At 46.1% G+C, this 143,605-nt stretch overlaps 4 protein-coding genes across 4 annotated transcripts in view; 2 read left to right on the top strand and 2 right to left on the bottom strand.

Moving 5' to 3' along the window:
* Window positions 1–20,571, bottom strand: part of LOC140306756 (uncharacterized) — a 38,911-nt gene extending 18,340 nt beyond the window's left edge. Inside the window, exons 1-4 of the mRNA XM_072385347.1 lie at window positions 20,409–20,571; window positions 20,047–20,251; window positions 19,597–19,718; window positions 19,464–19,554 (exon numbers count right to left, since the gene is read on the bottom strand). Of these exons, the coding sequence (XP_072241448.1) occupies window positions 19,464–19,554; window positions 19,597–19,718; window positions 20,047–20,251; window positions 20,409–20,571 (581 nt within the window). The remainder of the gene's footprint in view (window positions 1–19,463; window positions 19,555–19,596; window positions 19,719–20,046; window positions 20,252–20,408) is intronic.
* Window positions 20,572–69,747: 49,176 nt separating this feature from the next.
* LOC140307774 (diacylglycerol kinase zeta-like) lies at window positions 69,748–113,742 on the top strand. The gene is given in 34 exon segments (XM_072386775.1): window positions 69,748–70,763; window positions 72,981–73,086; window positions 73,381–73,476; window positions 74,134–74,211; window positions 74,290–74,346; window positions 74,426–74,494; window positions 74,614–74,685; window positions 76,882–76,998; window positions 77,122–77,196; window positions 79,141–79,242; window positions 79,422–79,504; window positions 80,081–80,141; window positions 80,243–80,356; window positions 80,736–80,876; window positions 80,960–81,038; window positions 83,111–83,166; window positions 83,246–83,308; window positions 86,662–86,735; window positions 86,836–86,947; window positions 88,170–88,369; window positions 88,559–88,659; window positions 89,736–89,827; window positions 90,823–90,892; window positions 90,964–91,004; window positions 92,184–92,362; window positions 95,439–95,528; window positions 100,163–100,231; window positions 106,248–106,282; window positions 106,483–106,535; window positions 107,944–108,064; window positions 110,240–110,276; window positions 110,376–110,445; window positions 110,447–110,476; window positions 113,529–113,742. Coding segments are annotated over 34 exon segments (3,861 nt in total). The 5' UTR covers window positions 69,748–69,762; the 3' UTR covers window positions 113,646–113,742.
* A 4,653-nt stretch (window positions 113,743–118,395) lies between these two features.
* Window positions 118,396–137,037, top strand: mdkb (midkine b). The gene is made up of 5 exons (XM_072386773.1): window positions 118,396–118,496; window positions 123,990–124,078; window positions 128,478–128,651; window positions 133,137–133,295; window positions 136,665–137,037. Exons 2-5 carry the CDS (start codon window positions 123,991–123,993, stop codon window positions 136,682–136,684), a joined length of 441 nt encoding a protein of 146 aa, XP_072242874.1. The 5' UTR covers window positions 118,396–118,496; window position 123,990; the 3' UTR covers window positions 136,685–137,037.
* Window positions 137,038–140,384: 3,347 nt separating this feature from the next.
* LOC140307773 (muscarinic acetylcholine receptor M4-like) lies at window positions 140,385–141,807 on the bottom strand. The gene is made up of 2 exons (XM_072386774.1): window positions 140,915–141,807; window positions 140,385–140,815 (listed from the first exon to the last, which is right to left on the bottom strand). The coding sequence occupies exons 1-2, from the start codon at window positions 141,804–141,806 to the stop codon at window positions 140,385–140,387; spliced, it is 1,323 nt and encodes a 440-aa protein (XP_072242875.1). The 5' UTR covers window position 141,807.
* Window positions 141,808–143,605: the final 1,798 nt, after the last annotated feature.

The raw sequence follows: 143,605 nt of genomic DNA, 5'->3' as shown, positions 1-143,605 counted from the left end.
AACTAAACGTGAGCCTGGTCCCTCATAACTAAACGTGAGCCTGGTCCCTCATAACTAAACGTGAGCCTGGTCCCTCATAACTAAACGTGAGCCTGGTCCCTCATAACTAAACGTGCGTGAGCCTGGTCCCTCATAACTAAACGTGAGCCTGGTCCCTCATAACTAAACGTGAGCCTGGTCCCACATAACTAAACGTGAGCCTGGTCCCTCATAACTAAACGTGAGCCTGGTCCCTCATAACTAAACGTGCGTGAGCCTGGTCCCTCATAACTAAACGTGAGCCTGGTCCCTCATAACTAAACGTGAGCCTGGTCCCTCATAACTAAACGTGAGCCTGGTCCCTCATAACTAAACGTGAGCCTGGTCCCTCATAACTAAACGTGAGCCTGGTCCCTCATAACTAAACGTGCGTGAGCCTGGTCCCTCATAACTAAACGTGAGCCTGGTCCCTCATAACTAAACGTGCGTGAGCCTGGTCCCTCATAACTAAACGTGCGTGAGCCTGGTCCCTCATAACTAAACGTGAGCCTGGTCCCTCATAACTAAACGTGAGCCTGGTCCCTCATAACTAAACGTGAGCCTGGTCCCTCATAACTAAACGTGAGCCTGGTCCCTCATAACTAAACGTGAGCCTGGTCCCTCATAACTAAACGTGAGCCTGGTCCCTCATAACTAAACGTGAGCCTGGTCCCTCATAACTAAACGTGCGTGAGCCTGGTCCCTCATAACTAAACGTGAGCCTGGTCCCTCATAACTAAACGTGAGCCTGGTCCCTCATAACTAAACGTGAGCCTGGTCCCTCATAACTAAACGTGAGCCTGGTCCCTCATAACTAAACGTGCGTGAGCCTGGTCCCTCATAACTAAACGTGAGCCTGGTCCCTCATAACTAAACGTGCGTGAGCCTGGTCCCTCATAACTAAACGTGAGCCTGGTCCCTCATAACTAAACGTGCGTGAGCCTGGTCCCTCATAACTAAACGTGAGCCTGGTCCCTCATAACTAAATGTGAGCCTGGTCCCTCATAACTAAACGTGAGCCTGGTCCCTCATAACTAAACGTGAGCCTGGTCCCTCATAACTAAACGTGAGCCTGGTCCCTCATAACTAAACGTGCGTGAGCCTGGTCCCTCATAACTAAACGTGAGCCTGGTCCCTCATAACTAAACGTGAGCCTGGTCCCTCATAACTAAACGTGAGCCTGGTCCCTCATAACTAAACGTGAGCCTGGTCCCTCATAACTAAACGTGAGCCTGGTCCCTCATAACTAAACGTGAGCCTGGTCCCTCATAACTAAACGTGAGCCTGGTCCCTCATAACTAAACGTGAGCCTGGTCCCTCATAACTAAACGTGAGCCTGGTCCCTCATAACTAAACGTGAGCCTGGTCCCTCATAACTAAACGTGAGCCTGGTCCCTCATAACTAAACGTGAGCCTGGTCCCTCATAACTAAACGTGAGCCTGGTCCCTCATAACTAAACGTGAGCCTGGTCCCACATAACTAAACGTGAGCCTGGTCCCTCATAACTAAACGTGAGCCTGGTCCCTCATAACTAAACGTGCGTGAGCCTGGTCCCTCATAACTAAACGTGAGCCTGGTCCCTCATAACTAAACGTGTGTGAGCCTGGTCCCTCTTAACTAAACGTGAGCCTGGTCCCTCATAACTAAACGTGCGTGAGCCTGGTCCCTCTTAACTAAACGTGAGCCTGGTCCCTCATAACTAAACGTGCGTGAGCCTGGTCCCTCATAACTAAACGTGAGCCTGGTCCCTCATAACTAAACGTGTGTGAGCCTGGTCCCTCTTAACTAAACGTGAGCCTGGTCCCTCATAACTAAACGTGAGCCTGGTCCTTCATAACTAAACGTGCGTGAGCCTGGTCCCTCATAACTAAACGTGAGCCTGGTCCCTCATAACTAACGTGCGTGAGCCTGGTCCCTCTTAACTAAACGTGAGCCTGGTCCATCATAACTAAACGTGAGCCTGGTCCATCATAACTAAACGTGAGCCTGGTCCCTCATAACTAAACGTGAGCCTGGTCCCTCATAATTAAACGTGCGTGAGCCTGGTCCCTCATAACTAAACGTGCGTGAGCCTGGTCCCTCATAACTAAACGTGAGCCTGGTCCCTCATAACTAAACGTGCGTGAGCCTGGTCCCTCATAACTAAACGTGCGTGAGCCTGGTCCCTCATAACTAAACGTGAGCCTGGTCCCTCATAACTAAACGTGTGTGAGCCTGGTCCCTCATAACTAAACGTGAGCCTGGTCCTTCATAACTAAACGTGCGTGAGCCTGGTCCCTCATAACTAAACGTGCGTGAGCCTGGTCCCTCATAACTAAACGTGAGCCTGGTCCTTCATAACTAAACGTGCGTGAGCCTGGTCCTTCATAACTAAACGTGCGTGAGCCTGGTCCTTCATAACTAAACGTGAGCCTGGTCCCTCTTAACTAAACGTGAGCCTGGTCCCTCATAACTAAACGTGCGTGAGCCTGGTCCCTCATAACTAAACGTGCGTGAGCCTGGTCCCTCTTAACTAAACGTGAGCCTGGTCCTTCATAACTAAACGTGAGCCTGGTCCTTCATAACTAAACGTGAGCCTGGTCCCTCATAACTAAACGTGAGCCTGGTCCCTCATAACTAAACGTGAGCCTGGTCCCTCATAACTAAACGTGAGCCTGGTCCCTCATAACTAAACGTGCGTGAGCCTGGTCCCTCATAACTAAACGTGAGCCTGGTCCTTCATAACTAAACGTGCGTGAGCCTGGTCCCTCATAACTAAACGTGCGTGAGCCTGGTCCCTCATAACTAAACGTGAGCCTGGTCCTTCATAACTAAACGTGCGTGAGCCTGGTCCTTCATAACTAAACGTGCGTGAGCCTGGTCCTTCATAACTAAACGTGCGTGAGCCTGGTCCTTCATAACTAAACGTGCGTGAGCCTGGACCCTCATAACTAAACGTGAGCCTGGTCCCTCATAACTAAACGTGAGCCTGGTCCCTCATAACTAAACGTGAGCCTGGTCCCTCATAACTAAACGTGCGTGAGCCTGGTCCCTCATAACTAACCGTGAGCCTGGTCCCTCATAACTAAACGTGAGCCTGGTCCCTCATAACTAAACGTGAGCCTGGTCCCTCATAACTAAACGTGAGCCTGGTCCCTCATAACTAAACGTGCGTGAGCCTGGTCCCTCATAACTAAACGTGAGCCTGGTCCCTCATAACTAAACGTGCGTGAGCCTGGTCCCTCATAACTAACCGTGAGCCTGGTCCCTCATAACTAAACGTGAGCCTGGTCCCTCATAACTAAACGTGAGCCTGGTCCCTCATAACTAAACGTGAGCCTGGTCCCTCATAACTAAACGTGCGTGAGCCTGGTCCCTCATAACTAAACGTGCGTGAGCCTGGTCCCTCTTAACTAAACGTGAGCCTGGTCCTTCATAACTAAACGTGAGCCTGGTCCTTCATAACTAAACGTGAGCCTGGTCCCTCATAACTAAACGTGAGCCTGGTCCCTCATAACTAAACGTGAGCCTGGTCCCTCATAACTAAACGTGAGCCTGGTCCCTCATAACTAAACGTGAGCCTGGTCCTTCATAACTAAACGTGCGTGAGCCTGGTCCCTCATAACTAAACGTGAGCCTGGTCCTTCATAACTAAACGTGCGTGAGCCTGGTCCCTCATAACTAAACGTGCGTGAGCCTGGTCCCTCATAACTAAACGTGAGCCTGGTCCTTCATAACTAAACGTGCGTGAGCCTGGTCCTTCATAACTAAACGTGCGTGAGCCTGGTCCTTCATAACTAAACGTGCGTGAGCCTGGTCCTTCATAACTAAACGTGCGTGAGCCTGGACCCTCATAACTAAACGTGAGCCTGGTCCCTCATAACTAAACGTGAGCCTGGTCCCTCATAACTAAACGTGAGCCTGGTCCCTCATAACTAAACGTGCGTGAGCCTGGTCCCTCATAACTAACCGTGAGCCTGGTCCCTCATAACTAAACGTGAGCCTGGTCCCTCATAACTAAACGTGAGCCTGGTCCCTCATAACTAAACGTGAGCCTGGTCCCTCATAACTAAACGTGCGTGAGCCTGGTCCCTCATAACTAAACGTGAGCCTGGTCCCTCATAACTAAACGTGAGCCTGGTCCCTCATAACTAAACGTGCGTGAGCCTGGTCCCTCATAACTAACCGTGAGCCTGGTCCCTCATAACTAAACGTGCGCCTGGTCCCTCATAACTAAACGTGAGCCTGGTCCCTCATAACTAAACGTGCGTGAGCCTGGTCCCTCATAACTAAACGTGAGCCTGGTCCCTCATAACTAAACGTGAGCCTGGTCCCTCATAACTAAACGTGAGCCTGGTCCCTCATAACTAAACGTGCGTGAGCCTGGTCCCTCATAACTAAACGTGAGCCTGGTCCCTCATAACTAAACGTGAGCCTGGTCCCTCATAACTAAACGTGAGCCTGGTCCCTCATAACTAAACGTGAGCCTGGTCCCTCATAACTAAACGTGAGCCTGGTCCCTCATAACTAAACGTGAGCCTGGTCCCTCATAACTAAACGTGAGCCTGGTCCCTCATAACTAAACGTGAGCCTGGTCCCTCATAACTAAACGTGCGTGAGCCTGGTCCCTCATAACTAACCGTGCGTGAGCCTGGACCCTCATAACTAAACGTGAGCCTGGTCCCTCATAACTAAACGTGAGCCTGGTCCCTCATAACTAAACGTGAGCCTGGTCCCTCATAACTAAACGTGCGTGAGCCTGGTCCCTCATAACTAACCGTGAGCCTGGTCCCTCATAACTAAACGTGAGCCTGGTCCCTCATAACTAAACGTGAGCCTGGTCCCTCATAACTAAACGTGAGCCTGGTCCCTCATAACTAAACGTGAGCCTGGTCCCTCATAACTAAACGTGCGTGAGCCTGGTCCCTCATAACTAACCGTGAGCCTGGTCCCTCATAACTAAACGTGAGCCTGGTCCCTCATAACTAAACGTGAGCCTGGTCCCTCATAACTAAACGTGAGCCTGGTCCCTCATAACTAAACGTGAGCCTGGTCCCTCATAACTAAACGTGCGTGAGCCTGGACCCTCATAACTAAACGTGAGCCTGGTCCCTCATAACTAAACGTGAGCCTGGTCCCTCATAACTAAACGTGAGCCTGGTCCCTCATAACTAAACGTGCGTGAGCCTGGTCCCTCATAACTAACCGTGAGCCTGGTCCCTCATAACTAAACGTGAGCCTGGTCCCTCATAACTAAACGTGAGCCTGGTCCCTCATAACTAAACGTGAGCCTGGTCCCTCATAACTAAACGTGCGTGAGCCTGGTCCCTCATAACTAAACGTGAGCCTGGTCCCTCATAACTAAACGTGCGTGAGCCTGGTCCCTCATAACTAACCGTGAGCCTGGTCCCTCATAACTAAACGTGCGCCTGGTCCCTCATAACTAAACGTGAGCCTGGTCCCTCATAACTAAACGTGCGTGAGCCTGGTCCCTCATAACTAAACGTGAGCCTGGTCCCTCATAACTAAACGTGAGCCTGGTCCCTCATAACTAAACGTGAGCCTGGTCCCTCATAACTAAACGTGCGTGAGCCTGGTCCCTCATAACTAAACGTGAGCCTGGTCCCTCATAACTAAACGTGAGCCTGGTCCCTCATAACTAAACGTGAGCCTGGTCCCTCATAACTAAACGTGCGTGAGCCTGGTCCCTCATAACTAAACGTGAGCCTGGTCCCTCATAACTAAACGTGAGCCTGGTCCCTCATAACTAAACGTGAGCCTGGTCCCTCATAACTAAACGTGAGCCTGGTCCCTCATAACTAAACGTGCGTGAGCCTGGTCCCTCATAACTAAACGTGAGCCTGGTCCCTCATAACTAAACGTGAGCCTGGTCCCTCATAACTAAACGTGAGCCTGGTCCCTCATAACTAAACGTGCGTGAGCCTGGTCCCTCATAACTAAACGTGAGCCTGGTCCCTCATAACTAAACGTGAGCCTGGTCCCTCATAACTAAACGTGAGCCTGGTCCCTCATAACTAAACGTGCGTGAGCCTGGTCCCTCATAACTAAACGTGCGTGAGCCTGGTCCCTGATAACTAAACGTGCGTGAGCCTGGTCCCTCATAACTAAACGTGCGTGAGCCTGGTCCCTCATAACTAAACGTGAGCCTGGTCCCTCATAACTAAACGTGCGTGAGCCTGGTCCCTGATAACTAAACGTGCGTGAGCCTGGTCCCTCATAACTAAACGTGCGTGAGCCTGGTCCCTCATAACTAAACGTGAGCCTGGTCCCTCAAAACTAAACGTGAGCCTGGTCCCACATAACTAAACGTGAGCCTGGTCCCTCATAACTAAACGTGAGCCTGGTCCCTCATAACTAAACGTGCGTGAGCCTGGTCCCTCATAACTAAACGTGCATGAGCCTGGTCCCTCATAACTAAACGTGAGCCTGGTCCCTCATAACTAAACGTGAGCCTGGTCCCTCATAACTAAACGTGCGTGAGCCTGGTCCCTCATAACTAAACGTGCGTGAGCCTGGTCCCTCATAACTAAACGTGCGTGAGCCTGGTCCCTCATAACTAAACGTGCGTGAGCCTGGTCCCTCATAACTAAACGTGAGCCTGGTCCCTCATAACTAAACGTGAGCCTGGTCCCACATAACTAAACGTGCGTGAGCCTGGCCCCTCATAACTAAACGTGCGTGAGCCTGGTCCCTCATAACTAAACGTGAGCCTGGTCCCTCATAACTAAACGTGCGTGAGCCTGGTCCCTCATAACTAAACGTGCGTGAGCCTGGTCCCTCATAACTAAACGTGCGTGAGCCTGGTCCCTCATAACTAAACGTGCGTGAGCCTGGTCCCACATAACTAAACGTGAGCCTGGTCCCTCATAACTAAACGTGCGTGAGCCTGGTCCCTCATAACTAAACGTGCGTGAGCCTGGTCCCACATAACTAAACGTGCGTGAGCCTGGTCCCACATAACTAAACGTGCGTGAGCCTGGTCCCTCATAACTAAACGTGCGTGAGCCTGGTCCCTCATAACTAAACGTGCGTGAGCCTGGTCCCTCATAACTAAACGTGAGCCTGGTCCTTCATAACTAAACGTGCGTGAGCCTGGTCCCTCATAACTAAACGTGCGTGAGCCTGGTCCCACATAACTAAACGTGCGTGAGCCTGGTCCCTCATAACTAAACGTGAGCCTGGTCCCTCATAACTAAACGTGAGCCTGGTCCCTCATAACTAAACGTGCGTGAGCCTGGTCCCTCATAACTAAACGTGAGCCTGGTCCCTCATAACTAAACGTGCGTGAGCCTGGTCCCTCATAACTAAACGTGCGTGAGCCTGGTCCCTCATAACTAAATGTGAGCCTGGTCCCTCATAACTAAACGTGAGCCTGGTCCCTCATAACTAAATGTGAGCCTGGTCCCTCATAACTAAACATGCGTGAGCCTGGTCCCTCATAACTAAACGTGAGCCTGGTCCCTCATAACTAAACGTGCGTGAGCCTGGTCCCTCATAACTAAACGTGCGTGAGCCTGGTCCCTCATAACTAAACATGAGCCTGGTCCCTCATAACTAAATGTGAGCCTGGTCCCTCATAACTAAACGTGAGCCTGGTCCCTCATAACTAAATGTGAGCCTGGTCCCTCATAACTAAACGTGAGCCTGGTCCCTCATAACTAAACGTGAGCCTGGTCCCTCATAACTAAACGTGCGTGAGCCTGGTCCCTCATAACTAAACGTGCGTGAGCCTGGTCCCTCATAACTAAACGTGCGTGAGCCTGGTCCCTCATAACTAAACATGAGCCTGGTCCCTCATAACTAAATGTGAGCCTGGTCCCTCATAACTAAACGTGAGCCTGGTCCCTTATAACTAAACGTGAGCCTGGTCCCTCATAACTAAACGTGAGCCTGGTCCCTCATAACTAAACGTGCGTGAGCCTGGTCCCTCATAACTAAACGTGCGTGAGCCTGGTCCCTCATAACTAAACATGAGCCTGGTCCCTCATAACTAAATGTGAGCCTGGTCCCTCATAACTAAACGTGAGCCTGGTCCCTCATAACTAAACGTGAGCCTGGTCCCTCATAACTAAACGTGCGTGAGCCTGGTCCCTCATAACTAAATGTGAGCCTGGTCCCTCATAACTAAACGTGAGCCTGGTCCCTCATAACTAAACGTGAGCCTGGTCCCTCATAACTAAACGTGAGCCTGGTCCCTCATAACTAAACATGAGCCTGGTCCCTCATAACTAAATGTGAGCCTGGTCCCTCATAACTAAACGTGAGCCTGGTCCCTCATAACTAAACGTGAGCCTGGTCCCTTATAACTAAACGTGAGCCTGGTCCCTCATAACTAAACGTGAGCCTGGTCCCTCATAACTAAACGTGAGCCTGGTCCCTCATAACTAAACGTGCGTGAGCCTGGTCCCTCATAACTAAACGTGAGCCTGGTCCCTCATAACTAAACGTGAGCCTGGTCCCTCATAACTAAACGTGAGCCTGGTCCCTCATAACTAAACGTGAGCCTGGTCCCTCATAACTAAACGTACGTGAGCCTGGTCCCTCATAACTAAACGTGAGCCTGGTCCCTCATAACTAAACGTGAGCCTGGTCCCTCATAACTAAACGTGAGCCTGGTCCCTTATAACTAAACGTGAGCCTGGTCCCTCATAACTAAACGTGAGCCTGGTCCCTCATAACTAAACGTGCGTGAGCCTGGTCCCTCATAACTAAACGTGCGTGAGCCTGGTCCCTCATAACTAAACATGAGCCTGGTCCCTCATAACTAAATGTGAGCCTGGTCCCTCATAACTAAACGTGAGCCTGGTCCCTCATAACTAAACGTGAGCCTGGTCCCTCATAACTAAACGTGAGCCTGGTCCCTCATGACTAAACGTGAGCCTGGTCCCTCATAACTAAACGTGAGCCTGGTCCCTCATAACTAAATGTGCGTGAGCCTGGTCCCTCATAACTAAACGTGAGCCTGGTCCCTCATAACTAAACGTACGTGAGCCTGGTCCCTCATAACTAAACGTGAGCCTGGTCCCTCATAACTAAACGTGAGCCTGGTCCCTCATAACTAAACGTGAGCCTGGTCCCTCATAACTAAACGTGAGCCTGGTCCCTCATAACTAAACGTGAGCCTGGTCCCTCATAACTAAACGTGAGCCTGGTCCCTCATGACTAAACGTGAGCCTGGTCCCTCATAACTAAACGTACGTGAGCCTGGTCCCTCATAACTAAACGTGAGCCTGGTCCCTCATAACTAAACGTGAGCCTGGTCCCTCATAACTAAACGTGAGCCTGGTCCCTCATAACTAAACGTGAGCCTGGTCCCTCATAACTAAACGTGAGCCTGGTCCCTCATAACTAAACGTGAGCCTGGTCCCTCATAACTAAACGTGAGCCTGGTCCCTCATAACTAAACGTGAGCCTGGTCCCTCATAACTAAACATGAGCCTGGTCCCTCATAACTAAACGTGAGCCTGGTCCCTCATAACTAAACGTGAGCCTGGTCCCTCATGACTAAACGTGCGTGAGCCTGGTCCCTCATGACTAAACGTGCGTGAGCCTGGTCCCTCATAACTAAACGTGAGCCTGGTCCCTCATAACTAAACGTGAGCCTGGTCCCTCATAACTAAACGTGAGCCTGGTCCCTCATAACTAAACGTGCGTGAGCCTGGTCCCTCATGACTAAACGTGAGCCTGGTCCCTCATAACTAAACGTGAGCCTGGTCCCTCATAACTAAACATGAGCCTGGTCCCTCATAACTAAACGTGAGCCTGGTCCCTCATAACTAAACGTGAGCCTGGTCCCTCATGACTAAACGTGCGTGAGCCTGGTCCCTCATGACTAAACGTGCGTGAGCCTGGTCCCTCATGACTAAACGTGCGTGAGCCTGGTCCCTCATGACTAAACGTGCGTGAGCCTGGTCCCTCATAACTAAACGTGCGTGAGCCTGGTCCCTCATAACTAAACGTGAGCCTGGTCCCTCATAACTAAACGTGAGCCTGGTCCCTCATAACTAAACGTGAGCCTGGTCCCTCATGACTAAACGTGAGCCTGGTCCCTCATAACTAAACATGAGCCTGGTCCCTCATGACTAAACGTGAGCCTGGTCCCTCATAACTAAACGTGAGCCTGGTCCCTCATGACTAAACGTGAGCCTGGTCCCTCATAACTAAACGTGAGCCTGGTCCCTCATGACTAAACGTGAGCCTGGTCCCTCATAACTAAACATGAGCCTGGTCCCTCATAACTAAACGTGAGCCTGGTCCCTCATGACTAAACGTGCGTGAGCCTGGTCCCTCATGACTAAACGTGCGTGAGCCTGGTCCCTCATGACTAAACGTGCGTGAGCCTGGTCCCTCATGACTAAACGTGCGTGAGCCTGGTCCCTCATAACTAAACGTGCGTGAGCCTGGTCCCTCATAACTAAACGTGAGCCTGGTCCCTCATAACTAAACGTGAGCCTGGTCCCTCATAACTAAACGTGAGCCTGGTCCCTCATGACTAAACGTGCGTGAGCCTGGTCCCTCATGACTAAACGTGCGTGAGCCTGGTCCCTCATGACTAAACGTGCGTGAGCCTGGTCCCTCATGACTAAACGTGCGTGAGCCTGGTCCCTCATAACTAAACGTGCGTGAGCCTGGTCCCTCATAACTAAACGTGAGCCTGGTCCCACATAACTAAACGTGAGCCTGGTCCCTCATGACTAAACGTGCGTGAGCCTGGTCCCTCATAACTAAACGTGAGCCTGGTCCCTCATAACTAAACGTGAGCCTGGTCCCTCATAACTAAACATGAGCCTGGTCCCTCATAACTAAACGTGAGCCTGGTCCCTCATGACTAAACGTGCGTGAGCCTGGTCCCTCATGACTAAACGTGCGTGAGCCTGGTCCCTCATGACTAAACGTGCGTGAGCCTGGTCCCTCATGACTAAACGTGCGTGAGCCTGGTCCCTCATGACTAAACGTGCGTGAGCCTGGTCCCTCATAACTAAACGTGCGTGAGCCTGGTCCCTCATAACTAAACGTGCGTGAGCCTGGTCCCTCATAACTAAACGTGAGCCTGGTCCCTCATAACTAAACGTGAGCCTGGTCCCTCATAACTAAACGTGAGCCTGGTCCCTCATAACTAAACGTGCGTGAGCCTGGTCCCTCATAACTAAACGTGCGTGAGCCTGGTCCCTCATAACTAAACGTGCGTGAGCCTGGTCCCTCATAACTAAACGTGCGTGAGCCTGGTCCCTCATAACTAAACGTGAGCCTGGTCCCTCATAACTAAACGTGAGCCTGGTCCCTCAAAACTAAACGTGCGTGAGCCTGGTCCCTCAAAACTAAACGTGCGTGAGCCTGGTCCCTCATAACTAAACGTGCGTGAGCCTGGTCCCTCATAACTAAATGTGAGCCTGGTCCCTCAAAACTAAACGTGCGTGAGCCTGGTCCCTCATAACTAAACGTGCGTGAGCCTGGTCCCTCATAACTAAATGTGAGCCTGGTCCCTCAAAACTAAACGTGCGTGAGCCTGGTCCCTCATAACTAAACGTGAGCCTGGTCCCTCATAACTAAACGTCCGTGAGCCTGGTCCCTCATAACTAAACGTGAGCCTGGTCCCTCATAACTAAACGTGCGTGAGCCTGGTCCCTCATAACTAAACGTGCGTGAGCCTGGTCCCTCATAACTAAATGTGAGCCTGGTCCCTCATAACTAAACGTGCGTGAGCCTGGTCCCTCATAACTAAATGTGAGCCTGGTCCCTCATAACTAAACGTGCGTGAGCCTGGTCCCTCATAACTAAACGTGCGTGAGCCTGGTCCCTCATAACTAAATGTGAGCCTGGTCCCTCATAACTAAACGTGCGTGAGCCTGGTCCCTCATAACTAAACGTGAGCCTGGTCCCTCATAACTAAACGTGCGTGAGCCTGGTCCCTCATAACTAAACGTGCGTGAGCCTGGTCCCTCATAACTAAATGTGAGCCTGGTCCCTCATAACTAAACGTGCGTGAGCCTGGTCCCTCATAACTAAATGTGAGCCTGGTCCCTCATAACTAAACGTGCGTGAGCCTGGTCCCTCATAACTAAACGTGAGCCTGGTCCCTCATAACTAAACGTGAGCCTGGTCCCTCATAACTAAACGTGCGTGAGCCTGGTCCCTCATAACTAAATGTGAGCCTGGTCCCTCATAACTAAACGTGAGCCTGGTCCCTCATAACTAAACGTGCGTGAGCCTGGTCCCTCATAACTAAACGTGCGTGAGCCTGGTCCCTCATAACTAAATGTGAGCCTGGTCCCTCATAACTAAATGTGAGCCTGGTCCCTCATAACTAAACGTGCGTGAGCCTGGTCCCTCATAACTAAACGTGCGTGAGCCTGGTCCCTCATAACTAAATGTGAGCCTGGTCCCTCATAACTAAACGTGCGTGAGCCTGGTCCCTCATAACTAAACGTGAGCCTGGTCCCTCATAACTAAACGTGCGTGAGCCTGGTCCCTCATAACTAAACGTGCGTGAGCCTGGTCCCTCATAACTAAACGTGCGTGAGCCTGGTCCCTCATAACTAAATGTGAGCCTGGTCCCTCATAACTAAACGTGAGCCTGGTCCCTCATAACTAAACGTGCGTGAGCCTGGTCCCTCATAACTAAACGTGCGTGAGCCTGGTCCCTCATAACTAAACGTGCGTGAGCCTGGTCCCTCATAACTAAACGTGCGTGAGCCTGGTCCCTCGGAGCCTTCCTGCTGGCAGCTGATCACAGAGCATCAGACACACAGGACGCAGGTCGCTGTAATCGAATCACTTCTCCTGCAACACAGCATCATAATAAACTGATGTTTGATCCTCAGTAATCACATCAGCCTTAATGAGCGGTGAAACGTGCACGCAGCACCGTGTCAGAGTAAAGTAAAGCAGAACGAAGGCCAGGAAACACACGACCAACGTTTGACACTAAATATGAAACATTTCTGATTATTTTTACTGTTTTCCAGTTGCTTCTCTCTGAGTTTTAACCTTATTTCATAAGACTTCCAGTCGTTAGACGGTCTAAAACCGAATTGTAAGGCGTTATGGAAGCAACAACACTTATATTTATACATATATAAACGTTTAATGAGTAGAAATGTTCTTGAATCTGATGTGAACCACTGTGACCATAAAAGACTAAACAGTTTCTGCTTTAATATTCTCATTTTCAGCTCATTTGTTAGGTTTCAGGTTTCAGTCTTTGCAGAATCCTCATTTATCCTTCATGTCACAGTCAAGAAAAGCTAAGTCTGGTTTTTCCTCACAGTCTCATGGTTTATTTGTTCATTCATAGCCACAGTTTTCATAGTCTGGTTTAGTATTTCGATTATCTGGCTCCTTTTTCTTGACAAAAAAAGGAGTAAATTCTGATAAAAGAAGGATGTTAAACTTGAGTTTTTCAGCTCTAACTTTGCGATGCTGAACAAATGTTGTCTTTAATGTTCAATAAAGAGTTTTCACAGTAAAGCTCCTCGCCACAGGACCAGATCACAGCCCTGAAGGAGATAAAATGGTGTTAAATAGACCTCTGGATATTACAGATGTTGGCTGGATGCAGAGAAACACTCAGGCCAGCTGCTCCGTGTTAAAATAACCTGTTTTTACTGTTTTCATCTTTATTTTCTTGCACTTCTGGCTCTAAACTGTACCAGTGGTCGTTAATATGAGATAATTAGATAATTACAACATGGCTGAAGCTATTTTTTCACCTCTAGCATCGATAAGATATACACAGGATGAATAATAAATCAATAAATAAATGTCGGGAAATAGCCACAGCAGCTGTGGATAAATGGCTGTTTGGTGTAATCTGTTCCTTTCTTTTCTTTTTCTTTTTCAACCATAAAACCGGCTGATATTTAAGATGCTTGATCCATTCACACCAACTCACACTGAGCAGCATTCAGGAATATTTTCTACCATCACATCTGGAACCAGGAAGCCGTTATATTCCTTCAAATGACCTCGGTTTGCTTTTTACAGACAGTTCCACAGTAAATGTGATGAAAAAGGTACCAAATAATTAAGGATAACAGGGATGAGGACGTCCTCTGCTTCCAAGTGTGTGTGGTTGACTGCAGGTGTGATTATCATGTGTGGTACTGGCTAATTCCTGGAATCGAATGACTTAAAATCTGCCAGCTGACCGTGTCTGAACAGGATTTTACCAGGATCTTTGTGGCGTCTCCCCCAGCTTCCTCCCCAGTATTTACCCCCTTTCCTTTCCTCTCTGATGCAGCCACTTTCCCACTTCCTGCTGCACACATTTCCCAGGATGCACCTCTACAACTTTCAGAGACGAGTGAGGACTTGTTGAGCCTGCAGTTCTGTGTGTTGAGAGAAGGTAGTAAGAACCGGTGCTGCGTTCAGGTCGCCCTGGGAATGTGGGGCTGATCCTGAGACACGTTTAAATTCAGAGACTCGTGCACAATCATGCAAAACCGTTACAAGGCTCACTCTCTGCAGAAGAAACCATAAAAACTACTCTACAGATTAATATCTCAGCTGTTTAAACGTTTGAGTCAGAGATGAACCAGAAACTCCTTTCCTTGCACTTTAGGTGCTGTTTCCATCCTGTTTTTAGTGGTTTCATGAGCCGGTCCACAGCCAGCCTCAGTTCCACGAGCGCAAACACACCAGGACTGTAGCTCTGAGGCAGTAAAACTTCAGCAAACCATGCAAAATGCTGATGGAAATAACAGCAAAGTGTGGAGAGACTCATTCCCCTGTCGACCAGCAGATCTCCAGCATGTAGGAGATACCTGCTAAATGTGTCACTGTTGCACAGTGCTGAGGTTCTGGAGGGTTTTTACTGTGTATCTGTCATTTATCTGTTCACACGTGCACAGATTCTGCAGCTCAGACCCAGAGAAAACTGTCACCATCAACATGAAACCACACAGAAGGATTTTCTGGGTGAAGCTTTCCCAGCAGGACGTCTGGTTTGTGTTTAACTGCCAGTAATCTGAGGAAAGCACAGGTTGCTGCAGGGTCTGTTTCTACATAAACTGGGGTGTTTTCCCAACATTAATCCTCCTTTTGGAAGACCTTTTAGGTCCAACAGGCAGCCGAACGCAACACTTTCACACGTTTATTTGGGACGATATGAGCAAATGAGACGAGGAGCCGTTCCTCTGAGTTCATCTCATGTCCAGTTTCACCATAAAAAAGGAAAAGAAACCCTAGATTTGAAATAATTTGTAAAAAAGACCTGTAAAAAGCCTGGTTAGGCTTAAAGCTGGAGTTTAAATGATGAATCACACCCCTACTCTCACTGTAAAACTCGTTTCTGGCTCATTTAAAGCATGAAAAAATGACGAAAAGTTTAAAACTCGGTGCTGTTTAGATGCAGTCCTGAAAATGTAGCTTCATTTAGACCAAATTCCATTTAATGTGCAAGTTTGATGTGAAATGTTGCTGCAGGGTCTGTTTCTACATAAACTGGGGTGTTTTCCCAACATTAATCCTCCTTTTTCACGTCCAAACTTCACCATCTCGTCTGTAATAACTGACTCAAGTTGTTTCTAAAGAGTAAAACTTTAGTTTATTTGGGACAATATGAGCAAATGAGACGAGGAGCCGTTCCTCTGAGTTCATCTCATGTCCAGTTTCACCATAAAAAAGGAAAAGAAGCATTGAATTAAGATTATTTGGGCTCTAGATTTGAAATAATTTGTAAAAAAGCCTGGTTAGGCTTACAGCTGGAGTTTAAATGATGAATCACACCCCTACTCTCACTGTAAAACTCCTTTCTGGCTCGTTTAAAGCATGAAAAAATGTCAAGAAGTTTAAAACTCGGTGCTGTTTAAATGCAGTAGCTTCATTTAGACCAAATTACATTTAAAGTGCAAGTTTGATGTGAAATGTTGCTGCAGGGTCTGTTTCTACATAAACTGGGGTGTTTTCCCAACATTAATCCTCCTTTTTCACGTCCAAACTTCACCATCTCGTCTGTAATAACTGGCTCAAGTTGTTTCTGAAGAGTAAAACTTTAGTTTATTTGGGACGATATGAGCAAATGAGACGAGGAGCCGTTCCTCTGAGTTCATCTCATGTCCAGTTTCACCATAAAAAAGGAAAAGAAGCTCTAGATTTGAAATAATTTGTAAAAAAGACCTGTAAAAAGCCTGGTTAGGCTTAAAGCTGGAGTTTAAATGATGAATCACACCCCTACTCTCACTGTAAAACTCCTTTCTGGCTCATTTAAAGCATGAAAAAATGTCAAGAAGTTTAAAACTCGGTGCTGTTTAGATGCAGTAGCTTCATTTAGACCAAATTACATTTAAAGTGCAAGTTTGATGTGAAATGTTGCTGCAGGGTCTGTTTCTACATAAACTGGGGTGTTTTCCCAACATTAATCCTCCTTTTTCACGTCCAAACTTCACCATCTCGTCTGTAATAACTGACTCAAGTTGTTTCTAAAGAGTAAAACTTTAGTTTATTTGGGACAATATGAGCAAATGAGACGAGGAGCCGTTCCTCTGAGTTCATTTCATGTCCAGTTTCACCATAAAAAAGGAAAAGAAACTCTAGATTTGAAATAATTTGTAAAAAAGACCTGTAAAAAGCCTGGTTAGGCTTAAAGCTGGAGTTTAAATGATGAATCACACCCCTACTCTCACTGTAAAACTCGTTTCTGGCTCATTTAAAGCATGAAAAAATGTCAAGAAGTTTAAAACTCGGTGCTGTTTAGATGCAGTAGCTTCATTTAGACCAAATTCCATTTAATGTGCAAGTTTGATGTGAAATGTTGCTGCAGGGTCTGTTTCTACATAAACTGGGGTGTTTTCCCAACATTAATCCTCCTTTTTCACGTCCAAACTTCACCATCTCGTCTGTAATAACTGACTCAAGTTGTTTCTGAAGAGTAAAACTTTAGTTTATTTGGGACGATATGAGCAAATGAGACGAGGAGCCGTTCCTCTGAGTTCATCTCATGTCCAGTTTCACCATAAAAAAGGAAAAGAAACTCTAGATTTGAAATAATTTGTAAAAAAGACCTGTAAAAAGCCTGGTTAGGCTTACAGCTGGAGTTTAAATGATGAATCACACCCCTACTCTCACTGTAAAACTCCTTTCTGGCTCGTTTAAAGCGTGAAAAAATGTCAAGAAGTTTAAAACTCGGTGCTGTTTAGATGCAGTAGCTTCATTTAGACCAAATTCCATTTAAAGTGCAAGTTTGATGTGAAATGTTGCTGCAGGGTCTGTTTCTACATAAACTGGGGTGTTTTCCCAACATTAATCCTCCTTTTTCACGTCCAAACTTCACCATCTCGTCTGTAATAACTGGCTCAAGTTGTTTCTAAAGAGTAAAACTTTAGTTTATTTGGGACAATATGAGCAAATGAGACGAGGAGCCGTTCCTCTGAGTTCATCTCATGTCCAGTTTCACCATAAAAAAGGAAAAGAAGCATTCAATTAAGATTATTTGGGCTCTAGATTTGAAATAATTTGTAAAAAAGCCTCGTTCGGCTTACAGCTGGAGTTTAAATGAGCAGGAATAGTCACACCCCTGCTGCTACTCTCACTGTAAAACTCCTTTCTGGCTCGTTTAAAGCATGAAAAAATGTCAAGAAGTTTAAAACTCGGTGCTGTTTAGATGCAGTCCTGAAAATGTAGCTTAATTTAGATCAAATTCCATTTAAAGTGCAAGTTTGATGTGAAATGTTGCTGCAGGGTCTGTTTCTACATAAACTGGGGTGTTTTCCCAACATTAATCCTCCTTTTTCACGTCCAAACTTCACCATCTCGTCTGTAATAACTGACTCAAGTTGTTTCTGAAGAGTAAAACTTTAGTTTATTTGGGACGATATGAGCAAATGAGACGAGGAGCCGTTCCTCTGAGTTCATCTCATGTCCAGTTTCACCATAAAAAAGGAAAAGAAACTCTAGATTTGAAATAATTTGTAAAAAAGACCTGTAAAAAGCCTGGTTAGGCTTAAAGCTGGAGTTTAAATGATGAATCACACCCCTACTCTCACTGTAAAACTCCTTTCTGGCTCATTTAAAGCGTGAAAAAATGTCAAGAAGTTTAAAACTCGGTGCTGTTTAAATGCAGTAGCTTCATTTAGACCAAATTACATTTAAAGTGCAAGTTTGATGTGAAATGTTGCTGCAGGGTCTGTTTCTACATAAACTGGGGTGTTTTCCCAACATTAATCCTCCTTTTTCACGTCCAAACTTCACCATCTCGTCTGTAATAACTGACTCAAGTTGTTTCTAAAGAGTAAAACTTTAGTTTATTTGGGACAATATGAGCAAATGAGACGAGGAGCCGTTCCTCTGAGTTCATCTCATGTCCAGTTTCACCATAAAAAAGCAAAAGAAACTCTAGATTTGAAATAATTTGTAAAAAAAGACCTGTAAAAAGCCTGGTTAGGCTTACAGCTGGAGTTTAAATGATGAATCACACCCCTACTCTCACTGTAAAACTCCTTTCTGGCTCGTTTAAAGCGTGAAAAAATGTCAAGAAGTTTAAAACTCGGTGCTGTTTAAAAGCAGTAGCTTCATTTAGACCAAATTACATTTAAAGTGCAAGTCCAGGGCTTATTTTTATGCTCTTTATGCTCTTTTTATTCATGTTTAATCTCAGGAACGTGTTGCAGGGATCCAGTTTATACCCATGCCGGATCTCCTCAGTACGCAGGTTTAGGTGCATTCACTTAGGTTAGGTTTAGGCATTAAAATCATCTTTAAAACAATGTTCCATCGGTTCAGCTGCAGCTCAAACATCTGGTGCCTTTTCCACATGAAAACAGGTCCAGTTTACATGTGTTCACACCTGCTGCAGCTCTATCTGCAGCTATGATAAATCACTTATATAAGAGTTTACTCGATTCTTTGATTCTGCCTCAGCCCCATCAGGAGCCTGCAGTACAAAAAAAAACAGGAAGTTGGACTGTTTTTGGACCTGAAATGTTCAAATGGGTCAAAGCAAATGTTCCTGTTTGTTTTAAGCTTAACTTAAAGTCTCTTTGCTCAGTTTAAAACGTCCAGCAAATGATTAACTCACCATTTAAGACTTAAAGTTCATCCTCTTTGGTTCCACAGATCCGTTTTAGTGGAGTTTATTAGTTTATTGCATTAAACTCACCTGGAAATGAGGCCCATGGCTCTTTAAACGTGTAACTGGATAAAGATTTACTAAAAATATGAGGAAAAATGAGGAAAATATTACCTTTGCTCACAAAGATGATGGAGGAAACGGAGCCAAACAGTTACAAGTTAAGGATAAGACCAGAAACAGGAATAAAATACAACTTTAATGGGACCAAGACTGTAAAATATGACACATGAATGCCAGCCTGGGGGAAAAAAGGGTTTTCTGAAGTGATTCTGGCAGGAGTCGAGGGTCCAGAGCCATAAAAAGACGTCGGTGAACCCTTAAAAAAGCCTTAAAACGATCCGGAAGCCGCTCCCGGAGCAGGTCGCTGTCTTTCATGACCTTTCACCCGAAGTGATGCTCAGCTCCCAGAAGATGAGGCATCCTGCGGTGTTAATGAGCAGCTCTTTGTGCCTGACACATGCACATTTCACTGGTGTACGCGCACATGTGGGAGATCTTTTTTAAGACGAACCGTCCTCCTGCCCGCTGCACCTCTCTTTTAATTGGCTGTCAAAAATAACCCGCCTCATCCTGCGGTTCCTCCTCGGAGCAGGAACCCAGGGGATGAAGCCGCCACGTGCGTGTGGTGAAGAACTGTGCGTGGGTCCGCGCGACCTCACTGCAGCAGTGTGGGCTGTTTTACCATCTTTATGTAAAACGCATGTGGGAGGGCAGCGGAGCAGAGTGGGGCCTCAGAAATGTGATGCAAGCGCGAGGCAGGCTGCAGAGAAGCGCCCCCCCACAGCACTCAGAGGGTCTGACTCCTTCTTCTTCTGCTGTTTCTGCAACAGCAGACAGAAAACAAAAGCGCGTGCACTCCTGTGGCGCTGCTGGGGAGAGAATGAGTTCATTTCCTCCTTCTTTTCAACTCCTCGGCAGCTGCAGAAAGTCTGAGGCGCCAGCAGGTGGCAAGAGCGCTCACCTCTGGCCGCGCAGCCAATCAGCGGCGGCGCAGCGCGCGGTGGGCGGGGCGTGGCCACGCGGAGCCGAGATAAAAAGTCCAGAGAGAAGAGGAGCAGGTCGGAGAAGAGGAGGAGAGAGCCGCCACCCTGAGTTTCTGTGCCCGGAAACTTCCTGGATATGGAGCTGTGTTCCCAGCGCGTTCAGAGGCGCGAGGCTTCCTCCGGCTGGGAGGGTTAGGACAAGGAAGGAAGTCAGCGCAGAGCACCCCCCCCGGCTGTAACTCTGAGAAGAGTTGCTGTAGTTTGAGCTTCCTGGTGTGAAGTGAAGCTTAGCGGAGCTGCTGCTGCCCAGAGGTGGCGCGCGGAAGACCCGAAGCCGCACTTCCTGTGTCTGCGCGCGGAGAGCTGTCAGCGGAAAGTTCAGCAGCTGCACAGGAGCTGTCACGATGGCTGGCAGCAGCTCGCGCCGCCTGAGCGCCGCGCCGGCCGCGCGCCAGCTCCGCCTGTGAGCCGCTATCAGAGAGGAAGCTGAGCGAGGCAGCCATGGATCCGCCGGAGGAGCAGCCCGCCCAGGACGGAGCGGAGGAGGTCGCCTCCACCTCGTCATCCTCAGCCTCCAACCCCGAGCTGCCCTGCGCGGCCCCGGCGCCCCGCTGCCAGCACAACAGCAGGACCTTCACCGGCCTGAGGCTCTTCAACAGGAGGTGAGTGTCAGACACGCGCACCGCGCCTTTCAGCGCCTTAAAATGCCCCAAAAGCACAGCAAAAGTCCCTCAGACTTACCTAAACACAGCGCGCGCGCACACAGCATCTTTCAGAACTGCACGAAAAAACTAATCTGAGCAAATATTATAAACAGGTGGAAACATTGTGGGATAAAATAGTTGAAATAACGTAAAAAAGAGCGGAGAGCTCTGAAATATCGACTGAAAGTTACAGAAAATACACAAATCTGAGGGTTACCACTGAAGAAGTGGTGCAGACCTCCTGGAAGTGGTGACATTTCCTCATGGAGCGCCTCTTAAAACCAAACAAATCACAAATAACTGAATTAAAGTGCACGTGAAACCGGTCTTCTGACTGAGGACCGACTTCAGCTGCACAAACGTGTAAGAATCACTGATGAAATGGAGCTCAGACGCTCCAGCTTCTGCTTGAAGTCCATTAAGAAGGTATTGATCTGTGGTGAAGCTGCAGCTTCAGCTAAAGACATCTGTGTTGGACCATCTGTGTTGGACCATCTGAAGCTGCAGCTTCAGCTAAAGACATCTGTGTTGGACCATCTGTGTTGGACCATCTGAAGCTTCAGCTTCAGCTAAAGGCATCTGTGTTGGACCATCTGTGTTGGACCATCTGAAGCTTCAGCTTCAGCTAAAGGCATCTGTGTTGGACCATCTGTGTTGGACCATCTGAAGCTGCAGCTAAAGGCATCTGTGTTGGACCATCTGTGTTGGACCATCTGTGTTGGACCATCTGAAGCTGCAGCTTCAGCTAAAGACATCTGTGTTGGACCATCTGAAGCTGCAGCTAAAGGCATCTGTGTTGGACCATCTGAAGCTTCAGCTTCAGCTAAAGGCATCTGTGTTGGACCATCTGAAGCTTCAGCTTCAGCTAAAGGCATCTGTGTTGGACCATCTGTGTTGGACCATCTGTGTTGGACCATCTGTGTTGGACCATCTGAAGCTGCAGCTAAAGGCATCTGTGTTGGACCATCTGTGTTGGACCATCTGTGTTGGACCATCTGAAGCTGCAGCTTCAGCTAAAGACATCTGTGTTGGACCATCTGAAGCTTCAGCTTCAGCTAAAGGCATCTGTGTTGGACCATCTGTGTTGGACCATCTGTGTTGGACCATCTGTGTTGGACCATCTGAAGCTGCAGCTAAAGGCATCTGTGTTGGACCATCTGAAGCTTCAGCTTCAGCTAAAGGCATCTGTGTTGGACCATCTGTGTTGGACCATCTGTGTTGGACCATCTGAAGCTGCAGCTAAAGGCATCTGTGTTGGACCATCTGTGTTGGACCATCTGAAGCTTCAGCTTCAGCTAAAGGCATCTGTGTTGGACCATCTGTGTTGGACCATCTGAAGCTGCAGCTAAAGGCATCTGTGTTGGACCATCTGAAGCTTCAGCTTCAGCTAAAGGCATCTGTGTTGGACCATCTGAAGCTTCAGCTTCAGCTAAAGGCATCTGTGTTGGACCATCTGTGTTGGACCATCTGTGTTGGACCATCTGAAGCTGCAGCTAAAGACATCTGTGTTGGACCATCTGTGTTGGACCATCTGAAGCTTCAGCTTCAGCTAAAGGCATCTGTGTTGGACCATCTGTGTTGGACCATCTGAATCTGCAGCTTCAGCTAAAGGCATCTGTGTTGGACCATCTGTGTTGGACCATCTGAAGCTTCAGCTTCAGCTAAAGGCATCTGTGTTGGACCATCTGTGTTGGACCATCTGAAGCTTCAGCTTCAGCTAAAGGCATCTGTGTTGGACCATCTGTGTTGGACCATCTGAAGCTGCAGCTTCAGCTAAAGACATCTGTGTTGGACCATCTGTGTTGGACCATCTGAAGCTTCAGCTTCAGCTAAAGGCATCTGTGTTGGACCATCTGTGTTGGACCATCTGTGTTGGACCATCTGAAGCTTCAGCTTCAGCTAAAGGCATCTGTGTTGGACCATCTGTGTTGGACCATCTGAAGCTGCAGCTAAAGGCATCTGTGTTGGACCATCTGAAGCTGCAGCTTCAGCTAAAGGCATCTGTGTTGGACCATCTGTGTTGGACCATCTGAAGCTGCAGCTAAAGGCATCTGTGTTGGACCATCTGAAGCTGCAGCTTCAGCTAAAGGCATCTGTGTTGGACCATCTGAAGCTGCAGCTTCAGCTAAAGGCATCTGTGTTGGACCATCTGTGTTGGACCATCTGTGTTGGACCATCTGAAGCTGCAGCTAAAGGCATCTGTGTTGGACCATCTGTGTTGGACCATCTGAAGCTTCAGCTTCAGCTAAAGGCATCTGTGTTGGACCATCTGTGTTGGACCATCTGTGTTGGACCATCTGAAGCTGCAGCTAAAGACATCTGTGTTGGACCATCTGTGTTGGACCATCTGAAGCTTCAGCTTCAGCTAAAGGCATCTGTGTTGGACCATCTGTGTTGGACCATCTGTGTTGGACCATCTGAAGCTGCAGCTTCAGCTAAAGACATCTGTGTTGGACCATCTGAAGCTGCAGCTAAAGGCATCTGTGTTGGACCATCTGAAGCTTCAGCTTCAGCTAAAGGCATCTGTGTTGGACCATCTGAAGCTGCAGCTTCAGCTAAAGGCATCTGTGTTGGACCATCTGTGTTGGACCATCTGAAGCTGCAGCTAAAGGCATCTGTGTTGGACCATCTGAAGCTGCAGCTTCAGCTAAAGGCATCTGTGTTGGACCATCTGTGTTGGACCATCTGTGTTGGACCATCTGTGTTGGACCATCTGAAGCTGCAGCTTCAGCTAAATGCATCTGTGTTGGACCATCTGAAGCTGCAGCTAAAGGCATCTGTGTTGGACCATCTGTGTTGGACCATCTGAAGCTGCAGCTTCAGCTAAAGGCATCTGTGTTGGACCATCTGTGTTGGACCATCTGAAGCTGCAGCTAAAGACATCTGTGTTGGACCATCTGAAGCTTCAGCTTCAGCTAAAGGCATCTGTGTTGGACCATCTGTGTTGGACCATCTGTGTTGGACCATCTGTGTTGGACCATCTGTGTTGGACCATCTGAAGCTGCAGCTTCAGCTAAAGACATCTGTGTTGGACCATCTGAAGCTGCAGCTAAAGGCATCTGTGTTGGACCATCTGAAGCTTCAGCTTCAGCTAAAGGCATCTGTGTTGGACCATCTGCAGCTTCAGCTAAAGGCATCTGTGTTGGACCATCTGTGTTGGACCATCTGAAGCTGCAGCTAAAGGCATCTGTGTTGGACCATCTGAAGCTGCAGCTTCAGCTAAAGGCATCTGTGTTGGACCATCTGAAGCTGCAGCTAAAGACATCTGTGTTGGACCATCTGAAGCTGAAGCTTCAGCTAAAGGCATCTGTGTTGGACCATCTGAAGCTGAAGCTTCAGCTAAAGGCATCTGTGTTGGACCATCTGTGTTGGACCATCTGAATCTGCAGCTTCAGCTAAAGGCATCTGTGTTGGACCATCTGTGTTGGACCATCTGAAGCTTCAGCTTCAGCTAAAGGCATCTGTGTTGGACCATCTGTGTTGGACCATCTGTGTTGGACCATCTGAAGCTGAAGCTTCAGCTAAAGGCATCTGTGTTGGACCATCTGTGTTGGACCATCTGAAGCTTCAGCTTCAGCTAAAGGCATCTGTGTTGGACCATCTGTGTTGGACCATCTGTGTTGGACCATCTGAAGCTTCAGCTTCAGCTAAAGGCATCTGTGTTGGACCATCTGTGTTGGACCATCTGTGTTGGACCATCTGTGTTGGACCATCTGAAGCTTCAGCTTCAGCTAAAGGCATCTGTGTTGGACCATCTGAAGCTGAAGCTTCAGCTAAAGGTATCTGTGTTGGACCATCTGTGTTGGACCATCTGAATCTGCAGCTTCAGCTAAAGGCATCTGTGTTGGACCATCTGTGTTGGACCATCTGAAGCTTCAGCTTCAGCTAAAGGCATCTGTGTTGGACCATCTGTGTTGGACCATCTGAATCTGCAGCTTCAGCTAAAGGCATCTGTGTTGGACCACTTCTTATCGGGTCGTATCGCCGTGGAAACTTCTGCTTAGAAGGTTTCCAGATTAGTCGTAAAGGTGTGAATAAAGACTGTCGGACTGGTCTTCGTCACCATGGCAGCAGAGATGGAGTTTTAAAGGTTTGGAGGTTTTTTATCGCTGAAAATCTCTGAGCTCAGACAGATTTCTTGTAGTTTCTTCTGTTTTTTGTCACCAAACTGCATCATATCACATCCATCTCCTCAGAAGGTGTTGGAGCTCGCAGCTAAAACTCATTTTGAATGTTTTTTCTGACAGAATAAGACAGAAAACGGTGTTAAACCATCACATTCCTGCTCTAACGAGGCCACAGTTCCTCCAGCTCCTTCCTGCTCTGTCAGCTGTTTCTCTCTGTGAAGCTTGTGATTGGTTGGCTGATGCCAACTCCACCAGTTTTACCTGAACGTGCACATATCCACACACACAACCTGTTGACTCACTGATAACAGCATCGAGTTGGCCTCTATTTATAGGCCAAGTCTAACCAGCAGATAACCTGGATCTGTTGAACCTGCCAGATTAAACGAATGTTTCACATCTTCTTTAGAGCCTCAGCCTGAGTCATTAAATATTTCCTCTCAGCTTTTATTCTTAAAACCCATAAAGGGACTTTACTCCATCTGCAGCCTGGCATCCTTTAAATCTCCACATCCCGGCTCTGTGGAAAATCCTCTGAATCCGAAGGAGCTGATTTTACTAAACAAATTTAGAGCATGTCAGAGTAAAGAGGCTGGAAGTGCCATCGTTCTGTAGCTGTTGGTAAGAGTTCGGCTGCTTTTCTTCAGCTTTAAAAGGATGTTTCTGCCGAGCTGCTGCAGATATTTAGGTGTTTTACTGATTCCTGCCTAATGGAGTTGCTGTATATGCATTTAATTGGTTATTCGATGTGTCGCTCATCGCTAACTTCATTTGCGGCCGGCTCAGTCTATACCCTGCAACAAGGGGAGGATACTTCCTGTAATTAGACTCTAATTGGCTGCAGCAGCATGAAAACAAGACATGGACTCTGGCAGCAGAGTCTTTTGGTAAAAAAATGGCTTTTTTACAGTAACTTCAGATGCTAACCAGCAGGTGGGCTTAAATGAAACTGCTCTGACTGTTTGTGGATGTTTTACAGAAGAAATCTCATGTTTTTATGATGTTTTTAGTGTAAATCTACAGAAACCTGACGTGAAAAAGAAGCTTTTGATTCCTCCTGGTGATTTTCACGAGTCTTTTGGTAAAAAAATGGCTTTTTTACAGTAACTTCAGATGCTAACGAGCAGGTGGGCTTAAATGAAGCTGCTCTGACTGTTTGTGGATGTTTTACAGAAGAAATCTCATGTTTTGATGATGTTTTTAGTTGTTTTTAGTGTAAATCTGACGTGAAAAAGAAGCTTTTGATTCCTCCTGGTGATTTTCACGAGTCTTTTGGTAAAAAAATGGCTTTTTTACAGTAACTTCAGATGCTAACCAGCAGGTGGGCTTAAATGAAGCTGCTCTGACTGTTTGTGGATGTTTTACAGAAGAAATCTCATGTTTTTATGATGTTTTTAGTTGTTTTTAGTGTAAATCTGACATGAAAAAGAAGCTTTTGATTCCTCCTGGTGATTTTCACGAGTCTTTTGGTAAAAAAAAATGTCTTTTTTACAGTAACTTCAGATGCTAACGAGCAGGTGGGCTTAAATGAAGCTGCTCTGACTGTTTGTGGATGTTTTACAGAATAAATCTCATGTTTTGATGATGTTTTTAGTTGTTTTTAGTGTAAATCTGACGTGAAAAAGAAGCTTTTGATTCCTCCTGGTGATTTTCACGAGTCTTTTGGTAAAAAAATGTCAGCTTTTACAGTAACTTCAGATGCTAACCAGCAGGTGGGTTTAAATGAAACTGCTCTGACTGTTTGTGGATGTTTTACAGAATAAATCACATGTTTTTATGATGTTTTTAGTTGTTTTTAGTGTAAATCTGACGTGAAAAAGAAGCTTTTGATTCCTCCTGGTGATTTTCACGAGTCTTTTGGTAAAAAAATGGCTTTTTTACAGTAACTTCAGATGCTAACTAGCAGGTGGGCTTAAATGAAACTGCTCTGACTGTTTGTGGATGTTTTACAGAAGAAATCTCATGTTTTGATGATGTTTTTAGTGTAAATCTGACGTGAAAAAGAAGCTTTTGATTCCTCCTGGTGATTTTCACGAGTCTTTTGGTAAAAAAATGTCAGCTTTTACAGTAACTTCAGATGCTAACGAGCAGGTGGGTTTAAATGAAACTGCTCTGACTGTTTGTGGATGTTTTACAGAGGAAATCTCATGTTTTTATGATGTTTTTAGTGTAAATCTGACGTGAAAAAGAAGCTTTTGATTCCTCCTGGTGATTTTCACGAGTCTTTTGGTAAAAAAATGGCTTTTTTACAGTAACTTCAGATGCTAACCAGCAGGTGGGCTTAAATGAAGCTGCTCTGACTGTTTGTGGATGTTTTACAGAAGAAATCTCATGTTTTTATGATGTTTTTAGTTGTTTTTAGTGTAAATCTGACGTGAAAAAGAAGCTTTTGATTCCTCCTGGTGATTTTCACGAGTCTTTTGGTAAAAAAATGTCAGCTTTTACAGTAACTTCAGATGCTAACCAGCAGGTGGGCTTAAATGAAGCTGCTCTGACTGTTTGTGGATGTTTTACAGAATAAATCTCATGTTTTGATGATGTTTTTAGTTGTTTTTAGTGTAAATCTGACGTGAAAAAGAAGCTTTTGATTCCTCCTGGTGATTTTCACGAGTCTTTTGGTAAAAAAATGGCTTTTTTACAGTAACTTCAGATGCTAACCAGCAGGTGGGCTTAAATGAAACTGCTCTGACTGTTTGTGGATGTTTTACAGAAGAAATCTCATGTTTTTATGATGTTTTTAGTTGTTTTTAGTGTAAATCTGACGTGAAAAAGAAGCTTTTGATTCCTCCTGGTGATTTTCACGAGTCTTTTGGTAAAAAAATGTCAGCTTTTACAGTAACTTCAGATGCTAATGAGCAGGTGGGCTTAAATGAAGCTGCTCTGACTGTTTGTGGATGTTTTACAGAAGAAATCTCATGTTTTGATGATGTTTTTAGTTGTTTTTAGTGTAAATCTGACGTGAAAAAGAAGCTTTTGATTCCTCCTGGTGATTTTCACGAGTCTTTTGGTAAAAAAATGGCTTTTTTACAGTAACTTCAGATGCTAACGAGCAGGTGGGCTTAAATGAAGCTGCTCTGACTGTTTGTGGATGTTTTACAGAAGAAATCTCATGTTTTTATGATGTTTTTAGTTGTTTTTAGTGTAAATCTGACGTGAAAAAGAAGCTTTTGATTCCTCCTGGTGATTTTCACGAGTCTTTTGGTAAAAAAATGTCAGCTTTTACAGTAACTTCAGATGCTAACCAGCAGGTGGGCTTAAATGAAACTGCTCTGACTGTTTGTGGATGTTTTACAGAATAAATCTCATGTTTTGATGATGTTTTTAGTTGTTTTTAGTGTAAATCTGACGTGAAAAAGAAGCTTTTGATTCCTCCTGGTGATTTTCACGAGTCTTTTGGTAAAAAAATGTCAGCTTTTTTACAGTAACTTCAGATGCTAACCAGCAGGTGGGCTTAAATGAAACTGCTCTGACTGTTTGTGGATGTTTTACAGAAGAAATCTCATGTTTTGATGATGTTTTAGTTGTTTTTAGTGTAAATCTGACGTGAAAAAGAAGCTTTTGATTCCTCTTGAGGCTGAAACGTTTCTAATTCACTGTTATTGAACTGAAACAGATGTTTCCTAATGACTTTAAATGGATGAACGAACACATTCAGATGCTTGTTGTGAGAATAAAGCTGAACTGAATCCTGGCTCCAGCTTCTCAAACCGGACCAGCACCAGATGATCAGCTGGGTTTGAATCCCTCTCAGCTGGACTCACAGGGACCAGGACCCCCCACAGAGGAGGTTAGAAGCACACAGCCTCAGGCGGACTTCAGTCAGTACCGGGGTTCTGCTGCTGTGCAGTTAGATGGACCGGACCGGTCCGATTAGACCGGTCCAGCTGTATCTGAGTCAGTGATGTTGGTTAGTTAGAGTTTGGGTGGAGTCACCTGGCTCCATCTTTCATTTTAACAGATTTATTTTGTTCTGCCTGGTTCTGCTGGACCTCCTGGGCCGGATGCCTCTGTCTGAGACGCTGAAATAGCTTTAAATAAACTCTGCCTGGTTCTGCCTGGTTCTGCTGGACCTCCTGGGCCGGATGCCTCTGTCTGAGACGCTGAAATAGCTTTAAATATACTCTGCCTGGTTCTGCCTGGTTCTGCTGGACCTCCTGCGCCGGATGCCTCTGTCTGAGACGCTGAAATAGCTTTAAATAAACTCTGCCTGGTTCTGCCTGGTTCTGCTGGACCTCCTGGACCGGATGCCTCTGTCTGAGACGCTGAAATAGCTTTAAATAAACTCTGCCTGGTTCTGCCTGGTTCTGCTGGACCTCCTGGGCCGGATGCCTCTGTCTGAGACGCTGAAATAGCTTTAAATATACTCTGCCTGGTTCTGCCTGGTTCTGCTGGACCTCCTGCGCCGGATGCCTCTGTCTGAGACGCTGAAATAGCTTTAAATAAACTCTGCCTGGTTCTGCCTGGTTCTGCTGGACCTCCTGGACCGGATGCCTCTGTCTGAGACGCTGAAATAGCTTTAAATAAACTCTGCCTGGTTCTGCCTGGTTCTGCTGGACCTCCTGGGCCGGATGCCTCTGCCTGAGATGCTGAAATAGCTTTAAATAAACTCTGCCTGGTTCTGCCTGGTTCTGCTGGACCTCCTGGGCCGGATGCTTCTGTCTGAGATGCTGAAATAGCTTTAAATAAACTCTGCCTGGTTCTGCCTGGTTCTGCCTGGTTCTGCTGGACCTCCTGGGCCGGATGCCTCTGCCTGAGATGCTGAAATAGCTTTAAATAAACTCTGCCTGTATTAATGTGAGGAGGTGGGTGCAGTGGGTGTATTAAATGGATCCGTGCAGCTTCGGTCTAACGGCCCGGTTCTGTTTGCTCTTCAATGACTCACAGATGCATCTTGGTGCTAACGTTGCTAACTCCTCGCCTATTTCACACTCATTTGTTCACTTGGCGCCCGCTGGAGAAGCAGAACGTGGAGGAAACGCAGTCAGAAAAGGGCGATTGTTTCTAAAAATGCTGCCTTGTGGTCGCGCTCGACTGAGATCTGATCTGTTTGAGTGAGTCACGTTAAAGCGCTGAACCTGAAACACGTTTCTACTTTCGTAAAGATTAAAGTTCAGTGTTCAGTGGTGGAGACGTCTTCCTCCTCCCACTCTCAGCTCTGATGCCTTCATTTCTGCTGAACACGGTTTAATTCAGGCTCAGCTTCTTTTATAGAGCTGAAACATGATTACTGCGTCTGTGATTGGTTCCAGCATGCTGACCTCATCGTGTGTACAACTGACGCTCCAGCAGTGATGCTGCAAGCTACTGTCCAGCTGCTGCCAGTTGCTGCTGCCAGTAGCTGCCAGTTGCTGCTGCCAGCTACTGTCCAGCTGCTGCCAGTTGCTGCTGCCAGCTACTGTCCAGCTGCTGCCAGTAGCTGCTGCAAGTTGCTGCCAGTTGCTGCTGCCAGCTACTGTCCAGCTGCTGCCAGTTGCTGCTGCCAGCTACTGTCCAGCTGCTGCCAGCTACTGTCCAGCTGCTGCCAGTTGCTGACAGTAGCTACTGTCCAGCTGCTGCCAGTTGCTGCTGCCAGTTGCTGCCAGCTGCTGCCAGTTGCTGCTGCCAGCTACTGTCCAGCTGCTGCCAGCTACTGTCCAGCTGCTGCCAGTTGCTGACAGTAGCTACTGTCCAGCTGCTGCCAGTTGCTGCTGCCAGTTGCTGCCAGCTGCTGCCAGTAGCTGCTGCAAGTTGCTGCCAGTTGCTGCCAGTTGCTGCTGCCAGCTACTGTCCAGCTACTGTCCAGCTGCTGCCAGCTGCTGCCAGTTGCTGCCAGTTGCTGCCAGTTGCTGCCAGCTGCTGCCAGCTGCTGCCAGTAGCTACTGTCCAGTTGCTGCCAGTTGCTGCCAGCTGCTGCCAGTAGCTACTGTCCAGCTGCTGCCAGTTGCTGCCAGCTGCTGCCAGTAGCTACTGTCCAGCTGCTGCCAGTTGCTGCCAGCTGCTGCCAGTAGCTACTGTCCAGCTGCTGCCAGTTGCTGCCAGTAGCTACTGTCCAGCTGCTGCCAGCTGCTGCCAGTTGCTGCTGCCACCTGCTGTCCAGTTGCTGCCAGCCGGAGTTAATCTGACGAACCAATGAAGAAAGAAACTATTGATGAGCTTAAACGAGGAGTCGTTCTTTGACCTGCTGCTCTGAACACTTCTGCACAGGAAGTGATGTCATACAGCAGCTAAAGTTAAAAATGTCTTTTGTGGTTTTAACATTTTGCATCATCCAGATGTTTTAAGCAGCAAAATCTTAAATTAGTAGAATAGACTTGAGGCTGTTTTAGAGTTTGAACCTCAGGATCTTTTAGACTGCAGCTCTATAACCGTTTAATTTGCTTTAAAGTTTAAAGGTCAAATGAAGCAGATAAAATGCTGTTTATCTGTTGAAGATAAAGGAGTTTTAAATCCTTTCTGTCACTCTTTATGAGCAGCAGCTCCACATCAAACCTCTGAATCATCATTTAAAACGTGACTTTTGAACTCCAGAAGCTGCTTTGATGCTGTTTAAATGCTGGTTTGATGTGAAGTATTTAGTGTTAGCTCAGGTGCTAAAGCTAAAGCACAGTTTTCTGGTAGCTTACAGGCTATTTGAACCGTTAGCTCAGGTGCTAAAGCTAAAGCACAGTTTTCTGGTAGCTTACAGGCTATTTGAACCGTTAGCTCAGGTGCTAAAGCTAAAGCACAGTTTTCTGGTAGCTTACAGGCTATTTGAACCGTTAGCTCAGGTGCTAAAGCTAAAGCACAGTTTTCTGGTAGCTTACAGGCTATTTGAACCGTTAGCTCAGGTGCTAAAGCACAGTTTTCTGGTAGCTTACAGGCTATTTGAACCGTTAGCTCAGGTGCTAAAGCTAAAGCACAGTTTTCTGGTAGCTTACAGGCTATTTGAACCGTTAGCTCAGGTGCTGAAGCTAAAGCACAGTTTTCTGGTAGCTTACAGGCTATTTGTACCCTTAGCTCAGGTTCTGACGCTAAAGCACAGTTTTCTGGTAGCTTACAGGCTATTTGAACCCTTAGCTCAGGTGCTAAAGCTAAAGCACAGTTTTCTGGTAGCTTACAGGCTATTTGAACCGTTAGCTCAGGTGCTAAAGCACAGTTTTCTGGTAGCTTACAGGCTATTTGAACCGTTAGCTCAGGTGCTAAAGCACAGTTTTCTGGTAGCTTACGGCTATTTGAACCGTTAGCTCAGGTGCTAAAGCTAAAGCACAGTTTTCTGGTAGCTTACAGGCTATTTGAACCGTTAGCTCAGGTGCTAAAGCACAGTTTTCTGGTAGCTTACAGGCTATTTGAACCGTTAGCTCAGGTGCTGATGCTAAAGCACAGTTTTCTGGTAGCTTACAGGCTATTTGAACCGTTAGCTCAGGTGCTAAAGCACAGTTTTCTGGTAGCTTACAGGCTATTTGAACCCTTAGCTCAGGTGCTAAAGCTAAAGCACAGTTTTCTGGTAGCTTACAGGCTATTTGAACCGTTAGCTCAGGTGCTAAAGCACAGTTTTCTGGTAGCTTACAGGCTATTTGAACCCTTAGCTCAGGTGCTAAAGCTAAAGCACAGTTTTCTGGTAGCTTACAGGCTATTTGAACCGTTAGCTCAGGTGCTAAAGCACAGTTTTCTGGTAGCTTACAGGCTATTTGAACCCTTAGCTCAGGTGCTAAAGCTAAAGCACAGTTTTCTGGTAGCTTACAGGCTATTTGAACCCACAGATGATGCAGATCTGCTGTGAGGCTGCTGTGCATGTGCACGCCACGCGTTTCTGAGCTGGTGTTTCCAGCTGTTTGACTTCCTCTGTGAGTAACGCAGCGCGGTGCGTGTTAGTCACAAAGTGGACGCTCATCGGCGTTATCAACAAGACAGGAAGCTGAGTTCATCGGTGGTTTGTTAAAAGGAGAAAACCTCTTAGAATTCACACAAAGATGAAGCTGCAGCTAAAGTTTAGCGTCAGAGGTGCTGTTCCTCAGGATTTGATAAGAACAGCTGCTTTAAAGTGTGGAAGAATGGTTTCTGCTGGTCTTAAAGAAGCGAATCCTTCACAGCCTCATGTCCTCTGTTGTGAATAAAAAGGTAACAAGTGCAACTTCAGGTTCAGTCAGGTGGTTCGTTTAATCTGCCAGCCATCTCCCAGGGTCCTCTAATTATAGCTGCTATTAATGGATTGGCAGAGAAATTAATTAAAGGCGGTCATTTTTAGGGCCTGAAGGGAGTGTTTGACTCCGGAGGAGAAGATTCAATCTGCAGCTCTCCAAGGACAGACGACAGGAGGAGGAGGAAGGTGCTCCTCCTCCTCAGCTCCTCTGGAAACAGACTCCTACTCTCCCAGCTTTTACCGGACAAATGCAGTCGGCTGCTGCTTTAAAAGTCCAGAAAACAAAGAAGTTAATCAGGTACCTGAAGGCCAGCTGCCCTGCTGAAGTAGAACAGATACTGGTCACTTAGCAGTGCTGGCTCGTGTTATTTCAGTCTGATTTTACCTTTTTTTACTGCAACACAACCCAAGATTAAACCTGGAGGCTCTGTGGTTTGTGTCCATGAACAAGGTGAAGCATCCCGCCAAAGATAGGAGGAGAGCTGTTTAAAAAGGTTGTTCTATGACAAAAAACCACAGGCTGCAAACACTCTTCACTGCATGTCCTCTGAAAGATGAACTCAGTGCCAAAGACACATCATTTGTTCCCGTTTCTTTAGCTGCATCTATGAAAAACAGCAAAGAAAACACAGTTTGACAGACAGAAAATAGGATTTCTGCAGCAACCGTTTGAACTGTTAGCTCAGGTGCTAAAGCTAAAGCACAGTTTTCTGGTAGCTTACGGCTATTTGAACTGTTAGCTCAGGTGCTAAAGCTAAAGCACAGTTTTCTGGTAGCTTACAGGCTATTTGAACCGTTAGCTCAGGTGCTAAAGCTAAAGCACAGTTTTCTGGTAGCTTACAGGCTATTTGAACCGTTAGCTCAGGTGCTAAAGCTAAAGCACAGTTTTCTGGTAGCTTACGGCTATTTGAACCGTTAGCTCAGGTGCTAAAGCACAGTTTTCTGGTAGCTTACAGGCTATTTGAACCGTTAGCTCAGGTGCTAAAGCTAAAGCACAGTTTTCTGGTAGCTTACGGCTATTTGAACCGTTAGCTCAGGTGCTAAAGCACAGTTTTCTGGTAGCTTACAGGCTATTTGAACCCTTAGCTCAGGTGCTAAAGCACAGTTTTCTGGTACCTTACGGCTATTTGAACCGTTAGCTCAGGTGCTAAAGCACAGTTTTCTGGTAGCTTACGGCTATTTGAACCGTTAGCTCAGGTGCTAAAGCACAGTTTTCTGGTAGCTTACGGCTATTTGAACCGTTAGCTCAGGTGCTAAAGCACAGTTTTCTGGTAGCTTACAGGCTATTTGAACCGTTAGCTCAGGTGCTAAAGCACAGTTTTCTGGTAGCTTACAGGCTATTTGAACCTCAGCTCCTCTGGAAACAGACTCCTACTCTCCCAGCTTTTACTGGACAAATGCAGTCGACTGCTGCTTTAAAAGTCCAGAAAACAAAGAAGTTAATCAGGTACCTGAAGGCCAGCTGCCCTGCTGAAGTAGAACAGATACTGGTCACTTAGCAGTGCTGGCTCGTGTTATTTCAGTCTGATTTTACCTTTTTTTACTGCAACACAACCCAAGATTAAACCTGGAGGCTCTGTGGTTTGTGTCCATGAACAAGGTGAAGCATCCCGCCAAAGATGGGAGGAGAGCTGTTTAAAAAGGTTGTTATATGACAAAAAACCACAGGCTGCAAACACTCTTCACTGCATGTCCTCTGAAAGATGAACTCGGTGCCAAAGACACATCATTTGTTCCCATTTCTTTAGCTGCATCTATGAAAAACAGCAAAGAAAACACAGTTTGACAGACAGAAAATAGGATTTCTGCAGCAACAAGGTGATTCCCAAAGAGCTATTAGCTGAAAACTTGGCATATCTCAGCATGGTGTGCAGTGTGTCCTTAAAACATTTGAGGAAACTGGACAAGTGGAGGACAAAAGAAGAAGTGTCAGGCCTAAAAAACTATCTCCAGCAGATGAACAGGATCTGAAAGTGATGTCCTTAAGAAAGAGGAAAAAATCCAGCTGTGACCTGACAGGACCTGAGAGATGCATCTGGACCTTCAGCTGATCCATCTACTGTTGGCCCAAGCCTCATCAGAAATGGGCTCCATGGAAGGGTGGCTGTCAAGAAGCTATTCTTAAGGAAGAGGAAAAGACCTGACCCAGGACCTGAGAGGAAACGCCAGTTGTTCCTCTCTAAATGCGTCACTTGACCTTGTAAATTAGATGATAATTGGCCGCTGCAGAGGGAAGCTGAGTGTGAATGTATCAGAGCAGCTCTTTTTCCATTTACAGCAGAAAACTGACATCACTCCTTCAGCTGTAGGACATGTGGAGGCTGCAGCTGCAGCTGCTGTTTCTGCAGCTGCCGTTTCTGCTGCTGCCGTTTCTGCTGCTGCCGTTTCTGCAGCTGCCGTTTCTGCAGCTGCCGTTTCTGCTGCTGCCGTTTCTGCTGCTGCCGTTTCTGCAGCTGCCGTTTCTGCAGCTGACGTTTCTGCTGCTGCTGCTGCTGTTTCTGCAGCTGCCGTTTCTGCAGCTGCCGTTTCTGCAGCTGCCGTTTCTGCAGCTGCCGTTTCTGCAGCTGCCGTTTCTGCAGCTGCCGTTTCTGCAGCTGCCGTTTCTGCTGCTGCCGTTTCTGCAGCTGCCGTTTCTGCAGCTGCCGTTTCTGCAGCTGCCGTTTCTGCTGCTGCCGTTTCTGCAGCTGCTGTTTCTGCAGCTGCCGTTTCTGCTGCTGCCGTTTCTGCAGCTGCCGTTTCTGCAGCTGCCGTTTCTGCAGCTGCCGTTTCTGCAGCTGCCGTTTCTGCAGCTGCCGTTTCTGCAGCTGCCGTTTCTGCAGCTGCCGTTTCTGCAGCTGCCGTTTCTGCAGCTGCCGTTTCTGCAGCTGCCGTTTCTGCAGCTGCCGTTTCTGCAGCTGCCGTTTCTGCAGCTGCCGTTTCTGCAGCTGCCGTTTCTGCTGCTGCCGTTTCTGCAGCTGCCGTTTCTGCAGCTGCCGTTTCTGCAGCTGCTGCTGCTGTTTCTGCAGCTGCCGTTTCTGCAGCTGCCGTTTCTGCAGCTGCCGTTTCTGCAGCTGCCGTTTCTGCAGCTGCCGTTTCTGCAGCTGCCGTTTCTGCAGCTGCCGTTTCTGCAGCTGCCGTTTCTGCAGCTGCCGTTTCTGCAGCTGCCGTTTCTGCTGCTGCCGTTTCTGCTGCTGCCGTTTCTGCAGCTGCCGTTTCTGCTGCTGCTGCTGCTGTTTTTGCAGCTGCCGTTTCTGCAGCTGCCGTTTCTGCAGCTGCCGTTTCTGCAGCTGCCGTTTCTGCAGCTGCCGTTTCTGCAGCTGCTGTTTCTGCAGCTGCCGTTTCTGCTGCTGCTGCTGTTTCTGCAGCTGCCGTTTCTGCAGCTGCCGTTTCTGCTGCTGCCGTTTCTGCAGCTGCCGTTTCTGCAGCTGCCGTTTCTGCAGCTGCCGTTTCTGCAGCTGCCGTTTCTGCAGCTGCCGTTTCTGCAGCTGCCGTTTCTGCTGCTGCCGTTTCTGCAGCTGCTGCTGCTGTTTCTGCTGCTGCTGCTGCTGTTTCTGCAGCTGCCGTTTCTGCAGCTGACGTTTCTGCTGCTGCTGCTGCTGTTTCTGCAGCTGCTGTTTCTGCAGCTGACGTTTCTGCTGCTGCTGTTTCTGCAGCTGACGTTTCTGCTGCTGCTGCTGCTGTTTCTGCAGCTGCCGTTTCTGCAGCTGCCGTTTCTGCAGCTGCCGTTTCTGCAGCTGCCGTTTCTGCAGCTGCCGTTTCTGCAGCTGCCGTTTCTGCTGCTGCTGCTGCTGTTTCTGCAGCTGCCGTTTCTGCAGCTGCCGTTTCTGCAGCTGCCGTTTCTGCAGCTGCCGTTTCTGCAGCTGCCGTTTCTGCAGCTGCCGTTTCTGCTGCTGCCGTTTCTGCTGCTGCCGTTTCTGCTGCTGCCGTTTCTGCAGCTGCTGCTGCTGTTTCTGCAGCTGCCGTTTCTGCAGCTGCCGTTTCTGCTGCTGCTGCTGCTGTTTCTGCAGCTGCCGTTTCTGCAGCTGACGTTTCTGCTGCTGCTGCTGCTGTTTCTGCAGCTGCTGTTTCTGCAGCTGACGTTTCTGCTGCTGCTGTTTCTGCAGCTGACGTTTCTGCTGCTGCTGCTGCTGTTTCTGCAGCTGCCGTTTCTGCAGCTGCCGTTTCTGCAGCTGCCGTTTCTGCAGCTGCCGTTTCTGCAGCTGCTGCTGCTGTTTCTGCAGCTGCCGTTTCTGCAGCTGCCGTTTCTGCAGCTGCCGTTTCTGCAGCTGCCGTTTCTGCAGCTGCCGTTTCTGCAGCTGCCGTTTCTGCAGCTGCCGTTTCTGCAGCTGCCGTTTCTGCTGTTTCTGCAGCTGCCGTTTCTGCAGCTGCCGTTTCTGCAGCTGCCGTTTCTGCAGCTGCCGTTTCTGCAGCTGCCGTTTCTGCAGCTGTTCGTTGTTTCTGCAGCTGCTTGTTTTTGCTGTTTCTGCTGCTACTTGTTGCTGTGTTTGCTGCTCGTTGTTGTTTCTGTTTCTGCTGCTGCTGCAGGGCCTCTGCTGTTCACTGTCAGGATTGACTCTGCTGATAACTAATTATTTGTCCGTCAGTCACCATCAGGATGACTGCTGCTTCCCTCTCTGAGCTGATTAGAGCAGCAGCTCCTCGTTTCTGTGCTGGAAGGACTTTCCAGCAGCGAGCTCTGCTGTCTGTTTGAACCCGTCTGATTCCTTTCTGAGCAGGGCTCTGTGATATTATCACCCATCCTGCTGATTATGCGTTTGCCAGTTTTTGAGCTGATGATCTGCTGCAGTTTTAAGTCTCAGCAGCTGGAGTTCTTCAGGTTTCTGAAGAAGAGTTAACCGCTGTTGACTGTGACCTTCTGTAAATGCAGAGAAACGCTGTCTCTGATGAAACCAACACACGGTTTTAGTTTAATGCAACTTATTTCCATGCAAACGGCTTGAAATGCAGCAGGTTTGGGTTGTTTTTTTTGTCTGAACCGTGAGTTTAGTTTATTACTCAGAAAAGGAAACGTTATATCGTCTTTTTCTAACCGACTTCTGATTTCTTAGTTTTATTTTGTAATTATGCACCAAAGTTAAATGCAGAAATGTGTTTCTTTGATGCTGCGGCTGCTTTATTGGCACCATGTGGAGGATTCTTTTGTCATAAAAGCACAATAATAATGAACTAAAGTAACATTTCTGTGTAGTTTATTGTTAGCTTTTTGTATTTTTTGTTATTTGTAAGTCGCTTTGGATAAAAGCGACTGATAAATACATAAATATTTCCAAAATGGTGTTAAAAGATGTAAAACAAAGAGCCGTTTGTGCAGAAAATCGAAGGTAAACCTTAAAGACAATAAGACCAACAACTGATATATCAGCAGAATTATTGTAGGTTTATTCGCTGAGTCATAAAGTATATTTATTTGTTCAGAAGTGTGGCGAGATGGCGTTTATTATCGGTTTCGGACCGCTTTTATCAGGACGTGAGGCCAAAAAACTGTCGTAAAATACCTTAAAAGATGTTAATCCTGGACCCAGCGTTTGGAAGCACTGGACTTTCCATCCAAACCCTCTCTGCTGTGCTGCAGCTCTCAGTCCAGAAGCTCCTCATCAGGGCTTCAGGAAGCAAAAAGCTGAACTTAAAACATGAAATAAAACACTTAAAGTACATAAAAGTGAAAGCAAAAAGGTTTAAATGCTGCTGACAGGGTTGTACAGGCTGTTTTAACATTTAATATCACGTCTGACTGCCCAGAATTGAATAGAAAAAGCTTTTCCATGAAGCTGAATAATGTTTTTCAGCAGCAGAAACGATGCAGCTTTAAATCTATACGCCTTCACTGCTTTTAAATATTGAAAACGGATGTGATTGGAGAGGTTTTTGAGAGAAAATGGTGCTTCCTCAGGTTCAGTTTCAGCCTCCAGCTCTTTGTGGAACTCCAGATATCTGTAAGGTCACTGATAAGATATCAGTCATTAGATTTGGACCGGGCACAATGAAAGTTATAGATATTTATAGCATCATTAACACCAGCCGGGACTCAATTTAAAAACATCTGCAGCATCATGCTGACTTTTTCCAACCTAATTTCAGAGCTCTGAAAAGGACAAAGTAAAGATGTTGAAGTAAAGGGGGAATTACAGACGTCTTTAAATTGAATCATGGGCAGTTTCTGTAATAAGAAACTCCTGAAACGCATGAAAAGGCCAAAGAGACGTCGTCTGTTTACCAAAGAATCATGTTGTGGATGACTGAGATTATTCTTTTTGTTGGATTCTGGATGCCAGCTTTATCTTTTCCTCCATTATTTAATATTGGAACATGCTGCTGAACATTAAAGTTTAGGGTTAGGAAATCCTATAAAAGATCATCTGCTCCTCAGCAGCTGTTAAAACTCAGTGAATCCAACCTCAGATCAACCCTGAGTCATTATTTATGGACAAAACACAGAAGCAGGGTGGGAAAAACTAAGTGAACCCTCAAAGACAGCTGTCAATCTTCCCAGGAGTGGACGTCCCATCAAGTTCACCTCAAGGTGAAAAAGCCCAGAGCTACATCTCAGACTCTACAGGCCTCAGTTAGCATGCTAAAGGTTAAAGGTCACCCCAAGGTGAAAAAGCCCAGAGCTACATCTCAGACTCTACAGGCCTCAGTTAGCATGTTAAAGGTTAAAGGTCACCCCAAGGTGAAGAAGCCCAGAGCTACATCTCAGACTCTACAGGCCTCAGTTAGCATGCTAAAGGTTAAAGGTCACCCCAAGGTGAAGAAGCCCAGAGCTACATCTCAGACTCTACAGGCCTCAGTTAGCATGCTAAAGGTTAAAGGTCACCCCAAGGTGAAAAAGCCCAGAGCTACATCTCAGACTCTACAGGCCTCAGTTAGCATGCTAAAGGTTAAAGGTCACCCCAAGGTGAAAAAGCCCAGAGCTACATCTCAGACTCTACAGGCCTCAGTTAGCATGTTAAAGGTTAAAGGTCACCCCAAGGTGAAAAAGCCCAGAGCTACATCTCAGACTCTACAGGCCTCAGTTAGCATGTTAAAGGTTAAAGGTCACCCCAAGGTGAAGAAGCCCAGAGCTACATCTCAGACTCTACAGGCCTCAGTTAGCATGCTAAAGGTTAAAGGTCACCCCAAGGTGAAAAAGCCCAGAGCTACATCTCAGACTCTACAGGCCTCAGTTAGCATGCTAAAGGTTAAAGGTCATGACAGCACAGTTAGAAAAAGACTGAACAAGGATGGCTTGTTTGGAAGGGCTGCAGGAGAAAGCCTCTTCTCTCTAAAAAGAACATGGCAGCACAGCTTTTAGTTTTTTTGTCTTAAAACCAGGAGACGGGTTCAGACTCTTCTGTTTCCGTTCCTTTAGGATTATGCTCCTGGAGCCTTCTTCTTCTTCTTCTTCTTCTTCTTCTTCTTCTTCTTCTACCCTGAACACATCACATCTCCCCCTGAGTTTCTTTGTGGACAATTGAGCGTTTTTATCCCTGAATGAAGCACAAAGTGAGGCTGTAAAAGGCTGAATATTCCCACACTGCCTGGATCAGATGTCTCTGAAACTGACTCCCTGAGCTCAGGCCACGCCCCCTGCCTGTGATGTCACCGCAGGTCGTTCGCCTCTCGCACACGGTGGAACGGCTGCTGTTACATCACGGGTCAGGGCGGGGCCAAAGGTGTGGCAGGCAGGTGGGTCGCCTTACAAAAAGCTTGTGTTTCTGCCCCGAGTCGCGTCTCGCAGGTGGATCTTCCTCTCAGATCGCCTCTTATCAGATTAGACGCCACTGAAGGTTGGCGTTCTTGAACCAAACCAGTTTGTTATCTTTACTGCATAACTGTGTGAAGAGGCTTTTATTGTTGTCTGAAACAGGTTTGCTGTGTTCAGAGTGGCTGTAATTTCCAGTTTCCTTCCTATAAGTCATGATCATTTCCTCCTCTGAGATCAAACTAACACGACTGAACCTGAACTTTATCGATAAATTGTCACTTTTCAGTATTTCTGCCTGTTTCATGTCTGCCAGGCAACCATCTGGAGGTCTCTGGCAGATTAATCAAGGACACTTTATAAATACTCTGGGCATAATTTTCCTCTGTGGTCCCTGGACAGATCCTCTGAAGCCACCCTAAAAACAGAGCAACACGTTACCGAGGACATCTACATGCATAGCAACGATTTAAAAAGGGAATTTAGTAGAAACCCAGACTATGAATTGAATCCTTAAACTTTTCCTCTTGTCCTCAGTGACTCCTGTTACTCTAACTGTGTGTCTGAAGTAAATATTTACAGAAGCTTGAGGTTAAACGATAAAAATGCTGCCGACTCATTTTCCCTGACCTGCATTCAGACTTTGGAACCTGTTGGAGGATCATAAAAAGTAACTTGGAGACCTGAAGGGTCAGCAGAACCTGACGGGTTGGAGCGTAAACGACTGCCTGGGATGGAAAAAGAGCTCCTTCTCCTTTAAGGAGCTTTGTGTGGAGAAGTTGGGGAAGTGTTTGTGGGCCAATCAGACTCAGTGTTGCTGCCTGTCTTCGGTTGTTCTGAGAATCCTCGATCGGGTCATGAATCCTCACCTGGTTCAGGTGATGAAGGCGGATCAGAACTGACTGAGAACATGAGCAGAAGATTGAAATGGGCTGAAGTTAACTGGAGATAAGTTTCTGAAGGTGTTCAAAAACAAAAACTGGAATGATACGACTTTCACAGTTAGAGATGTGCTGTTTCAGGGCGCAAATACTTTTTACTTCACTGCGTTTCAGAGTAAACGGTAAACAGTTCCATACAGTCCTGACCTAGAGTCCCAACCCAGAGTCCCGACCCAGAGTCCCGACCCAGAGTCCCGACCCAGAGTCCCAACCCAGAGCCCCAAACCAAACTCCTGATCCAGAGTCCCTATCCAGACTCCTGATCCAGAGCCCCAAACCAAACTCCTGATCCAGAGCCCCAAACCAAACTCCTGATCCTGACACCTGATCCAGAGTCCTGATCCTGACACCTGATCCAGAGTCCAGATCCAGACTCCTGATCCAGAGTCCTGATCCAGAGTCCTGATCCAGACTCCTGATCCAGAGTCCCGATCCAGAGTCCTGACCCAAACTCTCGATCCTGACACCTGATCCAGAGTCCAGATCCAGACTCCTGATCCAGAGCCCCGATCCAGACTCCTGATCCAGAGTCCCGATCCAGACTCCTGATCCAGAGTCCCGATCCAGACTCCTGATCCAGAGTCCCGATCCAGAGCCCCAAACCAAACTCCTGATCCAGACTCCCGATCCAGACTCCTGATCCAGAGCCCCAAACCAGAGTCCCGATCCAGAGTCCCGATCCAGAGTCCCGACCCAGACTCCCGATCCAGAGTCCCAAACCAAACTCCCGATCCAGAGTCCTGATCCAGAGTCTTGACCCAGACTCCCGATCCAGACTCCCGATCCAGAGTCCTGATCCAGAGTCTTGATCCAGAGTTCCGATCCAGAGGCCCGATCCAGAGTCCTGATCCAGAGCCCCAAACCAGAGTCCCGATCCAGAGTCCTGATCCAGACTCCTGATCTAGAGTCCCGACTCAGACTCCTGATCCAGGCTCCTGATCCCTGAGAGCCTCAGAAATAGCTCGAGTTTCTCGTCTGTGTTTTAATTAGTTTCCAGTTTTCATGGAAAACTAGAACCTGTTCCCCACATCGTGATGTGTCCCGGGTTCTGTTCCTGGGAGCAGTTTTCTACTCTCTCTTCACCCCTGGGTCAGGTGTTTACGTCCCAACAGGATCGAGCTCTCAGCAGTCGCTGTTTCCATGACTACAGCACGGTGCGCTGGTTTCTGATTGGACGCGGCTTGTTGTATTAAAATCTTTCAGTTTAGTTTTGGACTGAACCGAGCTGCCTGCATGGGTTGTTCCTGTCAGTCCAACATATTGATTTTTCTCAGCTTTATGAGGAAGTGGGTTACAGCATCAGATCATCAGAGCCGGACAAACAGACCAACCATCAGACAGACTCCTGACCCTGTTAGTGTGTGTGGGGGGGCAGTCAGGAAGGACCCAGGGATTACACAGACCCATTTCCTGGGCTATCTTTGTCACTTGCTGCCCTGTTTCTATAAATAGTCTGGTCCAGAAGGGGGACCAAGGCTCTGTGGGAGGAAGAGGAGGAGGAGGAAGAGCAGACCAGTCACCAGAAACAGCTTTTAGTCAGAGTTTGTGTTTTACAGGCAGGTAAATGTGCAGCATTATCTGTTTTTAATGACTGATGTGGAGGAAATAAAGGAAAGAAGCGCCTGAAATACCCGCTTCGGCCACCAGATGGCAGCATAGCAGCACAAATCAGTAAAACCTCTTTAAAAAAAGACCCTACTTGTTCCTGTTCTCAGTTTATCTCTGACTGGACCGTAACGTGCGCTCCACGTGCGCTCCCAGCTGCAACAGTGTTGATATTATCTGCTGTATTAGTGGTATCAGTCGTTCCATAAGCTGCTGATCACATTAATCAGATTTCACGCTGAACCTCGTCTGTTTATTGCTGCTGCTCCCAGAAAGCTGATATCTCACCTGGTCCAGGATCAGTTTCTCTGCAGCTGGACGCTGGCCTCACGTTTCATTCAGTGTCTTTAGGCCCGTTTTTATCGTTTTTTCAGTGTTTTAGATGTTTTCTACATTTTGCTCCTGATATTTGGAGCTTTTGACCTTCTGGTCTGGTTTATTCTTTGCTTTATTTCTGTGACTCGTCCACTTTTCCTGCGGTCTGTTGTCTTATTAGAGCATTTATCTCTTCCTCGGGTCCCATTAGGATGAGATGCCACATTACATGTTTTTCTCCTATTTCTTAACTTTGTCTAATTTCTTGGAGAGTTTTTGTTCCCTTCACCTGATTTTCAGCACTTTTCGGCCTGATTTAACTGGTTTCAGTTGGTTTCATTCACTGACTTTAGGTTAATTTTTATAGTTTTTTCCAGTGTTTTAGATGTTTTCTACATTTTGCTCCTGATATTTGGAGGTTTTGACCTTCTGGTCTGGTTTATTCTTTGCTTTATTTCTATGATTCGTCCACTTTTCCTGCGGTCTGTTGTCTTATTAGAGCATTTATGTCTTCCTCGTGTCCCATTAGGATGAGATGCCACATTACAGCCATGTTTGAAACAACATGACGGACCTTTTTCATATATTTAGGTCCCAGCCTGACGGGTTTAAAGAGAAACCAGCTGTAGGTTACAGGTGTCAGGTGGAGGAAAGGCGTCCACATCTGTACCGTGATGTTAAAGACTTAAAGAAAATGCTCAGATTTAACTCCTTATAACTTATTTTCTGTGCTGACCTTTAATGCACGGAATCAGCCCGACTCTCATTTAAAGGTTTATTAGGTTTATTTTTCCACCACTTTGACCGTTTGAACTCCTAATCAGAAGGATAACCAGATGCTAAAGCCGCCAAACAAACGCGGTGGAGTAAAATCCTCCCTTTTCCAGTGAAAGGTGGTGCAGCAGAGGAGCAGATTAAAGTACCTGAGGGTTGTACCGTCCTGGCTGTCAGCGATGCTAATCTGTTCAGGCAGCAGGAGGTGAAGCCTGAGCAGGTCTCTGATCCAATGGGAGCGCCAGCTACTGATCTTTTAAGCCTCTTCCAGGTTTCAAATCTATCTCCTAATTTAAACGTACCAGTTGGGGCGGAGTCTGGCGGTTCACCGGCAATAACTCTCCTCTGTGAAGGGACGCCATCTCGGGGTCGCGGGGGTCACGCTGCAGGTCAGGATCCAAGAAGCCATCAGGAGGAGGATCAAACCTGGCAAAAAGTCACAGTGATGGGCTCACATTTCATCTCCACCTTATAGCTGACTGCAGAACACTGGTTAGCATTTAGCATCGTTAGCTGTGTGCTAACAGTTTGAGAGCATCCAAAGAGTCGGTATCAGGCCTCAGCTGCTGGTACATTTTAACCGAGGTGATGTGGGGAGTTACTGATGATCGAGCTCAGCCTCCACTTCATCACAAAGAGAGAGAACCGCAGGATGAGGACCAGCAGGGACTCATACCGCCCAGAAAAAACGATTCGGGATAGTTTTTGGGACAGAACCATCTTGAACGAGGCCCGTTACAGGCCTTAAGGACCAGAATTATTGATTTTTATTCATTATTTTGAGCTTATTGCTGGAATTATTCCCAGACAGGACGGATTATTCTGGGAAAACTTTAAAGCAGAGCATCACAGTGACGGATTCTGGAGGCAATAAAAGTGTGTGAGCGCGTCTCTGCACGTTCTGAAGGTGATAAAACCCAGTTCTGCCCAGAACTAACATCCAGTTTTGTCCTGTTTGAGATTTAAAAAGTTTTCTTCCAGCCTGGGATGGAAAAAGCTGTGTTTTCTCAGTATTATTTGGTGAGAACAGCTGATTTTAGTGGCTGGATATGTTTTAGATGCTGCCCCCAGTGGTCACAGATGGTATTACACTTTAAGGCTGACAACAGCCTTGTTTTATGCCCCATTTACAGGAAATATTGCTCTGTAAGGGATGGTTGATCTCTGCTGGGTTACTGTAAACGTGATTAACGCCAGCACTGATAAGGAATCTTCTTTGTGTTGTTAAATCTCTGTGTGAGCAGTCTGGGGCTGATTTACATATTCATAGACCTCTGCATGCTAAGTGAGTTGGATCTAAGCCTTTTTAGAGCTCAGAGGGATTATCTTCATGGTAAACACTTTGGATTCTGTTAGTTGGACAATCAGAAGCTGCAGAATATCTTTCATTATCTTATGACAACCCCAGCAAAGCCCTTATTTCACCCCCAACCTTTCTGTGAACCGAGTGCTTATTGCTTTGGTTTCACCTGACTGGAATCATGCTCCTCAGACCTTCTGCAGCTCAGTTCTTCAGGCAGAACCTCCATAGTACGGCTTTTTTTACTTTTACCACATTTAGTTCAAACAACGAATTGAGAAGAACAGCAACAAACACCGATGGCCCCATGAAAGGCGGCGTTGGCGCCTGATCGGCGGCCTTAAGTGACCCACGGCGGCTGCTCGTACCCGAGCTTCTCTCCGGTCGTCACGTGTCTCGCTCCATAGCAACATCCAGGCCAAGCAGCAGAATTTGATTCTTGGACAAAAGCTCCAATTAAGCAAAGGTTCAGTGTTTACTGCAGTGAGACGGCGCTGCAGGAACAATGGCGTGCTGAGGAAGACAAACGCCGATGAGTCAGAACACGGGAGGCAATGTGTGGACAGATTAACATGCAGCTTCGCTTCCTGTCATTTTTCTTGTTAATTGGATCCATAATGCAGCAGCGCTCGGGCCTTGAAGTGTTAATGAAGAGTATTCTGGGTTGTTGGAGCGGCCCGGCGGCTCCATTCATCTCGGCTCGCGCTGCGCTGAAGTGAGCGATTACAAAAGCAGCTGAAGAGCTGGTCCTGGGTCAGCCGTGGGGTCCAGCAGGGAGGCGCTGGCAGGAAGCAGTTCAGTGTTTGTGTGCTGGAGTTATTTTAAACAGCAGCTTAGTGTGTGTGGCCCTGCCTCAGTGTGCTTCTGCTCCTCATCGCTGCAGGACCGACTGAACTCTCTGCCTCGCCTCAGGTTGTATATCTGCCGAGCTTCTGCTCTCTTGTTGTGATTGTGACGCTTTGATTCGTTGCTGTGGAGCTTTTTAGCTGCTGGACCATCTCAGGCGGTGTTTCTGACTCGTGTGTCAGATCGATGGCTGACTAAATGAGACCGATTACACTCAGATTAGCCTCAGACTTCCTGCTCTGTGCTGCTGATGCTCCCGTAAACAGGTGTTAAAGACTTGATTAGAGGCTGCTGTGTTCATCAACACAATTGCTTTCTTTTTAAGTTTGGGCTCAAGCTGCTGGACAAAAACTTGGTTTTTCTTGCTTTTCCGTGTTGTTTCAGGCTCTGATGCTTGTTCTCTGGTGTCACAGAATTTGTTGAGATCACACTGAGCAGCAAACCTTGACTTTTACTGTCTGTCCACCTACTTTGATGCAGAATTGGAGTTTAAAAAGCGATTAATTTTAATTAAAAACTGTAGTTTTTGCTCAGGGAGAAATGGCAGCAGCGAGTTGGGTTGGTGGCTGGTTCAGACTCACTCAGGCTTTCTGACTCGATGTAGAACGAGTATCGAATCGGTTCTGGAGTGATTGAGCCCCTATTATGCTCTGTTAGAATTATTCCCTTTTAATGTTCATTCATCCAGGTTCTGAACGTGAATAATCCAGTTCAGGCTCGTCTATGGTGGTGCAGGCCACCCGTCCATCGCCTGTAAACATGCTGGATCTCAGGAAACCTGCTTCTAAACAGCAGCTCCCACGTTTTGTTGTGTTCGGTGAGGCCTAAAGTTCATAAAATGACTCGCAAAAGGACAAAAATAGAGTTGTAATAACACGCCAAATGATGTGCAATAACTACACCTTTTCATGAGACCAGGCTGCCAGCAGCAGATGTTATTCTGTTCAAATCAAGCTGCTTTCAGGCACACCAACACACAGATGATGCTGTTTGAAGTCATTCTGAACATATAGGGGACTCAAACTGGCCTCTGCTCATGCTCCACGGTTCACGTCCCGCTTCAGGCTGACCTCATGATATGGTTAAAGCATATAAATACACATCGTGTGAACGGGTCCCTGCAACAATGGAGTCTTTTGTTGTTTTTCTCTCGTTTCACATGTACAAACACAGGGTGGCGCTCATTAGAATAACTACTTCTTCTCTAAGTTATTCTAATGACGCACACTGACAGACGGAAAGTTTAAAACGAATATAAACAACCCGCAAATGTGTGCCTGAAGCGGCGTGCTGTTTATATACATAACCATGAGCTGACATCACAGGCTTTGAACCAAAAGTTAGAGAAGTAGAAGCTGGAGAAGATTATTCCAGCTGCTGATTTGTTAAAAACAGTAAAGAGTAGAGCAGATATGAAACATATCCACGTCGTGCCAGATTACTCCCCATGAAACACCAAGGACAGGACTCCAGTTAAATGTCCAGGTGGAGATGTAAACGTAGCTTGACTTAAATGCACCAAACACACAAACCTGCTCCAGACAGTAAACTAAATAAAAAAACATGAGTTTTAAGAAGATAAAAATATTGAATATCCTGATCCACTTTAGATAAGATTCAGACTAAAATATGACGACTGTTGCAGTTTGAATACTTCTCTTCATCATTCAGGTCAGTCTTTATCATCCTCAGACGTCACCTGTTTGTCCACCTGTCTGCTGCCTGAGCACCAATGGCTTCATAATTAGAGACTCTTTGATAGTGCTGTTTGGTTTCATATTGCAGCTGATGAGGCTGCGGCGCTCCTGGATTAAACACTGACGCGAAGAATAGTTTGTGGCTGAAGCTTCTGTAATAACAAAGACAGAAAATCATTTTAACCATGCACACCTGCACCCGCAACAAACCCACAACAAACCCGTAACACACCTGCAACAAACCCACAACAAACCCGTAACACACCTGCAACAAACCCGTAACACACCTGCAACAAACCCACAACAAACCCGTAACACACCTGCAACAAACCCGTAACAAACCCGTAACACACCTGCAACAAACCCGTAACACACCTGCAACAAACCCGTAACACACCTGCAACACACCTGCAACATACCCGTAACAAACCTGTAACAAACCTGTAACACACCTGCAACACACCTGCAACATACCCGTAACAAACCTGTAACAAACCTGTAACACACCTGCAACAAACCGTAACACACCTGCAACAAACCCGTAACACACCTGCAACAAACCCGTAACACACCTGCAACACACCTGCAACATACCCGTAACAAACCTGTAACAAACCTGTAACACACCTGCAACAAACCCGTAACAAACCTGTAACAAACCTGTAACACACCTGCAACAAACCCGTAACACACCTGCAACAAACCCGTAACAAACCCGTAACACACCTGCAACAAACCCGTAACAAACCCGTAACACACCTGCAACAAACCCGTAACACACCTGCAACACACCTGCAACATACCCGTAACAAACCTGTAACACACCTGCAACAAACCGTAACACACCTGCAACAAACCGTAACACACCTGCAACAAACCCGTAACACACCTGCAACAAACCCGTAACACACCTGCAACAAACCCGTAACACACCTGCAACAAACCCGTAACACACCTGCAACAAACCCGTAACACACCTGCAACAAACCCGTAACACACCTGCAACACACCTGCAACACACCTGCAACATACCCGTAACAAACCTGTAACACACCTGCAACAAACCGTAACACACCTGCAACAAACCGTAACACACCTGCAACAAACCCGTAACACACCTGCAACAAACCCGTAACACACCTGCAACAAACCCGCAACAAACCCGTAACACACCCGCAACAAACCCGTAACACACCTGCAACAAACCCGTAACACACCTGCAACAAACCCGTAACACACCTGCAACACACCTGCAACATACCCGTAACAAACCTGTAACAAACCGTAACACACCTGCAACAAACCGTAACACACCTGCAACAAACCGTAACACACCTGCAACAAACCGTAACACACCTGCAACAAACCGTAACACACCTGCAACAAACCGTAACACACCTGCAACAAACCCGTAACACACCTGCAACACACCTGCAACAAACCCGCAACAAACCTGCAACACACCCGCAACAAACCCGCAACACACCCGCAACAAACCCGTAACATACCTGCAACAAACCCGCAACACACGCGCAACAAACCCGCAACACACGCGCAACAAACCCGCAACACACGCGCAACAAACCCGCAACACACGCGCAACAAACCCGCAACACACGCGCAACAAACCCGCAACACACGCGCAACACACCCGCAACACACCCGCAACAAACCCGCAACACACCCGCAACAAACCCGCAACAAACCCGCAACATACTTGCAACATACTTGCAACAAACCCGTAACACACCTGCAACACACCCGCAACACACCCGTAACAAACCCGTAACATACCTAAAACAAACCCGCAACAAACCCGTAACACACCCGCAACAAACCTGCAACAAACCCGTAACATACCTGCAACAAACCCGTAACATACCTGCAACAAACCCGTAACATACCTGCAACATACTTGCAACATACTTGCAACAAACCCGTAACACACCCGTAACAAACCCGTAACATACCTAAAACAAACCCGTAACACACCCGCAACAAACCTGTAACATACCTAAAACAAACCCGCAACAAACCCGTAACACACCCGCAACAAACCTGCAACAAACCCGTAACATACCTGCAACAAACCCGTAACATACCTGCAACAAACCCGTAACATACCTGCAACATACTTGCAACATACTTGCAACAAACCCGTAACACACCCGTAACAAACCCGTAACATACCTAAAACAAACCCGTAACACACCCGCAACAAACCTGTAACATACCTAAAACAAACCCGCAACACACCTGCAACACACCCGCAACACACCCGCAACATACCTAAAACAAACCCGCAACAAACCCGTAACACACCCGCAACAAACCTGCAACAAACCCGCAACAAACCTGCAACAAACCCGTAACATACCTTCAACAAACCCGTAACATACCTGCAACATACTTGCAACATACTTGCAACAAACCCGTAACACACCTGCAACACACCCGCAACACACCCGTAACAAACCCGTAACATACCTAAAACAAACCCGTAACACACCCGCAACACACCCGTAACAAACCCGTAACATACCTAAAACAAACCCGCAACACACCTGCAACACACCCGCAACAAACCCGCAACATACCCGCAACAAACCCGCAACATACCTGCAACAAACTCGCAACAAACTCGCAACAAACCCGTAACAAACTCGCAACAAACCCGTAACAAACTCGCAACAAACCTGTAACAAACCCGCAACAAACCCGTAACACACCTGCAACATACCCGTAACACACCTGCAACAAACCCGTAACACACGTGCAACACACCTGCAACAAACCCGTAACAAACCCGCAACAAACCCGTAACACACCTGCAACAAACCCGTAACATACCTGCAACAAACCCGTAACATACCTGCAACATACCCGTAACAAACCTGTAACACACCCGCAACACACCCGCAACATACCCGTAACAAACCCGTAACACACCCGCAACAAACCCGCAACACACCTGCAACAAACCCGTAACACACCCGCAACATACCCGCAACACACCTGCAACATACCCGTAACAAACCTGTAACACACCCGCAACACACCCGCAACATACCCGTAACAAACCCGTAACACACCCGCAACAAACCCGCAACACACCTGCAACAAACCCGTAACACACCCGCAACATACCCGCAACAAACCTGTAACATACCCGCAACAAACCTGCAACAAACCCGTAACATACCTGCAACAAACTCGCAACATACCTGCAACAAACTCGCAACAACCCCGTAACAAACTCGCAACAACCCGTAACAAACCCGCAACAAACCCGTAACACACCTGCAACAAACCCGTAACACACCTGCAACACACCTGCAACAAACCCGCAACAAACCCGTAACAAACCCGCAACAAACCTGTAACACACCTGCAACAAACCCGTAACATACCTGCAACAAACCTGTAACACACCTGCAACAAACCCGTAACATACGTGCAACACACGTGCAACAAACCCGCAACAAACCTGCAACACACCTGCAACAAACCCGCAACACACCTGCAACAAACCCGTAACATACCTGCAACAAACCCGCAACAAACCCGCAACACACCTACAACATACCCGTAACACACGTGCAACACACGTGCAACAAACCCGCAACAAACCTGCAACACACCCGCAACAAACCCGCAACACACCCGCAACAAACCCGTAACATACCTGCAACAAACCCGCAACACACGCGCAACAAACCCGCAACACACGCGCAACAAACCCGCAACACACGCGCAACAAACCCGCAACACACGCGCAACAAACCCGCAACACACGCGCAACAAACCCGCAACACACCCGCAACACACCCGCAACACACCCGCAACAAACCCGCAACAAACCCGTAACATACCCGCAACAAACCCGTAACATACCTGCAACATACTTGCAACATACTTGCAACAAACCTGCAACACACCCGCAACACACCCGCAACACACCCGTAACAAACCCGTAACATACCTAAAACAAACCCGCAACACACCCGCAACAAACCCGCAACACACCCGCAACACACCCGCAACATACCCGCAACAAACCCGCAACATACCTGCAACAAACTCGCAACAAACTCGCAACAAACCCGTAACAAACTCGCAACAAACCCGTAACAAACTCGCAACAAACCTGTAACAAACCCGCAACAAACCCGTAACACACCTGCAACAAACCCGCAACACACCTGCAACACACCTGCAACAAACCCGCAACAAACCCGTAACACACCCGCAACAAACCCGTAACACACGTGCAACACACCTACAACATACCCGTAACACACCTGCAACAAACCCGTAACACACCCGCAACAAACCTGTAACACACCTGCAACAAACCCGTAACATACCCGCAACACACCTACAACATACCCGTAACACACGTGCAACACACGTGCAACAAACCCGCAACACACGTGCAACACACGTGCAACAAACCCGTAACACACGTGCAACACACGTGCAACAAACCCGCAACAAACCCACAACACACCTGCAACAAACCCGCAACACACCTGCAACAAACCCGCAACACACTTGCAACAAACCCGTAACAAACCTGCAACAAACCCGTAACAAACCTGCAACAAACCCGTAACAAACCTGCAACAAACCCGCAACACACCCGTAACAAACCCGTAACATACCTAAAACAAACCTGCAACACACCTGCAACACACCCGCAACACACCCGTAACAAACCCGTAACATACCTAAAACAAACCCGCAACAAACCCGTAACACACCCGCAACAAACCTGCAACAAACCCGCAACAAACCTGCAACAAACCCGCAACATACCTGCAACAAACCCGTAACATACCTGCAACATACTTGCAACATACTTGCAACAAACCCGTAACACACCTGCAACACACCCGCAACACACCCGTAACAAACCCGTAACATACCTAAAACAAACCCGTAACACACCCGCAACACACCCGTAACAAACCCGTAACATACCTAAAACAAACCCGCAACAAACCCGCAACAAACCCGCAACATACCTGCAACAAACTCTCAACAAACTCTCAACAAACTCTCAACAAACTCTCAACAAACTCTCAACAAACTCTCAACAAACTCGCAACAAACTCGCAACAAACTCGCAACAAACCCGTAACAAACTCGCAACAAACCTGTAACAAACCCGCAACAAACCCGTAACAAACCCGCAACAAACCCGTAACACACCTGCAACATACCCGTAACACACCTGCAACAAACCCGTAACACACGTGCAACACACCTGCAACAAACCCGTAACAAACCCGCAACAAACCTGCAACACACCCGCAACAAACCCGCAACACACCCGCAACACACCCGCAACACACCCGCAACATACCCGCAACACACCTGCAACATACCCGCAACAAACCTGTAACATACCCGCAACAAACCCGCAACATACCCGCAACAAACCCGCAACAAACCCGTAACATACCTGCAACAAACTCGCAACATACCTGCAACAAACTCGCAACAACCCCGTAACAAACTCGCAACAACCCGTAACAAACTCGCAACAAACCCGTAACAAACCCGCAACAAACCCGTAACACACCTGCAACAAACCCGTAACACACCTGCAACAAACCCGCAACAAACCCGTAACACACCTGCAACAAACCCGTAACACACGTGCAACACAAGTGCAACACACCTGCAACAAACCCGTAACATACCTGCAACAAACCTGTAACACACGTGCAACAAACCCGTAACATACGTGCAACACACGTGCAACAAACCCGCAACAAACCTGCAACACACCCGCAACAAACCCGCAACACACCTGCAACAAACCCGTAACATACCTGCAACAAACCCGCAACACACGCGCAACAAACCCGCAACACACCTACAACATACCCGTAACACACGTGCAACACACGTGCAACAAACCCGCAACAAACCTGCAACACACCCGCAACAAACCCGCAACACACCTGCAACAAACCCGTAACATACCTGCAACAAACCCGCAACACACCCGCAACAAACCCGTAACACACGTGCAACACACCTACAACATACCCGTAACACACCTGCAACAAACCCGTAACACACCCGCAACAAACCTGTAACACACCTGCAACAAACCCGTAACATACCCGCAACACACCTACAACATACCCGTAACACACGTGCAACACACGTGCAACAAACCCGCAACACACGTGCAACAAACCCGTAACACACGTGCAACACACGTGCAACAAACCCGCAACAAACCCGCAACACACCTGCAACAAACCCGCAACACACCTGCAACAAACCCGCAACAAACCTGCAACAAACCCGTAACAAACCTGCAACAAACCCGCAACACACCCGTAACAAACCCAAAACAAACCTGCAACACACCTGCAACACACCCGCAACACACCCGTAACAAACCCGTAACATACCTAAAACAAACCCGCAACAAACCTGCAACAAACCCGCAACAAACCTGCAACAAACCCGCAACAAACCTGCAACAAACCCGCAACAAACCTGCAACAAACCCGCAACACACCTGCAACAAACCCGTAACATACCTGCAACATACTTGCAACCTACTTGCAACAAACCCGTAACACACCTGCAACACACCCGCAACACACCCGTAACAAACCCGTAACATACCTAAAACAAACCCGTAACACACCCGCAACACACCCGTAACAAACCCGTAACACACCCGCAACAAACCCGCAACAAACCCGCAACATACCTGCAACAAACTCTCAACAAACTCGCAACAAACTCGCAACAAACTCGCAACAAACTCGCAACAAACTCGCAACAAACTCGCAACAAACTCGCAACAAACTCGCAACAAACTCGCAACAAACCCGTAACAAACTCGCAACAAACCTGTAACAAACCCGCAACAAACCCGTAACACACCTGCAACATACCCGTAACACACCTGCAACAAACCCGTAACACACGTGCAACACACCTGCAACAAACCCGTAACAAACCCGCAACAAACCTGTAACACACCTGCAACAAACCCGTAACATACCTGCAACATACCCGTAACAAACCTGTAACACACCCGCAACACACCCGCAACATACCCGTAACACACGTGCAACACACGTGCAACAAACCCGCAACAAACCTGCAACACACCCGCAACAAACCCGCAACACACCTGCAACAAACCCGTAACACACCCGCAACACACCCGCAACACACCCGCAACACACCTGCAACATACCCGCAACACACCTGCAACATACCCGCAACAAACCTGTAACATACCCGCAACAAACCCGCAACAAACCCGTAACATACCTGCAACAAACTCGCAACATACCTGCAACAAACTCGCAACAACCCCGTAACAAACTCGCAACAACCCGTAACAAACCCGCAACAAACCCGTAACACACCTGCAACAAACCCGTAACACACGTGCAACACACCTGCAACAAACCCGTAACAAACCCGCAACAAACCTGTAACACACCTGCAACAAACCCGTAACATACCTGCAACATACCCGTAACAAACCTGTAACACACCCGCAACACACCCGCAACATACCCGTAACACACGTGCAACACACGTGCAACAAACCCGCAACAAACCTGCAACACACCCGCAACAAACCCGCAACACACCTGCAACAAACCCGCAACACACCCGCAACACACCCGCAACACACCCGCAACACACCCGCAACACACCCGCAACACACCCGCAACATACCCGCAACACACCTGCAACATACCCGCAACAAACCTGTAACATACCCGCAACAAACCCGCAACAAACCCGTAACACACCTGCAACAAACCCGTAACACACGTGCAACACACGTGCAACACACCTGCAACAAACCCGTAACAAACCCGCAACAAACCTGTAACACACCTGCAACAAACCCGTAACATACCTGCAACAAACCTGTAACACACGTGCAACAAACCCGTAACATACGTGCAACACACGTGCAACAAACCCGCAACAAACCTGCAACACACCCGCAACAAACCCGCAACACACCTGCAACAAACCCGTAACATACCTGCAACAAACCCGCAACACACGCGCAACAAACCCGCAACACACCTACAACATACCCGTAACACACGTGCAACACACGTGCAACAAACCCGCAACAAACCTGCAACACACCCGCAACAAACCCGCAACACACCTGCAACAAACCCGTAACATACCTGCAACAAACCCGCAACACACGCGCAACAAACCCGCAACACACGCGCAACAAACCCGCAACACACGCGCAACAAACCCGCAACAAACCCGCAACAAACCCGCAACAAACCCGCAACATACCTGCAACAAACCCGTAACATACCTGCAACATACTTGCAACATACTTGCAACAAACCTGCAACACACCCGCAACACACCCGTAACAAACCCGTAACATACCTAAAACAAACCCGCAACAAACCCGTAACACACCCGCAACAAACCTGCAACAAACCCGCAACAAACCTGCAACAAACCCGCAACAAACCTGCAACAAACCCGTAACATACCTGCAACAAACCCGTAACATACCTGCAACATACTTGCAACATACTTGCAACAAACCCGTAACACACCTGCAACACACCCGCAACACACCCGTAACAAACCCGTAACATACCTAAAACAAACCCGCAACACACCCGTAACAAACCCGTAACATACCTAAAACAAACCCGCAACACACCTGCAACACACCCGCAACAAACCCGCAACATACCCGCAACAAACCCGCAACATACCTGCAACAAACTCGCAACAAACTCGCAACAAACCCGTAACAAACTCGCAACAAACCCGTAACAAACTCGCAACAAACCCGTAACAAACTCGCAACAAACCTGTAACAAACCCGCAACAAACCCGTAACAAACCCGTAACACACCTGCAACACACCTGCAACACACCTGCAACAAACCTGCAACACACCTGCAACACACCTGCAACACACCTGCAACACACCCGCAACAAACCCGTAACACACCCGCAACAAACCCGTAACACACGTGCAACACACCTACAACATACCCGTAACACACCTGCAACAAACCCGTAACACACCCGCAACAAACCTGCAACAAACCCGTAACAAACCTGCAACAAACCCGCAACACACCCGTAACAAACCCAAAACAAACCTGCAACACACCTGCAACACACCCGCAACACACCCGTAACAAACCCGTAACATACCTAAAACAAACCCGCAACAAACCCGTAACACACCCGCAACAAACCTGCAACAAACCCGCAACAAACCTGCAACAAACCCGCAACAAACCTGCAACAAACCCGCAACATACCTGCAACAAACCCGTAACATACCTGCAACATACTTGCAACCTACTTGCAACAAACCCGTAACACACCTGCAACACACCCGCAACACACCCGTAACACACCCGTAACATACCTAAAACAAACCCGTAACACACCCGCAACACACCCGTAACAAACCCGTAACATACCTAAAACAAACCCGCAACACACCTGCAACACACCCGCAACAAACCCGCAACAAACCCGCAACATACCTGCAACAAACTCTCAACAAACTCTCAACAAACTCTCAACAAACTCTCAACAAACTCTCAACAAACTCTCAACAAACTCGCAACAAACTCTCAACAAACTCTCAACAAACTCGCAACAAACTCTCAACAAACTCTCAACAAACTCGCAACAAACTCGCAACAAACCCGTAACAAACCCGTAACAAACTCGCAACAAACCCGTAACAAACCCGCAACAAACCCGTAACACACCTGCAACATACCCGTAACACACCTGCAACAAACCCGTAACACACGTGCAACACACCTGCAACAAACCCGTAACAAACCCGCAACAAACCTGTAACACACCTGCAACAAACCCGTAACATACCTGCAACATACCCGTAACAAACCTGTAACACACCCGCAACACACCCGCAACATACCCGTAACACACGTGCAACACACGTGCAACAAACCCGCAACAAACCTGCAACACACCCGCAACAAACCCGCAACACACCTGCAACAAACCCGTAACACACCCGCAACACACCCGCAACACACCCGCAACACACCCGCAACACACCTGCAACATACCCGCAACACACCTGCAACATACCCGCAACAAACCTGTAACATACCCGCAACAAACCCGCAACAAACCCGTAACATACCTGCAACAAACTCGCAACATACCTGCAACAAACTCGCAACAACCCCGTAACAAACTCGCAACAACCCGTAACAAACCCGCAACAAACCCGTAACACACCTGCAACAAACCCGTAACACACGTGCAACACACCTGCAACAAACCCGTAACAAACCCGCAACAAACCTGTAACACACCTGCAACAAACCCGTAACATACCTGCAACATACCCGTAACAAACCTGTAACACACCCGCAACACACCCGCAACATACCCGTAACACACGTGCAACACACGTGCAACAAACCCGCAACAAACCTGCAACACACCCGCAACAAACCCGCAACACACCTGCAACAAACCCGTAACACACCCGCAACACACCCGCAACACACCCGCAACACACCCGCAACACACCTGCAACATACCCGCAACACACCTGCAACATACCCGCAACAAACCTGTAACATACCCGCAACAAACCCGCAACACACCTGCAACATACCCGCAACACACCTGCAACATACCCGCAACAAACCTGTAACATACCCGCAACAAACCCGCAACAAACCCGTAACACACCTGCAACAAACCCGTAACACACGTGCAACACACGTGCAACACACCTGCAACAAACCCGTAACAAACCCGCAACAAACCTGTAACACACCTGCAACAAACCCGTAACATACCTGCAACAAACCTGTAACACACGTGCAACAAACCCGTAACATACGTGCAACACACGTGCAACAAACCCGCAACAAACCTGCAACACACCCGCAACAAACCCGCAACACACCTGCAACAAACCCGTAACATACCTGCAACAAACCCGCAACACACGCGCAACAAACCCGCAACACACCTACAACATACCCGTAACACACGTGCAACACACGTGCAACAAACCCGCAACAAACCTGCAACACACCCGCAACAAACCCGCAACACACCTGCAACAAACCCGTAACATACCTGCAACAAACCCGCAACACACGCGCAACAAACCCGCAACACACGCGCAACAAACCCGCAACACACGCGCAACAAACCCGCAACACACGCGCAACAAACCCGCAACAAACCCGCAACAAACCCGCAACAAACCCGTAACATACCTGCAACAAACCCGTAACATACCTGCAACATACCTGCAACATACTTGCAACAAACCTGCAACACACCCGCAACACACCCGTAACAAACCCGTAACATACCTAAAACAAACCCGCAACAAACCCGTAACACACCCGCAACAAACCTGCAACAAACCCGCAACAAACCTGCAACAAACCCGTAACATACCTGCAACAAACCCGTAACATACCTGCAACATACTTGCAACATACTTGCAACAAACCCGTAACACACCTGCAACACACCCGCAACACACCCGTAACAAACCCGTAACATACCTAAAACAAACCCGCAACACACCCGTAACAAACCCGTAACATACCTAAAACAAACCCGCAACACACCTGCAACACACCCGCAACAAACCCGCAACATACCCGCAACAAACCCGCAACATACCTGCAACAAACTCGCAACAAACTCGCAACAAACCCGTAACAAACTCGCAACAAACCCGTAACAAACTCGCAACAAACCCGTAACAAACTCGCAACAAACCTGTAACAAACCCGCAACAAACCCGTAACAAACCCGTAACACACCTGCAACACACCTGCAACACACCTGCAACAAACCTGCAACACACCTGCAACACACCTGCAACACACCTGCAACAAACCCGCAACAAACCCGTAACACACCCGCAACAAACCCGTAACACACGTGCAACACACCTACAACATACCCGTAACACACCTGCAACAAACCCGTAACACACCCGCAACAAACCTGTAACACACCTGCAACAAACCCGTAACATACCCGCAACACACCTACAACATACCCGTAACACACGTGCAACACACGTGCAACAAACCCGCAACACACGTGCAACACACGTGCAACAAACCCGTAACACACGTGCAACACACCCGCAACACACGTGCAACAAACCCGCAACACACCTGCAACAAACCCGTAACAAACCTGCAACAAACCCGTAACAAACCTGCAACAAACCCGTAACAAACCTGCAACAAACCCGTAACAAACCTGCAACAAACCCGTAACAAACCTGCAACAAACCCGTAACAAACCTGCAACAAACCCGTAACATACCTGCAACAAACCCGTAACAAACCCGCAACAAACCCGCAACAAACCCGCAACAAACCCGCAACACACCTGCAACAAACCCGCAACACACCCGCAACACACCTGCAACAAACCCGTAACATACCTGCAACACACCCGTAACAAACCCGCAACACACCTGCAACAAACCCGCAACACACCCGCAACAAACCCGCAACAAACCCGCAACACACCCGCAACAAACCCGCAACACACCCGCAACACACCCGCAACACACCCGCAACACACCCGCAACACACCCGCAACACACCCGCAACACACCCGCAACAAACCCGCAACAAACCCGCAACACACCCGCAACACACCCGCAACACACCCGCAACACACCTGCAACACACCTGCAACACACCTGCAACAAACCTGTAACACACCTGCAACAAACCCGTAACACACCTGCAACAAACCCGCAACAAACCCGCAACAAACCCGTAACAAACCCGCAACAAACCCGCAACAAACCCGCAACACACCCGCAACACACCCGCAACACACCCGCAACACACCCGCAACACACCCGCAACACACCCGCAACACACCCGCAACACACCCGCAACACACCCGCAACAAACCCGCAACAAACCCGCAACACACCCGCAACACACCCGCAACACACCCGCAACACACCCGCAACACACCCGCAACACACCCGCAACACACCCGCAACACACCCGCAACAAACCCGCAACACACCCGCAACACACCCGCAACACACCCGCAACACACCCGCAACACACCCGCAACACACCCGCAACACACCCGCAACACACCCGCAACAAACCCGCAACAAACCCGCAACACACCCGCAACACACCCGCAACACACCCGCAACACACCCGCAACACACCCGCAACAAACCCGCAACAAACCCGCAACACACCCGCAACACACCCGCAACACACCCGCAACACACCCGCAACACACCCGCAACACACCCGCAACACACCCGCAACAAACCCGCAACACACCTGCAACACACCTGCAACAAACCTGTAACACACCTGCAACAAACCCGTAACACACCTGCAACAAACCCGCAACAAACCTGCAACAAACCCGTAACAAACCCGCAACAAACCCGCAACACACCTGCAACATACCCGTAACAAACCTGCAACAAACCCGTAACACACCCGCAACACACCCGTAACAAACCCGCAACAAACCCGTAACAAACCCGCAACAAACCCGCAACACACCTGCAACAAACCCGCAACACACCTGCAACAAACCCGCAACAAACCTGCAACAAACCCGTAACAAACCTGCAACAAACCCGTAACAAACCCGCAACAAACCCGCAACAAACCCGCAACACACCTGCAACAAACCCGTAACAAACCTGCAACAAACCCGTAACACATGTAATGTAATGTAATGTTTTAAAATAGGAAAAAAATTAAAAAATTAATAAATAAAAAACATTTTTATGAATTTTTTTAGATTAATTTCTTCTTTTCACATTCATTTAATTAGTTTTTGCCTTTTTTCCTCTGCATCTCCGTCTCGTTCGTTTTCTTCTTCTTTGCATCTTTCTCCTTCTTCTTCTTATAATAATTAAATTGGTTGAAAACTCTTCACACATCCTCTCATTTGAAGACATTTCAGAGCAAATAAAAATGACTTAAATTGTTAGATTTATAAGAAAAGAACAGTAATTTTTCAGTATTCTAATGAACACACACGCTCCACCTCTGCTTATTTGGAGGGTTTCTTCCCCTGCTGGCGTATTTAAGTGTTGGGCGTATACTTTTCACGGCGGGTGAGCTGAGGTCTGAGCTGCTCTGATGGGTTACAGGTGAGAGCGTAGAGTGAAAGTGAGCAGGAAGGTCTATAAATAGAGAGGTTTCCCTGAAGTCACCCGGGTGATAATCAGTGAGCTGCCGTCAGTCTGTGCAGCCGCTCACGTAACGTCTTACGGCTAAGCTGCTGTTACTGGAGCCGAGATCAGGTCAAACTCTCGTCGTTAGACGGGAAAAAACACTGACTTACTGCAGGTCAAAGGTCAGTCCGGCTCTGCTCCTCCTACTGAAACCTGATGATGATTAAAGTGAGAAAACAGAAACTCAGGAGTTTCAAACACACAAAGATATGCAGGCTTCAAAGTTCAGCAAAACGGTCCAATCAGGCTGCAGAACCCAGCAGAACCCAGCAGAACCCAGCAGAACCCAGCGGTCCAATCAGGCTGCAGAACCCAGCCTTTAAGGCTGCAGAACCCAGCCTTTAAGTATCAGCCTGCAGAACCCAGCCTTTAAGGATGCAGAACCCAGCCTTTAAGGATGCAGAACCCAGCCTTTAAGTATCAGCCTGCAGAACCCAGCGGTCCAATCAGGCTTCAGAACCCAGCCTTTAAGTATCAGCCTGCAGAACCCAGCGGTCCAATCAGGCTGCAGAACCCAGCGGTCCAATCAGGCTGCAGAACCCAGCCTTTAAGGATGTGAAGCGGTTCCATCAGGCTGCAGAACCCAGCCTTTAAGGATGTGAAGCGGTTCCATCAGGCTGCAGAACCCAGCCTTTAAGGATGTGAAGCGGTTCCATCAGGCTGCAGAACCCAGCCTTTAAGGCTGCAGAACCCAGCCTTTAAGGATGTGAAGCGGTTCCATCAGGCTGCAGAACCCAGCCTTTAAGGCTGCAGAACCCAGCCTTTAAGGCTGCAGAACCCAGCCTTTAAGGATGTGAAGCGGTTCCATCAGGCTGCAGAACCCAGCCTTTAAGGATCAGTCTGCAGAACCCAGCGGTCCAATCAGGCTGCAGAACCCAGCCTTTAAGGATCAGTCTGCAGAACCCAGCAGTCCCATCAGGCTGCAGATGAACATGAACAGAACACGCTAAACGCACGTCATGAAACAGTGTTTTCTAAAGAAAGTTCTGGAAGGTTTCCAGGTCCGGCAGTGGCTCTGTGCACAGCTCAGTCTGATTCCTCCTCTGTGGTGGTTCTGTTTCTGTGTCCGGGCTTTTCCAGCAGCCGCCTGGTTCTGCACAGACTCTGAAAGTGCTTACGTTAGGCTTTATATTCTCTGGAACTTTCAAATCTTTCCCTGCCACCATCCCAAGATAAAGCAAATACTAACCGGGTTTACGGCCCGGTGTTTATGTTCTGCAGCTTTGGACCCTCTGAGCAGTCAGAGTTCACCGGTTTCCCCCCTTTAGGAACCTTCCAGTAACCGGCTCAGTGCTCGGGTGGACCGTAGTGGAATCATTTCACCAGCAGCTGGTTAAAAAGCCAGTTCACTCTCAGCCTGAGCTGAATCTGAGGCTAAGATCAGAGAGATGAAGCTGATCAGAGCCTTCTGTGCACTTTATTCAGAGTGGTTTTGTGTCTCCGGACCCTTTTTTTGGCCCTTTTGCTCCTGATTGTTGGTAAAAACTCGGCTTATCTGTAACAAACGTCCCTTTTTAGACACTTTGTCATTGCTTTTGGATGTTTTTTGTTAGTTTTTTCTTGGTTTTTTTGGCCCTTTTGCTCCTGATTGTTGGTAAAAACTCGGCTTATCTGTAACTAACGTCCCTTTTAGACACTTTGTCATTGCTTTTGGATGTTTTTTGTTCGGTTTTTCTTGTTTTTTTTGGCCCTTTTGCTCCCGATTGTTGGTAAAAACTCGGCTTATCTGTAACAAACGTCCCTTTTTAGACACTTTGTCATTGCTTTTGGATGTTTTTTGTTCGTTTTTTCTTGTTTTTTTGGCCCTTTTGCTCCTGATTGTTGGTAAAATCTCGGCTTATCTGTAACTAACGTCCCTTTTAGACACTTTGTCATTGCTTTTGGATCGTTGTGGATGTTTTTTGTTCTTTTTTAAAACTTTTTCTGGTTTTTTTGGCCCTTTTGCTCCTGGTTGTTGGTAAAAACTCGGCTTATCTGTAACAAACATCCCTTTTAGACACTTTGTCATTGCTTTTGGATGTTTTTTGTTCGTTTTTTCTTGTTTTTTTGGCCCTTTTGCTCCTGATTGTTGGTAAAATCTCGGCTTATCTGTAACTAACGTCCCTTTTAGACACTTTGTCATTGCTTTTGGATGTTTTTTGTTCTTTTTAAAAACGTTTTCTTGTTTTTTTGGCCCTTTTGCTCCTGATTGTTGGTAAAAACTCGGCTTCTCTGTAACTAACGTCCCTTTTAGACACTTTGTCATTGCTTTTGGATGTTTTTTGTTCGTTTTTTCTTGTTTTTTTGGCCCTTTTGCTCCTGATTGTTGGTAAAAACTCGGCTTATCTGTAACAAACGTCCCTTTTTAGACACTTTGTCATTGCTTTTGGATGTTTTTTGTTCTTTTTTAAAACGTTTTCTTGTTTTTTTGGCCCTTTTGCTCCTGATTGTTGGTAAAAACTCGGCTTATCTGTAACTAACGTCCCTTTTTAGACACTTTGTCATTGCTTTTGGATGTTTTTTGTTCTTTTTTAAAACTTTTTCTTGTTTTTTTGGCCCTTTTGCTCCTGATTGTTGGTAAAAACTCGGCTTATCTGTAACTAACGTCCCTTTTAGACACTTTGTCATTGCTTTTGGATGTTTTTTGTTCTTTTTTAAAACGTTTTCTTGTTTTTTTGGCCCTTTTGCTCCTGATTGTTGGTAAAAACTCGGCTTATCTGTAACTAACGTCCCTTTTAGACACTTTGTCATTGCTTTTGGATGTTTTTTGTTCTTTTTTAAAACTTTTTCTTGTTTTTTTGGCCCTTTTGCTCCTGATTGTTGGTAAAAACTCGGCTTATCTGTAACAAACGTCCCTTTTTAGACACTTTGTCATTGCTTTTGGATGTTTTTTGTTCTTTTTTAAAACGTTTTCTTGTTTTTTTGGCCCTTTTGCTCCTGATTGTTGGTAAAAACTCGGCTTATCTGTAACAAACGTCCCTTTTTAGACACTTTGTCATTGCTTTTGGATGTTTTTTGTTCTTTTTTAAAACTTTTTCTTGTTTTTTTGGCCCTTTTGCTCCTGATTGTTGGTAAAAACTCGGCTTATCTGTAACTAACGTCCCTTTTAGACACTTTGTCATTGCTTTTGGATGTTTTTTGTTCTTTTTTAAAACGTTTTCTTGTTTTTTTGGCCCTTTTGCTCCTGATTGTTGGTAAAAACTCGGCTTATCTGTAACTAACGTCCCTTTTAGACACTTTGTCATTGCTTTTGGATGTTTTTTGTTCTTTTTTAAAACTTTTTCTTGTTTTTTTGGCCCTTTTGCTCCTGATTGTTGGTAAAAACTCGGCTTATCTGTAACAAACGTCCCTTTTTAGACACTTTGTCATTGCTTTTGGATGTTTTTTGTTCTTTTTTAAAACGTTTTCTTGTTTTTTTGGCCCTTTTGCTCCTGATTGTTGGTAAAAACTCGGCTTATCTGTAACTAACGTCCCTTTTAGACACTTTGTCATTGCTTTTGGATGTTTTGTGTTCTTTTTTATAACTTTTTCTTGTTTTTTTGGTCCTTTAGCTCCTGATTGTTGGTAAAAACTCGGCTTCTCTGTAACTAACGTCCCTTTTAGACACTTTGTCATTGCTTTTGGATGTTTTTTGTTCTTTTTTAAAACTTTTTCTTGTTTTTTTTGGCCCTTTTGCTCCTGATTGTTGGTAAAAACTCGGCTTATCTGTAACTAACGTCCCTTTTAGACACTTTGTCATTGCTTTTGGATGTTTTTTGTTCGGTTTTTCTTGTTTTTTTGGCCCTTTTGCTCCTGATTGTTGGTGAAAAACTCGGCTTATCTGTAACTAACGTCCCTTTTAGACACTTTGTCATTGCTTTTGGATGTTTTTTGTTAGTTTTTTCTTGTTTTTTTGGCCCTTTTGCTCCTGATTGTTGGTAAAAACTCGGCTTATCTGTAACAAACGTCCCTTTTAGACACTTTGTCATTGCTTTTGGATGTTTTTTGTTCAGTTTTTCTTGTTTTTTTTGGCCCTTTTGCTCCTGATTGTTGGTAAAAACTCGGCTTCTCTGTAACTAACGTCCCTTTTAGACACTTTGTCATTGCTTTTGGATGTTTTTTGTTAGTTTTTTCTTGTTTTTTTGGCCCTTTTGCTCCTGATTGTTGGTAAAAACTCGGCTTCTCTGTAACTAACGTCCCTTTTAGACACTTTGTCATTGCTTTTGGATGTTTTTTGTTCTTTTTTAAAACTTTTTCTTGTTTTTTTGGCCCTCTTGCTCCTGGTTGTTGGTAAAAACTCGGCTTATCTGTAACAAACGTCCCTTTTAGACACTTTGTCATTGCTTTTGGATGTTTTTTGTTCTTTTTTATAACTTTTTCTTGTTGTTTTGTGACCTTTTCGTGTCATTTTGCACGTTTTCCACCACTGTGGTTGTTTTCGTGGTTCCTGTTTCGTGACTCTGGTCTTTTCTGTGCAGATAGTCTGTTATTTTTCCCTTCATAGCTTGATGAGTGAGCAGAATGAAGGCTTGATGTGCTCCCTGTCTGTGAACTGGACCTTTTGAAACGTTGGGACCGCTGCTTGCAGGCGGGCCGGTTTGAGCTGCTCGCTGTGGATCAGTGAAGCCGTCGTCACGGTCTAATTACTGTTGTGCTGTTTCTGTTTGCAGGGCCAGAAGGCAGCAGGTATTTCTGGCTGTAATTACCGCTGTTGTCTGTGTCACAGCGGCGATGACAGCTTCCTGTTGTCATGCTGCTGCTCCCGGGGAGAGACCCACACTTCCTGTAGCTGTTTTATAATTCATGCCCCTTTGGTCCTGGCAGGTTAAACGAGGATTGAATGTTTCGGTTACATGAGAAACTGTACCATCACAGTAAAACGATCAGGAGCACTTTATACTAGCATTAGCAATGATAATAACTCATTATTGTCATGTTTGTTTGGCTGATGAATTAAAAAGCTGTAGAAATAATGTAATATATGTGGATCTCAGCTAAACATCCCACAGTTTCTGCTGAAACTTCACCTCACAAAGCTAATCTATACACATTCAGTCCTGGAGTATTAATGGGATCCTCTCAGCTGCTTGTGGTTACTCAAAAAAAAAGAAAAATCCCTTTTTTCACCTCATCATTCCTCTTCAGTTAAGTCATCAGGCCCAGTTCTGTTAATTCTGCCTTCCAGGGGAAAGTATCACCTCGAATAAGAGCGAACAGTGAGCTAGTTGTCAGATACGTGGTTCGATCTCCTGGTTGGTTAAAGCTGAGGACTGTGACATCACAGTGACATCACAGTGACATCACAGTCTGGGTTGCCGTCTCACGGCCCTGAGACTGATCTGCAGGATGGTGTTCAGTCATGTTGGATGATAAGTTCTAGCACAGCTGGAAGGTTCTGTTAAATCTTCAGTATTTATTGACTCATTTGTGTTTTTTTTCATCAGTCTTTGGCTGAGAGTTAATGTCTGTAATCTTAAAGGTCTTCAGTCTAATTTATGGAGCATACGGGAGCCTTAAAACATGAGTAAACACTTTCTGTAGCTGTGGACTGTTTCTTATGCTTTAACCTTCACAAAACGCCTTGTTTTCCTCCTGCTGGAACTGAAACTCTGGAGCACCTGCCCGGTGGAACTGGGCAGTGTGAGATCTGTTAATCAGACATTAAACAGCACCACCACTCTGGTAAAGCTCGCTCTGGTTTTTAACACGAGCAGAAACATAAACCAACTAAATGTCAATGCGCAAAAGCCAGTTTCCAGCGAAGTGTTGCTCTATTCTTCTACACAGCAGTTTCACATGGAATGTGAAAGCTTCAGTTATAGTTTGGGGAAATTGAATAATTGAATAATTGAATTCCAATTGGCTTGAATTGGACTATATTACTTAAGTGCCTTGAGATGACAATTGTTGTAATCTGGCGCTATATAAATAAAATTGAATTGAATTGAATTGAAAAGCAGCTCCATTAAACAGCTTCCCGCTGCACAGTGAATGAAATCGGGTGGGGCAGGAACCCGCCTCCGTGCCGGCAGCTCGAAGGTTGATCGCCTTTTCTCAGATTGTTAGAAAAATTCTATGGTTATACTATGAGAAAAGCTGCAAGAATAAGAGTTTCTCCTGTCTTTTGGTTCTCATAATATTATGTAGCAAGTAAAAGTGTTTTTGACTGTCTGAACTCGTCTTCCCATAACATTAAATGGTGAGAAATGCCTTTTCCCATAACATTGAATGTCCCTTTCCCATAACATTGTGTGGCCAGAAAGCATAAACAATATAAATAGCAACAGCACCATTTTGTTAGCAGACAACTCTGAGCAGCTTCCTGACAGCTTGTGCCGACTCGTCTCTTTCTTGCAAGAAATAAAAGTTTTGTGTTAATCGTATCCAGCGACTCTGAGCCTAATTTTGAGAGAATTTTTCTAACATATTGGTCCTTCGAGCTGGATTTCGAACCAGCGACCTAAGGACCAATATGTTAGAAAAATTCTATGGTTATACTATGAGAAAAGCTGCAAGAACAAGAGTTTCTCCTGTCTTTTGGTTCTCATAATACTATGTAGCATAACTCGTCTTCCCATAACATTAAATGGCTAGTACTGCCTTTTCCCATAACATTGAACGTCCCTTTCCCATAACATTGAACGTCCCTTTCCCATAACTTTGTGTGGCCAGAAAGCATAAACAATATAAATAGCATTAGCACCATTTTGTTAGCAGACAACTCTGAGCAGCTTCCTGACAGGTTGACTTGTCTCTTTCTTGCAAGAAATAAAAGTTTTGTGTTGATCGTCTCCAGTGACTCTGAGCCTAATTTTGAGAGAATTTTTCTAACATATTGGTCCTTCGAGCTGGATTTCGAACCAGCGACCTAAGGACCAATATGTCAGAAAAATTCTCTCAAAATTAGGCTGTAGAGAACAAACCGTCCATCTATTGTGGCAGATTCCTGTAGATGAAACTACGAAGCCTCTGCTTATGATGTCTCATATCGTGGGCTCCTGAATAAGTCCTCATTTTTACGGCCGTGAAAGCATCGTAAACGAGCAGAATTCCCCTGAGTGTGGTGGTCCAGCAGTTCTGTCTGTCCGGTGTTCTGATGGTGAGATGCAGAACTGAGCAAAGGTTTCAACACTTCATCAGGGACCCTGAGTCATGGGGATCATGGTGGTCTAGTCCCCGAACTGTTCTGATCCCATTGAATCTGGAGAAGAACCATCTGCCTGCTCAGAACCCTGCAGAACCCTGCAGAACTGAGACAGGTGCTGCCCCTCTCAGGGCAGACTGATGAGTCTGAAACCTTTGCCCAGGGCTGTAAATCCTTCCTTCAGGCTAACTGCTGTTTGCATCCAACAGCCGCAGAGGAGCCTTTCAGGGTTCCCAACATGGACACGTTTTTCCGCCGCCACTTTAAGAGGAAGGAGGCGCCTCATCGGGGGGACGCCGACGCCTGCCGCCAGCGGAGGCCCAGCGTGGCCGTCCCCACCAGCAAGGCCCGCCGCAGGTCCAGCGTCGGGCTGCCGTCCTCCGCCCTCACTCAGCGGCGGCGTTCCAGCGTCCAGCTGCAGCCAGGGCCGCCCTGTGCAGGGGGGGGGCGTCTGGCAAAGATACCCTACCGCGGCAGGTGGGCGGGACACGCTCGCAGGCGCTCCAGCACCACCACCCCAAGCCTGAACCCGAGGTTCGCCGTGTGCCGGAGGAAGGTGGGGAAGCTGCGGACGATCGACACCCACCTGCTGGGCCCGTCCATGCTGCTCGCCAGCCTCATCCAGATGGCCGAGGAGGAGGAGGACCTGGGGGCGGGGCTACCAACTGGAGAGCAGCAGGTGGAGATGAGGGGCGGGGCCAGCGACAGGAGGATGTTTTCACGCTCCAGCAGCCTCCACTTGGACGGAGATGATGACAGCAGCGACTTCTCCAACGACAGCCAATCAGACAGCAGCCAGCTGTCGGAGGCGGAGCAGCTGGCCGAGGAGGAGGAGGACGAAGAAGCCTCCTGGTGCCCCGTCCCACACCTCTCCCAAGACTCCTTCCCCTCCTCCACTTCGGCAGTGGAGGTGCTGAGGAGGTCCCCCCAGGTGCTGTCCACGTCGCGGCCCCTGATCCGGGCCCCTCGCTGCCTCCGCAGGAACTCCACCCAGGTGTTCGTGGGGGACGCCGCTCCCTACAGCTGCCACCGTGCCTCCAGCCAGAGGAGGAGGAGGAGAATCTCCACCATCTCCAAGGCTGGGAGCCCCTGGCCAGGCAGAGGCCACCCGCTGCCCAGCCGCAAGAGTTCAGTGTACTACCTCAACCACCCGGCCTTCTACAGGGGCCCCGGGGCCCTCAGCCCGCTGGGGGCCGACGGCTACGACTCCCGCCTGGAGAGCCTGAGTGCCTTCCTGCTGTATGTAGTCCGGCTGCTGTCTGAATGTGCTGAGAGTCAGGGACCCACATCAGTCAGATAATCGGATAAATAACCATTTATGATTCGGACAGAAGGATCTTTTAGCTTTGCAAACCTAAGCTGTGCTGCCATGTTCTTTTTAGAGAGAAGAGGCTTTCTCCTGCAGCCCTTCCAAACAAGCCATCCTTGTTCAGTCTTTTTCTAACTGTGCTGTCATGAACTTTGACCTTTAACATGCTAACTGAGGCCTGTAGAGTCTGAGATGTAGCTCTGGGCTTCTTCACCTTGGGGTGACCTTTAACCTTTAACATGCTAACTGAGGCCTGTAGAGTCTGAGATGTAGCTCTGGGCTTCTTCACCTTGGGGTGAACTTTAACCTTTAGCATGCTAACTGAGGCCTGTAGAGTCTGAGATGTAGCTCTGGGCTTTTTCACCTTGGGGTGAACTTTAACCTTTAGCATGCTAACTGAGGCCTGTAGAGTCTGAGATGTAGCTCTGGGCTTCTTCACCTTGGGGTGAACTTTAACCTTTAACATGCTAACTGAGGCCTGTAGAGTCTGAGATGTAGCTCTGGGCTTCTTCACCTTGGGGTGAACTTTAACCTTTAGCATGCTAACTGAGGCCTGTAGAGTCTGAGATGTAGCTCTGGGCTTCTTCACCTTGGGGTGAACTTTAACCTTTAGCATGCTAACTGAGGCCTGTAGAGTCTGAGATGTAGCTCTGGGCTTTTTCACCTTGGGGTGACCTTTAACCTTTAACATGCTAACTGAGGCCTGTAGAGTCTGAGATGTAGCTCTGGGCTTCTTCACCTTGGGGTGAACTTTAACCTTTAGCATGCTAACTGAGGCCTGTAGAGTCTGAGATGTAGCTCTGGGCTTCTTCACCTTGGGGTGAACTTTAACCTTTAGCATGCTAACTGAGGCCTGTAGAGTCTGAGATGTAGCTCTGGGCTTCTTCACCTTGGGGTGAACTTTAACCTTTAGCATGCTAACTGAGGCCTGTAGAGTCTGAGATGTAGCTCTGGGCTTCTTCACCTTGGGGTGAACTTTAACCTTTAACATGCTAACTGAGGCCTGTAGAGTCTGAGATGTAGCTCTGGGCTTTTTCACCTTGGGGTGACCTTTAACCTTTAGCATGCTAACTGAGGCTTGGCATCGTGTTAAAACACACCTGGATGCTGCAGCATTGAGGGTTCACTTAGTTTTTAACTCACTGCTTCTGTGTTTTGTCCATAAATAAAGATCTGAGGTTGGATTCACTGAGTTTTAACAGCTGCTGAGGAGCAGATGATCTTCATCATGTCCTGATATGTAAAAGCTTAGAATTAAAAGAGGAAAAAATAGTTTTTTTCTGTCCTGTTGTGATTGTGACAAACGCTCCGGCTCACAGGAGGTGGAAGCTCTTCTCCACATACATTAGTGATGAAATGCTGCTTCCTGAGGTTCACAAACATCCTGCGTGGAGCTGAAGCTCATTAGCGGCTGAGCTGTCCTCGCTCTGAAATATTCTGTTTTAATAACTGCAGATCAGTGCTGTCAGAGTTTAACGAGCCAATCGGAGCCCAGAGACTTTCCTTCTGCATCTTTAACCTTTTGCTCTGCGTTTGTTCACGTTTTGGAAGATGCAAAACGCTGTTTTTTACGTTTATTTCTGTTCGGAAACCTTAAAGACGTCTCGGTCTGTGGCTTCTGCTCTCTGAGGCCCATTTGTTTTATCCTTAATGATCATTGGGGGTGATTTTTCCGACTGGAAACCGGTCCAAACGGAGCCCAACGCTGATGGTGATTAAACCAGAAGAACTGAATCCAAGTTTTTCTGTTTTTCACCACATTCAACACCATTTAATCCCTCTTTTCTGCACAAATTATCACACATTTACTCTCAGAAACCTTCAAGTCGGAGGGCTGGTTTGGGCTTACAGTGTTTTTTCAGAGGTCTGTTGCTGTGTTTGTTCACGTTTTGGAAGATACGAAACGCTGTTTTTTACGTTTATTTCTGTTCGGAAACCTTAAAGACGTCTCCAAAACTTGGAATCAGGAAACCAGAAGAACTCTGGTTTCCTGATTCCAAGTTTTTCTGTTTTTCACCACATCTCCAACACCATTTAATCCCTCTTTTCTGCACAAATTATCACACATTTACTCTCAGAAACCTTCAAGTCGGAGGGCTGGTTTGGGCTTACAGTGTTTTTTCAGAGGTCTGTTGCTGTGTTTGCAGGAAAGCCATCGCAAAGTCAGGCCTGCAGCACGGTGCGGCTCAGCCCAACGTGTCCACATCAGGACAGAGCGACTCGCTGCAGCCCAACAGCACCATCGACTGGACCGTGAGTAACTCCACCGTTTCACCACAAACTGGCCCTGATGGTGACCCTGATGGTGACCCTGACCCGTTAAAAACAGGCTGAAAAGGCAGATGATTGGAAGGGAAAGGCTTGTCCACGAGGATCTTTATCCTGTGGAGTCTCTGGAGGGAAACTGTTCTGTTCCACAGGGCCAGATGTGGTGTCCTCTTTGCTCTGATCCTCAGGAGATTCCCTCTCCTGAGGATCCAGCTGTTCCCAGATGTGTTTGAAGTCCTGCCGCTGACATCATGCAGATGATGGTGTGCTTGCTTTCAGGAAAACGCCCAGTATGGGGACCACATCTGGTTCGAGGCCAGCGTCTCCGGAGACTTCTGTTATGTCGGAGAGCAGTACTGCATCGCCAAATCTCTGGTGAGTGGCGGCTCCGCTCTGATCTGAGCCCAGTTCAAAGGGACTGAGGGGGGGGGGGATTAGTTTTATCCGATGGTCTTTAGTTTTTCTGTAAAACTTCTGATCACCTTCAAACGGCTTCATTAAAACTAAATTCTAGATAATATTTGCTTCAACTTTCACTTGGTGCTGAAGCTAACAAAAGACACGCGTAACCTTTGACCTTTGACCTTTGACCTTTGACCAGAAGTTGCAGGTCCATCCAGAGCTCTTTCGGGTCAGTTTAGAGTCAGCCAGATGTGTCCAGATGTATTAACCCTTGTGTTCTGGTCATATTTCTGTTACTCAGGCAATGTTTGTTGGACCCGCTGCATTTTTAGGGTTTTTAATTCAACACGATCAAACAATTTTATGTGAAAATACTCTACAGATGTTTACTTCATCCCGATTACAGGCAATATAAACAACAGACATGATTAACATGTAATATGATCACATTTTTTTCAATAAAATGTGATTTAAAAAAATAAAAAGGGGGGAAAACATCCAAGAAATGTGCAAATGAAGCAAGGTTTTCTGGTATAACTTTCTGCTCTGTGGAGCTTTGCAGAAGGTTTACAATCAAACTTCTTCCTCCTCCGCTGTCACCGAGCAGTGAATCTGTCGCTTTCTCTCCAGCAAAAGTCTGTGCCGAGGAAGAAATGCGCCGGATGTAAGATATCGGTGCACGTGATGTGCATGGAGCAGCTGGAGAAGGTAAGTGAGGGAGCTCTGGACTCATCCATGTTGGCAGCATTTCTCTTCCTCTTTCCTCATCCACTCGTTTCTGCTCAGATTAATTTCAGGTGCAAACCGTCATTCAGGGAACCGGCGTCTCGGGCCATCCGGGAGGTCAGTGTTCGCCGCCTCATCCTGAGCTGAAACAAGTCAGTGTTTCGTGGTTAATACTCACAAATGTGCTGTTTTTCAGTCCAACGTTGTGCGACATCACTGGGTCCACAGGAGACGTCAGACTGGGAAGTGCCGGCAGTGTGGGAAGGTGAGCTGCATCCTTTAGGTGGCTTAGAGGTGCAAATAAAGAGGTCAAAGTCCCAGAAACTCAACAGCAGCCAGCTAGAAAGAGAAAAACTCCTGACGAGCCTCACCTCTCACCCTCAGGGCTTCCAGCAGAAGTTCTCCTTTCACAGCAAAGAGATCGTTGCCATCAGCTGCTCCTGGTGCAAACAGGCGGTGAGTCCGTTTTCTGTCGTTAAATGGTGGAACGGAGCAGCTGCCGGGTGCTCCTCAGGGTTCTGAGGCAGCTTCAGGTGCTCCTCAGGGTTCTGAGGCAGCTTCAGGTGCTCCTCAGGGTTCTGAGGCAGCTTCAGGTGCTCCTCGGGGTTCTGAGGCAGCTTCAGGTGCTCCTCAGGGTTCTGAGGCAGCTTCAGGTGCTCCTCAGGGTTCTGAGGCAGCCTCAGGTGCTCCTCAGGGTTCTGAGGCAGCCTCAGGTGCTCCTCAGGGTTCTGAGGCAGCTTCAGGTGACCTCAGGGTTCTGAGGCAGCTTCAGGTGACCTCAGGGTTCTGAGGCAGCTTCAGGTGCTCCTCGGGGTTCTGAGGCAGCTTCAGGTGCTCCTCGGGGTTCTGAGGCAGCTTCAGGTGACCTCAGGGTTCTGAGGCATCTTCAGGTGACCTCAGGGTTCTGAGGCAGCTTCAGGTGCTCCTCGGGGTTCTGAGGCAGCTTCAGGTGCTCCTCGGGGTTCTGAGGCAGCTTCCGGTGCTCCTCGGGGTTCTGAGGCAGCTTCAGGTGACCTCAGGGTTCTGAGGCAGCTTCAGGTGCTCCTCAGGGTTCTGAGGCAGCTTCAGGTGCTCCTCAGGGTTCTGAGGCAGCTTCAGGTGCTCCTCGGGGTTCTGAGGCAGCTTCAGGTGCTCCTCAGGGTTCTGAGGCAGCTTCGGGTGCTCCTCAGGGTTCTGAGGCAGCTTCGGGTGCTCCTCAGGGTTCTGAGGCAGCTTCGGGTGCTCCTCAGGGTTCTGAGGCAGCTTCGGGTGCTCCTCAGGGTTCTGAGGCAGCTTCAGGTGCTCCTCAGGGTTCTGAGGCAGCTTCAGGTGCTCCTCAGGGTTCTGAGGCAGCTTCAGGTGCTCCTCAGGGTTCTGAGGCAGCTTCAGGTGCTCCTCGGGGTTCTGAGGCAGCTTCAGGTGCTCCTCGGGGTTCTGAGGCAGCTTCAGGTGCTCCTCTGGGTTCTGAGGCAGCTTCAGGTGACCTCAGGGTTCTGAGGCATCTTCAGGTGACCTCAGGGTTCTGAGGCAGCTTCAGGTGCTCCTCGGGGTTCTGAGGCAGCTTCAGGTGCTCCTCGGGGTTCTGAGGCAGCTTCAGGTGCTCCTCGGGGTTCTGAGGCAGCTTCAGGTGACCTCAGGGTTCTGAGGCATCTTCAGGTGACCTCAGGGTTCTGAGGCAGCTTCAGGTGACCTCAGGGTTCTGAGGCAGCTTCGGGTGCTCCTCAGGGTTCTGAGGCAGCTTCAGGTGCTCCTCAGGGTTCTGAGGCAGCTTCAGGTGACCTCAGGGTTCTGAGGCAGCCTCAGGTGCTCCTCAGGGTTCTGAGGCAGCTTCAGGTGACCTCAGGGTTCTGAGGCAGCCTCAGGTGCTCCTCAGGGTTCTGAGGCAGCTTCAGGTGCTCCTCAGGGTTCTGAGGCAGCTTCAGGTGCTCCTCAGGGTTCTGAGGCAGCTTCAGGTGCTCCTCAGGGTTCTGAGGCAGCTTCAGGTGCTCCTCAGGGTTCTGAGGCAGCCTCAGGTGCTCCTCTGGGTTCTGAGGCAGCCTCAGGTGCTCCTCAGGGTTCTGAGGCAGCTTCAGGTGCTCCTCAGGGTTCTGAGGCAGCTTCAGGTGCTCCTCAGGGTTCTGAGGCAGCTTCAGGTGCTCCTCAGGGTTCTGAGGCAGCTTCAGGTGCTCCTCAGGGTTCTGAAGCAGCTTCAGGTGCTCCTCAGGGTTCTGAGGCAGCTCCAGGTGCTCCTCAGGGTTCTGAGGCAGCTCCAGGTGCTCCTCAGGGTTCTGAGGCAGCTTCAGGTGCTCCTCAGGGTTCTGAGGCAGCTTCAGGTGCTCCTCAGGGTTCTGAGGCAGCTTCAGGTGCTCCTCAGGGTTCTGAGGCAGCTTCAGGTGCTCCTCTGGGTTCTGAGGCAGCTTCAGGTGCTCCTCTGGGTTCTGAGGCAGCTTCAGGTGCTCCTCAGGGTTCTGAGGCAGCCTCAGGTGCTCCTCAGGGTTCTGAGGCAGCTTCAGGTGCTCCTCAGGGTTCTGAGGCAGCCTCAGGTGCTCCTCTGGGTTCTGAGGCAGCTTCAGGTGCTCCTCAGGGTTCTGAGGCAGCTTCAGGTGCTCCTCAGGGTTCTGAGGCAGCTTCAGGTGCTCCTCAGGGTTCTGAGGCAGCTTCAGGGCTTCAGGTGACCTCTGGTTCTCCTTTCAGTACCACAACAAGGTGACGTGCTTCATGCTGCAGCAGATAGAGGAGTGCTGCTCTCTGGGAGCTCATGCTGCCGTCATTATCCCGCCCACCTGGATCATCAGGGTGCGCAGACCTCAGGTACGTGCACGCGCACATGCACACGGATGCCAATCACAGACAGGCTGAAAGAGTTCCGGATACCTGGAGGCCCTGATGGTGCAGATGTGCCAGCTGCCGGTAACTTTGTGTCACTTTCTGCAGACGTCTCTGAAGTCCAGTAAAAAGAAGAAAAGGACGTCTCTGAAGTGCAACAAGTCGAGCAAGAAGGGAGCCGAGGTGAGAGGAGATGGTGCCACTTTCATTTCTTTTGCTAACTGAAACATCTTCCAGGAGCAGGAAGAGGACAACATTTAGAGTTTCAGGTCCTTAAATCTGCAGGGAGCAGAGTTTCAGCTCTGATGCCACCAGCTGCCGGCTGCAGGCTCTGCAGAGGTTGTTGGATGGATTTGTGGCGTCGGTCTAATCCATAGGTGTCAAACTCTGGCCCGAGGGCCAGATTTGGCCCGCAGTGTAATTATATTTGGCCCACGAAGCATTTTCAAATGAATATTAGAGCTGGCCCGCCAGTATTATACAGCGGCAGCGCTGTAACCCCGCATTCAGCGCTTATACTACAAGTCCCACAATGCTTTGCGGTTGTTTTGGCGCCTCAGTTAGAACAGAGGCAGATACGCCCCCTCCTCTGTGTCAGTAGCATCTATGCTAGCGGTCTTCTTGTGCCCCCCGCCTCTCCCCCAGACCTCAGACCACAGCTGTCACTGTTACCTACCAAAAAATGGCCAAAAGAAAGGCAGAAAATAGAACTTTTCTGGACAGGTGGGAGACAGAATATCTGTTTATGTAAAAGACAGACCTGTTTGTCTTGTTTTTGGAGCCAACGAGTCAGTAACTAAGGAGTAACTAAGGAGTAACTAAGGAGTAACTAAAGAGTAATTAAAGAGTAACTAAGGAGTAACTAAGGAGTAACTAAGGAGTAACTAAAGAGTAACAAGGAGTAACTAGGAGTAACTAAGGAGTAATTAAAGAGTAATTAAAGAGTAACTAAGGAGTAAAGAGTAACTAAAGAGTAACTAAGGAGTAACTAAAGAGTAACAAGGAGTAACTAAGGAGTAATTAAAGAGTAACTAAAGAGTAACTAGGAGTAACTAAAGAGTAACTAGGAGTAACTAAGGAGTAACTAAGGAGTAACTAAAGAGTAACTAAGGAGTAACTAAGGAGTAACTAAAGAGTAACTAGGAGTAACTAGGAGTAACTAAAGAGTAAAGAGTAACTAAAGAGTATCTAAGGAGTAACTAAAGAGTAATTAAGGAATAACTAAAGAGTAATTAAAGAGTAACTAAGGAGTAACTAAAGAGTAACTAAAGAGTAACTAAAGAGTAACTAAGGAGTAACTAGGAGTAACCAAGGAGTAATTAAAGAGTAATTAAAGAGTAATTAAAGAGTAACTAAAGAGTAACTAAAGAGTAATTAAAGAGTAACTAAGGAATAACTAAAGAGTAATTAAAGAGTAACTAAGGAGTAACTAAAGAGTAACTAAAGAGTAACTAAAGAGTAACTAAGGAGTAACTAGGAGTAACCAAGGAGTAATTAAAGAGTAACTAAGGAATAACTAAAGAGTAACTAAGGAGTAATTAAAGAGTAACTAAGGAGTAACTAAAGAGTAACTAAAGAGTAACAAGGAGTAACTAGGAGTAACCAAGGAGTAATTAAAGAGTAACTAAAGAGTAATTAAAGAGTAACTAAGGAATAACTAAAGAGTAATTAAAGAGTAACTAAGGAATAACTAAAGAGTAATTAAAGAGTAACTAAGGAATAACTAAAGAGTAACTAAGGAGTAACTAAGGAGTAACTAAGGCGTAACTAAGGATATAATATTAGAGACACTATGAAACGAAACACCTGGACAAATATAAGGACCTGGACACAGCTCAAAGGAGCCAGAAAGTAAAGGAGATGAAAAGAGCTTTATGTTATTTTATTTAAATTTAATTTAATATGCCATTGATATGTTTTTATTATTATTATTATTATTATTATTATTAGCAATTATGCACCCCTGGACTTTAAAGTTATATAAGCCTTGTTCAGTACTCATTGTTAAATCTAAACTTGTTGGGTTCCATATTAAAAGGTTCATTAGTCCAACCTTGGCCCACTGTGAGTTTGAGTTTGACCCCCCTGGTATAAAGCGAACGTTTCTCTGTTGTTTGTATCTCTCAGCTCCAAGATGGCCGCTGGAAGCCCTTCCTGGTGAAGCCCCTCCCCTCGCAGCTCATGAAGCCTCTGCTTGTGTTCGTTAACCCAAAGAGCGGCGGGAACCAGGTACTTTGATGCGTTGCGATGGTGCAATAATTCTATCTGGGACACGAGCTACAAGCCGCCTCCCAGCAGCTGGAAGTACAGTTCCTTCGCTGTCTGATTCAGGCGCTTCGTGCTGCTTTCGGGTCTCAGCTGGAACACCTTTTCTCTTGAAACTCTAATCAGTTTCTTCTCTCTTTCAGGGGGCAAAGATCATCCAGTCCTTCATGTGGTACCTGAATGCTCGGCAGGTGTTTGACCTGACCAAGGGAGGACCCAGAGAGGGGTGAGATCCTCCTCCTCCCCGTCCTCCAACCTTCAGCCACAGGCTAAACTGTGTTTAGGAGCTTTGGGAAACAGGAAGTGGATGATTTCCACCTCGTTTTAGAAATGATTCGTGCCGTTTACACACCTCTGGCTCTGATAAACCTTAAGAGTTCCACATTTTACAGAGGAGCCTTCCTCCTGCTGCCCCCCCCCATCTCCACAGCTCAGACGCTCCCTCCAGTTTGCACTTTCCGCACATTTAGACCCACAGAACCTAAACCGGCGTTTTCCAAGCATCCAAGAAGTGAATTGAGCCTCAGATCTGAGTTCTGGTGAAGTTTCAGAACAGTTTCAGGTCCTTTAGCGCTGATCAGAGCTGCTAACAGACAGCTAAGTATTAAATCTGTGTAAACTGTGCAGTTCTGCAATCCAAAGAGGTTTTTATCTGCTGTGAGACGATCAGAGATCAACATTTTTAGCCGATTTCCGTCTTTTCCAGCTGTACAAACTGAAATAAAGATTTTAGATATTAGATGTTTGAAATGGACCAATCAGAACCTGTGGCCTGACTGCTGCTCTGCTCCGGTTCCTGCAGGCTGGAGCTGTACGCCAAAGTGCCCAACCTGAGGATCCTGGCCTGCGGGGGGGACGGCACGGTGAGTCCTGCAGCATGAAATGCATTCAACAGATGATAGAAGGGTTCTAAATCAACCCGACAGGCTCAGAAACAGCCTTTTTCTGTGTTTGGTGCGTTCAGGTGGGCTGGATCCTGTCGGTGTTGGACGAGCTGAAGCTCCGCCCCCAGCCCCCCGTGGCCATCCTTCCTCTGGGGACCGGCAACGACCTGGCGAGGACTCTGAACTGGGGCGGGGTGAGTGCTGCAGCTGGGTTCAAACTCTGATTATTAGAGGGATCAGCCAGGATCCCACAGCTCTGTCCAGAGAACAGAATAGCGTAGGTCTCATCCAGGTGCAGCGTTTCAGTCCCACGGTCCAGTTCAGGATCTCGCTGTGGTGCTGAAAGCACATCCTGAGTGAGTTTATCTGTAGTTTCTCAGCCCTGAAACCTAAAGCATTCATAAGAGGAGGCCGTGAACACACACAGGCTCAGAGAAGAGCTTAGTTTCTCTGACTATTCCCTGTAATGATGGTCTGATCTTTGGACGGTGCCGGAGGTCGTGGAAGGTTCTGTAAGTGTGTTCCAACCCTGGAAAGAACGAATGAAAGACTGTCGCTGTCCTCCTGTCTCAGGGCTACACCGATGAACCCATCACAAAGATCCTCTCACACGTCGAGGATGGAAACATCGTGCAGCTGGATCGCTGGAACCTGAATGTAGAGGCGAACCCGGACGCCCGGCCCGAGGAGAAGGATGAGCATCAGACGGATAAGGTCAGTTTCACGCTCGCTGTGCCAAGGTCTCGGCTGGAATTCTGACGGCTCACTTTCCCGCTTCGTCTCCTTCTGCCTCTCAGCTTCCCATCGACGTCTTCAACAACTACTTCAGTCTGGGCTTCGATGCTCACGTCACGCTGGGCTTCCATGAATCCAGAGGTCAGTTCCCTCACTCTGACACGTTTACGGTGCTAATCAGCACCGCTGGGCCAGAATCAACAAGAGAAAGAAGTAATGCGCTAACCGGGGGCTCACACCAAAAGCCGCTCACAACCCGCCGCTTCTACTGCCAAAGGGGCGGGGCTTATATGTATAGCAACTAGCAGATATATATAACAATCCATCCATACGTCGGTTCCCTCTTTCACCATGGATCCTACTCTGGGCCTTCTTTGTGTTTCTTTGTGTTTGTGCTCTGCCGTTTTCCGCTTTTTTCCACCTTTTTTTTCTTTTTTTCGCCTTTTTTCCGCCTTTTTTCCCACCTTTTTTTCCACCTTTTTTCCGCATTTTTTCCCACCTTTTTTCCACCTTTTTTCGCCTTTTTCCCACATTTTTTCTGCCTTTTTTCCCCACATTTTTTTCCACCTTTTTTTCCACCCTTTTTTCGCTTTTTTTCCACCTTTTTTTCCGCCTTTTTCCCACATTTTTTCCCACATTTTTTTCCGCCTTTTTTCCCCACCTTTTTTTCCACCCTTTTTTCGCCTTTTTTCCACCTTTTTTTCCGCCTTTTTTTCCGCCTTTTTTCCACCTTTTTTTCCGCCTTTTTCCCACATTTTTTCTGCCTTTTTTTCCCGCCTTTTTTCCCACATTTTTTTCCGCCTTTTTTCCCCACCTTTTTTTTCCACCTTTTTTTCCACCCTTTTTTTCGCCTTTTTTCCGCCTTTTTCCCACATTTTTCCCACATTTTTTTCTGCCTTTTTTCCCCGCCTTTTTTCCCACCCGGTAAGCCCCCGGTAATACAGCTGGTTCGATTCAGTTTATTCTCTGTCAGCTCACAGAAAACACCCAACACTGACCACAGAAGCAGCAGTGAGCAACTGCAGAGCTGTGTTGGGCTGTTAGATAACGATAAAGACTAAAAACGGAGTAACGTAATGATTAGTTTCGGTGCAATCTGTTGGTTTCCTTAGATATTATATATTATATATATATATAATATCCTTGGATATTATTTTTTGAATTGGCTCTGTATGAATTGGATTTTTTTTTTATCCAATTAATGATATTATTTAAGTGCCTTGAGATGATGACTGTTGTAATTTGGTGCTATATAAATAGAATTGAATAGAATAGAATAGAGGGGTCACTAAGATGGACGAGGGCTATCTGAGCTGAGTCTCCTGGACATGGCTCTGTTGGACATGTGTTTGGTCAAACTTTCAGTAAAACTCCCAAACTTCACTCCCACTGGACACATTCGGTCTTTAAAAGTGCTTTTTCCCCCTCTGATGGTTACCGTAGCAGCGGATAATAGAAAATGTCAGAACAGACTCAGTAAGAGCTCTGGAAACAAGGTCAGCTGTGATTTCCTGAGTGCAAACAGCTGCTGTCGGCCTCTCTGGTCAAACTGAAGCCTGTCATCTATCAAAGTTTGTGGCATCTTACCATTTCTACGTCCCGCTCCTTAGTAACGCTGCAGTCCTGCCGGTCTGTGGTTGGAGTAGAAGACGTGCAGCAGATATCGGTTCTATAGGCAAACTGAAATGGGCCTAAAAGGGGATCCACCTCGTCTTTGGGTCATTTATGACCAGGCAACGGGTTTGGGGGTGGGTAACCTTGGCAACGGGCAGACTGTTCCCATAGAGATGGCACCCTCTCATAAGAAATATGAGGATTTGATCTGAGTTGTTGTCCACAGGCGTCCAGCATCTTATCTGAGGCTGGACCTGCAGTTTGAAGCAGGAGAAGGAAACAGGAGAGAGGCCCAAAGACGGTTTACAGCCTAAACTGCGTAATCCAGAATAACTTCCATATTTATGTGTGAACTATGGTTTATTTTCATGTTTACCATCAGCTGAAATTCATTTTATAGTTGTGACAGACTGAGATCAGAGATAAAAAAGTGAAACGTTTCGGTCCAAACACAGAGCCCTGCAGAACTTTTCATCTTTAGTTCTCCTGTTTGTTCGTTTATCTGCAGCTCATTGATCTGATCTCCCTTCAGGGATCAATAAACTGAGTTAAACTGCGCTTCAGGAGCAGCTCAGAGATTCTGTTCTTCTGTGTTTTAGAGGCAAATCCAGAGAAGTTCAACAGTCGCTTCAGGAATAAGATGTTCTACGCTGGGGTGAGTGTCCTCCTCAGCCTGCTCTGCTGAGCCATCGGCACACAAACCTGTCACTAATGTCCGTGCACGTGTGTTTCAGACGGCCTTCTCGGACTTCCTGAGCGGGAGCTCCAAAGACCTGGCGAAACACATCAAAGTGGTGGTGAGTACAGACACTTCCAGCAGGTATCCTTTGAATGGTGTTATGGTGTTTTTCCTCCTCTTTTCCCTCTTTTCTGTCTTCTCAAACCCCAGCTGGTCGAGGCGGATGGACCCTTCCTGGTTCTGGTTCTGCCAGAGGTTTCTTCCTGGTTCTGGTTCTGCCAGAGGTTTCTTCCTGGTTCTGCCAGAGGTTTCTTCCTGGTTCTGGTTCTGCCAGAGGTTTCTTCCTGGTTCTGCCAGAGGTTTCTTCCTGGTTCTGGTTCTGCCAGAGGTTTCTTCCTGGTTCTGCCAGAGGTTTCTTCCTGGTTCTGCCAGAGGTTTCTTCCTGGTTCTGCCAGAGGTTTCTTCCTGGTTCTGGTTCTGCCAGAGGTTTCTTCCTGGTTCTGGTTCTGCCAGAGGTTTCTTCCTGGTTCTGCCAGAGGTTTCTTCCTGGTTCTGCCAGAGGTTTCTTCCTGGTTTTGACAGAGGTTTCTTCCTGGTTTTGACAGAGGTTTCTTCCTGGTTCTGGTTCTGCCAGAGGTTTCTTCCTGGTTCTGGTTCTGCCAGAGGTTTCTTCCTGGTTCTGCCAGAGGTTTCTTCCTGGTTCTGGTTCTGCCAGAGGTTTCTTCCTAGTTCTGGTTCTGCCAGAGGTTTCTTCCTGGTTCTGGTTCTGCCAGAGGTTTCTTCCTGGTTCTGCCAGAGGTTTCTTCTTGGTTCTGGTTCTGCCAGAGGTTTCTTCCTGGTTCTGGTTCTGCCAGAGGTTTCTTCCTGTTAAAGGGAGTCGTTCCTTTCCACAGTCCCTCAGACTCAGGACGGGAGATTGGACTGAGGACAAGTTTCGGTCCAATCTGTTGGTTTCCTTAGCTCGGATATTATTTTTGAATTGGCTCCATATGAATTAATTGGATTATGATTACAATGAATTGAATTCCAATTGGCTTGAATTGGAATATATTATTTAAGTGCCTTGAGATGACTGTAATTGTTGTAATCTGGCGCTTTATAAATAAAGCTGAATTAAATTGAACTTCACAGCTTCTGAGAGCAAATTCGCCATCGTGTTTCGCTTTTTCTGCATCGTTAGCATCTGGAACTGAGGCGGCGCCAGGCTTCAGAGTCGTTTAACAGCGAGTTGGTGACACTAATGTCACTGATCTTTGTCTCCAAACTGCCACCAGGTGTGATGCTGCTGAGATGAAGCACAACTCACACGGTTTTAATCACAACAACCACAGGAGGCCTTTTTATCTCAGCCGCTTCCTCTCTTCTCGACTCTGAGCTTTTTGCCAGAATCGTCCAGTGAATCTTCACCATTTTTTTAAAAAAAAAGCTGAAGTGATGGAGAAAGGAGACTTTTACGCACTTTCAGCTGATACTTTATCAGTAACATAACGACGTAATCAATAGCTCGTTGAGTTGGTGAGAAAGAGGACAGGCAGGCAGAAGCAGTTCCAGTTTGAAGCACAAATACTGTTGATTTATAGGAATAAATGCTTTTATTAAAAGGTCTAACGCAGTTTTATGAAAAGTCAACCAAAGTTTCATCACTTGCTGCTTGTTTTTGATGCACTTTTGATGTATTGAGGAAATAATTTTTTTCACCTCAATAAATTTAAGTTAATTTCTATTTAATTTGTGCACATTTGAGTCATTTACATTAAAAACACTGTTTTTGGTAATAAAATAAGAATAAAAGGCCCTACTAGGGCCTTTTATTCTTATTACGATTATGACCAAAATCATAATCACGACTATTTAGATCAATATTGAAACCACGATTATTTTGATCTATATTGTAATCATTATTATTTTGATCAATATTTTAATCATTATTATTTTGATCAATATTTTAATCACGATTATTTTGATCAATATTTTAATCACGATTATTTTGATCAAGATTGTAATCACAATTATTTTAATCAATAATTGTAACCGCGATTATTTTGATCAATATTGAAATCGTGATTATTTAGATTAATATTGAAATCACGATTATTTTGATCAATATTGAAATCTCGATTAATTTTGATCAATATTGAAATCGCGATTATTTTTATCAATATTGTAATCACGATTAATTTGATCAATATTGAAATCGCGATTAATTTTTATCAATATTTTAATCGCGATTATTTTGATCAATACTTTAATCACGATTATTAATCGCGATTATTCATGTCTGATAAAAACATGTATTTTTATTGCACCATATATAAACAATGTGGCAACCATTTTTAGTGAAAAATTAAACTTTAAATTAGAATAAACGATAAATAATGCAAAATAAAAACAAAAACCCAATAATTTAACATTTTAAAGCACTAACTGTACTGATCGGACTCGTCTTTGGCCAAATAAAAAGATGTGGCGTCTGTTATTTTGTGAATTAACTTCAGCTTTGGCCTTCATTCATTCCTCATATTTAGGTTTGTGATGCATTTTCAGGTGATTTAATAAATTAGTGCTGTTACTCTGGGGCAGACACTTCTTTGTTGCACTCTTTGCAGATAACTTGCTCTTGTTTAACGTCACTTTCCCCGAATTAGAAACAAGTCCAGACAATGGAAGTCGCCCCGTTTCGCGGTTAAAGCTCCTCGCCGTCCCCAGATGCTTCGGATTCTTCAGTCTTACTCACAGACTGTCTAACCAGCTGCCTGCAGGCTGTCTGCCTGTTATTCAGGCAGCTTAATGAGGCCTTAACCGTGCTGGCGCCCCCTGGTGGTCGGGGGACTACTGGTTCAGAACATGTGGTCAGACGCAGGCAGCAGAGCTGCGTTTTCAATAAATATAGTTGATGACCAGGTTAATTTAATTGTGGCCACCAAAATCGTTCAAAATACGATTAATTGTGCATTAATTGTGGTACCCAGAGTGACCAACCTCCAATGAGGATCAAAGAACCCATTAATCCCATTCAGGTAACTGACTTAAATGTAAACATAGACGAGAATAAAGTTCATCTGGCAACAGCTGCTGATGTTGAACTGATGGTTTGACGGCTCTGAGGAAAGAATTCAAGCCGAAAAGTGGCCCATGAACTGTAAATATCGTTGGCGATCAGGTTCATTTGATTGTGGCAAATTAAAATACGATGAATTGTGCAGCCCTACCACAGAGGGGCTTGTGTGGGAGGGGCCAGGGTCCTGGAGACTTGGGAGCTTGCAGCCAATCAGCTTCTCAGCTCTGATTCTTTATGACAGTCTGAACATCAGCTGTTTTATGTGATGCTCGAAATTTTAGCCACAAAGATGCCCTGATTGTGGCTAAATGAACCGCTGTGGAGGTGTTTTCCTTGGTTCCACCTCTGCAGAAGTTCTGTGCTGCGAACCGAACCGAACCGGACCGAACCGAACCTGTTTGTTTCCTCCTCAGTGTGACGGCACAGACCTGACGGCCAAAGTGCAGGAGATGAAGTTACAGTGCCTCCTCTTCCTCAACATCCCCAGGTACCAGCCCAGTAGAACCGTAGGAAACATCTGTAGCACGGGTTCTGTTCCCTGTGGACCTCCTCAGAGCCTAACTGTCCTCTGTTCTGGTCCGGTCCAGGTACTGTGCCGGAACCACACCGTGGGGTCACCCCAGCGAGCACCAAGACTTTGAGCCTCAGCGTCATGACGACGGCTGCATCGAGGTCATCGGGTTCACCATGACTTCTCTGGTGAGCTAGAACCCAGCCAGAACCCAACCAGAACTCAGCCAGAACCCAACCAGAACCCTGTCAGAACTCAGCCAGAACCAAGCAGACCCAGTCAGAAACCAGTCAGAACCCAGTCAGGACCAAACAGACCCAGTCAGAAACCAGTCAGGACCCAGTCAGGACCAAACAGACCCAGTCAGAACCCAGTCAGGACCAAACAGACCCAGTCAGAACCCAGTCAGGACCAAACAGACCCAGTCAGAAACCAGTCAGGACCCAGTCAGGACCAAACAGACCCAGTCAGAACCCAGTCAGGACCAAACAGACCCAGTCAGAAACCAGTCAGGACCCAGTCAGGACCAAACAGACCCAGTCAGAACCCTGTCAGGACCAAGCAGACCCAGTCAGAACCCTGTCAGGACCAAGCAGACCCAGTCAGAAACCAGTCAGAACCCAGTCAGGACCAAACAGACCAAGTCAGAACCCTGTCAGGACCAAGCAGACCCAGTCAGAAACCAGTCAGGACCCAGTCAGGACCAAGCAGACCCAGTCAGAACCCTGTCAGGACCAAACAGACCCAGTTAGAAACCAGTCAGGACCAAGCAGACCCAGTCAGGACCAAGCAGACCCAGTCAGAAACCAGTCAGGACCCAGTCAGGACCAAACAGACCCAGTCAGAACCCTGTCAGGACCAAGCAGACCCAGTCAGAACCCTGTCAGGACCAAACAGACCCAGTTAGAAACCAGTCAGGACCAAGCAGACCCAGTCAGGACCAAGCAGACCCAGTCAGAAACCAGTCAGGACCCAGTCAGGACCAAGCAGACTTAGCCAGAACCCTGTCAGGACCAAGCAGACCCAGTCAGAACCCTGTCAGGACCAAACAGACCCAGTTAGAAACCAGTCAGGACCAAGCAGACCCAGTCAGGACCAAGCAGACCCAGTCAGAAACCAGTCAGGACCCAGTCAGGACCAAGCAGACTTAGCCAGAACCCTGTCAGGACCAAACAGACCCAGCCAGAACCCAGTCAGGACCAAGCAGACCCTCTCAGGACCAAACAGACCCAGTTAGAAACCAGTCAGGACCAAGCAGACCCAGTCAGAACCCAGTCAGAACCCAGTCAGGACCAAACAGACCCAGTCAGACCCAGTCAGAACCCCCCCCACACACCCTCACACAGCAGGCCCCGCCCCCTGCTCAGGTGTAAGCAGCCCCGGCTGATGTCACCTGTCCTTTGTGTGTAGGCCACACTGCAGGTGGGTGGTCACGGCGAGCGTCTCCACCAGTGCAAGGAGGTGACCCTCACCACCGATAAGTCCATCCCAATGCAGGTGGACGGCGAGCCCTGCAAGCTGGCCCCCTCCATCATCCACATCAGCCTGAGGAACCAGGCCAACATGGTCCAGAAGGCCAAGAGGAGGATCTCCATGCCCCACCTCAACGAGTAAGAGTCACATGACTGAGATGTAGTTTCCTCCATTTCCGTGGACTGTTGTGGTTGTTCATGTTCAGGGATCAGTTTCTCATGCTAAAGTCATGAAACGTGTCTCAGTTCATGTTTTGTCCTTGAAATGTTGTGTTTTTCTTCTTTAGATTAGTGTGTAAATGTAAGTGTGTGTGTGTTTGTGCGCAGCCAGCAGCCCGTTCCTGAGAAGCTGCAGATCAGGGTGAATCGGATCAGCATGGCAGCGTACGAGGCTCTGCATTACGACAAGGACCAGCTGAAGGAGGCCTGTGAGTTCCTGGGTTTAAGGCCCGATGTGGGGGGGGGGGGGTGTTAAAGGTTAAAGGTCACCCCAAGGTGAAAAAGCCCAGAGCTACATCTCAGACTCTACAGGCCTCAGTTAGCATGCTAAAGGTTAAAGGTCACCCCAAGGTGAAGAAGCCCAGAGCTACATCTCAGACTCTACAGGCCTCAGTTAGCATGTTAAAGGTTAAAGGTCACCCCAAGGTGAAAAAACCCAGAGCTACATCTCAGACTCTACAGGCCTCAGTTAGCAGGTTAAAGGTTAAAGGTCACCCCAAGGTGAAAAAGACCAGAGCTACATCTCAGACTCTACAGGCCTCAGTTAGCATGTTAAAGGTTAAAGGTCACCCCAAGGTGAAAAAGCCCAGAGCTACATCTCAGACTCTACAGGCCTCAGTTAGCATGTTAAAGGTTAAAGGTCACCCCAAGGTGAAGAAGCCCAGAGCTACATCTCAGACTCTACAGGCCTCAGTTAGCATGTTAAAGGTTAAAGGTCACCCCAAGGTGAAAAAGCCCAGAGCTACATCTCAGACTCTACAGGCCTCATACCAGCTGTCAAGCACGGTGGTGGAGGGCTGATGATCTGGGCTGGTTCTGCAGCCACAGGACCTGGGCACCTTGCAGTCATTGAGTCCACCATGAACTCCTCTGGATACCAAAGTATTCTAGAGTCAGATGTGAGGCCATCTGTCCCACAGCTAAAGCTGGGCTGAAACTGGCTCATCAACAGGACAAAGATCCCAAACACAGCAGCAGATCTACAGCAGAATGTGGGAAAAAGAAAAGAATCAAGGTGTTGCAATGGTCCAGTCAGAGTCCAGACCTCAGCCTGACTGAAATGCTGTGGTGGGACCTTAAGAGAGCTGCAGAAACCAATGCTGCAAACCTCAATTTATCCTCAAGTGAATGATCTGATATTGATTAATAAAATTCTGATAATACATAAATTGTGCATTAAGCCGACAGATATGAACCAAATTAAAAAGTCTGAGGTAATGTCAGCTGATCTTTATTCGATCAACAGTTGAAGTTGAACCATTTAAATCGTTTGATGTTCCTGCAGCAACGCCGCTGGGCGTCATCACCGTCCCCGGAGACAGCGACCTGGAGACGTGCCGACTGCACATCGAGCGTCTGCAGGACAACCTGGAACAGGTTGGCAGACGCTTTTGTTATATTCATGTTTATGTATTTATCAGACGCTTTTATCCAAAGCGACTTACAGGTAGGCAGGTAGGCTAAGGGGGTCTTGCCTAAGGACCCCTACTGGAGGTAATACCTTTCATGTGGGGGGATTTATTTGAACCCAGGACTCCCACATGGAAGGTGGCAATTATATCACTACACATTATCCATGGATGGATGATGGATGGATGGGTGGATGATGGATGGATGGATGAATGGATTATGGATGGATGAATGAATGGATGATGGATGGATGGATGATGGATGGATGGATGGATGGATGGATGGATGGATGGACGGATGAATGAATGATGAATGATGGATGGATGGATGATGGATGGATGGATGGAGGGATGAATGATGGATGATGGATGGATGGATGGATGGATGGATGGATGGATGGATGGACGGATGAATGAATGATGAATGATGGATGGATGGATGATGGATGGATGGATGGAGGGATGAATGATGGATGATGGATGGATGGATGGATGAATGATGGATGGATGGATGATGGATGGAGGGATGAATGGATGGATGATGGATGGATGGATGGATGGATGGATGATGGATGGATGATGGATGGATGGATGGATGGATGGATGATGGATGGATGGATGGAGGGATGAATGATGGATGGATGAATGAATGAATGATGGATGAATGAATGATGGATGAATGATGGGTGGATGGATGAATGATGGATGGATGAATGATGGAGGTAGGCAGGTAGGCTAAGGGGGTCTTGCCTAAGGACTCCTACTGGAGGTAATACCTTTCATGGAGGGGATTTGAACCCAGGTCTCCCACATGGAAGGTGATCACACCACTACACATTATCCACAGTCTTACCTGTAACGGGGCTCCACAGGGCTCTGCTCTCGGACTTCCTGTTTGTCATGCAGCACCGGAGCAGCTCATCAGAACCTGTTTTCACGCTTTATCTCCTCGTGTTCCTGCAGGACGGGGACGATATGAAAGGAGAGAGTCTGTCCTCACAGAAACTGTCCACGAAGTGGTGTTTCCTCGACTGTAAGTCCAAACCGACACTCGTCTCCTCATGGCCGGGTTCAGGTGACCCACAGCCCGCTCTCTGTTTTCAGGTACGACTGCAGATCGCTTCTACAGGATCGACCGCGCTCAGGTACGTCTGAAGGCTACAAAACGAGCTGATGGGGCGTATTTTCCCCCTGATGGGAGTGATGACCTCATGTTTTAGCTGAGAGTTTATTCAGTGATGTTCTGTTGGACTTCGTCACCATTTGATCCCAGTTCAACGTATTTTATCTTCTTGTTTTGTCTTTTATTTTATCTTTTGTGTTTTATTTGCAGTTTCTGAAATAATGAACCAAATCTTTTGGCTTTCAGAACATAAATAAAAGGTTTTGCTCTCAGATTTCAGGCCATGATGGAACTTTAAAAACATTGTGGTGAAAAATCAGCTTTTAGAGTCATTCCTCCTGAATCTGTGTCCAGAACTGTTTGCATGCAGTCAGAACCAAGTAGACCCAGTCAGAACCCAGTCAGAACCCTGTCAGGACCAAGCAGACCAAGTCAGAACCCTGTCAGGACCAAGCAGACCCAGCCAGAACCCAGTCAGGACCAAGCAGACTCAGCCAGAACCCTGTTAGGACCAAGCAGACCCAGTCAGAACCCAGTCAGGACCAAGCAGACTCAGCCAGAACCCTGTTAGGACCAAGCAGACCCAGTCAGAACCCTGTCAGGACCAAGCAGACCCAGCCAGAACCCTGTCAGGACCAAACAGACCCAGTCAGAACCCTGTCAGGACCAAGCAGACCCAGTCAGAACCCTGTCAGGACCAAGCAGACCCAGCCAGAACCCTGTCAGGACCAAACAGACACAGCCAGAACCCTGTCAGGACCAAGCAGACCCAGTCAGAACCCTGTCAGGACCAAGCAGACCCAGTCAGAACCCAGTCAGGACCAAGCAGACCCAGTCAGAACCCAGTCAGGACCAAGCAGACCCAGTCAGAACCCAGTCAGGACCAAGCAGACCCAGTCAGAACCCTGTCAGGACCAAGCAGACCCAGTCAGAACCCAGTCAGGACCAAGCAGACCCAGCCAGAACCCAGTCAGGACCAAGCAGACCCAGTCAGAACCCAGTCAGGACCAAGCAGACCCAGTCAGAACCCTGTTAGGACCAAGCAGACCCAGTCAGAACCCAGTTAGGACCAAGCAGACCCAGTCAGAACCTTGTCAGGACCAAACAGACCCAGCCAGAACCCTGTCAGGACCAAGCAGACCCAGCCAGAACCCAGCCAGTGTGCAAGAGAAATAAACCGACCCAAACCCTTTTCTTCCAGGAACACCTCAACTATGTGACGGAGATCTCTCAGGAGGAGCTCTACATCCTGGACCCCGAGCTGGTCGTCAAGGAGACGGTGGGCACCTCTCCTAGCATGCCGGACCTGGTGGACTCAGAGGAGCAGCAGAGACAGTTCGCCTTCCCCTCCTCCCCCAGCTCCCCCAGCTCCTCCACCAGGTGAGAACCAGCCGCCTCCTTTTTACCGTGTGATGTCAATGCCTTTTAGAGGTCGAGGTAATCATGCCATAGGGAGAGCACGCTCCTGGTTTGAATCATACCTCATTGGTCGGTCCTTCAAAGTATCCTGGCTTGGTCACACTTCTGCAGCCACAGGAGTCCCCCAAGGTTCAGTACTGGGACCTCTTCTCTTTGCCATATACACCAACTCACTGGGACAGATCATGGCTTCTCATGGCTTCTCATACCAATGTTATGCTGATGATACCCAGCTCTATCTGTCATTCCCACCTGACGACCACACGGTCTCAGCTGAATCTCAGACTGTCTCTCTGACATATCAACATGGATGAAAGCCCATCACCTCCAACTTAACCTCCCAAAAACTGAACTGCTGGTCTTCCCAGCCAAACCAACCAGACACCACAGCATCTGCATCCAAACTGAATCTCTGGCTCCATCAAAGGTTAATAGAAACTTGGGTGTCATGATTGATGACCAACTAACCTTCAAAGATCACGTTACCTCGGTTACTCGTTCAGCCGCTTTGCATTACTAAACATAAGAAAGATCAGACCATACCTGACCCAACATGCCCCCCAGCTCCTGCTGCAGGCCATGGTCATCTCCCACCTGGACTACTGCAACTGGTTTCCTAACTGGTCTCCTAACTGGTCTCCTAACTGGTTTCCTAACTGGTTTCCTAACTGGTCTCCTAACTGGTTTCCTAACTGGTTTCCTAACTGGTTTCCTAACTGGTCTCCTAACTGGTTTCCTAACTGGTCTCCTAACTGGTCTCCTAACTGGTTTCCTAACTGGTTTCCTAACTGGTCTCCTAACTGGTTTCCTAACTGGTTTCCTAACTGGTCTCCTAACTGGTTTCCTAACTGGTTTCCTAACTGGTCTCCTAACTGGTTTCCTAACTGGTTTCCTAACTGGTTTCCTAACTGCTCTCCTAACTGCTCTCCTAACTGCTCTCCTAACTGGTCTCCTAACTGGTCTCCTAACTGGTCTCCTAACTGGTTTCCTAACTGGTTTCCTAACTGGTCTCCTAACTGGTCTCCTAACTGGTCTCCTAACTGGTTTCCTAACTGTTCTCCTAACTGGTCTCCTAACTGGTTTCCTAACTGGTTTCCTAACTGGTTTCCTAACTGGTTTCCTAACTGGTTTCCTAACTGGTTTCCTAACTGGTCTCCTAACTGGTCTCCTAACTGGTCTCCTAACTGGTCTCCTAACTGGTTTCCTAACTGGTTTCCTAACTGGTCTCCTAACTGGTCTCCTAACTGGTCTCCTAACTGGTCTCCTAACTGGTTTCCTAACTGGTCTCCTAACTGGTCTCCTAACTGGTTTCCTAACTGGTCTCCTAACTGGTCTCCTAACTGCTCTCCTAACTGCTCTCCTAACTGGTCTCCTAACTGGTCTCCTAACTGGTCTCCTAACTGGTCTCCTAACTGGTTTCCTAACTGGTCTCCTAACTAGTCTCCTAACTGGTTTCCTAACTGGTCTCCTAACTGGCCTCCTAACTGGTCTCCTAACTGGTCTCCTAACTGGTTTCCTAACTGGTTTCCTAACTGGTCTCCTAACAGGTCTCCTAACAGGTCTCCTAACTGGTTTCCTAACTGGTTTCCTAACTGGTTTCCTAACTGGTTTCCTAACTGGTTTCCTAACTGGTCTCCTAACTGGTCTCCTAACTGGTTTCCTAACTGGTTTCCTAACTGGTTTCCTAACTGGTTTCCTAACTGGTTTCCTAACTGGTCTCCTAACTGGTCTCCTAACTGGTCTCCTAACTGGTCTCCTAACTGGCCTCCTAACTGGCCTCCTAACTGGTTTCCTAACTGGTCTCCTAACTGGTCTCCTAACTGGTCTCCTAACTGGTTGCCTAACTGGTCTCCTAACTGGTCTCCTAACTGGTTTCCTAACTGGTCTCCTAACTGGTCTCCTAACTGGTCTCCTAACTGGTCTCCTAACTGGTCTCCTAACTGGTTTCCTAACTGGTCTCCTAACTGGTTTCCTAACTGGTCTCCTAACTGGCCTCCTAACTGGTTTCCTAACTGGTCTCCTAACTGGTCTCCTAACTGGTCTCCTAACTGGTCTCCTAACTGGTCTCCTAACTGGTTGCCTAACTGGTTGCCTAACTGGTTGCCTAACTGGTCTCCTAACTGGTTGCCTAACTGGTTTCCTAACTGGTCTCCTAACTGGTTTCCTAACTGGTCTCCAGCCTGTGAAACCTCTGCAGATGGTCCAGAACGCGGCGGTGCGTCTGGTCTTGGATCAGCCTAAAAGAACACGTCCCCCCTCTGTTCATTGAGCTCCTCTGGCTGCCCTTAGCCGCCTGCATCAGATCCAAGTCCCTGATGTTAGCTACAAAGAGCTTAATGGAACGGCTCCATCTCCTTGAAGGCTCTTGCAAAGGCTTCTGTCCCAACTGGGTCCCTCCGTTGGTCCCAGGATTGTCGTCTAGCAGCTCCTACACCACGCCTAAGACAATCCAAACTCTGTTCATGTGTCGTCCCACGATGGTGGAATGACCTACCGAGCGCTACCAGAACAGGGGCGTCCCTGTCTATCTTCAAGAAGCTCCTGAAAACCCAGCTCTTCAGAGAGCATCTCCTATCCCAGCACTTACCTTGTACTTCCCTCTCTGCCCCCAGATGGTTTCCTTCTTTGGATAAAAGCTGTTAAATGCAGAAACAGAAACATTCAGAAATGATCCTGTTGACTGAACACAGAGGAAACTAAAGGTGTTCCTCAGGGTTCTACCTCAGGAACATGCCCGTTTCTGTGTTCCATGTTTAAAAGTGCCGTTTGGGAGGATGGTCGATGTAAAATCTGGATTAAAACTGGTTTCAACTGCTCAAAAAACAAAGTTTTTTCAGTTCAAAACTCATCGACAAAGTCATTTTAACCCATTCGTGCACAGCTCTCGTCGTACTTAAGGGAAACAACGTATGCTTGTCCTGTTTGTGCTTGTTTCCACCTCTGGAAAGTCTTATTGTTAGCTTTTTGTAGAGCTTATCAGCAGGCCTGGACTGGTGAAAGCTTCATGTTGTGGAGGAATAACCCGTCTGTGTTTCAGGGTTGGAGACGGTCAGAGGAAGAGGATTTCCAGCGACAGCTCGGTGTCGAATGCTTTGACTCAGGGCTCCCCAAAAACCACCCTCTGCAGGTAAAAACACAGGAGGAAGAGTTCAGATTTATGCTGCTGCAGCCATCAGCTGCTCAGAAATGTTCATAAATGCCGTGTCGTTGTGTCAGATGCTTCTGAAACCCCCAAAAAATCCCCAAATTTACCCAAATCTGCATAAAAGTAACAAAAATCTATATTTTTCCATCAGCTCTATCTGAGTTTAATGGTTTAATTCCTAACAAACAAAAGATTTAAGGTTTTTAAAGGTTTAAAAGTCTGGACCGGATCATTTCACGTTAGATTTTGGTTTAAATGATCCCAAATAACATGAGAATATGTTAAATATATATATATATATGTTAAAGCTGGTCAAAGTTTGTCTTATCCGACAAAAAAATCCCCTAAAAGTAACAAAAATCTATATTTTTCCATCAGCTCTATCTGAGTTTAATGGTTTAATTCCTAACAAACAAAAGATTTAAGGTTTTTAAAGGTTTAAAAGTCTGGACCGGATCATTTCAGGTTAGATTTTGGTTTAAATGATCCCAAATGACATGAGAATATGTTAAATATATATATATATATATGTTAAAGCTGGTCAAAGTTTGTCTTATCCGACAAAAAAATCCCCTAAAAGTAACAAAAATCTATATTTTTCCATCAGCTCTATCTGAGTTTAATGGTTTAATTCCTAACAAACTAAAGTTTTAAGGTTTTTAAAGGTTTAAAAGTCTGGACCGGATCATTTCACATTAGATTTTGGTTTAAATGATCCCAAATAACATGAGATTATGTTAAATATATATATATATATATGTTAAAGCTGGTCAAAGTTTGTCTTATCCCACAAAAAAATCTTCATAAAAGTAACAAAAATCTATATTTTTCCATCAGCTCTATCTGAGTTTAATGGTTTAATTCCTAAAAAAACAAAAGTTTTAAGGTTTTTAAAGGTTTAAAAGTCTGGACCGGATCATTTCCTGTTAGATTTTGGTTTAAATGATCCCAAATAACATGAGAATATGTTAAATATATATATATATATATGTTAAAGCTGGTCAAAGTTTGTCTTATCCCACAAAAAATTCCCCCTAAAAGTAACAAAAATCTATATTTTTCCATCAGCTCTATCTGAGTTTAATGGTTTAATTCCTAAAAAAACAAAAGTTTTAAGGTTTTTAAAGGTTTAAAAGTCTGGACCGGATCATTTCAGGTTAGATTTTGGTTTAAATGATCCCAAATAACATGAGAATATGTTAAATATATATATATATATGTTAAAGCTGGTCAAAGTTTGTCTTATCCGACAAAAAAATCCCCCTAAAAGTAACAAAAATCTATATTTTTCCATCAGCTCTATCTGAGTTTAATGGTTTAATTCCTAACAAACTAAAGTTTTAAGGTTTTTAAAGGTTTAAAAGTCTGGACCGGATCATTTCAGGTTAGATTTTGGTTTAAATGATCCCAAATAACATGAGAATATGTTAAATATATATATATATATATATGTTAAAGCTGGTCAAAGTTTGTCTTATCCGACAAAAAATCCCCTAAAAGTAACAAAAATCTATATTTTTCCATCAGCTCTATCTGAGTTTAATGGTTTAATTCCTAACAAACAAAATTTTTAAGGTTTTTAAAGGTTTAAAAGTCTGGACCGGATCATTTCACGTTAGATTTTGGTTTAAATGATCCCAAATAACATGAGAATATGTTAAATATATATATATATATGTGTTAAAGCTGGTCAAAGTTTGTCTTATCTGACAAAAAAATCCCCCTAAAAGTAACAAAAATCTATATTTTTCCATCAGCTCTATCTGAGTTTAATGGTTTAATTCCTAACAAACTAAAGTTTTAAGGTTTTTAAAGGTTTAAAAGTCTGGACCGGATCATTTCAGGTTAGATTTTGGTTTAAATGATCCCAAATAACATGAGAATATGTTAAATATATATATATATATATATGTTAAAGCTGGTCAAAGTTTGTCTTATCCGACAAAAAATCCCCTAAAAGTAACAAAAATCTATATTTTTCCATCAGCTCTATCTGAGTTTAATGGTTTAATTCCTAACAAACAAAAGTTTTAAGGTTTTTAAAGGTTTAAAAGTCTGGACCGGATCATTTCACGTTAGATTTTGGTTTAAATGATCCCAAATAACATGAGAATATGTTAAATATATATATATATATATGTTAAAGCTGGTCAAATTTTGTCTTATCCGACAAAAAAATCCCTGTAAAAGTAACAAAAATCTATATTTTTCCATCAGCTCTATCTGAGTTTAATGGTTTAATTCCTAACAAACTAAAGTTTTAAGGTTTTTAAAGGTTTAAAAGTCTGGACCGGATCATTTCACGTTAGATTTTGGTTTAAATGATCCCAAATAACATGAGAATATGTTAAATATATATATATATATATGTTAAAGCTGGTCAAAGTTTGTCTAATCTGACAAAAAAATCCCCTAAAAGTAACAAAAATCTATATTTTTCCATCAGCTCTATCTGAGTTTAATGGTTTAATTCCTAACAAACTAAAGTTTTAAGGTTTTTAAAGGTTTAAAAGTCTGGACCGGATCATTTCACGTTAGATTTTGGTTTAAATGATCCCAAATAACATGAGAATATGTTAAATATATATATATATATGTTAAAGCTGGTCAAAGTTTGTCTTATCCCACAAAAAATTCCCCCTAAAAGTAACAAAAATCTATATTTTTCCATCAGCTCTATCTGAGTTTAATGGTTTAATTCCTAACAAACTAAAGTTTTAAGGTTTTTAAAGGTTTAAAAGTCTGGACCGGATCATTTCAGGTTAGATTTTGGTTTAAATGATCCCAAATAACATGAGAATATGTTAAATATATATATATATATGTTAAAGCTGGTCAAAGTTTGTCTTATCCCACAAAAAATCCCCTAAAAGCAACAAAAATCTATATTTTTCCATCAGCTCTATCTGAGTTTAATGGTTTAATTCCTAACAAACTAAAGTTTTAAGGTTTTTAAAGGTTTAAAAGTCTGGACCGGATCATTTCACGTTAGATTTTGGTTTAAATGATCCCAAATAACATGAGAATATGTTAAATATATATATATATATATGTTAAAGCTGGTCAAAGTTTGTCTAATCTGACAAAAAAATCCCCAAATCTGCATAAAAGTAACAAAAATCTATATTTTTCCATCAGCTCTATCTGAGTTTAATGGTTTAATTCCTAACAAACTAAAGTTTTAAGGTTTTTAAAGGTTTAAAAGTCTGGACCGGATCATTTCAGGTTAGATTTTGGTTTAAATGATCCCAAATAACATGAGAATATGTTAAATATATATATATATATGTTAAAGCTGGTCAAAGTTTGTCTTATCCGACAAAAAAATCCCCCTAAAAGTAACAAAAATCTATATTTTTCCATCAGCTCTATCTGAGTTTAATGGTTTAATTCCTAACAAACAAAAGATTTAAGGTTTTTAAAGGTTTAAAAGTCTGGACCGGATCATTTCACGTTAGATTTTGGTTTAAATGATCCCAAATAACATGAGAATATGTTAAATATATATATATATATGTTAAAGCTGGTCAAAGTTTGTCTTATCCCACAAAAAATCCCCTAAAAGCAACAAAAATCTATATTTTTCCATCAGCTCTATCTGAGTTTAATGGTTTAATTCCTAACAAACTAAAGTTTTAAGGTTTTTAAAGGTTTAAAAGTCTGGACCGGATCATTTCACGTTAGATTTTGGTTTAAATGATCCCAAATAACATGAGAATATGTTAAATATATATATATATATGTTAAAGCTGGTCAAAGTTTGTCTAATCTGACAAAAAAATCCCCAAATCTGCATAAAAGTAACAAAAATCTATATTTTTCCATCAGCTCTATCTGAGTTTAATGGTTTAATTCCTAACAAACTAAAGTTTTAAGGTTTTTAAAGGTTTAAAAGTCTGGACCGGATCATTTCAGGTTAGATTTTGGTTTAAATGATCCCAAATAACATGAGAATATGTTAAATATATATATATATATGTTAAAGCTGGTCAAAGTTTGTCTTATCAGACAAAAAAATCCCCCTAAAAGTAACAAAAATCTATATTTTTCCATCAGCTCTATCTGAGTTTAATGGTTTAATTCCTAAAAAAACAAAAGTTTAAAGGTTTTTAAAGGTTTAAAAGTCTGGACCGGATCATTTCAGGTTAGATTTTGGTTTAAATGATCCCAAATAACATGAGAATATGTTAAATATATATATATATATATGTTAAAGCTGGTCAAAGTTTGTCTTATCCGACAAAAAATCCCCCTAAAAGTAACAAAAATCTATATTTTTCCATCAGCTCTATCTGAGTTTAATGGTTTAATTCCTAACAAACAAAAGTTTTAAGGTTTTTAAAGGTTTAAAAGTCTGGACCGGATCATTTCCCGTTAGATTTTGGTTTAAATGACCCCAAATAACATGAGAATATGTTAAAGCTGGTATGATAACGGCAGATCCCTCCTCTCTGATCTGCACAGCTCTTACTGTGGGGTCACAGCGCCCCCTGCTGGAGGAACCTGCAGATGACGAGCAGCTCCGTGTCGTCCGTCTCTGCTGTTTCTGTCTGTTTGTTTGCTGTCTGACATGTGGCTCATCTGTCCATCTGCTGTTTCCTGTTTGTCATCTAAAGGAGAGGAGCAAAGATTGTCAATGTGCATCGCTCCAATACGACTGTGGCTGATTTCAGACCCACCGTTAGGTACGACCTCACCCTGAGCTGCTGTCGTTTCTGTGCTGCTTTTCATCGTCTCCTTCCAGCTTTTACACCCAAACAGAAGGCGAGCGGGGGGGCTTCAGTTGGCTCTAAAGTCTGAGGATGTCACCAGAATAACTTAATGTATGCAGTGAGGTCGAACTGGGAGAAATCAGAGCTTGATGTTAACGTTAAAGATGAAAACTGTAAACCGCTAAAATGGCCGCGTTCTAGAAATAGAGGTTTTGCTGCAGGTCCTGCAGAAGATCAGAGAAGATCTCCATGAAAACGAGTAAAATGTAAACTCTTTACATCATTACTATGCTGTCTCAGACAGATGTTCCACTCAGAAAGCAGCATAAATGCATAAAAGCACCTTTAAAGTGTCCTGATCAATAGTTCTGCAGCTTTCTGTAACCTTTAAAGTGTCCTGATCAATAGTTCTGCAGCTTTCTGTAACCTTTAAAGTGTCCTGATCAACAGTTCTGCAGCTTTCTGTAACCTTTAAAGTGTCCTGATCAATAGTTCTGCAGCTTTCTGAAACCTTTAAAGTGTCCTGATCAACAGTTCTGCAGCTTTCTGTAACCTTTAAAGTGTCCTGATCAATAGTTCTGCAGCTTTCTGTAAACTTTAAAGTGTCCTGATCAATAGTTCTGCAGCTTTCTGAAACCTTTAAAGTGTCCTGATCAACAGTTCTGCAGCTTTCTGTAAACTTTAAAGTGTCCTGATCAACAGTTCTGCAGCTTTCTGAAACCTTTAAAGTGTCCTGATCAACAGTTCTGCAGCTTTCTGTAACCTTTAAAGTGTCCTGATCAATAGTTCTGCAGCTTTCTGTAACCTTTAAAGTGTCCTGATCAATAGTTCTGCAGCTTTCTGAAGCCTTTAAAGTGTCCTGATCAATAGTTCTGCAGCTTTCTGAAACCTTTAAAGTGTCCTGATCAATAGTTCTGCAGCTTTCTGAAACCTTTAAAGTGTCCTGATCAACAGTTCTGCAGCTTTCTGAAACCTTTAAAGTGTCCTGATCAATAGTTCTGCAGCTTTCTGAAACCTTTAAAGTGTCCTGATCAACAGTTCTGCAGCTTTCTGAAACCTTTAAAGTGTCCTGATCAACAGTTCTGCAGCTTTCTGTAACCTTTAAAGTGTCCTGATCAATAGTTCTGCAGCTTTCTGTAACCTTTAAAGTGTCCTGATCAATAGTTCTGCAGCTTTCTGAAGCCTTTAAAGTGTCCTGATCAATAGTTCTGCAGCTTTCTGAAACCTTTAAAGTGTCCTGATCAATAGTTCTGCAGCTTTCTGAAACCTTTAAAGTGTCCTGATCAATAGTTCTGCAGCTTTCTGAAACCTTTAAAGTGTCCTGATCAACAGTTCTGCAGCTTTCTGAAACCTTTAAAGTGTCCTGATCAATAGTTCTACAGCTTTCTGAAACCTTTAAAGTGTCCTGATCAATAGTTCTGCAGCTTTCTGAAACCTTTAAAGTGTCCTGATCAACAGTTCTGCAGCTTTCTGTAACCTTTAAAGTGTCCTGATCAATAGTTCTGCAGCTTTCTGAAACCTTTAAAGTGTCCTGATCAATAGTTCTGCAGCTTTCTGTAACCTTTAAAGTGTCCTGATCAACAGTTCTGCAGCTTTCTGAAACCTTTAAAGTGTCCTGATCAATAGTTCTGCAGCTTTCTGAAACCTTTAAAGTGTCCTGATCAACAGTTCTGCAGCTTTCTGAAACCTTTAAAGTGTCCTGATCAATAGTTCTGCAGCTTTCTGTAACCTTTAAAGTGTCCTGATCAACAGTTCTGCAGCTTTCTGAAACCTTTAAAGTGTCCTGATCAATAGTTCTGCAGCTTTCTGTAACCTTTAAAGTGTCCTGATCAACAGTTCTGCAGCTTTCTGAAACCTTTAAAGTGTCCTGATCAATAGTTCTGCAGCTTTCTGTAACCTTTAAAGTGTCCTGATCAACAGTTCTGCAGCTTTCTGAAACCTTTAAAGTGTCCTGATCAACAGTTCTGCAGCTTTCTGAAACCTTTAAAGTGTCCTGATCAATAGTTCTGCAGCTTTCTGAAACCTTTAAAGTGTCCTGATCAACAGTTCTGCAGCTTTCTGAAACCTTTAAAGTGTCCTGATCAACAGTTCTGCAGCTTTCAGTAACCTTTAAAGTGTCCTGATCAACAGTTCTGCAGCTTTCTGTAACCTTTAAAGTGTCCTGATCAACAGTTCTGCAGCTTTCTGTAACCTTTAAAGTGTCCTGATCAACAGTTCTGCAGCTTTCTGAGACCTTTAAAGTGTCCTGATCAATAGTTCTGCAGCTTTCTGAAACCTTTAAAGTGTCCTGATCAATAGTTCTGCAGCTTCCTGAAACCTTTAAAGTGTCCTGATCAATAGTTCTGCAGCTTCCTGAAACCTTTAAAGTGTCCTGATCAATAGTTCTGCAGCTTTCTGAAACCTTTAAAGTGTCCTGATCAATAGTTCTGCAGCTTTCTGAAACCTTTAAAGTGTCCTGATCAACAGTTCTGCAGCTTTCTGAAACCTTTAAAGTGTCCTGATCAACAGTTCTGCAGCTTTCTGTAACCTTTAAAGTGTCCTGATCAATAGTTCTGCAGCTTTCTGAAACCTTTAAAGTGTCCTGATCAACAGTTCTGCAGCTTTCTGAAACCTTTAAAGTGTCCTGATCAATAGTTCTGCAGCTTTCTGAAACCTTTAAAGTGTCCTGATCAACAGTTCTGCAGCTTTCTGAAACCTTTAAAGTGTCCTGATCAATAGTTCTGCAGCTTTCTGAAACCTTTAAAGTGTCCTGATCAACAGTTCTGCAGCTTTCTGAAACCTTTAAAGTGTCCTGATCAACAGTTCTGCAGCTTTCTGTAACCTTTAAAGTGTCCTGATCAATAGTTCTGCAGCTTTCTGAAACCTTTAAAGTGTCCTGATCAACAGTTCTGCAGCTTTCTGAAACCTTTAAAGTGTCCTGATCAATAGTTCTGCAGCTTTCTGAAACCTTTAAAGTGTCCTGATCAACAGTTCTGCAGCTTTCTGAAACCTTTAAAGTGTCCTGATCAATAGTTCTGCAGCTTTCTGAAACCTTTAAAGTGTCCTGATCAACAGTTCTGCAGCTTTCTGAAACCTTTAAAGTGTCCTGATCAACAGTTCTGCAGCTTTCTGTAACCTTTAAAGTGTCCTGATCAATAGTTCTGCAGCTTTCTGTAACCTTTAAAGTGTCCTGATCAATAGTTCTGCAGCTTTCTGAAGCCTTTAAAGTGTCCTGATCAATAGTTCTGCAGCTTTCTGAAACCTTTAAAGTGTCCTGATCAATAGTTCTACAGCTTTCTGAAACCTTTAAAGTGTCCTGATCAATAGTTCTGCAGCTTTCTGAAACCTTTAAAGTGTCCTGATCAACAGTTCTGCAGCTTTCTGTAACCTTTAAAGTGTCCTGATCAATAGTTCTGCAGCTTTCTGAAACCTTTAAAGTGTCCTGATCAATAGTTCTGCAGCTTTCTGTAACCTTTAAAGTGTCCTGATCAACAGTTCTGCAGCTTTCTGAAACCTTTAAAGTGTCCTGATCAATAGTTCTGCAGCTTTCTGAAACCTTTAAAGTGTCCTGATCAACAGTTCTGCAGCTTTCTGAAACCTTTAAAGTGTCCTGATCAATAGTTCTGCAGCTTTCTGTAACCTTTAAAGTGTCCTGATCAACAGTTCTGCAGCTTTCTGAAACCTTTAAAGTGTCCTGATCAATAGTTCTGCAGCTTTCTGTAACCTTTAAAGTGTCCTGATCAACAGTTCTGCAGCTTTCTGAAACCTTTAAAGTGTCCTGATCAATAGTTCTGCAGCTTTCTGTAACCTTTAAAGTGTCCTGATCAACAGTTCTGCAGCTTTCTGAAACCTTTAAAGTGTCCTGATCAACAGTTCTGCAGCTTTCTGAAACCTTTAAAGTGTCCTGATCAATAGTTCTGCAGCTTTCTGAAACCTTTAAAGTGTCCTGATCAACAGTTCTGCAGCTTTCTGAAACCTTTAAAGTGTCCTGATCAACAGTTCTGCAGCTTTCAGTAACCTTTAAAGTGTCCTGATCAACAGTTCTGCAGCTTTCTGTAACCTTTAAAGTGTCCTGATCAACAGTTCTGCAGCTTTCTGTAACCTTTAAAGTGTCCTGATCAACAGTTCTGCAGCTTTCTGAGACCTTTAAAGTGTCCTGATCAATAGTTCTGCAGCTTTCTGAAACCTTTAAAGTGTCCTGATCAATAGTTCTGCAGCTTCCTGAAACCTTTAAAGTGTCCTGATCAATAGTTCTGCAGCTTCCTGAAACCTTTAAAGTGTCCTGATCAATAGTTCTGCAGCTTCCTGAAACCTTTAAAGTGTCCTGATCAATAGTTCTGCAGCTTTCTGAAACCTTTAAAGTGTCCTGATCAACAGTTCTGCAGCTTTCTGTAACCTTTAAAGTGTCCTGATCAATAGTTCTGCAGCTTTCTGAAACCTTTAAAGTGTCCTGATCAACAGTTCTGCAGCTTTCTGAAGCTCTTTCAGAGTTTCTTTGGAGATTTTCTGCTTTTTCCCTCATCTTCAGTCCTTGTTCCTGAGAATTTTCAGTGTTTTTTCTTTCTTCAGCCACTGAACTCTGAGCTATGAAGCATTCAGGCAGAAAAAAGGCTCCTAACTCAAGGGATGAACCAGTGTTGTGTCGACACAGAACAGACAACTTAGCAAAGAAGCCATTTTAAACTGGATCTTTAGGCACTTTGTCACAAAGACACATCATTTGTTCCCATTTCTTTAGCTGCATCTATGAAAAACAGCAAAGAAAACACAGTTTGACAGACAGAAAATAGGATTTCTGCAGCAACAAGGTGATTCCCAAAGAGCTATTAGCTGAAAACTTGGCATATCTCAGCATGGTGTGCAGTGTGTCCTTAAAACATTTGAGGAAACTGGACAAGTGGAGGACAAAAGAAGAAGTGTCAGGCCTAAAAAACTATCTCCAGCAGATGAACAGGATCTGAAAGTGATGTCCTTAAGAAAGAGGAAAAAATCCAGCTGTGACCTGACAGGACCTGAGAGATGCATCTGGACCTTCAGCTGATCCATCTACTGTTGGCCCAAGCCTCATCAGAAATGGTCTCCATGGAAGGGTGGCTGTCAAGAAGCCGTTCTTAAGGAAGGGAAACAGGGAGAAAAGGCTGAGCTGTGCCAAATGACACAAGAAGTGGACTGAAAATCAGTGGCAACAGGTCTTATGGAGGGATGAATCCTCCCCAGAGCCCGGACCTCAACATTATTGAAGCAGTGTGGGATCATCTGACAGAGAACGGAACAAAAGGCAGCCCACATCCAAAGAAGAGCTTTGGGATGTCCTTCAAGAAGCCTGGAGAACTATTCCTGAAGACTCCTTAAAGAAATGACAGAAAGCTTGTCTCAGAGGGTTCAGGCTGTGTTGGAGAATAAAGGAGCTCAGACCAGAGATTCACTTTAAAGCTGCTGAGAACTGATAAAAAACTCTGTTTCTGCCTCAGATTCTGGGTTTATGTTCATGTTTGATCATGTTTCAGTGAATCTCTGCAGCTGGTTCCTGTTTTTATGGAAATATGTAAAGAATTAGGACTTTTTTTCTCTGTTTTATATAATTTATTTCATGTTACATTCTCATAAAAACCTTTTGCATTTATTTAAAGTATTTATTCAGAATTGGCTTGAATGGCATTTCATTTTATTTCCAGTGAAGATGAGAACTCTTCCCTCAGGTTTGAGGATATGGCGCCACCCTGTGGCAGCCGGGCGGTACAGCATGTTTTGACCAGATATTCACTTTAAAGCTGCTGAGAACTGATAAAAAAACTCTGTTTCTGCCTCAGATTCTGGGTTTATGTTCAGGTTTTATCATGTTTCAGTGAATCTCTGCAGCTGCTTCCTGTTTTTATTTAAAATATATAAAGAAATTAGGTCTGATCAGGACTTATGGAAAGAAGAATTGTTGGAAGCCTTGATGAAAACAGCCCAATATTGTCCTGAGCTCTGTTCTTACTCTTTCTCTTGTTTCCTCCCTCCCTAACAGAGCTTCCACTGCTACCTCACAGGACCCTGAAAGAGGTAAACACTTCTCCTGTGTCTGAACCGTTGGGTCATTATAGCGTTTGTCCAGCAGAGGGTGCTGAAAGCTGACTTTTAACATGATAAAACAGCGTTTTCCCTCCCGGCTCCAGCACAGAATCGCTTTTCCAAACTGTACAGCTGTTGTTTGAAATGAATTACAGGGATGTTCATCATTCCCTTTGTTTGCTCCTCCTCAGATGCAGAAGATGCAGAGCTCCTCAGCTGCATTAAGAATGAGAACCTCAGCAGGGTGAGTCTTCATCACACCTTTTTCAGACATGAAAACCTGCTTCTTTACGCAAAGAAAGCAAATAAAGTGTCAGGTGTGGAGGGGCCAGGGCCCCCATGTCATAGCTCCTTTAGTTCCGACCCTGCACCTTTATTTAGTCCCACCCACTCTATAAGAGTTTATTATTTAACTGTTCTTATCGTCTTCTTTAGTTTCTGTATCATAAACCAACAAGAATAAGTCATTTGTTCCACTATTAAGTACGTTTCGTGTGCCACCTAAATGTGTTTCAGGCTTTTCCCGTAGTTGCATGTGGCTGTGCTTCTTTTTGCTTTCAATCAGTGTTAATAGCTCCTCAGTCTTAGCTCCGTCAGTTTTAGCTCCGTCAGTTTTAGCTCCGTTAGTTTTAGCTCTTCAGTTTTAGCTCTTCAGTTTTAGCTCAGTCAGTTTTAGCTCTTCAGTATTAGCTCCTCAGTTTTAACTCTTCAGTTTGAGCTCCGTCAGTTTTAGCTCCTCAGTTTTAACTCTTCAGTTTGAGCTCCGTCAGTTTTAACTCTGTCAGTTTTAGCTCCGTCAGTTTAACTCCTCAGTTTTAACTTCGTCAGTTTGAACTTCTCAGTTTTAGCTCCTCAGTTTTAACTCTTCAGTTTGAGCTCCGTTAGTTTTAGCTCTTCAGTTTTAGCTCCATCAGTTTTAGCTCCATCAGTTTTAGCTCTTCAGTTTTAGCTCTTCAGTTTTAGCTCCGTCAGTTTTAGCTCTTCAGTTTTAGCTCCATCCGTTTTAGCTCCATCAGTTTTAGCTCTTCAGTTTTAGCTCTTCAGTTTTAGCTCTTCAGTATTAACTCCGTCAGTTTAAGCTCCCTCAGTTTTAGCTCCTCTGTTTTAGCCTCTCTGTTTTAACTCCGTCAGTTTTAACTCCGTCAGTTTTAACTCCGTCAGTTTTAGCTCCATCAGTTTTAGCTCTTCAGTTTTAGCTCTTCAGTTTTAACTCATCAGTTTTAGCTCCATCAGTTTTAGCTCTTCAGTTTTTACTCATCAGTTTTAGATCCATCAGTTTTAGCTCTTCAGTATTAACTCCGTCAGTTTTAGCTCCTCTGTTTTAGCCTCTCAGTTTTAACTCCGTCATTTTTAACTCTTCAGTTTTAGCTCTTCAGTTTTAGCTCTTCAGTTTTGGTTCTGTCAGTTTTAGCTTCGTCAGTTTTAGCTCCATCAGTTAGGCGCTCACCTCTCAAACCCTTTATTAGTGGTTTATTTCCAGTTTCCTGAGACCTCAGACTGGTGGAGTTGAGCTGATGCCTCACCATAAATGATCCTGATTATACGCACCTTAACTTTAACTAAGGATGTGAGCATTTTCTCCACCTCTGACTGACAGACCAGTGGATCTCTGAAAACTCAGGTTGTCTGTGTTGTCCTGCGTTGTTTTGCAGCTGATGGAGCTCCACCAGCAGGGCGTGGACATCCTGCTGCAGGATGAAGACGGCTGCACTCTGCTGCATCGCGCCGTCGAGGCTGGCAGCAAAGACATCGTTAAGTACCTCATTGAAAACGGTGAGTCCAAAGAGTCCAAATCTCTGTATGAACCTGAACACCTTAAAGGAGACATTCTGCCATTTTCAGCTTATTTTCAGCCACATCTGGACAATCTGTTCCCAGCAGCTGGTTTTAGGAAGCGCTGTGATCCTCTCCTCCATCATCAGGAGTCAATGAACCCTGAAGCTCTTTATCACTATATGGACAATCTGTTCCCAGTCTTAACTCCGTCAGTTTAACTCGTCATTTTAGCTCCGTCAGTTTTAGCTCTGTCAGTTTAACTGCTCCGTTTTAGCTCCATCAGTTTAACTCATCAGTCTTAGCTCCGTCAGTTTTAGCTCCGTCAGTTTAACTCCTCAGTTTTAGCTCCGTCAGTTTTAGCTCCGACAGTTTAACTCCTCAATTTTAGCTCCGTTAGTTTAACTCATCAGTTTTAACTCGTCATTTTAGCTCCGTCAGTTTTAGCTCCGTCAGTTTAACTCGTCATTTTAGCTCCGTCAGTTTTAGCTCCGTCAGTTTTAGCTCCGACAGTTTAACTCCTCAATTTTAGCTCCGTTAGTTTAACTCATCAGTTTTAACTCGTCATTTTAGCTCCGTCAGTTTTAGCTCCGTCAGTTTAACTCGTCATTTTAGCTCCGTCAGTTTTAGCTCCGTCAGTTTTAACTCCGACAGTTTAACTCCTCAGTTTTAGCTCCGTCAGTTTAACTCCTCAGTTTTAGCTCCGTCAGTTTTAACTCCCCTCAGTTTTAACTCCCTCAGTTTAACTCCTGAGTCTTAGCTCCGTCAGTTTAACTCCTTAGTTTTAGCTCCGTCAGTTTTAACTCCCCTCAGTTTTAACTCCCTCAGTTTAACTCCTGAGTCTTAGCTCTGTCAGTTTAACTCCTGAGTCTTAGCTCCGTCAGTTTAACTCCTTAGTTTTAGCTCCGTCAGTTTTAACTCCCTCAGTTTAACTCCTGAGTCTTAGCTCCGTCAGTTTAACTCCTTAGTTTTAGCTCCGTCAGTTTAACTCCTCAGTTTTAGCTCCGTCAGTTTTAACTCCCCTCAGTTTTAACTCCGTCAGTTTAACTCCTGAGTCTTAGCTCCGTCAGTTTAACTCCTCAGTTTTAGCTCCGTCAGTTTTAGCTCCGTCAGTTTTAACTCCGTCAGTTTAACTCCTCAGTTTTAGCTCCGTCAGTTTAACTCCTCAGTTTTAGCTCCGTCAGTTTTAACTCCCCTCAGTTTTAACTCCCTCAGTTTAACTCCTGAGTCTTAGCTCCGTCAGTTTAACTCCTCAGTTTTAGCTCCGTCAGTTTAACTCCTCAGTTTTAGCTCCGTCAGTTTTAACTCCCCTCAGTTTTAACTCCTGAGTCTTAGCTCCGTCAGTTTAACTCCTCAGTTTTAGCTCCGTCAGTTTAACTCCTCAGTCTTAGCTCCGTCAGTTTAACTCCTCAGTTTTAACTCCCTCAGTTTAACTCCTGAGTCTTAGCTCCGTCAGTTTAACTCCTCAGTTTTAGCTCCGTCAGTTTAACTCCTCAGTTTAACTCCTCAGTCTTAGCTCCGTCAGTTTTAACTCCCCTCAGTTTAACTCATCAGTTTTAACTCCTCAGTCTTAGCTCCGTCAGTTTAACTCATCAGTTTTAACTCCAGTGTTAGCTGAGAGGTGAGCGCCTAACTGACGAAGCTAAAACCGGACAATCTGTTCCCAGCAGCTGGTTTTAGGAAGCGCTGTGATCCTCTCCTCCCTCATCAGGAGTCAATGAACCCTGAAGCTCTTTATCACTATATGACAAAGAGAGCTCAGACTACCACACACCAAAGTTTTATTCTCAGATCCTTCCACCTCCCTCCTCTGGACCACAGGCAGCTGGTTCTGCTCCAGTCTCATCTCGAGTCACAGAAACTCTGGACTTCAGGGTTTAGTTTTGATGCTGCATGTGATGTGATTCAGTCATAAATCTGTAAAACCTTCTCAACTCGTGTGTTTAAGTGAATTTTATGAGGTAAAAAAGTAAGGTGTTCAGATGTCTGAGGTTCAGTGAATGCAGCATGACGTGAGGTTGAACTCTGAGCTGATTCTGTTGAAAAGTCTCTTCGTTGCTCCGGTTTCTCTGAGAATAAGAGGTCAACCAGCAGGAGTGGACTTGGCCAAAGAACTGAGCCCAAAACAAAGGGATCTGAGCTTTTAACACGGTTTGTTTGTCTCGTTACTCGCAGTGCCCACATCTCACCTGGACGTCGCAGAGAAACAGACGTGAGTCCACTTTCTCCTGTTTTTAATCGCAGTTAAAGTTTGTTTTAGTTAAAAAAAACACGTCACAGACCATTCTTCTTCGCTGGTTTCTGATTCCAGAGGTGACACGGCGCTCCATAAAGCCGCCACCTGCTGCCAGAGGAGCATCTGTCACTTCCTGGTGGAGGCGGGGGGCGTCGCTGATGAAGACGGACCTGCAGGTAAAACTCACCTGCAGTCAGCAGATGTTTCTGAACAGCTGGGTTCAGTCAGCTGAGGAGGAGCTGTGATTAAATCAGGATCATTTCAGTCTTTATCACAGCTTTAACGACTTTAACTCAGTTTAATCGGGTTTGTTTGTAAGAAATGACCTTCGGTTGAAAGGCTGCCTCCTGAAAGATTTAAAGGAACATTACGCAAACTATTACAATATACATAAAGAAAAGGAAAATCTGGTTTTTAAAGGTTATTCCAAGGGAGGGAGGGAGAGATGGATGAAGGAAGGAAGGAGGGAGGGAATATATGGAGGGAGGGATGATAGGAGGGAGGGAAGGATGGAGGGAAGGAAGGAGGGAGGGAGGAAGGAAGGAGGGAGGGAGGGATGGAGGGAAGGAAGGAAGGAGGGAGGGAATGGATGGAAGGAGGGAGGGAAGGAGGGAGGGAGGGAATATATGGATGGAGGGATGATAGGAGGGAGGGAAGGATGGAAGGAAGGAGGGAGGGAGGGAAGGAAGGAAGGAGGGAGGGAATGGATGGAAGGAGGGAGGGAAGGAGGGAGGGAGGGAATATATGGATGGAAGGAGGGAGGGAAGGATGGAAGGAAGGAGGGAGGGAGGGAAGGAAGGAGGGAGGGAGGGAGGGAAGGAGGGAGGGAAGGAGGGAGGGAAGGAAGGAGGGAGGGAGGGATGGAGGGAAGGAAGGAAGGAAGGAGGGAAGGAGGGAGGGAGGGAAGGAAGGAGGGAGGGAGGGATGGAGGGAAGGAAGGAAGGAAGGAGGGAGGGAATGGATGGAAGGAGGGAGGGAAGGAAGGAAGGAGGGAGGGAGGGATGGAGGGAAGGAAGGAAGGAAGGAGGGAAGGAGGGAGGGAGGGAATATATGGATGGAAGGAGGGAGGGAAGGAAGGAAGGAAGGAAGGAGGGAGGGAGGGATGGAGGGAAGGAAGGAAGGAAGGAGGGAAGGAGGGAGGGAGGGAATATATGGATGGAGGGATGATAGGAGGGAGGGAGGGAATGGATGGAAGGAGGGAGGGAAGGAAGGAAGGAGGGAGGGAGGGAAGGAAGGAGGGAGGGAGGGATGGAGGGAAGGAAGGAAGGAAGGAGGGAGGGAATGGATGGAAGGAGGGAGGGAAGGAAGGAAGGAGGGAGGGAATATATGGATGGAGGGATGATAGGAGGGAGGGAGGGAATGGATGGAAGGAGGGAGGGAAGGAGGGAGGGAGGGAATATATGGATGGAAGGAGGGAGGGAAGGAAGGAAGGAGGGAGGGAGGGAAGGATGGAGGGAAGGAAGGAAGGAAGGAGGGAGGGAATGGATGGAAGGAGGGAGGGAAGGAGGGAGGGAGGGAATATATGGATGGAAGGAGGGAGGGAAGGAAGGAAGGAGGGAGGGATGGAGGGAAGGAAGGAAGGAGGGAGGGAATGGATGATAGATGGATGGAAGGATGGAGGGATGGAGGGAGGGAGGGAGGGAATATATGGAGGGATAGATTATAGAAGGAGGGATGGATGGATGGAGGGAATATATGGAGGGATGGAGGGATAGAAGGAAGGATATATGGATGATAGATAGATGGATAGAATAGATGGATGGAAGTAAGGAAGGAAGGAAGAAGGGATAGATGATAGGATGGAGGGAAGGATGGAAGGAAGGAGGTATAGATGATAGAAGGATGGAGGGAGGGAATTTATGGATGGATAGATGATAGGAGGGATGGATGATGGAAGGATGGATGATGGATGGATGGATGATAGAAGGAGGGATGATAGATGGATGGAGGGATGATAGAAGGATGGATGATAGATGGTGTGAGAAATAAGCAGGAACCCTCTCAGCTGGCCTGAAACCCTGCAGATTCTCGGCTTCTCACCAACTCTGGACTCTAAATAACACATGAACTCTCCTCTTTGTGGGGAGCAGAAGAAGAAGAACTGAGATTATGGGCTGCTTCCTGTCACCACTGGCTTCACCATGACGACGCTGCGCTGCGGCCTTTGTGTGTGTCGGAGCGAAGCCGGGGGATCCTGCGGCGCTTCGTTTCTCACTGACACACAACATTAATCACTTTATACAAGTGGGTCAGATGCTGCTGGAGATCCATTTAAAGTGCGGCGGCACGGACCGGGCTGGTGGCGGGCCGTCACGGCGCCTGAGAACGGGCTGCAGGAAGCGGCTGCTCATAAAATCTGAGGAGTAGTCGGCTGGTTTTCTGTTTGGACTCATAAAATAACACAACTCTGTCCAGGAGGCGTCCAGAAAACTGTTCCACAGTCAGTCCGATGAGCCGGGCTGCAAAGAGATGCTAAACATCAAAGAACAACAAACAAAGCAGGCTGCAGCGAAGAAATGCTGCTATTTAAAAGAGAAAAATGCAGATTATGAACCAGCTTTCAGCCTCAGATACTGCTGGGTGATGAAAAAAAAACATATTTCTCTCCAAACATCCCTCCTAGCTTCTCTCCTCCTGATGCTAAGAACAGCACAGCAGCTGTTAGCTTCCTAGCTAACATGCAGCTGTGCTAACATCTGTTAGCTTCTCTCCTGCTGATGCTGATAAGAGCACAGCAGCTGTTAGCTTCCTAGCTAACATGTAGCTGTGCTAACATCTGTTAGCTTCTCTCTTCCTGATGCTAAGAACAGCACAGCAGCTGTTAGCTTCCTAGCTAACATCCAGCTGTACTAACATCTGTTAGCTTCTCTCCTCCCGATGCTAAGAACAGCACAGCAGCTGTTAGCTTCTCTCCTCCCGATGCTAAGAACAGCACAGCAGCTGTTAGCTTCCTTGCTAACATCTGTTAGCTTCTCTCCCGCTGAACTGTGTTTTAATGCAGCTGAAATCCTAACAAAGCCTCTTATTTCCTGTTTTACGGTCTGTTCTCAGACAGTTTCTGAGTATTTTTTCACCAAAGTTAGCGGCTGATGTGAGTGTTTTTCTCAGCAGACTAGAGCCTAAGGCTCCTTCGCTGCAGGATGTTTGCTGTCAGGTATCTGCCGGTAGGTCGGCGTGTTCCCGCCCGTCCGGTTGAGCGAGCCTGACCACATTCTGTTTGTCTTTCAGGGCGACACGCCCAAGCAGCGCGCCGAGAAGGCCAACGACCAGGAGCTGGCCGACTACCTGGAGAGCCGCCAGCATTACCAGATGATCCAGAGAGAGGACCAGGAGACGGCGGTCTGAGCGGCGCCCTGTCCGTCCTGAGTCGTGTTCATGTGCTCCTGCCCCCCCCAACATGTCCGTTTATCTGCCTGTTCTTAGCCCATCAGGTAGTGTGAGTGTAGGTGGTGCAGGAGGCGGATAAAATGGATCAATGTTTGTCCCCGTGTTGTTCTTTCCGTCTGCTTTAACTGATCAGAGACGAGGCTCCGCCCCCCGGGTCCCGCTGGGTCTCCTGAAGACGAACCCTGTTCTGCAGCCTGACTGAAGGACAGAAAAGTCTCTGGACACTAAAACAAAATCAAACTAGTTTTTATTCTCGGGCCACAGAGAGGCGAACAGCGGCCGCAGCTTCCATATCGGATAGAGCCACAGCAAAAAGTGTGTCTTCTGTAAAGCTTCTAGTGACCTTTTGGATGTATTTGTTTACTCCAGAGAAATAAGTGTTTGAATATTTAAGGTAAGTTTAGGTATTTATGAGATTTCAGCCCTTTGCTTCTGATCAAAGCGAGTTTTAGACGCTCCTCCGGTCTGTTACAGCGGCTGCAGCAGGAAGCTTTCGTTGTGACGTGCGTTGACTGTAAATAGCTCTGTAGACGCATCAGTGTTGAAACTTTAAACACGAGCTGAAGCCACATTCTGCCAAAGCAGTCAAGCCTGTATGATTAACGACCTTCTATAGCAGTCAGGATGAGATTATTATCACTGTATGATATTCATGTAACAGCTGTTTGGTTTCATCATTTCTGTTTGACCTGCAATAAAGCATGTCAGCCACAGCTCTGAGAGAAAAACCTGCTTTCTGTGGTCCTTTCTGAGGCAAAAACAGCAAAGATTTCCTCTTCTTTTCGATGGGATGGGATCTGAAATGGATCGTTTTTGTTTTCAGTGATAAAAAAAACATTTAACCATAAAGAATAAAGACTTCAGTGGGTTTTAATCAAAAGTCTTAAGCTCTAAATGTGACATTTTGTTGTTTTCAGTAAAGCGTTTCTACACATGGTTATGAAATATTCAGCTGTGCTAACATGTGTTAGCTTCTCTCCTCCTGATGCTAAGAACAGAACAGTTAACTTCCTAGCTAACATCCAGCTGTGCTAACATGTGTTAGCTTCTCTCCTCCTGATGCTAAGAACAGAACAGCAGCTGTTAGCTTCCTACCTAACATCCAGCTGTGCTAACATCTGTTAGCTTCTCTCCTCCTGATGCTAAGAACAGAACAGCAGCTGTTAGCTTCCTAGCTAACATCCAGCTGTGCTAACATCTGTTAGCTTCTCTCCTCCTGATGCTAAGAACAGAACAGCAGCTGTTAGCTTCCTAGCTAACATCTGTTAGCTTCTCTCTTCCTGATGCTAAGAACAGAACAGCAGCTGTTAGCTTCCTAGCTAACATCTGTTAGCTTATCTCCTCCTGATGCTAAGAACAGCACAGCAGCTGTTAGCTTCCTAGCTAGATCTGAAATGGATCATTTTTGTTTTCAGTGCTCAAACAAAACATTTAACCATAAAGAATAAAGACTTCAGTGGGTTTTAATCAAAAGTCTTGAGCTCTAAATGTGACATTTCTACACATGAAGGTTATGAAATATTCAGCTGAACAACAACACATCACACTTATTATTTATGAAACAAAAACTGAGACAAAACACAGAAACTAAGTGAACCCTCACTGCAGGAACTAATCATCACATCTTTTCTTTACCAGGTCTTAAGATCAGGTAATAAGACCAATAAGACATTAAACTGTGTCATTATTTATTGAACAAAGGCTTATGCAAAAGCATTGTGTGTGAAACTAAGTGAACCCTCACTGCTTCCTCAGGAACTAAGAGGGTAAGAAGCAGCCAGATCAATGCTCTGATTAACTGATCATCAGTCAGTGTGAGCAGCTCTATAAAAGCAGAAGTTCTGTCAGTTTAACACGATGCCAAGGAGGAAAGACACCAGCAATGATCTCAGAGAAGCAGCTGCTGCTCCCATCAGTCTGGGAAGGGTTATAAGGCCATTTCCAGACTATCTGGAGTCCATCATTCTACAGAGAGAAAGATTATTCACAAGTGGAAAACATTCAGGACAGCTGTCAATCTTCCCAGGAGTGGACGTCCCAGCAAGTTCACCCCAAGGTGAAGAAGCCCAGAGCTACATCTCAGACTCTACAGGCCTCAGTTAGCATGTTAAAGGTTAAAGGTCACCCCAAGGTGAAGAAGCCCAGAGCTACATCTCAGACTCTACAGGCCTCAGTTAGCATGTTAAAGGTTAAAGGTCACCCCAAGGTGAAAAAGCCCAGAGCTACATCTCAGACTCCACAGGCCTCAGTTAGCATGCTAAAGGTTAAAGGTCACCCCAAGGTGAAAAAGCCCAGAGCTACATCTCAGACTCTACAGGCCTCAGTTAGCATGCTAAAGGTTAAAGGTCACCCCAAGGTGAAAAAGCCCAGAGCTACATCTCAGACTCTACAGGCCTCAGTTAGCATGCTAAAGGTTAAAGGTCACCCCAAGGTGAAAACGCCCAGAGCTACATCTCAGACTCCACAGGCCTCAGTTAGCATGCTAAAGGTTAAAGGTCACCCCAAGGTGAAAAAGCCCAGAGCTACATCTCAGACTCTACAGGCCTCAGTTAGCATGTTAAAGGTTAAAGGTCACCCCAAGGTGAAGAAGCCCAGAGCTACATCTCAGACTCTACAGGCCTCAGTTAGCATGTTAAAGGTTAAAGGTCACCCCAAGGTGAAAAAGCCCAGAGCTACATCTCAGACTCTACAGGCCTCAGTTAGCATGTTAAAGGTTAAAGGTCACCCCAAGGTGAAGAAGCCCAGAGCTACATCTCAGACTCTACAGGCCTCAGTTAGCATGCTAAAGGTTAAAGGTCACCCCAAGGTGAAAACGCCCAGAGCTACATCTCAGACTCCACAGGCCTCAGTTAGCATGATAAAGGTTAAAGGTCACCCCAAGGTGAAAAAGCCCAGAGCTACATCTCAGACTCTACAGGCCTCAGTTAGCATGCTAAAGGTTAAAGGTCACCCCAAGGTGAAAAAGCCCAGAGCTACATCTCAGACTCTACAGGCCTCAGTTAGCATGCTAAAGGTTAAAGGTCACCCCAAGGTGAAAAAGCCCAGAGCTACATCTCAGACTCTACAGGCCTCAGTTAGCATGCTAAAGGTTAAAGGTCACCCCAAGGTGAAAACGCCCAGAGCTACATCTCAGACTCCACAGGCCTCAGTTAGCATGCTAAAGGTTAAAGGTCACCCCAAGGTGAAAAAGCCCAGAGCTACATCTCAGACTCTACAGGCCTCAGTTAGCATGTTAAAGGTTAAAGGTCACCCCAAGGTGAAGAAGCCCAGAGCTACATCTCAGACTCTACAGGCCTCAGTTAGCATGTTAAAGGTTAAAGGTCACCCCAAGGTGAAAAAGCCCAGAGCTACATCTCAGACTCTACAGGCCTCAGTTAGCATGTTAAAGGTTAAAGGTCACCCCAAGGTGAAGAAGCCCAGAGCTACATCTCAGACTCTACAGGCCTCAGTTAGCATGCTAAAGGTTAAAGGTCACCCCAAGGTGAAAACGCCCAGAGCTACATCTCAGACTCCACAGGCCTCAGTTAGCATGATAAAGGTTAAAGGTCACCCCAAGGTGAAAAAGCCCAGAGCTACATCTCAGACTCTACAGGCCTCAGTTAGCATGCTAAAGGTTAAAGGTCACCCCAAGGTGAAAAAGCCCAGAGCTACATCTCAGACTCTACAGGCCTCAGTTAGCATGCTAAAGGTTAAAGGTCATGAGTTTTACACTCACTGCTGCAAGCTGCTGGATCAGGGGTTCACTTAGTTTTTCATCCAAACAGATGCTGTTTTCAGGCCTTTTAAATGTTTTAAAGTGACTCAAACTGTCAGAAACTGGTTCATTTTCAACGCTTCACTGCAGTTTTCGGCAGTTTTTTCTCCCTTTCAGTGGAAACGTTTCCGTGGTGCAGCCGCAGCAGCCGTTCCTCTGGAGTTAATCCTGTTTTCTCCTGTTTTATCTGAACAGAACCGCCGAGTTTCCGGGTCTGATTTGCACAAACTGCTCACTTTTTCCTCCTCAGCTGCAGCTTCTTTCCAGGAAACTGTTCAGGATCTGTGTGAAAACGCTGCTGCTGAGGAGGAGGAGCCGATCCAGGTCAGATCCTTTCATGTCACACACTTAAAAACTCAAGTTCAGAGCAACGAAAAGACCTTAATGGACCTTCCCCAGAACCGACTCTGGGCTGGGATATTTCAGGCGTTTGGGAGAGTTTGGGAATAAATGAGCTGACCTCCTGCTGCTCTGAGCTCTCAGCTGCAGGCTGGAACAAAGAGCTCCACGCATGACTGAGCCATCAGGAGCTCAGAGGGAGGAGCCGGACCGGGAGCCGGACCAGAACCCCACAGAACCACCACAGCTCAGGCAAAAGACCTAAACCCAAAGCTGAGCGAGTCCCAACAGAAAGGAGTTGTATTATAAGACAGGTTCAGCAGCGTCAGCGTGAACTTTGACCCGGTTCAGTGTGTAAGAAGCAGGCGTTTCCCTCACAGCACCTGAAACTGAACCGGACCCGATCCGCCCTGCAGCCGGACCCGATCCGCCCTGCAGCCGGACCCGAGCCGCCCTGCAGCCGGACCCGAGCCGCCCTGCAGCCGGTGAACACACACATTCCTCAGATGCAACACACACTCCTCCCTTTATGCAAATGAGCCCAGCGTGTTTTGTTCCCCCGGATTAGAGCTTGTGATGTCACCGCGAGGCTGGTGTGTGCGTGCGCGTGCACGTGCGCGTGCACGTGTGCGAGGGTTGTTCAGGAGCTGCAGCTGAAGCAGCGACAGAAGGCGACGGCTCCACAGCTCGACAGGCAGCTGCTCTCAGGCCCACACGTGAGTGTTTTTATCTGCACTTTGAAGCCTTTAAACCCGACTTTCAGCTGGAAAATGAGCCGATTTATCACTGAATTAATCAATTAGAAGCTGGTCGATTGATCCTCAGAGTAACTTTGTTAGGATTAGGGTTTGGTTTGTTTCTCTGATGAAGGAAGTGTTCCTTCATCGGTTCATTTAATCCTGTTTTTCATCAGTTCATCCTGCTGTTTGCTGGGCTTCGGTTTAAAGTTCTTTGGTTTAAAGTTGTTCTTCGGGTTTAAAGTTGTTGTTTGGTTTAAAGTTGTTCTTCGGGTTGTTGTTTGGTTTAAAGTTTTTCTTCGGGTTGTTGTTTGGTTTAAAGTTGTTCTTCGGGTTGTTGTTTGGTTTAAAGTTGTTCTTCGGGTTTAAAGTTGTTCGTCGGGTTTAAAGTTGTTGTTTGGTTTAAAGTTTTTCTTCGGGTTGTTCTTTGGGTTTAAAGTTGTTCTTTGGTTTAAAGTTGTTCTTTGGTTTAAAGTTCTTCAGATTTAAAGTTGTTCTTCGGGTTGTTCTTCGGGTTTAAAGTTGTTCTTCGGGTTTAAAGTTGTTCTTCGGGTTTAAAGTTGTTGTTTGGTTTAAAGTTGTTCTTCGGGTTTAAAGTTGTTCTTTGGTTTAAAGTTGTTGTTTGGTTTAAAGTTTTTCTTTGGGTTTAAAGTTGTTCTTCGGGTTTAAAGTTGTTCTTCGGGTTTAAAGTTGTTCTTCGGGTTTAAAGTTGTTGTTTGGTTTAAAGTTGTTCTTCGGGTTTAAAGTTGTTCTTTGGTTTAAAGTTGTTGTTTGGTTTAAAGTTGTTCTTTGGGTTTAAAGTTGTTGTTTGGTTTAAAGTTGTTCTTCGGGTTTAAAGTTGTTCGTCGGGTTTAAAGTTGTTGTTTGGTTTAAAGTTGTTCTTCGGGTTTAAAGTTGTTGTTTGGTTTAAAGTTTTTCTTCGGGTTGTTGTTTGGTTTAAAGTTGTTCTTTGGGTTTAAAGTTGTTCTTTGGTTTAAAGTTGTTCTTTGGTTTAAAGTTCTTCAGATTTAAAGTTGTTCTTCGGGTTGTTCTTCGGTTTAAAGTTGTTCTTCGGGTTTAAAGTTGTTCTTCGGGTTTAAAGTTGTTCTTCGGGTTTAAAGTTGTTGTTTGGTTTAAAGTTGTTCTTCGGGTTTAAAGTTGTTCGTCGGGTTTAAAGTTGTTGTTTGGTTTAAAGTTTTTCTTCGGGTTGTTGTTTGGTTTAAAGTTGTTCTTCGGGTTTAAAGTTGTTCTTCGGGTTTAAAGTTGTTGTTTGGTTTAAAGTTGTTCTTCGGGTTTAAAGTTGTTGTTTGGTTTAAAGTTGTTCTTCGGGTTTAAAGTTGTTGTTTGGTTTAAAGTTGTTCTTCGGGTTTAAAGTTGTTCTTCGGGTTTAAAGTTGTTGTTTGGTTTAAAGTTGTTCTTCGGTTTAAAGTTGTTCTTCGGGTTTAAAGTTGTTGTTTGGTTTAAAGTTGTTCTTCGGGTTTAAAGTTGTTGTTTGGTTTAAAGTTGTTGTTTGGTTTAAAGTTGTTGTTTGGTTTAAAGTTGTTCTTCGGGTTTAAAGTTGTTCTTCGGGTTTAAAGTTGTTGTTTGGTTTAAAGTTGTTCTTCGGGTTTAAAGTTGTTCTTCGGGTTTAAAGTTGTTGTTTGGTTTAAAGTTGTTCTTCGGGTTGTTGTTTGGTTTAAAGTTGTTCTTCGGGTTTAAAGTTGTTCTTCAGGTTTAAAGTTGTTGTTCAGTTTAAAGTTGTTCTTCGGGTTTAAAGTTGTTCGGTTTAAAGTTGTTCTTCGGTTTAAAGTTGTTTTTTGGGTTTAAAGTTGTTCTTCGGGTTTAAAGTTGTTCGGGTTTAAAGTTGTTCTTTGGTTTAAAGTCGTTCTTCGGGTTTAAAGTTGTTCTTTGGTTTAAAGTTGTTCTTTGGTTTAAAGTTGTTCTTTGGTTTAAAGTTGTTGTTCGGGTTTAAAGTTGTTCTTTGGTTTAAAGTATTTCTTCGGGTTGTTCTTCCGGGTTAAAGTTGTTGTTCTTTGGTTTAAAGTTGTTCTTCAGGTTTAAAGTTGTTCTTCGGGTTGTTCTTCCGGGTTAAAGTTGTTGTTCTTCGGTTTAAAGTTGTTCTTCGGTTTAAAGTTGTTATTTGGGTTTAAAGTCGTTCTTCGGGTTTAAAGTTGTTCTTCGGTTTAAAGTGGTTTCTTGTTGACTCTTAAACTGAAGGAGAAACAGACTGAGGAGAGGTTGAGGGAATAGAAAGAAGGGAATATTCGACTGAGAGCAGAAAGGAAGGAATGAGGGAAGAGGAAGGGCAGAATACTGTCATGTTTTCCTCTTGATGAAGGAAACCAGATGCTTGGCTGCTTTTATGACTTCATCCTGAAGCTTTTAGCTGCAAATCGAAGCTTCCGATCTGACTGAATCCATGAAGACGAAGAGGAACCTTCATGTTTTTACTGCGGTGAACTGATCATCTGCAGGAGGATCAGGCTGCTGGATGTCTGCAGGATTCACGCCCTGCGTCTCGGATCAGGTGACCTCCCCTCTGATCTTCAGGATGCGTTTAAAGGACGGCGCTCTGGATGCCGGAGTGAACCCCAGATTCAGGAGGAAGTTCTCTAAATGTTGCTCCTGCTCCTGAACCAAAGGGAGCATCCCGCTCCTTTTCTTCATGCTAAGATTTTATTGTTTTCTTATGCAAATTGGGTCCATTGAGGGTGGGGGGAGGACTGGGGGCTCCTCAGAGGTGGCATGGAATCTGTGTTAGGCTTTAGAGAAGTGAAACCAGGCGAGAGGAGGCTTTGTTTTGGCCCAATGAATCAGTATTCTTTTGAGGGGAAATCTAAAGGGCTCTTTCAGTGGCTGCTTGGCCACCCCCCCCCCCTCTCACACCGCCTCCCCCCCCTCCTCCTCCTCTTCATTGATGGAGGACAGACTGGAGGCCTGCTGAGAGCCGGTTCTTTCTTCATAAAAGGCCGCAGGAGGAGCGAGGAGGGCAGGATTTGCTCTGCCAGCTGACATCTGAAAGAGAAGCATTGCTTTAATGGAGGCCTGAAAGAGGAGGCTGTCATCTCTCAGCACAATGACAACACAGAGCCAGAGAGGGGCTTTCTGGGTAATTGACTCTCTGTTTTTCAAACCAGAACCAAAAGCCTGCGCTGCATTCGTCGCTTGTGACAATCGAGCCCATCAAACAGCGAAGGAACTCTTGAGTCCGGACAGAAATGTGAGAAAAATAAGAAGCTGAGGGCAGCATCTGCATACATTAGCCCACTTCCATAATCCTGATGCTGCTGCCACGACAACAGTCAGATTATTTGGCTTAGGGCGCTGTGAGATTTGGGGGGGGGGGGCGAGCTGAAAACAGAGCAGATTTGATCCGGACTCAGTTTGGACCATCTGGACCCCGCAGAGCAGGACGGGGTCCGCATCGGGACCATCAGACAGCGGATTAAAGAAAAAACACAAACAGGAAGAGCTCTGAAAGGTTCACTTTATTCAGAGGAAGGGAAGGAAGCAGGGGTCCACAGAACCAGAACCAGAACCAGAACCAGAGACCATCAGACAGCGGATTAAACAAAAAAAGGTTCATTTTATTCAGAGGAAGGGAAGGAAGGCGTCAGCAGGGGTCCACAGAACCAGAACCAGAGACCATCAGACAGCGGATTAAAGAAAAAACACAAACAGGAAGAGCTCTGAAAGGTTCACTTTATTCAGAGGAAGGGAAGGAAGCAGGGGTCAACAGAACCAGAACCAGAACCAGAGACCATCAGACAGCGGATTAAAGAAAAAACACAAACAGGAAGAGCTCTGAAAGGTTCACTTTATTCAGAGGAAGGGAAGGAAGCAGGGGTCCACAGAACCAGAACCAGAACCAGAGACCATCAGACAGCGGATTAAACAAAAAAAGGTTCATTTTATTCAGAGGAAGGGAAGGAAGGCGTCAGCAGGGGTCCACAGAACCAGAACCAGAACCAGAGACCATCAGACAGCGGATTAAACAAAAAAAGGTTCATTTTATTCAGAGGAAGGGAAGGAAGCAGGGGTCCACAGAACCAGAACCAGAACCAGAACCAGAGACCATCAGACAGCGGATTAAACAAAAAAAGGTTCACTTTATTCAGAGGAAGGGAAGGAAGGCGTCAGCAGGGGTCCACAGAACCAGAACCAGAACCAGAGACCATCAGACAGCGGATTAAACAAAAAAAGGTTCATTTTATTCAGAGGAAGGGAAGGAAGCAGGGGTCCACAGAACCAGAACCAGAACCAGAGACCATCAGACAGCGGATTAAAGAAAAAACACAAACAGGAAGAGCTCTGAAAGGTTCACTTTATTCAGAGGAAGGGAAGGAAGCAGGGGTCCACAGAACCAGAACCAGAACCAGAGACCATCAGACAGCGGATTAAACAAAAAAAGGTTCATTTTATTCAGAGGAAGGGAAGGAAGCAGGGGTCCACAGAACCAGAACCAGAACCAGAGACCATCAGACAGCGGATTAAAGAAAAAAAGGTTCACTTTATTCAGAGGAAGGGAAGGAAGCAGGGGTCCACAGAACCAGAACCAGAACCAGAGACCATCAGACAGCGGATTAAACAAAAAAAGGTTCATTTTATTCAGAGGAAGGGAAGGAAGCAGGGGTCCACAGAACCAGAACCAGAACCAGAGACCATCAGACAGCGGATTAAACAAAAAAAGGTTCATTTTATTCAGAGGAAGGGAAGGAAGGCGTCAGCAGGGGTCCACAGAACCAGAACCAGAACCAGAGACCATCAGACAGCGGATTAAACAAAAAAAGGTTCATTTTATTCAGAGGAAGGGAAGGAAGGCGTCAGCAGGGGTCCACAGAACCAGAACCAGAACCAGAGACCATCAGACAGCGGATTAAACAAAAAAAGGTTCATTTTATTCAGAGGAAGGGAAGGAAGCAGGGGTCCACAGAACCAGAACCAGAACCAGAGACCATCAGACAGCGGATTAAACAAAAAAAGGTTCACTTTATTCAGAGGAAGGGAAGGAAGCAGGGGTCCACAGAACCAGAACCAGAGAGTTTCTGTGTGGTCGGGTTCTGCCTCAGAAGGCTTTTGGGGCTTTTTGTCTCTGTTTTTGGTGTTTTTGGTGGTGGTTCTGCCTCCTTGTGGCCATTTGCAGTCATTTCCGTAGCTGTTTTTGTCTGTTTCTGGTGGGTTTGGTGTCGTTTGATCTCTTTGTTTGTGATTTACTTCTCTTTGTGGTCATGCTGTCGCTCGTTAATCGTTTTGTGTGCCTTTGAGTCTCTGCCCCCGTGACCCCATTAAGCCTGTTCATTAATCCGTCTGTGGAGCTGCACATATGGAGTCCCGCAGGGCCCCCTCCCCGTCCACATGTGTTTGTGTTGATGTTAGTTCAGCAAACAGCTGCAGGTCAACAACCTGACACCAGATATGCTCCTCTGCCGGTCTGGGTTGGGCGTAATTAGTCTTTAACATGCTGCCCTGATGATGTCTGACTGTAACTGAGGTTGTGTGTGTTCGTCTCTGCAGGATGCGAAGTTTGTTCTCAGTGACGCTGCTGCTGCTCCTGGTCCTCACGCTCACCGCTGAGGCCAACAGAAGAGCTAAAAGTCAAAGAGGTGGGGTCTTTCGAGAGGAATATGAATCTAAATCTACTCAATTCAGTTCAATAAAACTTTATTAATCCCTGAAGGTAAATTATATCCCTGCAGTATTAATTATTATTAAAGATCAGCTGCTGTTACAGATAACTAAATAAAATATAAAGGTGTGGTAGGAACCTTCAGAGGTCTCCATCAGTGGTTGGGCTGTTGTTTCTGTTGCTTAGCAACAACTCAGCTGATGATGTCACACACAGCGTCAGCAGGTAACTCAGGTGAACTCTCAGCAGACAACATGGACAGAAACTCATAGCCAGCAGTTCAACATCTGGGCTGCTGTTGTTAACCAGCTCTGTGATCCTCCTCCTTTACTGTTAGCGCTCTGTCTGCAGTCTCTGTCTGCCCGGATAGTCTTAAAGCTGAGCAGAGAGCTGTTAGAGTTGTTCCTGCAGCCAGGTCCAGGATTCCACCATCTGTTGTTAACCAGCTCTGTGATCCTCCTCCTTTACTGTTAGCGCTCTGTCTGCAGTCTCTGTCTGCCTGGATAGTCTTAAAGCTGAGCAGAGAGCTGTTAGAGTTGTTCCTGCAGCCAGGTCCAGGATTCCACCATCTGTTGTTAACCAGCTCTGTGATCCTCCTCCTTTACTGTTAGCGCTCTGTCTGCAGTCTCTGTCTGCCCGGATAGTCTTAAAGCTGAGCAGAGAGCTGTTAGAGTTGTTCCTGCAGCCAGGTCCAGGATTCCACCATCTGTTGTTAACCAGCTCTGTGATCCTCCTCCTTTACTGTTAGCGCTCTGTCTGCAGTCTCTGTCTGCCTGGATAGTCTTAAAGCTGAGCAGAGAGCTGTTAGAGTTGTTCCTGCAGCCAGGTCCAGGATTCCACCATCTGTTGTTAACCAGCTCTGTGATCCTCCTCCTTTACTGTTAGCGCTCTGTCTGCAGTCTCTGTCTGCCCGGATAGTCTTAAAGCTGAGCAGAGAGCTGTTAGAGTTGTTCCTGCAGCCAGGTCCAGGATTCCACCATCTGTTGTTAACCAGCTCTGTGATCCTCCTCCTTTACTGTTAGCGCTCTGTCTGCAGTCTCTGTCTGCCTGGATAGTCTTAAAGCTGAGCAGAGAGCTGTTAGAGCTGTTCCTGCAACCAGGTCTCTGATATTCCTGCTGTGTCCTCATCAGGGCTCCGAGCTCGTCCATTTTATCCACCAGAGATCTCACATTTCCCCTGATGATTAAAGGAAGAAATGCTTTAAACTTCCTCCTTTTTCTCCATTTTGTCCCTGCTCTGCCTCTTAGACGTCTCGTCTTCAACTCACCATGATTTGGGGTGTTTTTCCAGGCATTGCTTGAGCTGTGGGAAGCTCAGTTCCAGCAGTTTTTCAGAGTAAATCAGTAGAAAATCTCAATAAGATGCAAATAAAATGTCCAGATAATATGTGAATATGTATCTAAATCATGCTGCCCGTCTCCTCCTGCCTGAGTTTCATGTTTCTGAGAGAGATAACAACTGATAACAGCAGGAATGCAGCTGCCTCACTCTGCTGGACAGGCAGGTTTTCCTGTGTTAATGTGTCCGACTTCTCTGTAAACCAAACTCAAACAGCCTGAAGTCGTTCAGATTTCAGAAAACAGCAGCAACAACATGTCAGATGCAGCAGACCAGCACCCAGCAGCTGCTTCTTATGAGCAGATAATCAGCTGGTATCAGGATTAAAAACTCAAACCTGCAGTCAGTGTTCAGCAGAAGGAAGAAAAACGGTTTGTTTCCTCGTCTCAGCGCCGCTCTGAGGCCATCAGAACAGGTTCTCTGGCAGAACCGGGCCTGATTAACTGATAATTCCTCTAACTGGAGTCCAATAATGTGTTTAAAGAGTTTCTGTCCCATTAAAAGACATGAAAAGTCTTAAAGTCGAAGTTCTTTCCTGCCAAAGCAGGTAAAACCCAGCTGAGATCTGCCATAAAAAGCAGATCCTCTGTCTGGCTCTATGATTCATTCACAGCAGAACGGCTCAACTCTGCCGGTTTAAGCATTTAAAGCATAGATCCAATCATAGAGAGGACTCAGCTGTAAGTCTGCAGATCTCTGTGGAGGACTGAAGGTAGAAAGTGAGAATCATCCTGAATTAAAAGTGATTTACTGGACAGGAATAATGTTTCCTGATGTTTATATTTAGTTTCTATGAAAGTCAGGACGTCTGGATTTAGCATTTATCCAAAGCTACATGAGGGGGTCTTACCTAAGGACCCCTACTGGAGGTGATACCTTTCATGCAGGGATGTGTCAGGTAATAAAAGTAATAATTACAGGTAATAAAGGTATTAATAGTGATTATTAAAGGTAATAAAGGTATTAATAGTGATTATTAAAGGTAATAAAGGTATTTAAGGTAATTATTAAAGGTAATAAAGGTATTTAAGGTAATTAAGGTATTTAAGGTAATTATCAAAGGTAATAAAGGTATTTAAGGTAATTATCAAAGGTAATAAAGGTATTTAAGGTAATTATCAAAGGTAATAAAGGTATTTAAGGTAATTAAGGTATTTAAGGTAATTATCAAAGGTAATAAAGGTATTTAAGGTAATTATCAAAGGTATTTAAGGTAATTATCAAAGGTAATAAAGGTATTTAAGGTAATTATCAAAGGTAATAAAGGTATTTAAGGTAATTATCAAAGGTAATAAAGGTATTAAAGGCCATTATTAAAGGTAATAAAGGTATTTAAGGTAATTATTAAAGGTAACAAAGAGCCCAACAGATATTCTGGTTGTTTACAAACCAAAAGTGTTACAGAAAACTGATTCTGATTCCATTTAATTAATTGTTTTTTGTACAGTTTTAACAGTTTTTTTTACCTCATTCTGATAGAAATACATTTTAAAGTCCTCCGTAGATATCGTAACAACATTATAATCACGACTGTTTTTGGCCAAATTAATCCTATCATGAAAATCTGATTTAAAGGAGACAGAAAAAGTGCAAAAAAGATTAATGAAGTTTTTGCCCATTTTGTACAAAATGATAGTAATAAATCTGCAGTCAGGTGACAGTTCTAACGTTTTAGATTGTCTCTTTGTTCTGGTTTAATTTCCTCCGTTAACTGATTCATAACTTTAGGAAAAGATGAACCAGGTGGGTTAATAAGGCAGGTTAGCATTAAAATGTCAACAATAAACTTAATTTAAGCATATCTGGAGTAAAATTTAAAAGTTTCAGTTTGTGTTTCTCTGAATTTGTCAGATCAGCTGCTGTGACCTTTGACCTTCGGCCACAACCAAACAGAACTGTTACAGCTGGAAAAATAAAGAAAATATTGTAAAATTATGATTTTTACTCAACAATCTAATATATAAGAGACTGGAAATCCACATTTCAGAACAATTAAAAAGCAAAAAGAAAGATGGTAAGAAAGGTGAGACGAATATTCTTGGAAATAAATATAAGTATTATAATTGTTTATTAATTAAATAATGCAAAAGATGCAATTACGGTAAAGATTGTAAAATTACAAGAAAATACAGGAATAAACATGTTAATAAATCAAAGTTAAAATTAAATTATTTGATAAATTAATAAATAAATCATTAAATGAATAAATATGATTAAATAAATGATTCAACAAATGATAAAAATAAACTAATGAACAATTAATACATTAATTAATAAACTATTAAATAAATGAATAAACAAATAAATGAATAAATAAACGATTCAATAAATTTATAAATAAATGTTTCAACAAATGATTAAATAAATGAATAAATAAACGATTAAATAAACAAATAAATTATTTAATTTAATAAATGAACAGGGTATTGACAATAAGTAAAAATTCATTGGTAGCATTTTATTGGCATATTTAATCTATTTTTGTCGTCACAAACAAGAAGGAAAATTGTGTCATGATGAAACTTTTTAATTTGATTCTGATTCATCTCATGACATCATCATAAAGAGCTTGGCTGATTGGATGGTGGTCACTGGTTAACATTTAGAGACAATAAATAAGATCCATCCTCGATCAGGAGCCCAAAGGAACCAGTCGCTGAAGACAAAGACATCACTGATCTGCTCCAACATACGAGGAGAAACTAATCTCCGTCCTGTTCTTATCATCCAAAGTTAAATGTAATTTGAAAGGTCCAATAAAAGCTGGAAGGAAGCTTTAGTTTTGGCTTTAATAAGCAGGAAGATTTGAATGTCATCCATGAAGCGAGTGAAGGGATCTTAGATCTACTAAAAACATGTATGGTGAGAACAGGACGGGCCCAGAATGGAGCCCTGAGGAACTCCATGAGTGAGCCGTATGGACTGAGAGAGACATTTCTGCCAGATTCTGAGAACCTTTCACAGCCACAATAATGTTCATATAACTCATATAACACGAGGCAAGAGAATGAAACTCAGGTGTCTCTTTGTCCTGCAGGTGGTAAACATGACAAGTCTCGGCCCGCCTCCGAGTGCAGCCCCGGAGAAACGAAGTATGGGAAATGTGTGCCGGAGCACGGAGACTGTGGGGATGGCCTGAGAGAGGCGACCTGCAAAGATCACACCGACAAGATCCACTGCAAGATCCCCTGCAACTGGAAGAAGGACATCAGTAAGCTGCACTATAACATAAAAAGAACAGGTTTATCATATAATACAGATGTTAGGCCACTTCAACAGAAAGGTTCCTGGTTCTAATCCCAGCTGGTTCTTTCTGTGTGGAATTCGGATGTTCGCCTGTTCAATAACGTGCAACGGGCTGATTATTGATCATGGATTGACTTTGACTTTGTTTAAATGAGCATTTAAAACAGGACGTGGTGCATCAATAGATGAGTTTTGTTGACAAATTCACATGAAATAGAGAGTTTTTTAATGTAGTTAATGAAGTTACTAATAAGTTAAGTTATGAGAAGGTACCTTCATCAGCTGGTCACATCCCGCTGCTTGGTGAAGATCTCGTCCTGTTATCTATAAACTCTCCACAGCCGCCCATCACCAGGAACCGTCAGAAGTTGTTTCTGACGGTTTCTTGATTAAATAATCATCAACTTGTTCCAGGAGCAGTGTGTAACACAGCAGTGTGACGACTCAAGTAGGATATACGTCCAACCCCGGGTGCCCTACGTCCTCCCCGGGTGACCTACGCCCTCCCAGGGTGCCCTACGTACACCCAGGGCGCCCTACGTACAACCCAGGGTGCCCTACTTCCACCCAGGGTAATATACGTCCTCCCAGGGCGCCCTACGTCCACCCAGGGTAATATACGTCCTCCCAGAGCGCCCTACGTCCAACCCCAGGGTGCCCTACGTCCACCCAGAGCGCCCTACGTACAACCCAGGGTGCCCTACTTCCACCCAGGGTAATATACGTCCTCCCAGGGCGCCCTACGTCCACCCAGAGCGCCCTACGTCCAACCCCAGGGTGCCCTACGTCCACCCAGAGCGCCCTACGTACAACCCAGGGTGCCCTACTTCCACCCAGGGTAATATACGTCCTCCCAGGGCGCCCTACGTCCACCCAGAGCGCCCTACGTCCAACCCCAGGGTGCCCTACGTCCACCCAGAGCGCCCTACGTACAACCCAGGGTGCCCTACTTCCACCCAGGGTAATATACGTCCTCCCAGGGCGCCCTACGTCCACCCAGAGCGCCCTACGTCCAACCCCAGGGTGCCCTACGTCCAACCCCAGGGTGCCCTACGTACACCCAGGGTGCCCTACGTCCAACCCCAGGGTGCCCTACGTACACCCAGGGTGCCCTACGTCCACCCAGGGTAATATACGTCCTCCCAGGGCGCCCTACGTCCACCCAGAGCGCCCTACGTCCAACCCCAGGGTGCCCTACGTCCACCCAGAGCGCCCTACGTACAACCCAGGGTGCCCTACTTCCACCCAGGGTAATATACGTCCTCCCAGGGCGCCCTACGTCCACCCAGAGCGCCCTACGTCCAACCCCAGGGTGCCCTACGTCCAACCCCAGGGTGCCCTACGTACACCCAGGGTGCCCTACGTCCAACCCCAGGGTGCCCTACGTACACCCAGGGTGCCCTACGTCCACCCAGAGCGCCCTACGTCCAACCCCAGGGTGCCCTACGTCCAACCCCAGAGCGCCCTACGTACACCCAGGGTGCCCTACGTCCAACCCCAGGGTGCCCTACGTACACCCAGGGTGCCCTACGTCCACCCAGAGCGCCCTACGTCCAACCCCAGGGTGCCCTACGTCCAACCCCAGAGCGCCCTACGTACAACCCAGGGTGCCCTACGTCCACCCAGGGTAATATACGTCCTCCCAGGGCGCCCTACGTCCACCCAGAGCGCCCTACGTCCAACCCCAGGGTGCCCTACGTACACCCAGGGTGCCCTACGTCCACCCAGGGTAATATACGTCCTCCCAGGGCGCCCTACGTCCACCCAGAGCGCCCTACGTCCAACCCCAGGGTGCCCTACGTCCACCCAGAGCGCCCTACGTACAACCCAGGGTGCCCTACTTCCACCCAGGGTAATATACGTCCTCCCAGGGCGCCCTACGTCCACCCAGAGCGCCCTACGTCCAACCCCAGGGTGCCCTACGTCCAACCCCAGGGTGCCCTACGTACACCCAGGGTGCCCTACGTCCAACCCCAGGGTGCCCTACGTACACCCAGGGTGCCCTACGTCCACCCAGAGCGCCCTACGTCCAACCCCAGGGTGCCCTACGTCCAACCCCAGAGCGCCCTACGTACACCCAGGGTGCCCTACGTCCAACCCCAGGGTGCCCTACGTACACCCAGGGTGCCCTACGTCCACCCAGAGCGCCCTACGTCCAACCCCAGGGTGCCCTACGTCCAACCCCAGAGCGCCCTACGTACAACCCAGGGTGCCCTACGTCCACCCAGGGTAATATACGTCCTCCCAGGGCGCCCTACGTCCACCCAGAGCGCCCTACGTCCAACCCAGGGTGCCCTACTTCCACCCAGGGTAATATACGTCCTCCCAGGGCGCCCTACGTCCACCCAGAGCGCCCTACGTCCAACCCCAGGGTGCCCTACGTCCAACCCCAGGGTGCCCTACGTACACCCAGGGTGCCCTACGTCCACCCAGGGTAATATACGTCCTCCCAGGGCGCCCTACGTCCACCCAGAGCGCCCTACGTCCAACCCCAGGGTGCCCTACGTCCACCCAGAGCGCCCTACGTACAACCCAGGGTGCCCTACTTCCACCCAGGGTAATATACGTCCTCCCAGGGCGCCCTACGTCCACCCAGAGCGCCCTACGTCCAACCCCAGGGTGCCCTACGTCCAACCCCAGGGTGCCCTACGTCCAACCCCAGGGTGCCCTACGTCCAACCCCAGGGTGCCCTACGTACACCCAGGGTGCCCTACGTCCACCCAGAGCGCCCTACGTACAACCCAGGGTGCCCTACTTCCACCCAGGGTAATATACGTCCTCCCAGGGCGCCCTACGTCCACCCAGAGCGCCCTACGTCCAACCCCAGGGTGCCCTACGTCCAACCCCAGGGTGCCCTACGTACACCCAGGGTGCCCTACGTCCAACCCCAGGGTGCCCTACGTCCAACCCCAGGGTGCCCTACGTCCAACCCCAGGGTGCCCTACGTACACCCAGGGTGCCCTACGTCCACCCAGGGTAATATACGTCCTCCCAGGGCGCCCTACGTCCACCCAGAGCGCCCTACGTACACCCAGGGTGCCCTACGTCCACCCAGGGTAATATAAGTCCTCCCAGGGTGCCCTACTTCCACCCAGGGTAATATACGTCCACCCAGAGCGCCCTACGTCCAACCCCAGGGTGCCCTACGTACACCCAGGGTGCCCTACTTCCACCCAGGGTAATATACGTCCACCCAGAGCGCCCTACGTCCAACCCCAGGGTGCCCTACGTACACCCAGGGTGCCCTACGTCCACCCAGAGCGCCCTACGTACAACCCAGGGTGCCCTACTTCCACCCAGGGTAATATACGTCATCCCAGGGCGCCCTACGTCCACCCAGAGCGCCCTACGTCCAACCCCAGGGTGCCCTACGTCCAACCCCAGGGTGCCCTACGTACACCCAGGGTGCCCTACGTCCAACCCCAGGGTGCCCTACGTCCAACCCCAGGGTGCCCTACGTACACCCAGGGTGCCCTACGTCCACCCAGGGTAATATACGTCCTCCCAGGGCGCCCTACGTCCACCCAGAGCGCCCTACGTACACCCAGGGTGCCCTACGTCCACCCAGGGTAATATAAGTCCTCCCAGGGTGCCCTACTTCCACCCAGGGTAATATACGTCCACCCAGAGCGCCCTACGTCCAACCCCAGGGTGCCCTACGTACACCCAGGGTGCCCTACGTCCAACCCCAGGGTGCCCTACGTCCAACCCCAGGGTAATATACGTCCTCCCAGGGCGCCCTACGTCCTCCCAGGGTAATATACGTCCTCCCAGGGCACCCTACGTCCACCCAGGGTAATATAAGTCCTCCCAGGGTGCCCTACGTCCACCCATTATCTAACACACATGAACAGAGGGCAGGCCTCCATCTGAACCCGCCTTCAAATGAAAATAAAAAAGCTAAAAGAGTATTTAATTAGTATTTAATTTATAATGAATCTTGAGATAAGTGAGATCAAAGTCTGTTCTGTTAGTTTACCGTATACAAGCCATGCTAACTTCATCTGGGAGGAAGAAAAAAGCCTTGAAACGGACTTCTGATACAGCTGCCAGGCAGAATATCTTTAATAAACAAGTAAACCATCCGGAATCTGCACCAAACGTCAGTCGCATCCCTTTTTTTTCTTTTTGAAAGACTGTCCATGTTCCATTTTAATTCAACATGTTGCTTTCTGTGGATAAATGTGGTATAAATTATTCATTTTAAGGTCAAAACAGTTAAATTTAGAAAGCCTTTAGACACTAAAAGAACAGCTTTTTCTCATTATTATCACACACTGTAACTTAGAAGTTGCTTATTGAATGATGTGATCCATGTTCTGTAACCTGATCGACTCTGTTAGAGTTATTGATCGTTGTTATTGAAAGGAAACATCAGTCACAGAGACGGTTTGCAGGTAAGGATTCAAACACAAGAGGAAGCTCATTAAAGCCTGAAATATCTCCTCAGGTGACTGCAAGTACAAGTTCGGGCCGTGGAGTCCCTGCGACACCGCCACCAACACCAAGACCCGGTCTGGAACCCTGAAGCGGGCGCTCTTTAACGCAGAGTGTCAGACTACAGTCAAGGTGTCCAAACCCTGCTCCCACAAAGTCAAGAAGACCAGAGGTGGGTCATGGAAAAACACACATCTGGATCTGGACTGTTCAGACTTCTGTTGGTTGAATAAAACCAGATTCATGAATATGAGCAGATGTTCAGGTCGTGTTTAACCGATTAAACATTTCATCTGACCCCAGAACTATCTGACCCGACTTCATGTAAACATGAAATATTTCATATTCTGAAATATCAGCAGTATTGATCATATTGACGGTGGTACAGACTCTCACCTGAAGGTGGAAACAGTTTTAAATGAAGATCTTTATACAAAGGATTTAATCTAAAATCAGTTCTGAATGTTCTTTTTTCTCTTCTGTATCAAAAGAGCAAAATTATCCTGATAACATATATATATAAAAACAATTTGACTTAAAATCGTGTTTTTATAATCGTGAGAATAAGGTTTGTAGTAAGACATTCAGATAAAACATGACAGAGGCCATTACTGGAATAATCAGCGTATCTGTGGTTATATTCAGAAGCAGCTTCTGAGCAGGAAGCTGAAGAAGATTTTCAGGATTAGCGCCTCTGAGCAGCAGGAAATAAGTGAAACACAACAGGAAAGATTAAATCTGGGAAACAATAAATCAGGAAATGCACAAATAAGGCAAAAAGAATGAAAAATTAAAGATATTTTTCACTGATTTCTAATCAGTTTTATGGATATGTTTTAAAACTAATTAATTAATTTAGTGTCGAATGTAAATAACTAAACTATTTATTGATTTTTTTTGTTTAGTTTTAACAAAATTGTTTATTTCTTTTCATCCCTTTATTTTTCCTTACTTTAAAGGCCTTTAGATTTTTGGATTTCCCACCATCTTTATTTCTTTTTGTTTAGTAGATAGTGAACAATTACTGAGGATCTTGTTAAAACAAAGCTGAAAAACCATGAAGTAACAAAGAAAAGACTGAATAACTAAATAAGACAAAGAGGAAAGTCGCAGAAACTCTAACTGAACCCAGAGGAACATGAACTCTGAGGAACATGAACTCAGAGGAACATGAACTCAGAGGAACATGAACTCAGAGGAACATGAACTCAGAGGAACATGAACTCTGAGGAACATGAACTCTGAGGAACATGAACTCTGAGGAACATGAACTCTGAGGAACATGAACTCTGAGGAACATGAACCCAGAGGAACATGAACTCTGAGGGACATTAACTATGAGGGACATTAACTCTGAGGGACATTAACTCAGAGGGACATTAACTCTGAGGAACATGAACTCAGAGGAACATGAACTCAGAGGAACATGAACTCTGAGGAACATGAACTCTGAGGAACATGAACTCTGAGGAACATGAACTCTGAGGAACATGAACTCTGAGGAACATGAACTCTGAGGAACATGAACTCTGAGGAACATGAACTCTGAGGAACATGAACTCTGAGGGACATGAACTCTGAGGGACATGAACTCTGAGGGACATGAACTCTGAGGGACATGAACTCTGAGGAACATGAACTCCGAGGAACATGAACTCCGAGGAACATGAACTCAGAGGAACATGAACTCAGAGGAACATGAACTCAGAGGAACATGAACTCCGAGGAACATGAACTCCGAGGAACATGAACTCCGAGGAACATGAACTCCGAGGAACATGAACTCCGAGGAACATGAACTCCGAGGAACATGAACTCCGAGGAACATGAACTCCGAGGAACATGAACCCAGAGGAACATGAACCCAGAGGAACATGAACTCTGAGGAACATGAACTCTGAGGAACATGAACTCTGAGGAACATGAACTCTGAGGAACATGAACTCTGAGGAACATGAACTCTGAGGAACATGAACCCAGAGGAACATGAACTCTGAGGAACATGAACTCTGAGGAACATGAACTCTGAGGAACATGAACCCTGAGGAACATGAACTCTGAGGAACATGAACTCTGAGGAACATGAACTCTGAGGAACATGAACTCTGAGGAACATGAACTCTGAGGAACATGAACTCTGAGGAACATGAACTCCGAGGAACATGAACTCCGAGGAACATGAACTCCGAGGAACATGAACTCCGAGGAACATGAACTCCGAGGAACATGAACTCCGAGGAACATGAACTCCGAGGAACATGAACCCAGAGGAACATGAACCCAGAGGAACATGAACTCTGAGGAACATGAACTCTGAGGAACATGAACTCTGAGGAACATGAACTCTGAGGAACATGAACTCTGAGGAACATGAACTCTGAGGAACATGAACCCAGAGGAACATGAACTCTGAGGAACATGAACTCTGAGGAACATGAACTCTGAGGAACATGAACCCTGAGGAACATGAACTCTGAGGAACATGAACTCAGAGGAACATGAACTCTGAGGAACATGAACTCTGAGGAACATGAACTCTGAGGAACATGAACTCAGAGGGACATGAACCCCGAGGAACATGAACTCTGAGGAACATGAACTCTGAGGAACATGAACTCTGAGGAACATGAACCCAGAGGAACATGAACCCCGAGGAACATGAACTCTGAGGAACATGAACTCAGAGGGACATGAACCCCGAGGAACATGAACTCAGAGGAACATGAACTCTGAGGAACATGAACTCTGAGGAACATGAACCCGGAGGAACATGAACTCGGAGGAACATGAACTCAGAGGAACATGAACTCTGAGGAACATGAACTCTGAGGAACATGAACTCTGAGGAACATGAACTCTGAGGAACATGAACTCTGAGGAACATGAACCCCGAGGAACATGAACTCTGAGGAACATGAACTCAGAGGGACATGAACCCCGAGGAACATGAACTCTGAGGAACATGAACTCTGAGGAACATGAACTCTGAGGAACATGAACTCTGAGGAACATGAACCCGGAGGAACATGAACTCGGAGGAACATGAACTCAGAGGAACATGAACTCTGAGGAACATGAACTCTGAGGAACATGAACTCAGAGGAACATGAACTCTGAGGAACATGAACTCTGAGGAACATGAACTCTGAGGAACATGAACTCTGAGTCAGCTGAGTCATGAACAGGAAAACAAACGGGATGTGAAGACAGAACTCACAGAACCAAGCAGAAGCAGAACGAAACACGGGACTAAGAGCTGAAACAGAACCAGGAAATGGATCAGAGAAATAACTCAAACTGAAACCCACAAACCTGAACAGAACCTGCTGCCAGAGATGGTAAAAGCTTATTTATCAGAAGTATTCTACATAAAACGTAATGCAAAAAAGTTTAAAAACGCTGATTTTGGTGCAAAAACGATAAATATTGTAACTTTATGAAAGTGTGAAACACCTGAAGTCTGCTGGTTATTCACTGGAAATCATTTAGTTCCCAAATAATAATAAAACTTTAAACCCTCTGTTTGCTTTTCTGTCGCCAGGTGAGAAGAAGTCGAACTGAAGGCTGAATGATCGTCTTCCCTCCTTCAAACACAAAAACAGAGAGACTCCAAAACACAGCGAGCGTCCTCGTTTGGCCTCCTTTGATGTTTATTCTTATTCACATTTGATGTTGTTGTGTTTCTTAAAGCTGTTTAGATGATACGAATAATCCTCCTGCATTAGCCGATAGTTTAACAGTTACACTCTTAGTCCTTAAAGCTTTTTAGAGTAAATGAACATCTAGTAGAACCTGGATCATCCGGTTTGGTTCTTAAAGTTCTGAACTGAAAAAAAGTCTATTTTTGGAGCTACAGATTATTGATGAGACTTGTACAGATGAACAAATTAAATACTGTACATTGTTTTGGTGAAGACTTTGGTCTGTTTATTGGTGACTTTACCCATCAAACCCAGTCATGATCAGGCACATTTACCACGACTGACTCTGGATTTTAGGGGGATTTAAAAAGCTGAGAACATGATGCATCATATGATGTTAATACCATAAAGTAACAAAGAAAAGACTGAATAACTAAATAAGACAAAGAGGAAAGTCACAGAAACTAACTGTACCCAGAGGAACATGAACTCTGAGGAACGTGAACCCAGAGGAACATGAACTCAGAGGAACATGAACTCTGAGGAACATGAACCCCGAGGAACATGAACCCAGAGGAACATGAACTCTGAGGAACATGAACTCTGAGGAACATGAACTCTGAGGAACATGAACTCTGAGGAACATGAACTCTGAGGGACATGAACCCAGAGGAACATGAACCCAGAGGAACATGAACTCTGAGGAACATGAACTCAGAGGAACATGAACTCTGAGGAACATGAACCACGACTGACTCTGGATTTTAGGGGGATTTAAAAAGCTGAGAACATGATGCAGCATATGATGTTAATACCATAAAGTAACAAAGAAAAGACTGAATAACTAAATAAGACAAAGAGGAAAGTCACAGAAACTAACTGTACCCAGAGGAACATGAACCCAGAGGAACATGAACCAAGAGGAACATGAACTCCGAGGAACATGAACTCTGAGGAACATGAACTCTGAGGAACATGAACTCAGAGGAACATGAACTCTGAGGAACATGAACCCCGAGGAACATGAACCCAGAGGAACATGAACTCTGAGGAACATGAACCAAGAGGAACATGAACTCCGAGGAACATGAACTCTGAGGAACATGAACTCTGAGGAACATGAACTCTGAGGAACATGAACTCAGAGGAACATGAACTCTGAGGAACATGAACTCCGAGGAACATGAACTCTGAGGAACATGAACTCTGAGTCAGCTGAGTCATGAACAGGAAAGCAAACTGGATGTGAAGACAGAACTCACAGAACCAAGCAGAAGCAGAACCAAACACGGGACTAAGAGCTGAAACAGAACCAGGAAATGGATCAGAGAAATAACTCAAACTGAAACCCACAAACCTGAACAGAACCTGCTGCCAGAGATGGTAAAAGCTTATTTATCAGAAGTATTCTACATAAAACGTAATGCAAAAAAGTTTAAAAACGCTGATTTTGGTGCAAAAACGATAAATATTTTAACGTTATTTAAGTGTGAAACACCTGAAGTCTGCTGGTTATTCACTGGAAATCATTTAGTTCCCAAATAATAATAAAACTTCCTCTGTTTGCTTTTCTGTCGCCAGGTGAGAAGAAGTCGAACTGAAGGCTGAATGATCGTCTTCCCTCCTTCAAACACAAAAACAGAGAGACTCCAAAACACAGCGAGCGTCCTCGTTTGGCCTCCTTTGATGTTTATTCTTATTCACATTTGATGTTGTTGTGTTTCTTAAAGCTGTTTAGATGATACGAATAATCCTCCTGCATTAGCCGATAGTTTAACAGTTACACTCTTAGTCCTTAAAGCTTTTTAGAGTAAATGAACATCTAGTAGAACCTGGATCATCCGGTTTGGTTCTTAAAGTTCTGAACTGAAAAAAAGTCTATTTTTGGAGCTACAGATTATTGATGAGACTTGTACAGATGAACAAATTAAATACTGTACATTGTTTTGGTGAAGACTTTGGTCTGTTTATTGGTGACTTTACCCATCAAACCCAGTCATGATCAGGCACATTTACCACGACTGACTCTGGATTTTAGGGGGATTTAAAAAGCTGAGAACATGATGCATCATATGATGTTAATACCATAAAGTAACAAAGAAAAGACTGAATAACTAAATAAGACAAAGAGGAAAGTCACAGAAACTAACTGTACCCAGAGGAACATGAACTCTGAGGAACGTGAACCCAGAGGAACATGAACTCAGAGGAACATGAACTCTGAGGAACATGAACCCCGAGGAACATGAACCCAGAGGAACATGAACTCTGAGGAACATGAACTCTGAGGAACATGAACTCTGAGGAACATGAACTCTGAGGAACATGAACTCTGAGGGACATGAACCCAGAGGAACATGAACCCAGAGGAACATGAACTCTGAGGAACATGAACTCAGAGGAACATGAACTCTGAGGAACATGAACCACGACTGACTCTGGATTTTAGGGGGATTTAAAAAGCTGAGAACATGATGCAGCATATGATGTTAATACCATAAAGTAACAAAGAAAAGACTGAATAACTAAATAAGACAAAGAGGAAAGTCACAGAAACTAACTGTACCCAGAGGAACATGAACCCAGAGGAACATGAACCAAGAGGAACATGAACTCCGAGGAACATGAACTCTGAGGAACATGAACTCTGAGGAACATGAACTCAGAGGAACATGAACTCTGAGGAACATGAACCCCGAGGAACATGAACCCAGAGGAACATGAACTCTGAGGAACATGAACCAAGAGGAACATGAACTCCGAGGAACATGAACTCTGAGGAACATGAACTCTGAGGAACATGAACTCTGAGGAACATGAACTCAGAGGAACATGAACTCTGAGGAACATGAACCCCGAGGAACATGAACCCAGAGGAACATGAACTCAGAGGAACATGAACTCTGAGGAACATGAACTCTGAGGAACATGAACCACGACTGACTCTGGATTTTAGGGGGATTTAAAAAGCTGAGAACATGATGCATCATATGATGTTAATACCATAAAGTAACAAAGAAAAGACTGAATAACTAAATAAGACAAAGAGGAAAGTCACAGAAACTAACTGTACCCAGAGGAACATGAACCCAGAGGAACATGAACCAAGAGGAACATGAACTCCGAGGAACATGAACTCAGAGGAACATGAACTCAGAGGAACATGAACTCAGAGGAACATGAACCCCGACTGACTCTGGATTTTAGGGGGATTTAAAAAGCTGAGAACATGATGCATCATATGATGTTAATAAAACAGTTCGTACAGATCAGGGAAAAGAATCGGTGAGTTTAGCGATCACATGACCACAAAGTGTCTTAAAAAACAGAATCACACGGGAAACCAGAACAAAACTTCAGTCTTCCGGCTGGGAAGTCCAGTCCATGCCGTGTCCCTCCACAGCAGCAGGGGGCAGTACCCATCCGTGACCATCTGTTGGTCATCAGTTTCTCCACATGTTGAGTGAAAGTGACCAATGAGAACTCTGATTCTACAAGACATCGATGGAGACCTTTTTCTCCACCTAAAACAACTCAGCCGGGTGCTTCCTCAGCTCTTACTTTTACTTTTTGATCTCCAAGAAAAGAAGTCCAGAAAACGGCGTCGCCTGCCGGAAGCATCAGCGGCGCTTCCGGCTCTGGCAGCGCAGAAGGCTGCAGAAGGTTTTCCTGAAGGTGACGTTGCACAGGGCGTAGCAGACCGGGTTGATGGCGCTGTTGATGTAGCACAGCCAGTAACCTGTGGTCCACAACATCTCGGGGACACAGACTTGGCAGAAGGTGGCCACAACGGCCATGACACTGTAGGGCGTCCAAGTGAGGATGAAGGCCAGCAGGATGGCCAGGATGGTCTTGGTGACCCTCCTCTCCCTCGCCATCACTCGCCGCCGCCTCCTCTCCTGGGACCTGAAGGTGGGGCAGGTGGAGAACGCCGCCGAGGCCGACCTGTGGAGGTCGGCGCTGGACGAGGAGTCGTTATCGATCTTGTTGGAGTCTTCATCCCGAGTGTGGCAGGCGACTGCTCCAGAGGGACACTGCTGAGGAGACAAGACTTAGATTAGCTTCTCTGACATCACAAACCGTTAACAAGCCCCGCCCCCAGACAGGAAGTAACATGGAGGACGAACTGCACCTACCAGGTGTCTCCAACCCCCTGCGGCCTCCAAAGTGTCCACAGGACTTCTGGCTGCTCCTCGGCTCCGTCTGTTCTTCAACATATTGGACTCGGACTGGTTTGGAGACAGGTCCACGGCCGGATCACTGGCCCCCCAGCTCCGCCGCTTCAGGAGGAAGTCTTTAACGGAGGGACTGGATGTCTGGAGCGCGCCCTGATTGGCCCGGAGCGCGCTCATCCGGCCGTGGCTGGCGGCCGACAGGCGGCTGTACAACCCGATCATGATGAGCGCCGGCAGGTAAAAGGAGGGGAGCGTCGTTGCCAGGGTGACGGCGGGGCTGGCCAGCAGGTAGATGTAACACTCGCTGTCGGGGACGGCACGCCTGCCGCCAACGCTCTGCCAGCACAGGATGGCGGGGGTCCAGAGGATAAAGGACAGCAGCCAGGCGGCGCCGATCATCAGGCCCGCCATCTTTCCCGTGCGCCGCACCGGGTAGCTGAGCGGCTGCGTCATGCAGAGGTATCGGTCCAAGCTGATGACCAGCAGGTTCATGACAGAGGCGTTGCTCACCACGTAGTCCAGGACGAGCCACGTGTCGCAGAGCGCGGCGCCCAGCGGCCAGCGGCCCCGCAGCCGGTAGAGCGCGAACACGTTCATGGGCAGCAGGCCGATGATGAGGTCCGCCACCGCCAGACTCAGCAGGAAGTAGTTGTTGACGGTGCGCAGGCGACGGTTCACTTTGATGGACAGGATGACCAGCGCGTTTCCCAGGACCGTGACCGTGCTGAGGGAACCGGTTACCATGACGATGAGGATCAGCTGAGCCGTGCCGTATGGATACGGGTCTCTGATTGGAGGCTGACGCGAGGTGTTGAAGGGGTGGAGCCAAGCAGAGGTGTTGGGTTTGAGCTCAGGTGTCGGCCCCATGTTACCTGCACATGCACACACACACGTGCACACACACGTGCACACACCTGAGTATTAGTGACCCTCTTCTGTTCGATCCCTGCCGCCATTTTGAACCGCGTTTCTTCTTTAGAAAAATGTCATAATAAACATATTTAATTGAACTTTTTCTCCCAAAACTGGATCAGCTGCACCATCTTTTCTTACTTTTGTAGAACTCTTATTAAGTATAAGTATAAGTTTGGTCCAACATGTCAAATATGTGCAAAATAAGACCAAAACGAGGACAATTCCCTGAGCCAGAATACCCTTTTCAACACGTTTGTATGGGTTTCACTGAACTAAATAGATGGAAAACTGCCTGGTGATAATACATGGATAGTTGAAGTATTTCCATGTTCCATGTTTCTTTTCTTACTTTTACCTCTTATTACAAATATTAGCCTTTCGATAACCTACCAAAGAACTCATTTATCACCAAACTCAGTTGGACTAACCCAGGAAGGGCCCACTCCCAGGGGCCAAACTGCCGGCTGACCCTGAGGTACACCACTGATTAAAATTCTGCATCCACACAGACGAGCTGCACAAAATAAACTGAAATCAGAACAAACACAGGACCAGAAACCCTCAGAATATTGATTGAAGAATTGATGAATGGTTCAACATACACTATAATGCCAAAAGCAGTCATTCTCCCGTCCAAATAATTAAATCCAGGTGTTCCAGTCACTTGTATAAACTCAAGCACCTCGGCTGCAGACTGCATGGCAGAGACACCCATCAGTGTTTTAGCCAGATGTGCCCGATGCACCCTACGTAAACGCAGAAATAACGATGTTTGGAGACGGTTTCAGCAGGAAGAACCTACAAAGAGCTTAATGGAACGGCTCCATCTACTTGAATGCTCCTGCAAAGGCTTCTGTCCCAACTGGGTCCCTCCGTTGGTCCCAGGATTGTCGTCTAGCAGCTCCTACACCACGCCTAAGACAATCCAAACTCTGTTCATGTGTCGTCCCACGATGGTGGAATGACCTACCGAGCACTACCAGAACAGGGGCGTCCCTGTCTATCTTCAAGAAGCTCCTGAAAACCCAGCTCTTCAGAGAGCATCTCCTATCCCAGCACTTACCTTGTACTTCCCTCCCCCCTCTATCTCTGCTCTTTATCTTTCTGCACTTCCTTCTATGCCTGCACCCTATCTCTGCTCTGTCCCCTCTGACAGAGTCGGACTCCTGGGTTCCTTCTATGGAGCTTATTGTTAGCTTTTTATAAAGCTGTTATATCTTCATTTGTAAGTCGCTTTGGATAAAAGCGTCTGATAAATACAGAAACATAAACTGCTAACCTACAGCTAACTGCTAACTTACAGCTAACTTCTAACTTACAGCTAACTGCTCGCTTACAGCTAACTGCTCGCTTACAGCTAACTTCTAACGTACAGCTAACTGCTAACGTACAGCTAACTGCTCGCTTACAGCTAACTGCTCGCTTACAGCTAACTTCTAACGTACAGCTAACTGCTCGCTTACAGCTAACTTCTAACTTACAGCTAACTGCTCGCTTACAGCTAACTGCTCGCTTACAGCTAACTTCTAACGTACAGCTAACTGCTAACTTACAGCTAACTGCTAACGTACAGCTAACTGCTGGACTCCTGGGTTCCTTCTATGTAGCTTATTGTTAGCTTTTTATGTAGCTGTTATATCTTCATTTGTAAGTCGCTTTGGATAAAAGCGTCTGATAAATACAGAAACAGAAACATAAGAACCCTGATGGAACAAATGCTACAGGATTGGCTGTAGCAACAGAAAGTGAAG

Source organism: Leuresthes tenuis, unplaced genomic scaffold, assembly GCF_036924035.1.
Source record: "Leuresthes tenuis unplaced genomic scaffold, fLeuTen1.0.hap1 SCAF_5, whole genome shotgun sequence".
Taxonomy (NCBI): Eukaryota; Metazoa; Chordata; class Actinopteri; order Atheriniformes; family Atherinopsidae; genus Leuresthes; species Leuresthes tenuis.
Note: the sequence above shows the minus strand (reverse complement) of the source record. Positions and strands in the feature narration are given on the sequence as shown.

What these genes read in the sequence shown, in the direction of transcription:
- mdkb (XM_072386773.1), top strand. Translation starts at nt 123,991, where the DNA reads ATGCGAAGTTTGTTCTCAGTGACGCTGCTGCTGCTCCTGGTCCTCACG. An exon ending in CAACTGGAAGAAGGACATCA is followed by an intron (nt 128,652 to 133,136) that starts GTAAGCTGCACT and finishes ATATCTCCTCAG; the next exon opens with GTGACTGCAAGTACAAGTTC. An exon ending in CAAAGTCAAGAAGACCAGAG is followed by an intron (nt 133,296 to 136,664) that starts GTGGGTCATGGA and finishes TTCTGTCGCCAG; the next exon opens with GTGAGAAGAAGTCGAACTGA.
- LOC140307773 (XM_072386774.1), bottom strand. Translation starts at nt 141,806, where the DNA reads ATGGGGCCGACACCTGAGCTCAAACCCAACACCTCTGCTTGGCTCCAC. An exon ending in CACTTTGGAGGCCGCAGGGG is followed by an intron (nt 140,816 to 140,914) that starts GTTGGAGACACC and finishes AGCTAATCTAAG; the next exon opens with TCTTGTCTCCTCAGCAGTGT.